Here is a 144,179-nt window from a genome sequence, read left to right on the forward strand (position 1 = left end):
ATTCTTGGAGCGACCATATCAACCCATACAAATATTCTTTCTAATATTACGTGTTCTTCTATTTGTTTTTTATGGTATCGACTTATTCCTCTTGATAACATTCAATCAAATCCATTAATTACATTTCAGAAATATACGTAGGTCTTATGTGCACTTCAATCCAACCAAAACGAATATGGTTGGAATTGTCAGAAGAATAACGAAGCCCTATTATTTATCGTCCAAAGTAAAACTATATTGACCCATATTCGAGTGCATTTGTGAAACTTCCAATTGATGTATTAATTTTGTTAGAAAACATCACCTTGTGACAAATCATAGCCCGCTACAACAAAATATATCCATTGTAAGATTAATCTATGACAATGACAATAGCATGATACAAGCCTAGTCAATGCAAAAATGCGAAGAGCAATTTTGACATGCAAGATGGGGAGAAATGGTGTTGATTGCCAAGGAGGACATTGTGATTAGTAAACATGAAATATCCTCCTCATGCACTTACAAAGGTTACTACAAATTATTGTGCGCTTAGCATTTCCTCCAACACCAAGAAGTTTTGCAATAGTAGCACCCCATTCATTTGACACTCAATCTTTAGATAGGTTGCTCCCCTCCTTTCATGGTCTAGTCGATTAGCCTCAGACCTCGTGTAGGTTCATTGGCATTCTTTCCTAGCGTGGCAATGAGATGCAAGCAATAAAGCCCATCATTACGACATCACACATTTCTAACACTGACACTCTTTACGAATGGATCATTTGGTGGAAATCCTTTTGTCCTTTCAAAATTTTTAATTGATGTTATGATGTGAAGAACTTTGCAAAGACATCCACATAAATCCATTGCTTGGACTATAATGTTTGTCCTCCACATACATAATCTATCCTATGATCCCAACATTAGATTCGCTATTGACCAATTTAGAATTCACAAAACCACATTAGTTCACATGTTTAAAAGAGTGTCTCATATGTACTTTTTTGTAGATGCATCATAACATTATGCTAAAGAGTATTGTCTGTCATTGTCATCTCTTCCTTATTGAAGTCGTGATATCCCGACACTTATGATGTTTTCACTGACGTTGATGTTATCCTTCACATGCATTTCACATGCATTTCACATCCATGCCTTCCATGTTATGATGATGTGCCTTGATCAAGTTGAATAAAAACTCAACAATTTGTAGAATTTGACCAAGTATACAATGAATGAAATGAATAAAAACTTTTTTTTTGTGAATGTGTTATTGAGGATTTCATACGTGCATACAAATAACACATATCGAGGATTCAACACACATGGACATGCACATGCATACATACAACACACACACACACACATACCCCTACACATGGAAATGCACATACTCAAATGGTCTCTCTTATATGGACTAATTACATTTATACCCTCAATATTTTGGCTCAAAATATCAATTGATGCCTGGTAAAAAAAAAGTAGACATGAATATCAACCATTAAGTTACCTTTTTTCATGTAATCATAATAATTTTACTATTGATTGGAGTAAATATATATTGATGATATACATTTTTACCGTAGTAAATATAATAACCTTCAAAGAAGATTCATTCGCCACAATATACATAGATGATTGATTTCTTAATATCTTAATTAATGACCGTATAAACCAGCCCATGGGCATAATGGTTAGCCATTAAAGATCGAAGAGAAGGTAGTGTATATTAAACTTCATGATATGATAACTTGGAAACAATGAAAAAGTTGTACAATTAAAAAAAAATCCTCGTGATGTACGTATGTGTATAGAGTGAACATAAAATAGAGTCTCATGTGAGTTCATATCATAGTTGGTGTATATTGGATTGTGTGTAGAGGTGAAACAATACAAATGAAGTACTCACATATTGATTTCTCTAATGATTGAGGTGTTTCCAAAGACCACGCTTCCTATGCTTCATGTACACTGTGGCTTTGGCTTCCCAACATTCTAATGTGTGTGAAATTTGAACTACACGTCCTCTGAGTTTCTCCAACAAGTCACTACATCATACTTATAATTGAACGATCATGACTAAGTCAATGTAATTTCAATGCAACTTTTTAACCAACGTGCATGAGCTAGACTAAAGGTTATATTGCATGTCGTTTTATTATTGTTGCATTCCATTTTGTGGACAAATGATATTCAACACTAACTTCATGAGAACCCACTCTAACATGTCTATGTTATCATTTCTCTATAAATATCATTTCATAAGGTTAAATGGTTGAGAAAAATAGGTATGATTCACATCCAATGAGCATGAACCATAAATGCACAAAATCAAGCAAAATGTTGATTTTAGAGAGAGAGTACATACATACATGTATGGATTAATGGATAGATAGGGTGACAAGATAGGTGGATTTATTTCCATATATATGTGTATGGTGCATATATAATGAAAACATCTTTTTATGATGAACTTCTCCCTATTCGGGCCTATATCAATCCTAAAAGAAAACATATCATTCTTTCCTAAGATTATCATACCCTAGTATGGTATCTTGTTCGGTGGGATCACAACAATTTCAATGAAAACTTGGTTATGCACGAATATTATCATATGTATACGTGATAAAAGAACGAAATAAAAATGAATACTTATGCCATGTTTCATCCTGTGATAATTTACGCTTCTCGTATTTCGAGTTACAAATCCTGACAAATTTAGCCAAAAAGAGAAGAGAAAGCAAGAGTTCGTAAAAAGATTTCAACAACCAATTTCAAGTACCATGATGACCTCCTTTTAATAAATTACCCAAACTTGTGGTGTTCTTTTCGTACCACATGAAAGAACTTTTGTTTGGATACACTTATCATTCACTCACTCCCTCACTTGGTCTCTTTATATCCCGTCCCCTCTATCAAGTTTTCGTCCTCCATCATTCTCCTTTTTAGCTAATGCTTCTTGATTTGTTCATGTATATTATAAGTGTTGTACCCCTTTAATATTTATACCTGGTTTTAAATCGCACTAGCTTCGTTGATTTATTGTATGCCATTGTAGATTGGGTCCCTCTATCTCCCTTCCAGGCTAACCCTTCCATTCCTTTGTACCTTGGGTCGAGTCACAAACTACCCTAACTAAATTTGCACGAGCCCCTATGTTGTAAAGTCTCGCAAGACTCTCGCATATTGCTATAAGTTTTGACATATTGCATTAATCCAATCATCTCGTTCTTCAAGGATATGCTTGAAAGAATTTGCGGATTAAGACGTGAGTCACCATATTGTAGATCAATGACCCATATACATATATATATTATGTGAAATGTTTGTAGTCATGTAGATACCCCTGCTATTTGTTTGGATCTTAACATGTATATCAAGTTTGATTCACATACATATTTGTAGGATTTCTTGCTCACTTTAGGTATTTTTGTTTTCTACTTACAAATTATGTACCATAACTTGCATGGATGTAACTTGTGTTTCTTAGGCTATATGAATTTTCAAACATGGTCACATAACATTCCATCTATAGACATGACTTATATTTTGCTGTGTACATCATATGTAATCTACATTATAGGAAAGCTCATCAAATATCACGCAATATAGATCACCAATTGGCTTCGATGATCATTTATCACCATGTCCAATGTCCAATTACAAGCTTGACAATCATTGTAACCGCATCAAGGAACTATGTACATCAACCATTCAAAGTTATATTGTAATCGAGCATTTGATTGACATGTATTGCACCTAAGTGGGCACTGAAATCACTCGTGGTACAAACTTAATTTCCTCTCTTTTGAGCTATTCATTTGTATTCTCATCTTCTTTCAAGATATGTACATGATATGTTATATCTCAACCCCTAGGCCATGGAAAATGAATTTATAATGAATTTTTTAAGGATAATGTTTCTCCTTTTAGTTTAAGCTTTTACTTTGCTAGTTACTTTTTGGTTAATTTTCCTCATACTAATAGTTTGTTCTCGTTTTCAACATCGGAGTTGTTGGAAACTAAGATTTAATTGTTTTTAAGAGAGAATTGCTTCTTGGATTATCAACACAATGGTTTCAAGGTAAACCCCGAATGTTTTTGAAATTGCACATAGCATTACACTCTTGATACCTGAACTTGCATCATCAAGTGCTTTAACACACACCATCGATACGATCTAACACATTACATTTTAGTGTATAATATCTAGTTTTTCTTCTCACTTTTTTGCTATAAGATCATTGTATGCTCCAACACACTCACACTTACCTTTTGCAGATTGCCCATGATGTTTGCCATTCCTGGTCTTCATTTTTGTTATTTTGACGCATGCTTTGATGTATATGGACTAATAAAATGGGTGCATACTTCATGAGTGATGGTAGTTTCAATGATAATATGATTTTTGTTATACTTACCTAGACCAAAATTGCATGTTTTTTCAAGTAGAGAGCTTATATTCCAAATTCAGAATTTTATAAATATATTGAATCCATATTCTTTGGATGTTATACTTATCTAGAACTAATGATAATATAAATTTTGTTATACTTAACTAGACCTAAATTGCATGGTTTGTCAAGTAGGGAACTTATATTCCATATTCAGAATTTTATAAATATATTGAATCCATATTCTTTGGATGTTTCTATATGTTCTATTTTATAAGTGAGTCCCATGAGGTTAATGTGTTGCAAGGAAGCCTTGCAAACGATTGTTTTTTGTCGCATCGATTTTTATCTTAGTAAGGAAATAATGAGCTCAAAATAGCTTAACTTTGCCTAGGAAAACAATCACAATGTTTTTAAGTTTGTTCTTTTGTATGAAAATACATTGCTTTAAAAAATATTCTTGTTTTTTGCAGAGGCATATATAATCATGCATCATGTGATTTGTTTGAGGAGATGTATCTGTGAAAATTGATCCATGTGTCTGGTGATGCACCTGCTTCGCTTCACAAATGATCTTAAAAAACACGGCGTGAATTTGTTTATTCGCCGCGAGGGTGACAATATGCCCTGAAGTACTTTCACCATCATATTCATTTAGATACAAGACATTTATGTAACTAACATATAACCAAGAAACAATGTTTAAACATTAAGCTACAATACACATTTTATTGCTATCAAGCGTTGAATCTAAACGTTATTTCCGTAAAACAAGATGATAATAAGTTCCATCACACTTCAAAAGTTCAATCTATGTGTGGGTACATGACAATCAAACTCAATAATCAAGATTAACTATTTGCTTTTGTTTCAAGCTATACTTATCATCGATTTTGTGACCATAGAAGATTCTATTTAAAATTATTTTTTTGCATGGAATTTATCGACCACCCACTGTCTCTCTCTCTCTCACCCCATGTTTACATAAACTTGTTTATGATACATTAACATATATAGGTAAGGTAGGAACATAAGTTACTTTTTCCCTCATGTGGGGAACAACCCATATGCCCTCACACTTCTTTCCACTTAAATGTTATAAGCAAATGTTCACAAGTTCTACTTCGGACATTGAGAATTAAGACCTAACATGCCTAATTAGGCAAGTTTACGAGGGCAAAGGGGTTCTTAATGACCTTCTATGCTCCTTGGAAATTGGCTAAGTGTTTACCCTTTGGCAATCCTCACTAAACTTCTCAGGGTAGCTACCTCTCTCCAATTGCATGTGAGAAAATGACCAAGAACCTACAAATGACAACAACCCATTGCATCTCAGCATATAGGGGCAGAAACATTAAAATTGTAGTTTGAGTGATGACAACCCCCATTCATTACAACTTAAAATGTTTAAGGCCCTCCTTTGCAAGCCATTTAACTCTTGTCGGCATTTCAAATTTAAATTTGGTGAATTTATGGGTTACGACATCCCAAAAGTACAAACCACTTACTCAGTTATTTTTCAAGCTTTTTAAGCAAGATGTTACGTGCAACTCCTTGCTTTATAGTAAAATTAGAGGAATCTCTTGAGAAGTAGGAGACTTAAAAACAATCAGTTGTTCTGAAATCCTCGAAAAAACAACCATGTGTGAAGAAGTGGCCATATTTTTATACTACGTTTGAAAGTGTTAAGACTCGATTGGCACCAACTGCCACTCAAGCATACATGGGTGAAATGTCCAGGAGTTGATGCACAAAACCCCACCCTCGATGATGCACAAGGGAATATCAAAGAGTTGTCAAGTGTCCGATAAGAGCCATTGCACCCACTATATAGAAATCCTCTAGTGTTAGAGATTAATCCTAAATTTTAATGTAAGCGTGAAATAAAATAAGGAGATAGAGAAAGAACAATGTTGATTTACCTGACCACCCTCACGTGAAGGGATTGAGACAGACTAACGCCTTGATCGGTACCCCATACCACCGTTGTGGCATCGAGTTGTACCTAGTACTGGCACGCTCGCTATAAGAGTATGTTCACCACACGATCATAGTCTTGACGTAGTCCAATGATGTGACTAATGAGGGTAGCTAGGCCTCATATTTATAGCCAGACCTAAGCCCCCCAAGCAAGTTCGCACTTGGCCCTTATGAGTTGTCTCAATTCCTAGGATTAAAAGTGATTATCCCAATCTTTACACTCTCGATTAATCCTCACACTTTATCCTCGTGTGTAGAATACTACGGTACAACTTACCACAGAGATAAATTATGATCATGCCCATAACCTCTAGAGTGCCAATACTTGATTGGCACCCACTTCCCTTCAATCATGTGTGTGTGAAATGTCTAAGAGTTGTCAAGTGTCTAATAACAGCCTTACACCCGTTGTATAGAAATCCTCTAGAGTGTTGAGATTTCATTGGCACCCACTTCCCTTCAACCCCATGTGGGTGAAACGTCTAGGACTTGATATGCTGCAAACCCCCACCCTCGATGATGCACAAAGCAATGTCTAAGAACCGTGAACTGTTTGATGGAGCCCTTGGTCCCATTGTATAAAAATCATCCAGACAATAGCAGGCGTGAGGAGGTGGCCACGAGGCCCCCCACCCTCGGCGATGCACAAGGGATTTGTCTAGGAACCGTCAAGTGTCTAATAGAGCCTTGGTCACATTGTATAGAAATCACCGAGACAATAGTAGGCGTGAGGAGGCAGTGAGCAAGTAGGCGAAGTGGTGGCCATGTGTCTCGGAACAGAGACAAATCGACAGAGAGGGAGTGAGTCTTGAATTATGATGTGTGGAGCTGCCACAGGGATGGGGGTGGTGGTGTGAAGAAGCCACATTCTCATGGACTCACGTGGAACAGAGCACTACATTGGAGGGGGAAAATGTGTAAGTAGAAGGAGGCTTGAGTTCTTGTGTATGTGACTGTGTGTATATGTATATGCATGTGGAACAGAGCACCACATTGTGTGTATGTGTATATGTATATGTATACAGTATATGTATGTGTGTATGTGTATATGTATATGTATACAATATATGTATGTGTGTATGTGTATATGTATATGTATACAGTATATGTATGTGTATATGTATGTGGATATGGTGAAAGCTTTTCTCTCTCTGGAAATGCAGCAGTGGTGGTGGGGTTTCTGAATTCTGATTATTGTTAGTGGGTTCTCCTTCTCTCTGTCTCAGTCTCTCTCTACATTGTCTCTCTCTAGTTCTCACTCACTCACTCACTCACTCACTCACACTCTATATCCTCCTCCTCTCTCATTCTCTCTACATGATGATGCATAGGTAAGGGGTTTTCTGGGTTTCCTCTTTTTCTGTCTCTTTCTCAGTGTACTTACTCCCCCTCTTCCCCATCCCCTCTCTCTACTCTCTCTCTACTATACTCTGTTCTGTGCCTCTGCTATGGCTCTGTGAGAAGAGAGAAAAAGATAGCTCCCCTGTTCCTCAATTTCTCACCTCTGCAGAAGTCTCTCTCTCTCTCTCTCTCTCTCTCTCTGTGTGTGTGTCTCTCCTTCAAATATTCATGGTACCTACCTACCTCCTTCTCAGCAGTTCATAGAATGGTAGGCTAAATAAACAAGAGAAAAAAAGGCAAGGAAAGCAGAGACAGCCATGGACTTATAATGTCGAAGAAATCGTTTCTTACCTCCGAGTCGCTGATCTGGCTATGTCCCTGAACACGCTTCCAATTGTATTCTCTGCACACATTTCAAAATAACATTTTGTAAGCAGAAGAAGAAAGAAGAATCAAGAAAGACAGAAATATAGGAGGAGGAGGAGGAAGACGAAAAATAAGAAGAAGAAGAAGGAAGAAGTGATGGGTTGTATACATTCTTACCACAGACATGGTAATATTCCAGATTCTCAGCAAATTGCTGAACATGATAAACCCGAAGCAGGTATTTTCGTTCATCTTGTTTATCACGATTACTGTGTCTATATATCAGTTTCTTTTGATGTATATATGGTGTATGTATGCTAAAAAGAGATGAAGAGAGAGATAGATCTATTAATGTTCTTCGGAGCCAAGTATGGTGTACGAGATGGTGTGGAGAAAATATCACATGGGTTTGGTGGACACTCTTGTTATGAAGGCGTCTCTGGTGGAATGAGAAAGCGTCATTTCATGTACAGAGAGTGAGAGATTATTATTGACCTCGGAGCTCAAATATGAGCCATGAGTCCAAAGTGAAACATTTTCATGGAACTCCATGTGCAGTTGGTAAGGAACGCTCAATGTTCACAAATTCTACTAATGACTGCAGATGGTTATAGTGAGAGAAACGTGAGTAGGATTAGGTCAATAGGCCAAGGTTAAAAATGTGAAGGAATCATACATGAATGTATTTGGTATGATACTCAAGGCTCATAAACGTTTTTGGAGCAAAACATGCAGGTAAGGAACGCTCAATGTTCACAAATTCTACTAATGACTGCAGATGGTTATAGAGAGAGAAACGTGAGTAGGATTAGGTCAATAGGCCAAGGTTAAAAATGTGAAGGAATCATACATGAATGTATTTGGTATGATACTCAAGGCTCATAAACGTTTTTGGAGCAAAACATGCAGATATGTAGAGATTTAGGTTGTTAATGTGCATGGTAGACTGATATGACTTATGGAATGGGTCTGAGCTCATGATGATCATTGAACAAGGGTTCTCCTTATTTTATAACTTTGATTCTACCATGTAAACCACCAAACCAATAGAGAGAGGGAGGCACTCCGTTAGGGTACCATTGTGGTGCTTTCACACACATTAATTGATGTAATTGTATGTTTACCAAGTAAGAGAGAGAAAGAGAATACTTAAATTTCATCAGGGGCAGAGCCAGAGATAGCTCCTGCATTTCGAGAATTCTCATACGAGCAGTTAAGGATTGCCACCAATGGATTCAGCCCTGATAATATCGTGTCTGATCATGGTGAGAAGGCACCAAACATTGTGTATAAAGCAAGATTGTCAGGTGATTATTGGGTAGCTGTCAAAAGCTTTCCTAAGTCAGCGTGGCCTGATGCTAGACAGTTTGCGGTATTTATCTCTAATCAATTTTTATATATAGCTCGTTTCATCCTTTTTGCTGCATCTCTATATGTGAAAATGCATATTTTATTTTGGTCATTGCATCCTCTTATGGTATATATATGTAAATTGCATGTTTTATGTTGGTAATTGAGGCTATCCTCTTTAAATGCTCATGATCTCTATACATATGCATTATTCAGGATGAAGCATGGGGAGTTGGACAATTAAGACATGAAAGGTTGGTCAATCTTATTGGATGTTGCTGCGAGGGAGACGAACGGCTTCTTGTAGCTGAATATATGCCAAATGATACATTAGCAAAGCATCTTTTCCATTGTAAGTATGAGATACATTACCGAGGCATCCATTCCATTTGTAAGTATGAGATGCCAAAGTTGTTTCAACTAGTCAGGAAGAGAAGAGGAGAAGTTAAATGCACCCCAAAAAGATACCCTAACTAAAAAACTCCCTATGAATGTAAGTTGGACAAACCATCTGACCATAGGCAGAGTCTGCGGACAGGGTATAGCAACTGTAAGAAACATAACAATAAGGGAAAATTGCCCCTTATTTGACGCATAATGCGTGATATAACAACAATAAGAAAGCATTTCCTCTGTTGAGACATACAAAATCTCTAAAGACTATGATGCAATGGTAGTGATGTAACGATTACCGTGATTAACTATTGATCAGTTTCTAGTTGATCTGTGTAAATGTGTAAAATGCTTAGAGTTTTCAGCTGTGATATTTGGCAATGTGTTTTATTATAACTTTTCATTTTTTGAGAACTACATGTATTACAAACACAATTTCCCCCACATCTTCCTAAGAGTTAGTGTTCATATTTTTAATGTCACTGTGTTTAATCTTAAAACCATAGCAAACCTCTTTATTTTTGTAGCTTGTTGTGAATGAATCATTGCAAAGTTTGAGTCAAATTATATTTCATTGTTCATTATCTCCAGGGGAGAATCAGCCTATGCAATGGGCGATGCGTCTGAGGGTTGCTCTCTATATAGCACATGCTTTAGATCATTGTGCCAATCAAGGCCGTCGCTTGTATCATGACATGAATGCATATCGTATACTTTTTGATCAGGTAAAGTGCGTTTTCTATTTCTCTTTGTAAAGTTTATTTGTTTGTACCAGAGTTATTCTTGAATTATGATCTCATTCACAGGATGGAAATCCTCGGCTTTCATGTTTTGGCCTCATGAAAAATAGTAGAGATGGGAAGAGCTACAGCACCAATCTAGTTTTTACTCCTCCAGAGTATCTAAGGACTGGTGAGAGTCTCAACCATATTTTGAGAACCCGGAACTTACCAAATTTGATGTATGTAGTTCCCTTGATTTTTTAGTAACAAGAAAATTCGTAAGGGTATGATTTCTGTTGAAATTTCTAGTCCATTACATATGATAGTGATAGAGAAAGAGAATTTATATGGACTATGATTAGGTCACATGGCGGTCATGTTAGCTTTTCGGTACAGTTAATGTAATCCCTGTTTTTTGCAAAGAAAAGAAGAAATAAGGGGTTATAGGAACTGTTTATGGTTTTACTGTTTCATAAGTGGGTTATTTTTGATATAATTGGTATGTGCAGGCAGAATAACTTCAGAGAGTGTTACATACAGTTTTGGTACAGTATTGTTGGACCTTTTGAGTGGAAAGCATATACCTCCAAGTCATGTAAGAATGTTATTTTTATTTTGAAAGAAAATATCTTGAAATTAAAGAATTTTATCTCTAGGCATTAAAGATTTTTTTTTCTTGATATTAAAGAAAGAGATTTTGCTCTTGACAATGTGGAGATTTCTTGGTATCAGGCATTGGATTTGATTAGGAGTAAGAACATGCTATTGCTTATGGATTCATATCTGGAAGGGCAATATTCTAGTGATGAAGGGGTTGAGCTTGTTCGGCTTGCATCAAGGTGTCTACAGTTTGAACCCCGTGAGAGGCCAAGTGTGCGGAATTTGGTGACATTACTCACTGCACTTCAGAAGCAAGCAGAGGTCAGTAGTATGTGTTTGTATTTAATTTTTGGTTAAATTTGTTTTTTTCATGAGGGTGTGATCCTTTTAGCGATTTGTATGCAATTTGCAATCTGCTATAAATTTGTTGAGCTTCTAGATCTCTTCTATTTGCGGTACGACTCTATAAAAGTCTACAAATGGCTGACCACTTTACTGTTGAAGCAACTACCTAAAGGCCTGTTTGAACAAGTTAATGAAACTCTATTAAATTCCAAAAATTTGATACAAAAAGGTTTAGAAGAGATAAACTCGTGCGAAACAATTGTGGAGATAGCTGGTCAGTCCCACATATCCATGAATATTACGGCACAGTCTGTAGAAAAATATCCAAACTTATGCATAGAGAGCATGTACACATAGAGATAAAGACATACCTTTATGCATATGCATATTGTGAAATGCTCTCAAGAATAGTTCCCTTTCCATTACGTTCCAAGTTACATTTTATAGACTACTCTTAGCGTGGAGGGTGTTCTCCCGCTCCAATTAGCTCTTCTAATTATGGGGGCTTGGTAGGGGCCTAATTTGGGTGTGGTCCATGTGACCGCCACAATATGCTTACACATGCCCCCACACACATGTATGCATACCCACAAGCATATGCATACACATTTATATATTTATGCAGACAATTACACTTATCTTCTATTTTCTCCATATTTACTTATGTATGTATATATTAGACATGCACTTGTATATTTATGTGTATACAATACTATATATGTATGTGTATATGTACATATATACCCAAACACACAGATATATGTATTTATATAAATATATCACATTTCCCAGCATTGTGCTTTAACCTAAATTGAAATTTTCTCGAGTCTATATATATATACTCATTGAAACCACACTTATATACATACCCATTCGGGTTCTTTATGAGTCTAAAGCATTACGGTATTTAGGACGCATACATTCCCCCTGCACCCAAACACAAAAAATTACCCATAAAAAAATACCTATTTTATAGCTCAACAACCGTTGGGGGTAAAAAAATGATCCAAAGGGAGGTTGATGCATTGCTTAAATTATTTTCCAATATGAATGAGCACAGTAATTAAATCCAAAGGTATGTGGTTTGTCTCATCACTGTATCTAAAATGTCTAGTTTCACATGTCTTTTTTTAGGTTCCATCGTATGTGTTGATGCGAATAAAGAGACCGGAGAACATCCAACCTCAATTTCATCCGGTGTCTGCAATGTGGGAGGCTTGCTCCAGGAACGACCTTGGAGCAATGTATGATTTAATGCTGAAGACAGGTTACAAAGATGACGAAGGAGCTGAAAATGAGGTCATTCCATTCTATATAATGTTTTCTTTTTCTTTTTCTTCTGGTTGCATGGCAATTCTTTGTTGGTCAAGTATTTGTGGATTTACTCTTATTGTAAAAGACTAATGCAATACATGAACATATGCATCACACAGACATACACATAGACACAACATTTATACACTAATATATGCATATATATGCTATATAAATGTTACATGTATGCATATGGAGTTGCATTCTCATCATACCTCTGACAATGATTTGTGACTGCAGCTTTCATTTCAAGTCTGGACAAAACAAATGCAGGAAATGTTATCGGCAAAGAAAAGAGGCGATAGTGCATTCCGAGAGAAGGATTTCAAAGCAGCCATTGATTGCTACACACAGGTAGTGCTCTCATACCACATGTGCACATTGATGAAAAATCCTTATGGCAAAAACACCTGGCTTCTGTATTTGCATGGTCATCCAATTTGTGAATACAAATACTATGTAAAAGGAATTAGGACATAAGTAGGTGAAAACAATGATTGCATGGATTCCTCAAACTTTGCAAATGGTAGATTATTTAGGGCCAATTTAACAATGTGCAGTCACAATCCACATATAATATATCTGACCCAGAGTTTCTTTTCATAACTTCATCTGAACTCTTGGGTGTCTTTGAAATTTCTAGAATTGCAGTCACAATCCACATATAATATATCTGACCCAGAGTTTCTTTTCATAACTTCTTCATCTGAACTCTTGGGTGTCTTTGAAATTACTAGAATTTCTCAATCAAGCTAATTCAAATGGAAGGATCATAATATATGGTTGGATGAGTGATGACATATAGATCTAGAAAAGAGCCCAGAACACCCAAAAACACAAAAACATCCTTAAACTTGTTCACCTGGGTACTCAAAAACACAAAAATACCCCTAAAAATTGTCCAAATCAGTAAGGGCAAAAACACCAAAATACTGTAAGTTGACATTTCTTAGGGGGATCCTATGTATCTTCAAAAACCCTTTTTTTGGGTTTTAAATTCAGCCCTAATGTTTTGTGGAATGGAATTTTCAGTTTATTGATTTAGGATCAATGGTGTCCCCAACGGTGCTTGCAAGGAGAAGCTTAGCTTTCTTGTTAACTGATAATCCTGATGCGGCACTTGGAGATGCAATGCAAGCGTTAACTGTGAGCCCACAATGGCCGACTGCATATTATCTCCAGGCGGCTGCTCTTACAAAACTTGGGCACCAAGAAGACGCTGAAGAGATGATGAGAGAAGGGCAAGCGATCGAAGCCCAACATCCTCTTTAACTCTAAACATGTGAGAAAACAAAAATTCAAGAGCTTTTTCTCGATACATTCTTATACACACATCTAGCAATGGGCAATCTCTATGGAAAGTGCACAAATGCCTTCTTGTTTGCGATTGCTATCTCTCAATTCCAATGCACTTTGAAATCCACTGAGAGAATTCTATTTTGCCATATATATTGTGTGTATGCATAATGGAGATTTGTCACATCTCTCTTTAGTTTCAATTTCTTCGAATTGTTGGTTTGTTTGTTGTGAGTTTAAATTGAGGCTTCTCATTAGGGGTGTAAGTTGTTACTAAACAAAATGAAAGAAAGAATCATATTGTGGACATTAGACAACTCTGATCCAATATTAAGAAGTCAAGAAGACAATGATTGAGTTCCATTGTGAAGAGTGAATGTAGAGTCTAGATATAATCCTTTGACATGATAGAGCTATATATTTTGATTTGGCTATGAGCTTAATCTTCTGCTATGCAACTTTTGGAACATTCAGGAAGTGTTCAACTGTATTGATTGTTTACAAGAACACGATTTTTAATTACAAGCAGACAATTACAAGAATTATTATGAAGCTTTACAAGGAAACTGATGATGCTTTCTATGATGGTGCCCTCTTATATGATACGTGAATGTAGCTGTGTTATTGTGAAACGAATTATGAACTGATCAATGAGATTGTCTTGTTTCTCAAATTTGAAGAACTGATGTTACAAACTTGGAATTCTATAGTAGAATCTAGGAACAAAGGGGTATTCAATTCAAGGCATGCTTTGATTGTTTCTTAATCACGTCCACGTGACATAAGAGGCAATATGGAAATAATGAATGTTATGGTGTGGTTTAGTATTATTTTCAATATAGAGGTTACATGGTAAACTTATTGAGGATAAATTAAAGTGCGACTAACATATGTTAGAAAGAAGTCATGTAATGTCAACAATGACTATTTACTCAATGTACAACACAATCTTAAAATGCAAAACCTTAGTTAGTTATGTACAGGTCATGTGGTTTAAAATATGGTAATACATATAGCCCATCCATAATACCAATTAATCTTAAGAAAAAATATGTGTGTTGATGATTGACGATTTGCTTCTTGTAACTTCGCGTGGTTATACAATGCAAAACATGACAACAATATTTTAAAGGAACCTCACAAGATTCCCTTAATTTCAAATATTCTCCAAACTCATATCTTTATATATTAGTGCGTGCACACTTTGTACATTCAACTATTGACTTGAGAGGGATATTTGAACTATTGACTCAAACCCATGTTTGATGTCATTTACAGACCCATAGTGAATCCTATCATTGAAAATTATATTCATGGTTGGCTCACCATGCAAAACATCATAGATACATTGTCGGGTCACTCACAAATGTCGGATCTTCTTTTAATGCATAGTGACCCATGATTCTGAACATGGTTGTATAGTAAAAACAACTGTCTCACAAGATCAACAAATGAGGAATTGTATTTGTGCTAGATATCTTAGCTTTGAGGGGTTGGATTCTTACTGGATTAACAAATGAACAATTTTATTTTATAGTCCATTTGAATACTATGATCTTCTCAATCTTTATGCAATCATCGAATCAAATGCATCCATGTGCCATGTTTTAACCAATCCTAGTGTACTTGTAACCAAAACATGTACGATTACTAAAAATGCGCAAAGGATGGTAGGAACCTCATGCACACTTCTTGAGTTGTCAATCAGCTCATTTGAATATAATTTATGAGCCTTCTATTTGCAATATTGATCCTTAGTTAGCTTACAAAGAAAGGAGGGATGTTTTTTGCAAGACACCATTACCTTGCATTGGATGTACTAATAATGATTATACGTGTTGATAATATCCATTTGTATGAGAATGAAAGTGCAAGAAATTTGTGCACTCACTCAATGCACCGATTTTAGTGCCATGAGACCAGGTCTACAATTCACTATCTTTAGGTATACAACTATATGTAGTATGTATATGTGACCAAGTGAAAAGAACGTGGGCCCAGATATTTTAAAAGATATGAAGATGCAATTGAATATACTTATAGCTAGAAATAGATGGCATTCAAGCTCATGTGGAAAAGACCACACGATAAAGACCAAGGTCGCATTGTTGATGACATGGTATTCCTTCTCTTGCTCGTTGCTCATAATGTCGTCCACACTCAAGTGCGATCTTAAGAGTGTAGGTATATTATCTTCATTCCGCTCATTATCTTGTCCTCACTCAAGTGTGACCTTAAGACTATAGGTACATTATCTTCATTCAATAACTTTAACGATTTGATCTTCTCTATGTGGAATATTGCTCTCCAACTTTCTTCTCTTTTTATTGAGTGCTCAGATATATTGCAGATTGAATGTACCATGAAAATTGGGGGCCATAAAAGACAATATCCCTCTCACCTCGGAAATCTCACTTTGAGCATAAATTGACAAATAGTTTTTGCTTCGTTACAAAAAATATATTGCACCATGGTGTTAGTTGGAGGACCGGGAAAATATTTTTAACATTATCGTTATTGTTTGAGTCATTGGCAACCATCTATTTGAAAGCAAACAATTTTGATAAAAGAAGTGCTAGAAACCTGTAGGCAACAAAGCCCACCCATCGACTTTGTCAAATGTGTCAAATGTTTACAAATAAAACAATTTTACTTAGTTGATCAATACACTTGTTGCACCATCAAATGGAATTGTTAAATTAATGTTCGTAGTTAACACCCGACTCACTTCTTGACTTGATGCTATATTGATGCTCAAATTCCCATTTCCGTAAAATTGTCTAAACAACAATTGAACTTGGACAAAATCTAGGCATATAATGTCGAAGCATACCAAATGAGTGGAACGGAGCATGATCCAAAGAAAACCAATTGATGTCCAATGATCAAATGTGAAACATTGACACATGCCTCCTATAGAATTATCTCTTCAAACCCCCCTTTTCTTTCTTCCACCAATGGTTTATATTATGCCTAATGTGATTTACATGATACATGGACGCTTTCAAACATCTTAACAACTTCAACATAGATTTTTACCTTTTCCAATTGCTCTTAGGTTGCCAAGACATAAATATCTCCCAACACATTGCCAAGTATAGTACAACATGTTTTTCTAGCAATCCCTTGTCAATGATCTCCTTATGAACTTCCTTTCCCTTATCAACAACTTGTACATACCCATTAGACAACTCTTCAGACAATACCCTTAATTAATATCCTTCCACATATCCTTGAAGCTCATGCCGTCATGTGTTTCGTATGCAAATTCTAGCATGCACTTTAACACTCATAAGAATGACATGAGTTCTAGCTCATTCGCTATGTTGATCTTCAATGTAAATGACAAAAGAGATTGTGAAAGATATAGGTCATGGCATTGAGATATTGTTTAAACATTGTGGAAAAATAACATGTTTATAAAACTTTCAGGGAAGTTGAAATGTTTGTTAGCATGATATTGCAATTAGTAATGGTTACACATATACTCATGGAAGATTAAATAAGCAAGTTAGTTTGTTATGAAGCTTGACATGGTGTTTTATAAGGATATGGAGAGCCCTTAATACATCAATAACCATGGTGAAAAGATGAACAAGCTTGACACTTTGATTATGGATTATAAGGATATTGGAGAGTCCTTGAATCTACTAAACAAATATTTGCATAAATACAACCCTAGAAAGGGCAAGAATATTGTATATGATTTGAATGAAGTTTAGGAGTAACATCGTATTTAAAGTCATAACAACATGTATGTACATGTTGCACAAGAGAAAAGGTTTCAAGCGATTGTATGTGCTACAACTAGTTAGACACACATGAGGAAAGATCACAAAACTAACCACCAAACCTATTTGTTGTTATAAGGATGTTGCATAAAGAGGTAGGAGAATCTATCTTGCCTATAATTATTGAGAGGAACATGTACATGACCAAGGACATGGTAATTGTCCCCTACATTGCGTGGGGATAAGTCATGTGTTTATATCCATGAAATTGCTTGAAAGAGGGCTAGAAAAGCTTAAACTAACATGTCGACCCAGATTTGCAACGTAGAGCTCCAGCATCCGCGGTGAGGATTGCAACAAGTGACGAAGGTTTTGCCAATCCACCTACCGATGCGGCCTTCTCGTAATTCGAATTAAAAGCGCCGTCACCAGAAGTTACAAAGAAAGCCCCATTGACAAGCAAATCTCCCTCAGAACGCCAATCCCATGTCTCCCATTGGCTCTCTTTTGTGTCCATCCTCATTGTAACCTTCCAATACATTTTCGCACATATATATTGTTAGTCTATCTATATATTTGGACTCCTAATATTTTCAAGAACTATATGGATATATCATATAATGTAATATTGCGAGTGGAAATCTCATAAACCCTAGAAATGATTAGATTTCCTTGCTAAAATTTCCCTTACATTTCTTATGGAGCCCTTGGACTTCTTTCCAAGTTTTACTATGTTTCAAAAGGCCCTATCATAGTAATTCCTAGGTGAGGAATGCACATTCACAACTTGAGCCTCACTAATGAACAAAACAAAATTATCCATGATCAAATGTTAACTTTGTAATAAAAAACTTACATCCTTAGCAAATGGATTCATTGGGGCAGTGTATCGGTTGCCTTTACTACTGACAGTAGGCGCGGCGCTACCTCCGATGGCATACATTTCCCAGTGAGTGTAGTCATTGTTTATGATCTCGAAGAATCCATGACGACATCTTCACATCATCGTTCAAAGAAGAGGACTAGATGTTGAGTACATGTTGGCATAAGTGTTAAACAAACAAAACGACATTGTAAATGGGGAAATATATTTTGATGATTAAAGGATACAAACTATAACTCTCACATATGTAACTCAAATGGGGAAAATCTAAGGAGAATCACATGGGTTGCATTGGTATGTACATTATAGTGTGGGGAAAACTCCAATTTACTCATGTCCATGTTTTTTGTTACTTTCTGAGTGACGGCCCTAAGTTGTCCATTTTCAAAAGACTTCTCGAATAATATTAAAGAGTGACAACTTATCTATACCTCGGCATACGTTGGACACATCCTTCTCCAAAATGATTGAACGCAATTGTGACTTGCATTGACTTGTCCGCAATGTATTCATCGCTATGTCCGAGAAGCATGACCTGACTCAAGATGATCACAACACAAGAAAAATTGGGTATTTCAAACTTACACCATCGATCGAAAGTGAAAATTTAAGTAACATTTAAACATATTTAAAAAAGCATAATGGCATGTAAATGCCAGTCATTTTTGTCTGAGACGCCCACGATTAATCTACGGGGACGGACGTGAATTAAATGTATGTCAAGTTTGTTCAAAGCATCAAACACCCACACATGATTAATCTATGTCGTCGATCTTTTGTTTCGAAGATCAAACATCCATGAAGAATCTACGGGGTACGTGAATGAATCTACGGGATGAACGTTTGTTCAAGATCGGTGTCTAGGCGTCGGGAAAACTTTCCTTAGAATGAAAATGCGTGTTTTTCGGGACACTAGACACTCGACCACCTAGTAGAAGTAGTAGGCCAAACCTTGTTGTGTTGAGAGAAGTAGCTGTTGGACACGGTGATGGCGGTGGAGCCCATGATGGCGTCGAGGAGACCATCGGAGCATCGGGCGAGGGACACGTGGTCGACCCACACGTGCCTCGCGCCGAACAAGGAGATGCCGTCGCCGTCCGAGAGGGTCCTCCACCCGTAGTGTCCGGGGGAGCTCCGGACCATGGCGCGTCCGGTGCGCCTACAATCGTGGATGTGGACCCCGTGGACGATCACATTGGTCACGTATTGGATCGTGATGCACGCCCCGCCCGCGATGTGGACCTCGTGCCCGCGCCCGTCGATCGTCTTGTAGCTATTCACCAGGAGCTCTTGCCGGAGCTGGATGGTCATGTCGGCCGAGAAGACGATCCAGAGGGGCTCCTCCTGGATGGCCGCGTGCCGGAGGGTTCCCGGGATTGGGTCCACGGGGTCCGGGTCCGACGGGTCGGTCACGACATAGAGACGGCCGTGCTTCCCACCCGTCGCGTCCCGCCCGAACCCGATCCCACAATCCGCGAGCCGCTTGCGGTTCGTTTCCCACTCGGGATCGCACCTCCAGCAGTCATCGATCGGGTTCCCCGTAGCCATAGCCGTAGCGCAAGAAGATGCCGGGATGACCTCCATGCCTGCAGGAGAAAGCAGGCTCTTGCTACTTGCATTGCCATAATCGCTCAACCCTAGGCTTCTGAAACAAAACCAGATTAAATTTTTAAGAATCCCAATTTCTTCGTTTTCTATGATTTAAAGCTTCCTAATTCCTAAGTCTCTCCAATGCCACTTTCTTCTAATGTCAATTAGCTTTGCAATTAATTGCTCAACTTAGCGGGTGGGAGAAAGAAAGGAAAAGTACATGTGCAATCTTTTCAGATGGAATTACAGCGTGCTGACCTAATTTAGTGATGAGAAACGAAGGGAGAACGAAGAGTTTCTGTTACCTCTTGAATGTGCCATCATCAGATCGAGGAGCAACAGCGCCTTCATGCCAAGCATATGATTTAGTGATAAGAATACAAGAGATTAGTGAGAAAACAATGAATCTGATATTTTCAGCGCTGATGAGGTCATGAAGAGTATTAGCCATAACGTAAAGGAAGTGACCAGTGATTAGTGATTTTCAATTAGGGATCAGTGATTCGTGATTCGTGATTAGCGATTAGCGACAAGTACTTATTGATTAGTGATTAGTTACTAGCGATTTGTGACAAGTACCTATTGATTAGTGATTAGTTATTAGCGTTTAGTGGCTAGATATTTATGACTAATAATTAGTGGCTAGAGATTTGCCACTACCTAGCTATTGATTAGTGGCTAGTGACTAGTTGCTAGAGCTTTGTGACTAGTGATAAGTGGCTAGTGACCAGTGACTAATGATTAGTAATTAGTGGGTGGTGATTAGTGGATAGTGATTAGTGACTGGTGATTAGTGACTAACGATTAGTGAGTACTGACTAGTGAGGATGAGGAAAAGCCTATTTTTAATCCCTTCTTATAATGTCTCACATCACCCAATATATTGCAATAGCTATAGTAATCCCACCACCCTTTAGGAGGGCTTTCACATGCACTAGTTCCCAACCATGACACTTTCACACTTACGATTGCCTTCCGACTACGTAGCAGTCCTCCTCGTGTTTGTTCCCGCTTCGGAAAGATCTTGCGTTGCTCATATTTGTCACGAACCGTGTTCGCATTAGCGCTCAAGACATCGACTCCTCAATGTTGAGCCCATTCTCAAGGTGTATGCTCCCCACCTAGCATCTCATGTGCTCCCTTTGCCTAGTGTGTCTTGACACACCTGCCGTCATGGTCTTTCTCGTGTGATCCCTTTGCCTAGTGTGTCCTCACACACACCTGGTATCATGGTCTTTCTCCAATGCTTAATATAGATCACTTCATTTTCATCGAGCCCTCATCTTCTAGCCCCATTCGATGTTCACTTGCATCCATGCTTTAGACCGTGGTTATTACCAATAATACATCAAGGTAATGATTACAAGCTTTCTTTCATACTAAGACACAACAACGTAGTATTGTCCCAATCATTCTATGTTAGTTACTTGAACCCTCCATTCTTCTTGGACTAACTTCTAGCCAAGCCAATCTTTTGTGCCAAGGGGGGTTAAGGAATTGATTTTGCTTATTGGTTAATTCACATACATAAGGAAGCATAAAAGGTTATAATAAGCAGATGTGAAAGAGTATTCAATTTCTTCATGGTGTATGTGGGAAATGTATGGCACGAGAAGGTATGGAGATGCGCCCAAAGCAGGGAAAGTTCTGTACATTATGGAAGGAGCATAACTCTCCTTGTTTTGACACAAGAAATCTCATCCATGTAGAGAAGGAAGAATAAAATCTTATAATACATACATGTGAAAGAGTATTCTATATGTGTGTGTGTGTGTGTGTGTGCGCGCACGTGTGTGCAACGTACAACACTAGAAGGTGTCGACATTTGCTCAAATGGAGAAAACTCGTCTACATTATGGAAGGAGCATAACTCCACTTGTTTTGACACATGAAATCTCATCCATGTAGAGAAGGAAGCATAAAATCTTAATCGTATAATAGACACAATATGGAATCGAGAATTGTTGAAAAGGGAAGAATCTTCCTCCGCTACATTATGGAAGGAGCATAACTATGGACTTGTTTTGACAAAAGAAATCTCTTCCTACAGACATCACATTCACATGTCGAAACTAACCATACAATGACTATGCGTATTTATACTCTAAAAATTAGCATTAGCCAACTTCTCGCATCAATTACTTAAGTGATGATACCTTGTAAAAACTTTAAGAAGTAATGTGGAATGTTAAACTAAAATGTGTCAAACGCTACTATGTGATAGAACTTGAGTTTTGACTCAAAAAAATGAGATAGTGGTTCGTTATTTCATTAGTGTGGTTTGAAATGGTCTTGGACATGTTTAGTCATGGGTTTCAATCAAGCGTATTATAGGCTAACAATCTTGTTAAACCAGAATGTTACTTGCTCAAATTGCCACAATAATTGCACAATTTACAGCATAAACAAACTTCTTAACAAACCGAGAGCCTTGTGGTTCAAGTTTCCACAAAAGTTATGATTTTTCAATAGTGGTTGTTGCTAGATGTGCGTTATAGTTCTGGGGCCTGGCTACCATTAGAATACCTTTAATAAATGAACAAATAAACCTTTCTGCCTGAATGTATTTAGCGTGCACGTAAGGTACATGTATCATATATACATACAAATGTGTGTATGCACAAACAAAAATATCTTTTAAATGACTACATGCACATCTTTAGAAGTGCAAAAAGCGCTCACATAAATTTACCTAAATTGTAGCTAATGCGAGAGTAAATGAAATCAAACCATGGTTCGCCATAGATCACACATATGGAACACAATGTCCTTCTAGGCACATGCAAACTCCATGCATTTAAATTGCATCATTTGTGCATGTACATACATATTATTGATTTTATAGCACCGAGTTATTGATCAAACTTTGCGGTTTTTTTATAGGAGTATACAAACAAAAGTTATTCGTCAAATTTGGCTTTTGTATATGAAGTAGGGAGACCTACTTATTCTCTATCATTGAGAAAAGTTTTGCTTCATCTTTTTCAAATTACATGTATATTCTTCACGACAAAGTGATTCCCGAGATAGATTACAGAATCAACAATAGCCAAGGCCTACCAAATCCTAGTATGTTCTAAATATTTCTACACAATCGTAATATGCCAAAGATTAAATATCAATTATTACCATCTTTTAGTTAGCTTGGAGTTGTGTGAATTTTGGCTTCCATATCTTCGATATGACCAATCCTTTTAATGTTCTTTGAAAGTAATATGCATGTGTACATATTGCTTCACATACATGTGCTTGGTTTGTGTTTAATATGCAAAAATAATAGTGGCCTTTTAGAGTGAATTGCAACAACAAATGGAATGTATAAATGCATATAATATCAACAAAGGGCTAAATAAATGCAATGCAAATTCTACCTTGCCAAATGTAAACACACTATCAAAAGGAACTATACCCTAAACCAACATTGTACACATGCAAATTACGGTTGATCAAGATGGACATTTAGAACGATAATGATCTTATTTTATGAGAAAAATGACACTTTTCGTTTATGTTTTTACCTAAATCAATTACGACATGTTAAATTTGTGTGGTTCTTAGACCTCATCAAATGGTTGAGACTTCATCGATCAGTTCCAACATTGGGAAAACACATTGTCTAATGAATAATGATCTTATATGGATATAGATCAATAACATGGGCTGAAGTGCTTCCATCAAGAATTTGGTCAAGCCAAGCTTTCAAAATAAAATTTCTATCATGGCATTGTGTAAGAAAATTGATGAAATCAGTTCATAGAGAGAACATGCGCACAACAACTTGTAGATGTTTCAGAAACCAAGACCCAACATAAAAAATGGTATTCAAGTGAAAAAGTTGTTCTATGGCTTCATAGGGTTTGACAAAAGGTCACCAAAATGTCTTCATTGCATTGAGTCATCTCTTGTAAAAACAACACATAAATCAACAATGAAATGTTTCTGGGCATTTTTATCACGCAACTTTTTAAGAGACATGCACATCTGGGCCATGTTAAACCTTACATATACATAGTGTTGGTACTCAATACATGGGGGTGATGCACGAGGTGGGAGACAAGCATGATGCATGATGTCTCCATCTAAAAATTTATGAATAATAACCATTGGATAAATGTGTTAGTAAATAATGTCATTATTTCCCGACTGTTTAAACAAGCTAAACATGTACATTTGCTTTTGTATGGCTCTCAAATGGTTACCTAGAGTGGATCATTAGGTTATGACTCCAATCCCCTACAATTAGAATTGAAATTTGATAAACTTAAGGGTTTCTTAATATGTAGTTGGATACAGATCTACAAGTCCACGGTAGCATTTGTACAAGAAGTATAGGTATCCAAACCAATCTATTACTAACATGTATGGAACACTACCACAAACTCCATTAAATTTGGCCATTCCCTTCGCTTTATATTCTATAGTATGAAGAGGGTCCATATGTCACCTTGTAAAAATAACAGACGACAAGGTCAACCGTCATTTCTTTCACTCTAGGGCACCCAAGGGTGGTGGTGGACATATACAAGGGTTGCGCAAACCCGACGGCTCAATAACGGAGGACAAGGATGAGATTCTGCATATGGCAACCCAATATTATCGCAACCTGCTCGCACCTATGCATATGCAGCAAAACACGGAGCTGGGTGAGAGAGTGATGGCTTCCATTCACCCCAAGGTCACCCATGAGATGGAAGGTGTGCTCGATAGCCCCATTTCTCGATTAGAACTCTCAGAGGCACTTCAGGATTTGCGGAGAGGAGCATGCCCCGGCCCTGATGCTCTCTCACGAGACTTTTTTGAGATTCATTGGGAAACCGTTATCCCGGCAGTGGAAGCCGGGATTCAAGAGATTTGGTCCTCAGGAGTAATGCCAACTGGACTGGCGGAGGGGATGATCTATCTCATCCCTAAAGGGGCAGGGCAAAGCCTCAGGCTGCGGCAATGGCGTCCAATCACGATCCTTAACACAATATAGAAGATACTCGCAAAAGTCCTAGCTAGGCGGATAGCAAGCTTCCTACCGGACATCATACATGAGAATCAAATAGGGTTTATCAGGGGTAGGTGTATCTTTGATAATGTGTTGCTTCTCTGGGAAGTTATGGCATTGGCAGATCGCATCGCATCGAGCTCGGCTATTCTGATGTTAGACTTTGAGAAGGCCTACGACGGGGTGTTATGGCCCTTTTTGGAAAGAGTGATGAGAGCTATGGGCCTTCCCCCCTCAATGGAGGAAGTGCACTTCTACACTTTATCGAACTGCTACCAGTAGCGTGTTGGTATTTGGTGCAAGGGGCCCCGCCTTCCAACTACATTGCTCAGTGAGGCAAGGTTGTCCCCTAGCCCCATATCTCTATCTCTTTGTAACTGAGGCTTTCTCAGCCTACTTACAAGCACCAAGCAACAGACTGAGGGGATTGCCCATCCCCAATGTGACTGAGGATCTTCTGTTATCTGAATATGTCGACGATACGTTCCTTTTTTTGAAGGGCAATGATGCAAATTTGCAGCGAGCTAAACATCTTGTTGAAGAATTTGGTCAAGCTACCGGTGCCAAGATCAATTGGGATAAAACCCAAGGCCTCTGGTTCAGCGAACAAGAGAAGCCAAGGTGGCATCCCCATGCTGATTTTGCATGGGTCCCTGATGGGACGACATTCAAGTACCTCGGATTTACGATGGGGAGGGCAATCCCCAAGGGAGCACAATTGTCACATGTGCAAGCCAAACTAAGCAAGAAGTTGAACCAGTGGAGCAGGTCTAAACTATCATTTGTTGGTAGGGTTCTTATTGCGAACCAAGTGATGCTCGCCACCATGTGGCACTCAGTCTCGTGCTGGATTATGGACCCTTCAGGCTTGCGCGCGGTTAAGGCTGCCATCAGGGGGTTTATATGGTCAAGGAAGGACAACCTGATAGCTGTTATCAGGGGGTTTATATGGTCAGGTAAGGACAACCCGATAGCTGCCGCCAGAGTGTCATGGCATTGGTTAACACAACCGCGGGCCAAAGGGGGGCTTAGCCTCATAGACCCCTTAATGCAGAGCCGAGCATTGCTAGCCAAAATGGTGGTTCGCTGCCTCCTGCCAAGTAGGGGGTGTTGGAAGGTTCTACTTCGCAATAGGTTGCAGGCAGGGACTCCCAAGTATGGTAGGCCTTGGCCCGACTCCTTGAATTGGTGTTGCACGAGCGGCGTCCCACCCAAGATGGTTTGTCTTCCGGAGGAGAGGGTCACGAACTCCATCTTGCAGGCATGGTGTAACGTACGACATCATTTGGTCAAGCACACGCCGGAGACACTAACCAAGTAGTCTAGACAACCATTATTTTGGAACCCTCAGGTGCGAACAAGTGACGACATGATGTTAGGCCAGGTTAAGGGCCTAGCATGGGGAAAGCTAGCACAAACAAGGCTTCACTCTTTAGATGATTGGAGACGCATAGTGGCTTTAGGAGGAGCCCAGGAGGTCCCATTCCCTCCCCTCAAGGGAGCCATGAAAATGCGGAGATTGCTAGTTGAGGCAGTTGATAGGGTTCTGATGGGGGAGCTGAGAGAAGATGCTTGGTTCAGTCTCTTTGATGAGGCTGGAAGGGTTAAGGCGCTTAAGGGCGTGAGCGGATCGGGAAGAGATAGGATTTTTGGGGAGAGTCCAAGTAGGGGTTCTTGGCACCCTATCCGCGTGGTGGCGCAGGTTGGTAACAGCTGGAAGACAGACTCGGATGTTGCTACGGTGGAACCCCTTTCAAAGTTATGGGTATATGGTTGTCGTCCCCTCGTCGAACTAGAATGGGACCCAGGGGATTTCAGGTAGAAACACGATGGCAGTTTTCACCATTTCTTCAAATACAACACTAAACTCGGTTGGGCTTTTCAACTACAGCTAGACGGCCCCCTACGCAATGGCTGGCGTACATTGGGCATTCCTGATGAGGTGCACATTACCTTTTGGAAGGGTTTCTGGCGTCTCCACTTGCCAGAAAAGATAAAGTTTTTTTGGTGGCAAATCGGTCATAATGTGATTCTCGTTGGCAAATGGCTGGGTAAACGTGACAACCTGTTAGGTTGCCCACTTTGCCATTCACCTATTGAGACTCTGAGGCATTGTCTGTGGGATTGCCCTCACGCTCAAAAGGTACGGGATAAAGTGACTCGCCTCCTTGTGGCATGTGAAGTGGAAGGAACAGCATCGTGGAGTGTTGCGGGATGGCTTGATCACTCTAGTGATAGGTGGACGGATGCCTTTAATGCGGATAGTTGGTGTTATATATGCATGAGAGGAAAAATTGCCAAGATTCGATTTGAGAGAGCCATGTAGTCTGCATCCCCTAGGTTCCCGGACATTTGGATGCTAATCGCAGGCTTCACCCTGTGCTATGTATGGAAAGCGCGTTGCCTAAAGGTCTTCCAAGATTTGGTGCGACCTCTAGAGGAAGTGATCATGGACATATGGTTTGCGCTTATTAGCTGCCTACGAGGGCAATTAGACGAGGTTTGCAACCATTCCTCTAACGTGGGTACTGCCCGTTTGCACTTTTGGCAGAAATGGTGAAACATGCCTATGGTGACACAAGGAGGTAGTGGCCCGAGGTGGAACTACCAGCCCCCACGCTGGCTGTTTCCGGCTCACTTACCACCCTCCCTCTTTTGTCGACCCCAAGAGTTGTCTCGTACTAGCCATCACTACAAGGCATTGTTTTAGCTGTAGGTACTTACAATAAGTAGTCAGTCCGAAAGGCGATGTAACTAGTCTCAATTTCTTGAACTTGATCTAAGGAGGATTCCCCGATCTCTATTTAAGCCTCCTTGTATAGTCTCTTTGTAATAATCCTATCTAACCAATGGGAAAGCAACTTCATTTTGGAAAAAAAAAAAAAAAAAGAGGTGAAGAAAAAACAAGAAGCATTAGGGTCTCGTGTTCAAAACTGAATCTTGAGAACACAAACCAACCCTCTTGGCTTCCTCCATCAAAGCCTTCTTATGCAACAACACGCCATTACATTGTGCATTTCTGTTGTTGCCAATCACTATTTGTAGTGAAATTTTAGTGAGAACTTATGTATAGGGTTTAGCAATTAAAATTCGGAGACTTACCATTATTTTATGTACCAGTTAAGATATCCTAGATAAAGACATTATCATACCTTTTAATCGTGAATAGTGGTTGGTGGTTAAGTTTTGTAGCCTTTGCCTGCTATTTTTTTATCGTCCTAAAACTGTTTCCATTTAAAAACCTGTGCATCATTTTTTAGTTTTGTCTTTATTCTCTGTCTCTCACTGCTTATAAACCCAACACCTGGGTGATCTATCCATGACCAAGATGAAGCTTGTGTGTGTTATTATATATCTTTAAAATCTTGCAGATAATGTCATAGTTGTTTCTCACTGCAGTAGCATAGATGCTCGTATCATTCCTGACAAGCCATCTCAGAGATAGGTTTTAAAATTGGCTTTTGGCTAAGTGGAGGCAAGATATTCTATGATTGACTATTTGAGCAACACAAACGATCACAAATGTAAAGGGAAAGAAGATATTTACTTGCATTTGTTCATGAGAACTCACGTAAAAAATAGAACGATCGAGGATTACTGTTCTGACAAACAACATAGATGATGTGAATTAATTGTAGGACACAATGTTTTCACTCAATTGCTAGAGGACGATGGTTAACATCATATCGTAAATTAAAAGAAAATCTCCTAAACTCGAAACTAGCTAAAATCGATCTGGTTCGACAAACTATTTCTGGGAGTGTTTTCCATGTATATACTGAGATTTTGTTGTGCATTGTTTCTGCTATTAGTACCGCTGCAATGACCGGCAGAATCTAATACCACTTTTGCAAAAACCTAAATTACGGTCACAACAAATGTCGGTACCAGCTTTAACTACAATTCTACTGGTAACACCTACAAGATCTCTGTAATCATAATTGCAGGCAAAAGTTCAAATTTGCATAGATTTTGTTCTGCATTAGATCCATTAGATTCCACTTCAGTCATATACTATGTATTTGAATTCATTGTTATATGTTTATGGGCAAAAAACGAACTCTCCCGCTTCTGATTTCAACTCGCTCACTGGCACTAACGCATGGAGTTATCATATCACTGAGAGAGGACGCATGATACATGCAACATCAGAGACGAGTGGGAGGTGTAGCAATTAACATGACAATGAAATTAAGAAATCCAAACTAACTGAAAACAATAAAGAAACAAGAAACATATTCGACGGGAACGGAGAGTGAACATTTGAGACACTTGCATCAGAGTCATGGAAGTATTTGTGTAAAATACGTTGACATCATTAGTCTGACACGCAGACCTCTGGCGAATCATCGATCAAGACATCACTTGCAAGTGCATCAACACTGACAGACTAGAAAAGCACTAAACGCATAACCAGAACCAGGGCGAATTGAAGCTGGATAACAGCAGCATCTTCAATGAGATGATGCGAGCCAGCATCGATGTCAGAAGATTGTTGAGAATATGAAAGGCATAAAGAGAGGAAATCGAAGAAAAAAGTTTACCAAAAACTATACACTACAGGAAAAACAAAGAAAGAGAAGAAAAGCGTTCTCGGAATGAAAGACGCCATTAAAGCGTTTGCATCAGAGTCATGGAAGTATATGTTTAATGCAATTGCGTCATAAACCATTATGATCTGGCTTCTGTCGAATCATCGGTTTGAAAGCATCATATGCAAACGCAGAAGAAAGGCATGTTATACCAGAAACAGGAAAACAGCCAGACTAAGGAATCAGAGCATCCTCCATAGTTTCTATTGGCAGGGCAGGCAGAATCAATCATGTGTGCATCAGAACAAAATCAATGGTACGTTTCAACAGAGACGGCGATGATTTGCCGAGCTCTTCAAGTCTTCCTATCTTTACATCGAAGAAGTCATCACGAGCACACAGAGACCTAGACCTCCATCTCCATTACCGACGACTCTGTGTCTTTCTTGTCTTAATAGTTTTGCTTTCTGAGGAAACCCTAATCCAACTGTCCGTTTCACACCTGGACGCCCATCCTGGAGTTTCACATGCATTTTCTGTGTCTGACATGCTCCTCAACATGCAGTAGTTTCTCGTGTCGGTCTCGCTCGATTATTTGGTTCCCAACACGACAACTTGCCTCTACATCTCCGAGGGTGACCCAAACTATAGAGCATGTCTAGGCCGACGTCCATGCCAATCTGAAAAAATGATACGATGAAGAGTTGGCTTGCTGGAATGCATTGTGAACACAATTTCCACCACTCAACAAGTATAGGATTTGCCACATCGAATCGCTACCTTGACATCCTGGTTCTAGCGGATACAAATCTATTGATTTCAGCCACCATGGTAAACTACATGTTGGTAGAGAGGGGTTGCTTTAGTCTAGCTCCAGTTTTGGGAGTCACATTGGTTTGTCTAATATTTTGTGGACAAGTTTCTATGTCAACACGCTTACAATGGATTCAAGGCATAGATCGTGCAAACTTCAAGAATGTCAAAATACTAGGGAGGCTAGAAATAAGACTTTCCCTCCATATTAACTCCTCTGTTTCACACCCATCAACTAATATGGGATGCTTGATATTAACCATACATAAACATAGAAGGAATATATCCAATCATTGCACGCTCGTTAGCGAATTCAAACATCAAAATATATTATTTCCATTTACCTGGCTTGTTGGCTACATAAACTTGAAGCATATCCTCAATTCTCATGTTTATTAATTCAATTTGTCCATATGGTTCATGGTTATGATATAAACTCATGCTCAAATTAGTTTCTAGTTTCTTAAAGACATGAGTCCAAAATGACTCAAAATTAGCTTGTAAGTTTAGAATCTCTATCACTAACTATATCCATCAATTAATCTATAACAACGAAATAGTTCATCAACAAACCGATAAGCCAAATCTTGAATTGTTAACGTGGTTTTGGTCAGAATAAACTTCACCATTTTCATTATTCAATCAAGAACAACCCAGATGACATCATTGTTGCGTTGAGCGAGATAAGTTAATGCTAAAATCAATCGATATACTTCCCATTTGTTGTTGGGAATGTCCAATGGATGCAGAAAGTCTGAAGCTTTTCAGCTGTCAACCTTATTCACCTAAGATTGTATGCATTTTGTTATATAGTCTTGAATGTCATGGTACATTTTGGCCAAAAAAAACGAGTAGAGACAAGAACAAGTGTTCTATGTATTCCAAGGTTCCTTATTGAGGGTGCATCATGGCATTAAAAAATAATTTTGTTTTTAACATCATAGAGATATGGAATGCAAACCTTTCCATTACAATAGAGCAATCTATTATGAATGGGAAAGGTGGGTCTCAAGGGCATAATGGTTTTATTGGCTATTATGTTAGATGAAACTATTGCCTAGTATGTTTGTAAACTATTGTCATCAATGTATTTCTCTCGAAGTTAAAAAAAAAGATGACATTTTACTTCAGTAAAACTAAGTACATTCACGAAGTGAATGTGAATTAGTGCATCTATGACAATGTTCATTGAACCTTTATGACACATAATGGAGAAATCAAAGTCACAAATGAGTTTTCCCATCTTGCATTATGACTAACTAAAACTTATTGATCATGAACTTTGCATTGTGGATGAATAGAATACATATGGGACGCTAATTGGTTTCTCCCATTGGTATTCACATGGGGCATAATGGTTCAAACATCGCTTGTCCGCCCTATTTTTCATTATGATCTCGAATCTATGGACCATTGTTTTGACACTAACTCTGGAATAGTTTGAGTACTTCCATTAGTGTCCACTCAATTTTTGGGGAGAAGGAAGGAGGTGCAACTTTTATGGGAGATATTGAGTAGTGCTACTATATACTACATTTGTGTGCTTTATTCACACATAGAGACTTTGTGCTTCAATGTATGAATACCCCGTCTTAGGAAGGAGACACATATCAAGAACACATGTATACTCTAGTCCCATAGGTCAAAATTGGCCTCTTTATGGACAATGAAAATTTCTAATTCTAATTCTTGTAAGGCTTGTTGCTCTCTCGTTTTTCATCGAGTTAGATCCTCACCAGTTAAATTGGTAAGCAATATTTTGCTGGACACGGTTCATACTTTAAAGAGATAGTGGGATTGTATAATTGGAAATTCTAAAGATAAAGTTGCTCAATTTCTTACTCAATGGAAAGCTACTCCACTTATTTATGTACTCGAAGAATGGCAATCCTTTTTGGCACTTTCAACTACCAAGATAGTTGTCGCCTCCGCCGATCACTTAAGAATCAAAACTATGTACATTGCTTGCACCAATGAATGGGTATCTTATATGTGTATATATATGCATGCATGTATGTATGTATGTATGTATGTATGTATGTATGTATGTATAAGCATACACAGGGACAGGAGGCCAAATATTGACATTGTGTCCAACCGGACATGACACATGGCTTCTCACAAAATGTGTTGATAATATTAATGAAAGAAAAAACCTTCCTCTGAACATAGGCTTTTTCATGTCTTCTTTGTTCATTCTCTCTATGGGAACCGAGACCACAAACACCCATCGAGGATCCCAACACTTGGCACACATATATACAGAGAGACTCTACCACGTCTTGAACCAACCACCCATTCCAACGCCTTCCACACCTCGACCTACCATGGGGACACTTTTTACAACCTCTAAGGTCACGACGGTCATAAAAAAATTACAACATAGGAAATCCATGGACCACACATGATTGCGAGCTAAACACATCATATATGCTCGAGAGTGCCTAACCCCTTTTCTCACTCTAATCTTCAACCGCGCCCTCGCCGAGGGTTTTCCACCACAATGGACATGATCACAGTGGCCCCTATACATAAAGGAGGGGACCCTATGGACCCAATTACATATAGGACCATTATGATAGGTCATACGCTTGCTAAACTATATGGTGCAATAATGGAAGCAAAGGTCAACGATGTTGGGATTTCGGTCCCTCCGGATGGGATGTCCGGAGATGAATGACGGCAAGCCCGGTTACGGTTACGGAACCAGAGTATGAAGAGTACCCGGCTACGGAACCGGATGAAGATACAGGCCCGGTGAGAGTACTCACCGGATGTGAAGAGTACCCGGTATGAAGCCGGATGAAGAGTACCCGGTTATGGAACCGGATGAAGATACAGGCCCGGTGAGAGTACTCACCGGATGTGAAGAGTACCCGGTATGAAGCCGGATGAAGAGTACCCGGTTATGGAACCGGATGAAGATACAGGCCCGGTGAGAGTACTCACCGGATGTGGGGACATATTTGTGAATATGTTTTCCAAGAGCCCCTTGAGGCTATATTTGTAAATAGCCCGAAAGTCAACTGTGTATAAATATGACTTAGGGCAAACTGTTTATTGTTGCTGTAGGTTGTTGCCCATTGTGTCCACTCTCATGTGTGCAAGAGTGAAGAGAGCAGCCGAGTGAGAGAGAGAGACGAAGAGGTCATTGCCTCTGTGTATTACCGCCGCCTATGGCGAAGACAGTGAGCTCAAGGTTGTTGCCTTGTAGCTTCACCATTGTACATCTCTGTTTAGAGTGATAGTTGGAGTCTGAGGACTCCCGTGGTTTTTTCCCATTTAGGGTTTTCCACGTAAAACATCCTGTGTACTCTTCTCTCTATTGTCTTCGTGTATTTTGTATTTCCTGTTTTCTGTGAGTTGATCCTATTCCTCGGTTGTGGCCGAGCACTGTGTTTGACAAACGATTATATGGAAACCTTAACTCTTCAAGCACCTAAGTAGGCTGGCTTTAGACGCGCCTTCTCCATTATTGACCATATCTTCACACTTAGATGCTTAATTGACCGGACGAAGGCTTGCAATAAGAAACTATATTGTTGCTTTGTGGACTTCCGCAAAGCCTTTGCCACATTTCCTAGGGAACGGTTGTTTGATAGGCTTAAAGGCTTGGAGATACCAAATGACATGATCTAGACCATCTATGCTCTATATGAGCAAGTCTCTAGGTGCGTAAGATGCCCATGTGGCCTATCTGATTGCTTCAACAACACTGTTGGTGTAAAACAGGGTTGCCCCCTATTATTGACTCTTTTTGGGATCTACATTGATGAGATCACTGACTTTATTGCTCGAAAGGGAGGTAACGGAGTAGCCATTGGGGGTACGCAAGTTAGTCTCTTACTCGTACGACATTGTCTTGCTCTCAAAGTCTGAACACAACCTACAAAAGCATCTTCATGCCCTAGATGACTTTTGCACATAACGAGGATTGGTAGTGAATCTAGCGAAGATGAAAGTTCTTATCTTTCATACATAGTCTTGAGTGAGGAGTAAACATCACCTAATCCTCTCTCATAACCCAGTTGAGGTAGTTGGATCATACATATATCTAGGAGTCACTTATAGTGCTCGTTCGGGTAAATTCTCGATGACCCAGGTAGCCAAAGATAGGCTAACGAGAGGGTATGCATCCCTCTCACTCTTAGAGAGACAATACCACCAGGCATACTTTCAAGATCCACAAACTAAGGGATGACTTTTTGACTCATTAGTGACCCCTTCCCTCATGTATGCATCAATAGTATGGGCTCTAGGTCTACCACCTTTCATGTGGACGCAATTAGAGAGACCTTTGGTGACAATGTTATCACGTCAACTCCAAAGCAAATAGACAGTACCACATGACGTTATTAGAGCAGAGTTCAGTTTGCCCCCGATGTTAGTAGAAACACTTTTCCAGGTGGTAGTTTTTATTCATTGGATACATATACAACCACAAGATAGGATATCCCATCGAGCTTTTGAGGCATTCCGATCCCTATATGCGTCCGGATACACTAGCTCGTGGTATAACACAGTTGTGAGTTGGTTACTTGTAAATGGTATGATCAAACTTCCCCTTCAGCACAATCATGGGACTGATCAAACTTTAATCTCTTATGAAGACCATAATAAAGTAATATGCCAAGAAATATGGCAAATTTACACCCGATTTAAATGGATCACCCCACAAGAGCCACTCCCATCTAAAATGTTGTACTATAAGCAACACTTCTTGCACCTCTCTAAGTTAGGTTTTATTACATGACCAAAATATCTAGATACATTCTTATCAAATGCACTAAGGGTGGCCATTGGACAACTTAGGATATCATCTCATCAACTTGAGATTGAGAATGGCCGTGCTAATAGAGTTCCTAGAGAGGAAATGCTATGTAGGTTATGTCACATAGAGATAGAGGTGAGTATCACTTTACATGCAAGTGTCCAACTTATACCGAGATAAGGGCGAAATACCAAGACATACTAGGACCCTCTCCCACCCTCTCCAAACTATTAAATACCCCGGATATAAAGAGACTAGGTAGGTATATCTTAGACCTAAAACAACACAGGGAGAATAATCTACAAAGTGTTAACCATAACCCTTTTAGTATTCACCAACATGTAACTAATGTAATTTTTCAGGAACAAGGGGAGACGATGAATGTGGACACACCTACACCACTCGACCTCTCTCTTGATGAAGCAGAAATGCAAAGAACAACCAAACGCCCTCGGTTGTTGGGCTTCAAAGTTCCTCGACGTGGAGTAGAAACGATTAAGAAGATTAGGGAACGTGAGCTACGCTGCCTATAAGCTATGGTTGGGGTACCTTTTACATTGGGATCACGAGCCACATCCACATCGAAACCCTTTGACCTCCTGCTTCTTTTTGAGAGACTTGGATGGAAATGAAACTCGGCCTAGTATAAAACCATTTCCTTATAGAACATGTTTTTTTATTAGAAGTCTTTAGCTTAAGTTTTATTTTATTTTATATTTTTAGTTTCGATGAATGGGTAAATTACCCCATTTTTGTTGTAAACCAATTGTCTCATGGGCCAAATTTGGTCTTAGAAGACCTTAAATATATTTCTTTCTTTCTTTCTATATGGAAACATACATATACATATACATATATTGTTATACATATACATATATATACATACTATATATATAATACATATGTATATCTTTCAACACTGCAGATCTGGTGATATTTCATGTTTTAATGAGTTCTCTGCACCATCAGCCTCCTATTCTTCACAACACTGCACCATTCACTTCAATCAATTCTATACATTACCCTCCTCTGCATCTTGACCTAATCTCTTTTCAATCTAGCTTCCATGGATTGATCCTACCATTAAAGAATTTATAAGAACACAGTAAATAAATAGAGGATAAAGGAACGAAAGGAAAAAACAGAGGAAGGAATGAGCACTATTATTGAAGTGTTTTGGTCGCTTGTGGAGAAAGCAGATAAGAAATTCACTAGGCTCAGAGATCTTCCTCTCTATGGAGGGAACAAATGGGATTCATACTTCAACAAAGCTTTCCAAGTCTATACGAGACTATGGAAATTCCAACAGGAGAATAGGCCAGCTCTCGTTGAATCAGGGTTGAAGAGATGGGAGATAGGAGAGATTGCATCAAGAATAGGACAACTTTACTACAACTATTATATGAGAACTAGTGATGTTGGGTTTCTTTCAGAATCTTATATATTCTATGAAGCTATATTGAGTAGAGAGTATTTTAAGGAGACAGGGAAAGATAGCGTTCTTTGTCATAAGCATCTTCGGTTCTATGCGCGTTTCATTGTTGTTTGTTTGTTGCTGAATCGTCGAGAAATGGTGATTCAGCTGTCTAAACAGCTCGCAGCTTTAGTGGAGGAGTATCATCGAGCTTTCCAGGTTCGTGTTTTCATGCATTTTTATTTTTATTTATGTCTAATAATAAAATGATATAGTATGGTTTATGCCTCTATGTCTGCATCTGAGGATCTAGGTATGATGTACTTGTGGCGTGAGTATGTGTGTATTTATGTTTCTTTGTATGTGTTGTCCATGTACGTAGTTCTGTCTCTCTCTCTCTTTAGAAATTGATATCTTTGTGTATGTACTCGTGTCTCTATGCATGGTTCTGAGGATATGGGATTGCGTTTATAGAAATTGATTAAATAGCTTAATTTATATATTTGTGTCTCTATTTATGTAGGACAATATTATGAATCACATATTAACGATAAGCATTGATAATTAAGATTACGAAAGAAGTGGTTGAAGGGAGGATGCACTGATATCTCTATGTATGTATTTGACGATATGGATTTTTTTGGGAATTAATCTCTATGTATGTTTTTTTGGAAGTGGGTTACCAGAAGAAATTGTTTCGATTTGGCTTCATATCAACAGAAATTCATATGTCTTGTGTCTTTATATATGTATGAGTAGTTTTTCTTACCTCTTCCAAAAGTATCGGTTCACCCCATATATCTCAGAAGAACTTGATATCTTAATGTGTATTTTTGGTTTTCTATCCCATTTTTACCTGGCACTAACATTATATCGGAAGAAAATAATATCTCTATGCATGTTTTTGTTCTATTTTATGAGCATTGTGCTAAATCAAGCCATCATAGCTCGACATAGGAACTCACTTTGGAGATCCTGGACTGTCCTACAATGGATATGTATGGAGGGATCAATTTCAGCTCACCTGAGCAAATATTGCTTGTCATGTTTTTGTTCTATTTTATGAGCATACACCTAATGTTGTGCTAAATCAAGCCATCATAGCTCGACATAGGAACTCACTTTGGAGATCCTGGACTGTCATACGATGGATATGTATGGAGGGATCAATTTCAGCTCACCTGAGCAAATATTGCTCTTATTATGTCTTGTAAATGTCCACATGAATGGGTAGAGTTTTTTTCATAGTTCAATTATTCCATTCCATTCACTTCTTGTAGACGGTGTACTGTTTTGGATTTTAGTATTTTGTTTACGTCTCATTGGGCATTTTTTTGTTTTAATGTAATGATGTGTTTAGAAGTTAATGATGCTATGAATAGGGCCACGAATGGCATGATTAGGGGCCAGACATAGGACTATAACCCCATCTCAGAATATTTCTACTGTTATGGTGTGATGAGATTCATAGCTTAGATACAAAAAGGGGTAGCAGCATCACTGTTCTGATTTGTTAGCCCATTGAGGCTATGGATCTTGATTTTCCATCTCTGGTACAATCCCAACCCATGAATTGAGCTAGTGCCTACAGGCATCATATGGGGTGGTGAATCTAATGATCTAGCCACTTGACTTTCCATCTTCTCAGGAGAAACAGTTGGGCGGGAACTATAGTTTCTACTAACCTCTTGTATCAGTGAACTAATCGTTTCTTAATTACACTAAGTAATGGACTAGCTCGTGTTTGCTGTATACTTTTTCTTTCTGTCGTACCTATTCCTACCTCACATATCTACCTTTATGCTTGTATGTACATATATACATACACAACATAACATAGGCACGTTTTTGTGGAACAAATAGGCAATGGTTTATGATTGTCCCCACATTCTACCTTTATAGTTTGTTTCTACATAGCACTTCAATCATGCATCTGAAATGCATTTGGTTCATAGAAAGGTCTCCATATGGAATGCTTACACCATTCAGATTCTGTGATATCATCTGTGGATAGACAAATTACACAGAAACTCATTTTTATTTAATTTAATATGGGTTTTCCTTGCTATGTTTCTAATTATCCTAAGTCTTAGTTGTATCAGGCTAGTGACTCAAATGAATGGAAGCAAGTTGTACAAGATATCAATAGATTTATAAAAGCAGATTCTCCTTGTCAAAATACAAGACCGCTACGTTACAGTGTCCTGCTTGATCCACAACCAAATTCTTTTCCTCCTACTGAAAAACTAGGAAAATTCAAACCTTTGCATCTCAAGGTTGCAATCCTTGCAAGCTATTATCATAATGAGGTAAGACATGCATATTTTATTACTGTATAATTCATGAATGGGAAATGAAACTAGACACAGTAATTACTATGTCGCTCATATGGTGTTTTACTTATCATTGTCTTTCAAAAAACCTCAGGTCAAATTCTCGGAGCTTACACTTGATACTTTTAGGATCCTTCAGTGTCTTGAATGGGAGCCAAGTGGGTCTTTTTATCGATCAAGAGTTGTAGAATCCAATGGAATCACATCTGCAAGTACGCGTGTGGATGAGATAATGGATCAATCGCTGCCTCCAAATCCTCATAAATATGTTTTGTACCGGCCCAGTGTTTTGCAACTCTTACTTGTAATCATCTTTTTCTTTTGAGAAAGTAACGATGTTATGAACTTATATCTTTGTTTAAACTGCAACCTCTTCCTGTCATTTACTCTCATGGCCTGCATAAATATGTTTTCTTTGATTTATATTGATAACAGATGATGGCAACTGCTTGTGAAGAACTCCCGAAAGATGGCATCATTTTTTTGTATTTGTCTGCATTAGGTATGCTCCCTCAATGTTTAAGGCTCTATGCTGTGATTATTATTTTTCTCCATTTGATATCTCGCCCTACCTTTAATTGAGACTATGCTTTAGTTACTTTCAAAATTATGATTCTACTTTATATTCGTCTGGATTATGTATGTACCCTCCTGTCTAAAGCTCTATGCTCTAGTTAATTTTTTTATCATCGTTACATTTTTTATCAATTTGATACCTATCCTCACTGTTTACTTGAGACTGCTCTTATTATCATGACTCTATCATCTATGTCAGGTGTAAATGCGCTATAATTGATATGGTAATATAACCGCATTGCAGGCAAACCAGTTCGGAGTGGTACAAACTCAGTTTCTCTATTGACATCGATGGCATCTTCTAAATTGGATGTAGAATCTGCAAGCCCACTACAGTCTGATGATGCCGTATTATTACGTAGTTGGAAAACAGAGGCGATTGCTTTGGAGGCTAACGATTTTTCTCCAGCAAGCTCTCCAGATCCTGTTTCTTCTTCTTCTTCTGTGAATATAACAGTCAAACATGCAGTCAATCATGATGGACTCTGGTTTGGTTCACGTGGAAGTACAGGTGAATTTTCTCTAGAACAGTTTTGTTTTCATTGGTGCAATTCAGTTGAGAACTTGTTTTATCTGAATTGCACCAATGGTACAAAAGATTAGTAGCGTTCTGAGTTAATGCTGTAGTGGAACACCAATGCTGGTAGCCCCACGAGAATGTAGCTTTTGTGTCTCGAATACTAACATTAAAACCAAAATACTATAACAGGTTTGTAGCTGGAAATTTGTTAAAAGAATGTAGATATAAAGATCATATTGTGATACATATGCATTCTATTTAGTCTTGTGTGGCTCAAGTGGGGTTGTAACTTGTATCTGATGAAAAGGGTGACTAATGGAGATATATTTATCTCGAGTTGAGTGGGCGTATGCCAAGAGGAATAAAGATTCACCTGAAGAGTAGGTTGTTGGCATAAGGATTATGTTTTAGTAGCAAGAATGAAAAAATTAGACACCTGATGTTTTATGTTCACGAATGACAGTTATTGCTACCCTAGGCATATGCCATAGTATATGGACTGTCCTTATGATATTTGAGAGTGATTTGATTCTGTATGAGGGAAATCTACTACTTGCTTATGATTGTGCTCCTTTTGATGAAAGTAGGTTTGGCTCCCCCTTTGCCATTAAGGTTTCATGTTATAGCAGTCCATTGGTTATTATTACGGGGAACTTATCAATATGGGAAGTACCTTTGTTAGTAAGGAGCTTGCTCTCTTTTTTCATCGCCTTTGTAAGCATCATATATTGTTTTGAGACCCACGACATATTTTATACTTCTAGTTAATATGTGACTTATGTTCTTGAGTAAATTTTATTTTCCACTTCTCCCTATCATAATTCTAAGATTGGGGCTTATGTGCTATTAACAATCATGGTATGGAAATGATATAATGTGCACTAATTTCTGAAGTTTGTCTTTTTTGTTTCTTTCTCAGGTCTAAGCTATTTGTATCCTGCGGATTTGATCCCATTCACAAGAAGGCCTCTCTTCATCATCATCGATAGTGATAAGAGTCACTTGTTTGAGGTTATTTATGCTCTTTTTGATGGTTTAGAAATGCAACTAGTTTTAAATTTAAAGAGTAATTTTCGGAGATGAATGTTTTTGTTTAAATTTGTTGCTTTCCGTACAGGTCATCCATAGTGAAGAGAAGGGGGAACCAGCAGCGATACTTCTATCCCCTTCTGGAAGGCATGGAGATTTATCGCCGTATCACCATAAAGGAGATGGAAGATTTTTTACATTCTTTCTTACCGCACCATTTTTAGCTTTTTGCCAATTGGTTAATGTCCCGTTAACATCCTTAGCACCGGTAAAGTTTTTTCATTTTCTTATGACATGTTTTTTTTGTTATGATGGTAGCCAAAGTTTACTATAAAATCTTGTTTTTTATAAATTTCTCTGACTTAATGTTGGAAGGTTTGTAGATTCTCGTCATGAACCATATTTAGGGAGTAAGGTTACTACGAATTATGATACAACCGAAGGTTTTCAGGCTTTTGCATTTATGAATCATAGTACACCGGAAGATCATTTAGACAACGTAAAATTATCTGTTTGTGGGTAGTATTATCTTTTCTGACAGAAGTTCTTGCTAGCTTCCCCTAGCTAGTTAAGTATAGAAAATAAATGCTCTTAAAGAATTGGAAGTCACCTGGTTAGTTTCTCTTAGCACCTTGCCTTTGCTTTGAGATGCTTAACTTGGAAAGCTATTTAAAGCTTGTATTGCAGGATGAAAAATTTGTGGTGCGTATCCAGTTATTCATTGATTCATGAACATTGAAATAGTTGGTGCTTTATTGGTGAGAAAGTTGCATGGTATTTATGTTTCTTGTCAAATTTACAGATGACACCCATTATCTCGTCAATGGGTCTATAAAGGTGATTACATTTTGCAAATGAAAGGCAGTGCACTGCATTGTACTTTGCAGCGCAATACCTTGGCTAATTATGGGTTTAATTATTCTTATTGTTTCCACATTGAGGGTCATTGAAATAGTTGGTGCTTTATTGGTGAGAACGTTGCATGGTATTTATGTTTCTTGTCAAATTTACAGATGACACCCATTATCTCGTCAATGGGTCTATAAAGGTGATTACATTTGCAAATGAAAGGCAGTGCACTGCATTGTACTTTGCAGTGCAATACCTTGGCTAATTATGGGTTTAATTATTCTTATTGTTTCCACATTGAGGGTCATTGAACCCAATTTAGGTTCTTCGGTAGGTTGGAGGTTCAAATATTAGGATTGCCATTTCACGCGATTTAACATTAGTCACTTGTTAAGGACTGATTAGCATTAGAGAAGAGGAACTGAGAGGGATAGATGCAATAGAAGCTTGTTATGAACTCATGAAGATGAGGGTGCCACAACTATACATCAAAGTATACATTTGTTCTTATATACATAAGCAAACACTTCATGCTAAACCCTGGCAATGGTTGTTGCACAAACCTAATATGTAACATCTATACTAAAACCCTCCCAACCATTGCTGCCAAAATCAAACACAGAACAACTAAACGTCAACGAAGGTAAATTTTTGGCCTGGTTAGAAGTTCTAAAACCTCTGAAGCGCGTAAAATTTGAGATGTCAACGTGGTTGAATCGCATAGCCGCCTTATTTAAAGTGGTTGACTACACTCCACCATGGACATGATTGTTAAAGCTTTAGTTGTTACAGTTGTGAAGTGAAGATTGTATCTGAGAAGGAAGATACAGACGAACTGATGGGATTGTGATATTTTTTTCTTTTTTCAGGGTACAAGTGAGCAAGTGCAAAAGCTCCTGACTTCTCTAATCGCACATTGGGGAAATACACTATCAGCGGTAGCTTTGAATGTGGTTTGGGTCCGTATAATGTGGGATCCTTTCTTAAGGCAGATGCTTCTCAGGTATTTTATTATATTTTCTCAGGAATTAGTTGTTTCAAAAAAAGATTTTAGATTTTTGGGCTAGGCAATCCTCTAGCTTAAAAATGTTGGAGTTCTGTTTTTGTGTCGGATCAGATTCTTAGCAGTTATGATGTATGTATGGATATCATCAGTAGATTCTTTATGGGTGAAGTTGTGTATACTTTCAAGTTAGTCAATTCATTACTTAAGTAGAAGAATTTAGGTTCGTATGTCTCAAACAAAAAGATTTAGAGTTATGGATTCTGTTAAAAACAATGTATGTAGAGTTTCATATGTTAGTTCTTTAACTTAAAGATTTTGGAGTTCTGTTAGTAGAGAATGTACTACTACATGGGGACATTCTGGGCCTTTTTGAAGGCATATGGGTATTCTGGTAAATGCCCAATAACTTAGGGGGATGTTTCCTTTCCTATAGAGTTGTGTATAGTGATTTTTTTCAAAAGAGTTTTCTTTTGTCACATACTACTACATTTTCATGTTCTTTTCTGAGATGTCTATGTATTGTTGTGGCACAGGTTTATCTTCTGTAGAGCTTGCTTAGCGTTGCACAGGGATTACCGGAGTAAATGGGAATACTTGCCTCAATGCCGACCAGATCTCCCAAATGAGTTACTTCCAAACGAAGCTGTCGTCGAACATTGTGTTCACCAGATATCCAGTAGCCTTGGTGTAGAAGATCAGTTTGTTTTCATGACTCTTGTGCAAAAGAAATCAGAAATCTCACAAATGAGTATTTTGTAAAAGGATCTTGCATAAATATTTTATGCTCGGGAGAGAGGTGATGATAAAATCTTTGCAGAAAATCTGCGTGGCCATGTTATTGCATGATATATATATACATGCCTTTTTGCCTAATGGAAATGGTGCAGTGCACTTGTTACTGTCTTGTTCGTTTAAATGGATTAGAGAACCGATAACCATATAATGTTTTCTACTTTTCAGCTTGATATATTATTATACGCTAATATATCATGTCATGGTGTATTCTTCATTTGTTTTCCAAATAGCAAATTGCTATAGTCGTTACTATGTTTTCTTTTTAAGGATGGTTTGGGATGTATGTAATAATCTATTTTGAAAAACTTAACTTCCATCAAACTTTATGGCCTACACATTATTTTGTTGTTGCTTGTTTATTTGTCTATTGACTTCTCTGGTAGAGGGCTTATATACACTATCTTATATATACTATCATAATGTTTGCTTAAAAATGAGACAGACAAAGTCTCACAACTATAAGAACAAAGTTAATTATGAACGTTAAGACATTGTGTGGACATCCATCTAGGTAGTTGAGCAAGTATTGGCCATTGATCGGATTGGCTTTGCCATTGATTCATCATTTGTGCAAATAGTTGTGGACAATGCCCCATGAGCATGGATTTTCATGTTTTGTTCTTCAATTACCTTTTGTGATTGTTAAGAACCATCCTATTTCCTTTGTCTTGAACCAATGAGAAACCCACCACACATATATAATAGAATAGGTACTTGAACATGTTTACAGCCATTGTGAGAGAACATTTTGCCCTTCAATAAAAAGTTCGAGCACAATGAGAAGTGTCCGCCCGCCCGCATGTGGCCGACAGCATATGATGAATCTGCCCATTCTTCTTCTTCTTCATCTTCTTCTTCTCTTTGATTGGGTTGTTCTCTTAACATTCAGAAAACTGTTCTACAAAGAGAACTCTCAAAATCCTTCTTTCTCAAAGGAAATGCTCCGCACCGCCGCAGGCACTAAGGACTCCTCCTTCCTTTGCTTCTTCCGCAGAGCTTACACAGTTCTGAGCTTTGGTGATTGCAGTCAAGGAGCTCTTGGCCATAGCCATGGCTTCCTTTCTGACTCTTACGAAGCTGCTCCTGTTGAAGATCTACCTGGAGATGTGATAAAGATCGCATCAGGCCACTATCATTCTTTTGCTATTTCTAGCAATGGGAATCTATGGTCATGGGGACGAAATAACGAAGGTCAGCTTGGGAGAAGCAGTAAAGAATCCAGGTTAGGGTGAGCTGCCTTAAGCAGAACATGAACATAAATTTTCTTCTTTTTCTTCATCCTCATTGTTTTCATGCAATTTTGTGACGTATCTCAAATTTTGTTTGTCTATGTGCATACCAGTGTTCTGAGAAAAGATAAAGTATCTGAAATTATGTATTTTCAGATGTAATTAGTTCCCTTAGAAGGGAAACCCCTTTTCTCATTTCTAAATTTCTCTGAGATTATGTATTTATAGATGAAGTTAGTTCCCTTGAAAAAGAAATACTTCTTCACTTTTTTCTTTTATCTGATGGACAGTTTGCCCTTTTGCTTTTGTATTAATTTTTATTAGTCTTATGTTGTCCAAACATACTTTCATTTATATTGTTTTTCATATTTGTTCAAACTGTCATATCCATGTTTGATGAAAGATGAATTCATTAAAATTTTTGCTGAAATGATCTATTTATAGATGATGTCGGATCCATAAAAAAGAACAAATTTCTCCATTTTTTATTTCTTGTACGTTTTTCGACTTGCTCATACCAGTGTGCTGATTTTGTTTTCGTTAAAAATGATTTAATGACAAATATGGATGGTTGATCCTTTAAGTAACATATCTTCCCCTTTTTCATGCAGTTTCTTGTGCTGTTTAAGCATGTTTTAATAGTGCATATCATTATTTGGAAAGGGTAATTTCACCATAAGTTAGTGAACCATCAGCATAAGTATGTCAATATTTTCAATTTTTTGGGATGAATGAAAATTTCCTGCATATCTACGCTTCGAGGTAAAGGATGGATGCACAAAGGATGTATATGCTAAGGAGAGTGGTCTGGCTAAGTATCTATTTACTCGCGAGACAATTGATGTGTATAGTGGTGGTGTATACAATGGCATGCTCGCTTTGGATCGTTTCGCACCCCTTGAAGAACTTACCCAAGGATTGTCAAAATCATTGCATAAAGCAACCACAAATGCCTTTCCTCACACAACAGCCAATTCCCCCAAACTTGGTAGAGTAATACAAAATAGTTGGTATGATGAGGAATGTTGTGATACAAGGAGATGCTTGCAGCGTGATGTAACTCGGGGCATTTATACACACAAACAAGCGAGAACAACCTTCCAACGCCTCGTAAGGGAGAAGAAGAGATTGTATTTGGCTAAATTTGTAGATAATTTGTATCGCTTGTTTCTAGGACAAGAAAGTAAAAGAGCATGGAAAATGTTTAATGAGAGGCAACCTACCACACAACTGACCTCACCTCAGATGTGGCATGAATATGCAAAGGTTCTATATGATATCCGGGGGTAACCACCTCTTCCCCACCCACATGGCTCACGCCCACATGAATCGACCTTTTTTACTCCACAAGATGTAAGAAATGCCCAAGATCATGATGGATTGGTGGGTGAGCACTTTATCTATGCCTGTGACACCTTGCTCCTATTGATAGCACACATCTTTAATAGAGCCATGTGTGAAGGTTTCCCCACTAGATGGACTCAGCATACCATTGTGCCAATCCTCAAGAGTGGAGACCCCATGACGCCAAGCAACTATAGGACAATCATGATTGGCCACTACTTGGTTAAACTATATGGGTTGATTCTAGAATCAGAATTGAGTATATGGGCAAAGCAGAATGGCCGTCGTTCAGTTGGACAAGCAAGCTTTCGGAAGGGTTTCACAACTTTGGAGAGTTTCCTTCACACATGAATCGACCTTTTTTACTCCACAAGATGTAAGAAATGCCCAAGATCATGATGGATTGGTGGGTGAGCACTTTATCTATGCCTGTGACACCTTGCTCCTATTGATAGCACACATCTTTAATAGAGCCATGTGTGAAGGTTTCACAACAAGCTTTCGGAAGGGTTTCACTACATTACATAGAGAGATTCGGGGGTTCAGGAGCATGCCTAACAGGTATAGCTATACAAATATCACTATATGCTGGTGATATTGTGCTGATTTTTGACTCTCCGGAGGGACTACAAAGACATCTAAATGCCTTAAAACTATTTTGTACGGACAAAGGTTTGTCAATCAACATGAATAAAACTAAAGTGATGGTGTTTAGCACCACTCAAGCATGGGTAATAAGACCAGAACCAGAATTCTTCTTGGGAGAGGAAAAGGTGGAATACACAAGCTCCTACACATAACTCGGAGTAACATTTACAGGGCCTAGGTTCTCCTTACAGGAGGCTGCTTGTGCTCGACTTTCTCGTGAACATGCAGCCCTTGGTGCTCTTGAACACTTGTCACACCAACTCTTCTCTGTGAAGTAGAAACATGGGGACCGAGTCTTAACGAGGCAAATCATTGGAAAGATTTAGAGAGACCTTTAGTGTCAATGATTGCTCGCATGATAAGGAGCAAAGCATCGGTGCCTCACGATATAATCCAGGCAAAGATGGGAGCAACACCTATAATAACTGAGGCATTGTTCCGATCAGTGACATTTATCCAACGTCTTTGGGAGCTCCCTAAATGAAGGTACCCAAGGTTGGCACTTATGTCATCAAGACAACTGGTTGAACGTGGGGACACTCATTGTTGGTATGTTGAAATGCAGCAATGGTGCAAGTGACATAGCATGAGTATAAATGCACTACCCATGTTCCAATATAGCTTGGACTGTCCCCATTTAAATATGACCAAAATGGAAAAGAATAGAGTGATCCGAATTGATATTATTAACTTGGAAAACAAGATAACATGGATCAACCCCCAAATACCACTTGGTACAAAGATGGCCCACTATAAGACACACTTCTTACACACATCGGAGGATGGATTCATCATCAAGCCACCTTATATGGACACACATCTATCCTATGCGTTGCATAGTGTGATAGGCAGCTGCGAACTTCATCACATCAGTTACAAATTGAGGTAGGCAGATATACACAACTACCTCTAGAAGAGAGAATTTGCCAATTGTGTCATCAAGGAATGGAATCTGAAGAACACTATGCTTGTCATTGTAGTGTCTTTTATGAAATCAGAGGGAGATACCATTGCCTCTTTAAACAAGGCTTTGGCCCACTATGCAAGGTAATGGAATATGAGGACCAACGATGCCTAGGACTTTTCTTGCTAGAGCTCAAGAGACATCGGGAAAAGTTGTTGAAGAATACAGCCACACAAGCTCATCCACAAAGAACAATCACAACTTTCTTTAGCCCCATCACTCCTACTGATGCTACAAGTCAATCATGGGATACACAAATGGGCTCCAGACCAAGACATAACAAAGGGGTTACAATTGATCGGGCAATAGCAATTTGCTGTGCACGTAGGCCCCAATCCCATGGACCACGACCTCGACACCCTTGCCATCGACAAATAAAAGCCATTATCTCCCGCCATCGTTGGTGCATCCCTCGTTTCAGAGACATTTCCATTCTGGATCGATCTATGCTAGAGATCTTTCGAAGACAAAAGCTACAATATATCTAACTTGAGAATCTCACATGTGCCAAAAACCAGATTCCCTCATTTCTTTTCTTTTCATCTTATTTACTTTTATATTTACTGTGTAATTTGTTCTCAAAGACCAGACAACACTTAAGATGTAATCTCTTGTTTGGTCTTATAGGCCATTTTGGCCTCTTAAAAGACGCTTTATCTTTCTTTCTTTCTTTCTTTCCTACCCTTCCTTTTGTGTTGATTCTTCCTGTCATTTTTTCATCCACCTCATTGCTCTCATGCTGTCATCATATAGTGCTACACCATCATGTATCAACATCTCTATTCACTGTATATGTTCTGTATCATAATATTCTCATATAGAGAACAGTCTTTGACAAAATGTTCCCATGCAACTGCTTAAAGTTCTTTCTTTTCGGGATTTTTTATTTGAAAAGCACTTTCTTGGCATTTGTAGAGCTATCCAACAGTTTTCAAAACAAAACCATGGAATTATGGGTGATAACAGATCTATGTTACCTTATACATTATGTAATAAATCATTTTGGATTTGTAGACTTGACTATTATGGAATGGATATGTTTGGAATTGCACTCCAAGCCATGGTAGTGAAGCAACAAGTAGTGTCCATCTTTGTTATGTCAATCATTTGTAACTAGTAATTCATGTCAACCCATATTATAAGCATCTTTTTTAGATATGTGTCATATTCTGTGTTAAATATTGATCTTATTATATTGATTTTTATTCTAGCGAGAAATGGTCACAAGCACAGAGAGTCAAAGGTCTTGAAGGTGTAAAGATTCAAGAAGCAGCAGGTTCTGGTGTTGTTTCAATGGCTATTGATGTTTGTGGGCAGTTATGGGCTTGGGGGAAATCAAAAAGAGGGCAGCTTGGTCTTGGAGAAGGAAAAATAGAATCACAATCACCACAACTTGTTCAATCTTTGGTTGGCCAACACATTTTGCAGGTTTACAAAGGCTTTTAGTGCTTGATACTTATTTTGTTTTCCTTTAATGTATATCAACATTTTATAGTAGCTAATACATGTACTCTATAAGCAAGTATAGTGTATAGGTGCATGTGTATGCTTTTTCTTCTCTTTCACAATATATTGTATATAATCCATTTCAGCTTACAAAGTATGAGGCCCTGCACTATCATTCTTTGGACAAAAACCTCATCTTGGATTCTGGCTGATTTAGTGCTACTACAGAGAGATTTGTTGTCCAACAACCTGCAATTTATAGGATGTCTTCTGATGTCCATTGTCAGAAGCATACCCGATGCATATATCGTAGAATTGAAAGTTTCTAACTTGAGAGGATATTGGTGATCAAGGAGATGGAAGTGTATTTCTCAATGATGGGCACAAAGGTTAAACTTATTGAATCATCTAGAATTTAGGGTGTGTATGACAGATGGACACTAGTAACTATTTGTAGTTGCATAGGGTTTAGTGCCTTTTAAAATAGCCACATATATTGTAGATTGGATCACCTTTTTCCACATTGCTAAATGACACTCATGGATAAACAAACTTTCATAGAAATGTATCAGCCAATGAATTAGAGTTGTATGATGAGGATATAATCATCTTTTGGACCTGCAAAAGGAGAATTTTGCAGTGGTTCTAATGGAATCTAGGAGAATGGTTCGGAGAGATCCTTTGTCTTAGACCCTCTTATAGTGCCTCTCTTAATATTTGTAAGTTCGGTAAGAAAGATTTTATTGAGGGAGTCTAAATTCTAGTTGAATATTATAGAATTCAGGAGATAAGCCATGTGACTGCCACAAGACCGTTAAGGCATTGCATTTGGATATTATCTTCTAAAAAGAACTAGACGAGAGATCTTAAGCTTAAATATAGAGAGCATATGGTATTTTTTTGACTTGGAAGATTGTTTCATTGAGGTTGGTAGAACTTTGTCCTATGCATATGAGGATGTACACCATATCTTAACGTACAACATGAAGTTGTTAGTATGCCATTTAGATACACATGCCATATTTCCCCCATGGCTCGGTTATGGGCTTAACCTTAAAGACCAATCCTGAAGGCTAATTTGCCTGGTTAAAGGTAGGAGAAAGGGGAATTCCATTATCCTATGACTTCAGACAAACCTATAAAGACTAGTGGTGACATGTGGGAACACATGGCAGTCTAGGAGCCTGAGGAGTTATGCTATGTAAAGGAAACTAGCTAACTCTTTCATTATGACATCTCATACATGATGTATAGTGAGGGAAAGTTCTTGTTTTTTGGGTCTGTATTTATCTTGACTCCAAGATATAATACGATAACCATATTGGGTGTACAAGCACAACCTTGGGGATAATTTGTAAAGTCTAATTTTAATGGTTTTAAGGGTAGGATGAGTGGAAAACTGGTTCTCCTATGACATGGGACAAACCCATAAACATGACTAATATTTCAAGAGGATGTATGATATCACAAGTTGCTTAAATTAATGGCACAAATGATTGTGTCATTGCCTAAACCCGTGTTTACAATCATGGGTTGGTGCTCAAACCCAAGACGTTACAAGCTAATCCTTATCACTATATGCATACATATAACAAAGCTTTTTCAAGATGTGATATGTGCATGTATCATATGTGCATTTTCACATGTCTATTTGTTGAATTGGAATTGGTCATTTTCACAATATGGATGCAAACACAAGACCTTTGCAATTGGAGTTGACCTAACTCCACTTCCTACTTTGTCCAATGACTTTATCAAGACATACTTGAATTAATTGCAAGATTTAATGAATATGACTCTACATAAGCTTTTAAAGCTTCAAATATTTCATGATCATCTTGAAAATCTTGTTGCAAATATGAAAATGGATTCCCGGATGAAGGATAACCAATTTAGTAAACCTTCTTAGTAAAGCTATTTCAAAGAAAAAGAAACAAAGAATAGAGGAAGAAATTTGCGCTTGGTTGGATGGTATGTAGTTTGTGGCATAAAAATTACCTACCCTCAAGTTGCATTACAATCTCATTTTCTGAAAGTTGATTAAGTCCATAAGTTGGATTGGTCAAAGGAGCAAAATTTACATTATGTTTAGGACGTAACTTGGGTGATAGTTCCACGTAGAAAACATCTTCAAAACCATTGACAATTGAATTGAGTAATTGTTTCTCGTAAAAGGTAACCAATTCACATTAATATTAAAATAATAATACTGAATTGCTAGATCAATTGTATGACAATAAAATAGAAATCATGAGTATTAAAGAGATTTTGAAGGAACTTTTGTACATTGAATGAGGGCTTAACATCATTTAGTGCAAAAGTGATCGAATGGTTAATCCTATCAATGTCAAGCCTTTCCTCACATGAATTTATGTAGATCACCAGGAACTTTTGTACATTCAATCAGGGCTTAACATCATTTAGTGCAAAAGTGATTGAATGGTTAATCCCATCAATATCAAACCTTTCCTCACATGAATCTATGTAGATCATCTACTTCTGAATTGCATCATTGACGAATTGTATTCTTGCGTCCACCAGGTAAACTTAATAAGTGAATAACTATGTGTTACGGGCATGACCATATCCTGTGGTAAGTTTTACCGTAGTACTTTATCCATGTGTATAGAATACTACGGTAAAACTTACCACAGGATATGGTCATGCCCGTAACACTATGTATGCTTTAAAGTCCCAACATTTGCACCAAGTAATTGTCAATAAATTTATGTGAGCTACCAATATCAAACAACAAATGCATGAGGTATCCATTTATGTATTCAATTTCTTAGACAAAATTCTTTGGTTCTGCTTTTTGCCTCTTTTGCTCAAGCTGACTACAGTTGTGCTTCATATGCCTCTTTCTCTTGCAATATTGACATGAAGAGAGAATCATTGGGTTCCTTGCATTTCATGATGGATGATTTTGCGTTTGGTCTTGATGACTTGGGTTTTTATGATCCTTCTTTGAAGTGCCCATGTATCAACTTTCCCTCAAGTCTAGATTTTTGAATTTGTATTTGGATATGATGAATATAATCCTCTAGGCAACATAATGACTTATTAGAGATTCATTGGGTTTTGAGCAGCTTTAGTTTGATAAGTTAGCTGTAGATATTGTCGTTTAAAAATGTCAACAAAGTTATCCTGAGTGTGCCCAAAATTTGTAAACTTATAAAATTTTATCACTTACTACATCCGTCATGAACCTGTAAAATCAGAATTAGTCATAAATGAATTTGTAAGCCAAAATTTGAGCCATTATCATGGTATTAATTTGACTAGTTTTATTAGTCAATAAATATATCTATATAGAGCCGTGACCTCTTTGTGTTCAAGGTAGACTAACAACAAAATCCATAGGTATACTTCACAACTTTAAGCCACTTTGTAATTTTGTAATTTTGTATATCATGCTGTAATTTGGCTGATTCAAGAAAGATGTCATACTCTACAAACCTTTTCTGACCCAAATTATGCCACCTAGGAGAAAAGAGCATGTTCTTAAATTTAACTTCCCCAATTAAAAATTTTCTTTGCAAGAGTGCAATGGTACATGCTTAACCTTAGTGACCAATTCTAAAGGCTAATTTGAATGTTTTAAGAGTAGGGATAAGTGGGAAGCTGGTATCCTATAGCTTTGGCAAAACCATAAGAACTTGTGACATGTGTCAACATGAGCCATCCTGGGAGCCCCATTTAAAGGAGAGTAGCTACTCCCTTCATTATTGCGATAGAGACTGTATTGGTGAGCAAAAGCTATCATTCTTTGGATCTGTATTTATCCTGTCTTCAAAGAATGCGATAAACACTGTATAGGTGAGGCAAAGCTATCGTTTTTTGGATCTGTATTTATCTTGTCTTCAAGGAATTGTTTGGTAACAGTATTTGGTGGTATAAGATGCCAATGGGGTGTCATATTCATCTCTTGTGTTATGCTCAGGCGGTTTGTGTAGTTTAAGCACCTTAAACTATTTGTTTCCTCAAATCTTTTCATTAATTGCTTATCATTATATCGATTATAATAGTTATACACTTCTTTGGCTAAAATAGAAATTAGTGATGTGTTTTAATGGATAAAAAGTTTGTTTGATGGTTCATTTTTCTAATGCCATAGGAGTTTGAATTTATGAAGGCAGCGCTTATCATTAAATTTTATGTGGGAGTGTATTGTTTATAATATATTGTTAGCCAAATGTGTGGTATTGCCACTGACCAAATGGGTGAAATATCTTTTGGTTAATGTGGGTCAGCAATGTGAGTCAAATGGTAATGTATATTATTGTTACTGAAGTTTATCTTTAATTTGTTTCTTGGTAGTAGGTATCTCTAGGATGGGGCCATGCTCTTGCGTGTACAAAAAGTGGAGACTTGTATTCCTGGGGCTATCCTGCAAATGAGCGTCTTGGCTACACTCCAAATGGTTTGAATTTGCAACGAAAATCAAATTCAATTGTAAAAGAATCACCTATGAATTTAACTGAATTATGGGACCGTGTAAGCCAGAAAACAGAAGAAGAAATTAAGGGAGAACTACATATCAGTTTTCAGTGGGAACCTCGTCTTGTGGATCTTGGTGATCTTAAAGCAGTTGGGGCTGCATGTGGATTCGATCATTCAATGGTGCTATGTGGTAAGATCCTTGCTTCACACACTTTAATTAAGATGTGATGGATGTGCGATGGATGCAAATATTTATATTGGTATTGATACAAATTCGGGTCGTGTTTCTTGTGGTAGCATCAACTTATTGAAGAGATAATATCTTATTAATTTTGGAAGAGAGATATCCCATTGTAGGGAGTTTGTTGTCCTAGGTAAACCTCACTCCCCAAAAGAGATTGTTTTAATATAGGACGAAAAATCCAAGCTGTGTCTCAAATAGATTTGTATAAAAAAAATCCTAGATTTATGCAAGGGTTTGCATTTATTTTTCTGTTTGCTTCTTATTTTTTGTTGCTCCATGCAGAATCTTTGACTTCTACATTTTCCAAATGTTTTCTCTTTTCTCCAACTAATTCTTCTGATCATGAATTTGTTTCTTTGGCTGTTAGGAGGCTTACCCCTTTCTCTTCTGATCCAGACTAAACCGTTATAGACTGCCTCATTATGTGATCATTTACATATCAAAACGTCGAATGATATAAATAGAATGGGAAAACTTCATTATTTGGAAGCATTCCATCCATATTTATTAGCTTTTAATCCCCTCTCAGAAATCATCTCGAAAGGTCCTTCTGTCTTGTCTATCTATGATCTTCTTCTTTTGAAGGACAGTATCCAAATATTAGATCTCTCGTTCTGCCTAGATTTCTTTCCGAACTCCGCTTTCTCAATGCATCTCATAATAATGCATCCTTGTTGTAAATAAAGTGTAAGAGGCATCCATATTTATAGACAACTTATTTTTTCTTCTACTAATCTGACCCAAATATAAACTTTAAAAAAAGGGATCTAACATAGATTACGTGAAACAATTCTCTAGTGTTAAATACATAGGAAGTCTAGTATTCTACCATCATAACCTTGTGTTGGTTCTAGGTACGATCCTACTGAAGGAATATCAATGTTTGTAACAATGACTTCTTTTCAGGCTCTAGGGACAAAAGTTCGCCAAATTGAAATGGGGATGCGTGATCCAAATGGTTTACTTATCCTCTATAATCAATACGTGAAAACATTCTCTAGTATTAAATACATAAACAAAAGTCTAGTATTCTCATAAGCTTGTGCTAATTCTAATGCAGTCTGCTTAATTTACATGATTTCCCTGTATTCTTGGCTCATTCTCACCAATTGTATTTTTCCTGGATTCCCAGATGATGGTTCCGTGTTGAGCTTTGGTGATAACTGCTATGGTCAGTTAGGGAGGACAATAGGGATAGATGGCACGGCAAGAGGAATAATACCAATAGAACATAAAGTCACCTCTATCAGTGCTGGCTTGGGCCATTCTCTCGCTATTGCTAACAATCCAATTCACGATGGGAATTATGCTGACAATTCTGTTCAGAATGCACAAGGTGCTATTGGAAATTATGCATATTCATGGGGTTGGAATTCTGCCTCTCAACTTGGCAGGAGATCGTTGGGCAATGAACCTTTAATAATTCCTGGACTAGAGGGAAAACATTTGCTTGCTATTGATGGTGGAAGGGTACATTCTCTAGCAGTTACGACAGAAGGTGAGCTATGGACATGGGGTAGTGGGAAAAATGGTAGGTTAGGTCTAGGCTCCTTTGCTGATGAAGAAGAACCTTGTCTCGTGGAAAGTATACAACAGTCTAAAGTGCACCAAGCTGTCTGTGGAATGGATCACACAGTTCTTCTGGTCAATCAGTAAGAGAGGGTAAGAAATTTTCAAATGTGTATGTACACATGAGTATGTGATTGCGTGTGTGATATATATATATATATATATATATCATTCTTTTGAGAATAAGTCTGATGAGTCTAAAAATAGCTGTAAACAGCCTATAGCAAAAAACATCTTCTGGATTATCAATTCATGTTTATACACGGGTATTCTTTTTAGCTCTTCCAAAGATATTGATGCTCCCATTGTTTACAAAGAGAACTTAGCCTTACCCTAATGGGAAATTTAAGGTAATCTCTCTTTAAAGAATTGTACATAATGCAGAATAATTCCATTCACCGTAAAGATACTTTTCGTTTGTTCTTCTGGGATATTGATCCACCTCTATATGTATAATTCTGGACTCTTTCCTTGCTTACTTTTTAAACGTTATTGTTGGCTCTAATTTAAGGAAGTAAACACCATCGTTTATTGCTTTTTTAATGTAGTAAACATTATTCTTAATTATTTTGAAGTAGATATTTCCACGTCGAATCAGATTCATGAGGGTAATAACATTCCTTGTATTGCTAGTACTACAAAATCAATGCATCAAATTAACACGAAGTTTTGTAATATTGGGTTCAAAAAACTCCCTGATCTTAAACATGGCATGGTAACAAAATTGTAAAACTAATGGTTTTACATGGGTTTGAAATACCATTTTCTTTACATGAGATACCTAAGAGCCATGATAAAGTTGGGATATGATTTTCCTCAGTCTTAGTGAAACCTATTATTATTATGTGCCATTTTGTTTATGAATCATACTGATTGCACATGGATTCCATTCCTTTCCTAGACCTTCTTGTTGTGAACCATGCATGACACACCTATACTTCCGGCCCTTCTATTTTTATATTTTGTGATGTTTCTTTCACAGTTTGATTTATGATGCTAAGTTTATAATGTCTATTCAGTAAAAGACACTCTTAGCTATAGATTTACCATATTCAAATATTTAATATTGATAATAATATTGGGAAAGGTTCAAATATGGTGAATCTAGCAAAAACATGGCAACATTTGAGGTTAACAAAAATATGGTGAATATTAGTTAAAAGACTTAATGTGAACCAGAGAGAGAACCTACTCATACCTTGGAAGAAGTGGAATAATATAGCAGCAATGTTATAGAGTCCAACATGTCCCTGCAACATTAATTATGAAATGCCCATGCCTTTACATTAACTTACATGGCTTGTAAATGCATTGTGTTTACATTAATACATCATCTTACATGGCTCGCAAAGTCATTTAATTCTCGGGTAGAAATAAGTCCATTGCCTAGAACCTTGAAAAACATCAAAAAGTGGGAATCTAACACACGCACACACACACAATGCTCTGTTGCGTCACTTTAAAAGATGTCTACATCCATGTTAGAAGACACTAGACTCAAGTTAGATGAGAATGGACCGCTTTAAAAGATGTCTACATCCATGTTAGAAGACACTAGACTCAAGTTAGATGAGAACGGGCCAAGAACCTTTCCTTTTGAATAGTAAAGCAAAACAATGTTTGCATTTATAAATATAATCAAATCTTAACAAAGTCATATAGAATGCAACGTGTAAGGTCACTCAAGCCATTTAAGCCAGAAAAACAACAATACCAAATGGAATAGTTTCCTTCTTTCAGCCATAGAAATAGAAAGAAAATGGCAATAAAATGATAATACTAATTTATAGTACGGGTCCCTTTTTTAATTCATTACAAAAGAGAAAAGAAGGGAATCGAATCATGAATGGGTATTATTATAATTAGTATAAACATAAAGGTGTAATGTCTCTCTCCACATATACATACATATATGTGGGCATGACATAATTGGTATAATGAACACAAACACAACTATCATTAGAAGCTCTAGGAACTTTAATGAGCATCAACATGGATGCTCGTTGAATCTATAGTGATCGTTTGATGCTCATTGTAACTATCACAAATGTTAAATATTGTAGTGATCATTTGATGCTCATTGCACATAATTTTCACAAATGTTAAATATTGGCTCTTGTTTCATGTCGCCAACGTGGTGCTCATTCCCTTTCAAGTCACACTTGTTTATAGGTTTTTGGTTGCGTTATTCTTGCTTTTTGTTTTTTCTTTTTAAATATCCTCGAGTTTATGTGGGGCGTATTTTTTATAGCACGATTTCTCCTCTGTCATCCCAAATTTGTCATACAATACTTTTTTGGAAAGCTCTTGTTGTTAGTTTTTTCATGAATATTTTCTTTTGAAATTTGGATTTCGGATGAAAAAGTTAGGAGCTTTTTTCTCTACCTAAATCTTCATATCCACCCCTTGCTTTTTTCTACTTTTTAAAAAACATCTCTAACTTTTATATCCCTTCAAGTTCCTTCCTCCTTTAATACTTGATCCTTTCATGTTGCACTTTATTCTTAGACATCTTAGCATCCAACATATTTGCAATAGTCTTTTCTTTTGAACGCAAAGTGTGAACTTAATCCTGCTTTGAAGCAATCATCTTAAACCATTCATCCACCGTTCGACCACGTCGTCGAATCCATGTAGTCCACAAGTCAATAAACTCCGTCTTGTAATCATTATACTTAGTTGTTGAGGACATTCGCAAGTGAAAGTTCATGCCACACTTCTTAGCTTTAAATTGTCACCAATAGTTAATAATTTACTTGTTGGTTTGGTAGCAAGGACTCATACCAATCCCTTGCTTTACCATAAAAAATGGCCACCAATAGAGGAAGTTTCTCAATATCTGTCATCTTCCCTATTGATATTGCATGATGTTCAAAAGCAACCAAAAAGTAATATGAGAGATGGAGTGTGATCTATGGATCCCTAGATTGGCACACTCCAACTTTTGACACCTCATTGATTGCCTCTGTGCCTATCTGTGTGTTGCCGCCTCCAACATGTTCCCCACATCCCACCCCTACATTGCCCTCGAAGACTATGGCCACATGGAATCTAATTGTCATGCTCCACGATCCACCATCACACTTTGGGAATGACTGTCCTTAACTCCACCAGAAGTCTCACACCATTTATGTTGATTTCACTATTGATAATATTCATAACACTCAAAGCCTAATCTTATTAGATTCATTGGGGGAGTTGAGTGAAATATCATCTTAACTCATCCTGCAAGCACCACTATGTTTCAAATCAGCCATGCAACATCACATACATGCATTTGCCTTCAACCAAGCAACTAACGTTTGTGTGGTGGAATATATGCCTATCCGCCGCCAATACTTCAACTTCATCATTGAGTTGGTCTTTTGAAACATATTGTAATGGTCTCCATCATAACAATGACAATGCATCTTGTTATTCTACCATAAGTTCTCCCTCGTTAATCTGCGATAAAACATCCAACAATAATGAAAAGCATTCCAAATGTTGATCGAGAGGTATGCAAGGAAGTCAAGGACTTACCTCACATTATTTTAGCTAGTCGTAAGTTAACTAGCCTAGAACCAAGATCTATGGGTTCAAGACAACATTTACTCTATTGTTGACAGGACAAAGCCTAAGCCTACTACGTAATGCTGGTTATCAATGAACAATCAAGCAAGATCTAAACTTAACACTTAAACGCACACACACTTACACTCAAAAAGCCTAAACTTAGTTATTAAAACAATAAACAAGGAAATAAAAAATGGAAATGACAAAACCATCAATTGAGGGAATATAAAAACTTCAAATTAATACTTTAAGGTTTGGGTCCTAAAGTAAGATTAAGTTAAACAGTTATGTTATAATTAATGAGAGATTACGTTATTAGAAGAGGCTTAAGCTCTAACTTTATTAGATGTGAAGAAAAGCTTATAAGACTAGTGGAAGAGTGTTTTGAAAAACTAGATTCAAATATTTATGCTGCGGATCAAAAGACATGAAGATGGAAAGTGATGAATTCTGAAAGAAGCAACTAATTCATAACAAACAAAGAATCATGTATTGATTCAAAGAGGCTTTCTTTATTCCCTAGAGCTTGACAAAAGTGCATGTAAAGTGTGTGTGTGTGTGTGTATATATATATATACACACATGGGTATCTCCTGTGAAAAACAAAGGATATTTCTTACTCAACAGAATAGTCATTGGATGAGAGATCAAGGCATGACCCAAACCAAACTCACACTATATATGATGTGATTTTCTATGCACGCATTCTCGAGAAGCAAACATATGCAATGTTGATTATGTCTTTAACACTATTAAGGGACTTTGGTGAATTATCACAATTAAAAGCCATGGGATGGGGCCTGTCCCAAATCCAAACTCTGTTGATGCAACAAGATGAAAAATTGGCAAAATGTTAATTTTCGTTTTAGTAAGGGAAAACTGAATTTCAAAAGCATTCGTAGTGATGTACACATAGCACAAAAAACGTGGTGTAAATAAAATATGGTTCTGTGATCAATAGCTCTCCGGCTAATTTTGGGCTCTTTGTTTCTTCACATGGCCAATCGAGATAAAAACTTGAACCAACATATATCTATCATTTCAATGAGATCCAATCAAAATCACATCAGAATCCAAATAATCAAAATATACATATATTTGTACACTTCACTTACAATAAGAAATTAACCCAACTGCCATTCCAGATACTCATCAAAGTCCTTATTGCTAGCATATTCCATGTATAAATTTGCTTTGAAATCCCGTTCATGCCTCCAAAGACAATTCAGCCCCACCAAAAGCTCTGTGATCGCAGCCTCGGCCTTTTCTCGATCCGCAAAGTAAAGAGTTTGTAGAAGCAAAACATTTGGTCGAGAAACTATTTGCTGTTGTTCAAAATTGTGCTCAGATTGCCACCTTATCATGTTATGGGCCATGGGAGCTAACCAACCCAAAACCTTTTCCAACACATCTTTCCACTCACCCACAAGGGCACATTCACATCCCAGTGAATTGGAACAACCTCTCATCAATGACCGTAGCTTCCCTCTTAAACGCATCTTTACATTCTTCGGAAGCATTTGATATAACTCATCTCGAGCATCTTGGGTAATAAGTTGAGGATACCTTGCCATTTTCTCGGCTATAATGACCATGTTAGCATAGTGTAGAGCCAAGGCCGAGCCCCCAAGGGTTGAAGAAGGGGCATCTTGAAGCTTGCATTTCGGGTCAAAAAGCTGCCTATTCTGGCCCACATTATTACCATTCTGAGATAAACAACCAGGGTTATCCCTACTTTGGAAGTTTAACCCATGAAATGCAACATCCATTGGACTACTATCAAAACTCTCCCCGGATCTCGATAGGTAGCTTGCACCACTTGTACTTCGTCGATGATGAGATTGACGCCCAGGGCTGAAGCAAAATGAAGCCATAAAGTTGTCACTGCTAGGTGACCGTATAGAGCTCAAATGTCTACTTGAGCTATTGTTGATATTTGAGTTATTATGTGCATTTGATGTATCAAGTGTAATTGAGATATTGTTGACATTTGAACTATCATTGGCATTTGATCTCTGGTTATGAGCATTTGAGCTATTGTTGATAAGGTTAGCATTTGAGCTCAAATGTCCATTTAAGCTATTGTTTCCGAAAGGCGTTCCAGTAGAAGATCGAGCTTTGTGTGTGCTAACATCAAGTTCACACGGTGTTGTAACGCCCACCTCTGAGAAAGTAACATCATCCAACTTAGTGGAACTGGCATTGCTGAACTTTGGACAATCTGATGTTGATTGACTTCTTGAAAACGGGGTACTATAATCTATGTCTTTGTCGTCGACATTTTCAATGTTTGACAATGATAGAATTTGTGGCCATCCTTCCATTGAAGCAAAACCAAATATTTGGATAATTCTTCCATACATTGTACACACGGCACGTGCAAGAAACCCAACAACTCTATCATACGTCTGGCTCCAGAGTGAGACATCTTTTAAATACTTGACTTCTTGCCTTTGCCATATAGTCTTCTGTTGTAATGTATCCATATTCTCTTTCTGAGCTGAATCCTCCTCCTCTTGAAGTCTCCTTAGTGCCTGCTCCATTTCTGAGAGGATTTCAAGCTCTTGGTAAAGGTTAGAAGTGCTAGCAATATATTTCTCCATCTTCTTTATTTTTGCATCCATTTCTTTTTTGGTGTATTCAAGTTCACCAACATCAATAGTATGCTTCAAGATATCATTGTAGATGTGCTCAAAACCCATTAATGACGGTTCAGAACATCTCTTGCCTAACCTAGCAACAGCATAAGCTATTGTAGTGAGCTCATGCAGCTTCTCCATGGAAGCTAGACTTAGAAGAACCTTTTCATTGCTTGAGACAAGGTTAAGAACCCCTTCTGATTTGATCACCTCAGCAGTTAATCTTCTTATTTCTTGTTCACTCAAAGAATACCATAATTGCACACATTTTGACATAGCACTAGACACTTCGAAGGCAAGAATCCCAATCTTAGATTTCTCAACTTTAGTGTTTCTCTTGCTTTGTCTGAATACAAACTTCCCTGAAGAAGCCTTGGCACCATGAGTATCACTCCTGCTAGTAGTACTTGCCTGTATCCCCATCCTGAAGTGTATAGCCAAAGGAACGGGATGTGTGTTAATGACATCAGTATGGATCTACCCCATCTATGAGAGAAGCTTGCATAAATTTTAAGGGATGGCATTCTAAGCAGCATAAATTTGATGGGGTTGCTAAATAGCATAAATATGATGGATCACAATTTAAATAACATAAATTTGATGAGTTACAATCTGATTAGCATACATTTGAAGAGATCACAATTAGTTAGCATATAGTCAAGGATGGCTAAATCTAATTGCATAATTTAATGGGATCACAATCTCTTAGCAACCTTGATCCCACAATATTTCCAATGCTTTCATGGAGTGATAAGTTTGTTAACCGCTCCAAGAATATGAGTTGAACCAAATAGAACATATACAGCTAAATAGAAGGGAATTTCAGAAGAATTTACCTGCATTAAAAGAAGAAAATTCCAGCTAACAGTGTGGACTAGCTATATTGAGCTTGCATTGTTGAAGCGATGAACAGTAAACTACCTTGTTGGCAATCATAGTCTTCTTGGATGAAGATGATTTTACCAAGACATAAGCATTGACATGTATATGTATAGATATATGGTTTTCCACTTCAGAAATGCACGTTTCCTTGGGTGAAAAGAAACAATTTCATCTTCATTAATGTGCCATAAATGTGCCTCATCATTATGCACCTCTTTCAAGTGGTGGTCTACTAGTGATCTGTAAAATGGGTTAATGGCCACTTCAAATTCTCTATGAAATGGGTTAATGGTCATTAATCAAAATAAGTTGATCAACAATAATGATTTTAGAGAAAGATAATGATCATTCCTCAGATGGGTTCATGGGCATAGGCACAATCTATGAAATGGGTTAATAAACACTACTAATGATTGTTGAACTGGGTTAATGAGGATTTGTCAAATGGGTGAGCAGACACTACTAATTATTTCCGAGATATGTAAAGGGTCACAAATCAAGCAGATTAATAGCCACTAATCAAATGGCTAATGACCTGTGAAATGGGATAATGGCCAGTAATCGAATGGGCTAATAATCTGGTGATCATTATTCATATGGGTTAATGGTCACTGATCAAATGAGTTAATGGAACTAGTACTGATGATCTCTGAAAGGTGTCAATGTATACTTAATTCATGCCTGTGAACACTAAACGATCCCTGAAATGGTGGTTTAAACAATGCACAAATCCACTCTAAATCAACCATGTTTTGCTGATTACTTTATCATTTTTCATGTATATCACTGTTATCTTGGATGCATAACTAACCATAGAACAACATACTAAGATATCGGCCTTCAAAAAGAAACATTAGGTTTCACCCTAGCGTTTTGAAGATCGGAGAGAAAGACGGACAGATAGACAGAGAGAAAGAGAGAAGACAAAGAATACGATAAAATAGGATATTTACCCTTTCTTTCGTTCTTTCTGTCTGTCAGTCAGTCAGTCAGTCAGTCAGTCTGTCTGTCTGTCTGTCTGTGTGTGAGGAGGGAGAAGGAAGAAGGAGGAGCTAACTAACAGGCGATCTGATGATATAATGTTTCATGGGGATGGAGAAGATCCAAAAACAAAAAGAAGAAGAAGAAGAAGAAGAAGAAGGAAGAAGGCAGAAAACAAAACACAGAGAGAGAGAGAGAGAACTATCTACGATCCTATTCATCTCTCCGTCTCTTTCTTTTCTTTTTCTCCGACTTTCTCTGTCTTTCTTCCTCTGTCTCTCTCTGTCTCTGTTTCTTTTGCTTTCTTTCTCTGTGTATGTACATATACATATACATATACATATACATACATATATACATACATATACACATACATATACATATACATATACATATACATATACATATACATATACATATACATATACATATACATATACATATACATATATGTACATACATAAACTCAAGGCCAATCTAGCCAAGCCTTATACTATCACTAACTACTAGTGGTTGTCGTTAATAGTGTGCTCTTCATTCGAGAGCTTACTTTTTACATGGATTTGCTCCCGGAAGAAGCATTCGACCTCTCAATCCCTTCAATGTTTCGTCGATCGCTTCACCTTCGAAGGAGCAAGATTCCATGCTCAAAGTCGCCGCAAATCACTTTTCTTTTGATGGGCTTCTCTCTAATGACATATGTTTTGCCTTTTTTTTTTCCTCGGAAGAGGAAGCGTGCTTCGATTTGTAGTGTGTCCCATCAGGATACGCTTTCAACTACGATTGTTAGTAGTTGATTAAAGTTAGAGTAGGCCCAATCGGCTATTTGATTCGCCTGCTCGACCAAGCAAAACTCCCTTCCCTTTGTTAGAACATCACATCTAATTTGGTGCACGTCATGTTCTGATCGTGAATCTAACTCTTTATTAGGCTAATAACGAGTGAAGGCCCATTAGCTATTTATTGGATAGTGGATTGTGCATGGCACACTAATAACATTGCTATGAATAAGCCCAAAATATGTGATTTCTTTGGTTTTAACCACATATTGCAAAAAGATAAATAGCTTTCAATTTATCAACTTATGTACTAAAGCTTGCAATACCATTGCTTGCTTATTGATGCAATACATCTTTGTAAATCCTAGAAAAATTCCACGGTAATTGTTTCTAAAGTCAAACATGTGGTGAGATAGATAGGGGATGAGGTTTGATAAAATATATTTACTTCTCTCAATAATAGATCAATTGAAAAAAACAAAACAAATGAATGAACATTTCATAAAGCGTGTTGAATTATCTTCGGAAATGATTTCTCTGTTGGAACTCATGTAATTCGAGATAGGACACGAGGGAGGAGCTCCTTAACACTTTAACGTTCAAATCGATGCTTCAAAAGAAGAAAACTAAAGCTTTTGCAAGTGGCAAAGAACTGCTTGTAGTAAATAAGCACCTTAATGAGTTTTTTTTTCTCATGAGAAGTTGGTATAAAGTTGGTAACGTTGCGATCGACCCTTTATATCTCTAGATTATGTGTCCATTGCCACATATGCACCAATTCATCAATATGACACCTAACACGATGTTTTTGAAGCACTCTTTGATATTTTTCTTGATGCTTTGAATGTCCCAAACATTCCTCTCTTGCGCTAACCTCGACTTGTGATCAATGAAATGCTCATCTTCCACGCGCTTTAATATATCCAAATAAGTTGGTCAGAGAAATGAGCCCATTTCATGTAAATCTGACAAAGGAGTGGTATATCTATATTTGAGCACTAAAGTCCCCATTAAATGGAATCATACTTTCCACTCAAATGTACGAGTTACACTGGGGCCATATTTTATGCAAAAGGCAACATATTAATAGTGGCAGGAAGCTTTTAATTAATAGAAGTCTCTAAAATGAGGCATGATCGAGACATATTGCATCAAAAATAAGGGCCATATATAAAATATAACTGTTGAGCTTCTCATTTGAACTATTATATGTTCACATAAACACCTTTGTAGACATTATGGTAACCAACTTTTATATCATAGTTTGTTTGTGACCACATGGTTGAAGTTTTGTTTGAAGGGAAAGCCAACTCTCATGATGTGAATGATTTTTGGCCACACTCATAATGCATAACAAAAAATTGCAAATGAAAAGATTTAAACTTTTGAGGATTAATTACATTCTCAATTCAAATTTCTCTTTGAATGACATGTTTTCATCTGCTAGTCAAGATTTCATTGAATGGGTAAGGCAAGTACAACTAGAAAAATATTAGCAATGCCCAAGTCCTAAACATGATAATATAACTTCTTGATGGATGTTGGTTGAATAAGGTGGACTTATTTCAAATGCTGGTAGACTCTAGAGTTTAGACTATGTTTCTTAATTACATACATATAATTTTATCAATCCAACAATAGTTGTTGGTTGGTTGTGAGGCTCTAAATTATTATATATTGTTGTCATTTTCCATATTAAATCTCCAGGGCGGTCTTTATGTATTGATATATACAAGGGGTACCAAACGATTGCAACATGTTTTCAAATTTGTTAGTTTGAACATGTAAGACATTGAGGATTATTGTACTAGAAATAGACTATATTAGGTCCACCATGCACTATTCTCTGCTTCTTTCGCTGTGCATATGCAACATCAAAGTTCTAATGTCTAGTTGAACATTGTAAATCATTAACCGCATTGACATTGTACACAATGTGTGAGACTTTGGACGGTCTTCCTAGAGGTTATCTTATTCAACTTCTAAATATTAGTTAGACAAGTACAATAACATAATCCAAATGAGTGAAGGTGATCATTTATAGCTAAAAGTCAATGCCAATGAATATCACCAAAATAGCATGAAGCCCATTTCAACTTGAACTATCATGCATTTCTCTATCATCCATGAATGAGTTGAATGTTAATTGACGGTTTTGATATATGGAATCATCCACATATTAGTAAAGCCTTGAAACATCCCATGTTGCATGTTCATTGTATTGACTTCTAACTATTTATAAATTCTAATCTCATTGATCGGGAGACTTTCTTAAATGTCATAAAATGATATTACTAGGTAGATGATCAAATGTTGGGTTGAAATCCTTAGCAACTAAATCGAATCCCCCTTTATTATCACATAACTCAGAGAGAAACACAAACACATGTCTGATTCAATATGTGTATTCAAATTGGTAGGACACATTGCAATGTCACATGTATGAGAACAAGAGGGAGGTCGTTGTTCTACTTAATATGTAGGAAATATTTACAATGGCGTCAACGATTTGCCAAGCTTGAACTTCGTTAAGACTGTTGTGTTTTGGACAAGTTAGTTGATAATGTGTGTATTTCAAATAAGTAGGACATATTACAAGGTCCCACATATGAGAATATGGAGTGAGGTCCTCATCTCTATTTAATATGTACAAAATATTTAGAACGGAATCATGGACTTGTCAAGTTTGAACTCGATTAGGATTCTTAGTGTTTTGGATAAGTTAATAGATACATCATACATATAATTAACTTCAATGTTTGAAAGTCAAGCTTGGTAATGTAGTGACAAGATTCATAACAAATAAGGGTTCAAGGATCACAAGTTACAACATTGATTCCATCTAGCTCCAGTAGAACGATTCTTTGATTTCTCTAAGATACCAATAATGTTTCATTTTTCACAAGAAAACGCACAATGAGATTATAAAAACTTAGCATAGGATTTTTTTGTAAAGTAGTTAATAAGAGGATTAAATTTTAACTACCCAAAATGACGCCACTTTAAAGTTGAAAATGTTGAAAGTACATGGCATCAAATAGACCTTAATGTGGAGTCTTAGAGAAATGTGGAGACTAAACCCCTTTAAGAACCCATTGGGTTGGTACAAAATACGTTTATTTTTAACAATCATGTTAAATCACAATTGCGCTTTTATCTATGTGAATCATGAATCATGAATCATGATACGCCAAAATACATATGTTTATCCTTAATAATAAAGTTAAATCACGACTGCACATTTATTTGTGTTTCATGGCAAATATGCGGCACCTACAACTCCACCTATTTCCTCTATAGAGTTAGAGAACATTCATCAAGAAGAAGAAAAGGAAGAGGGTCTCACTTATGTTTGTTACTTCAAATTAAAATCTTAAATCAAGCTTGCTATTAAACATGAATATAAAAGTGGTCCTTGACATTTAGCCTAATTGTTAAACTCAAAGTGCCAACAATGAAGAAGAAACAATGTGACAACTTGGTGACCTAGTCCAAAAGATAATTGATGCAACCACATCCATTAAGTCTTGGTGACATTAATTATTTTGAAAAGCATGCAAATCCATATTACTTTCCCAAGGTAGGACCATTTAGAATTCGAAGCAAATTGTTCATCTCTTGAATCAATTATGTTTTGGATTAGATTTTAATGACCAAAGAAGTATTTGTATACAGATTAATTTTCATTGAGGAAAAGCACACTTGAACTTCATTTATCATTCCATCATTTCAAATTTGTTGTTTGGTATTTATCATTAGGATGAATGAGATAAATGTTGTGATTATCCTTAGATGACTTATAATTATTCAATGTAAGATTCATGCTATCACTCTATGATCTTTGAATTGCTTCAAAATAGACACGATTATGTTAAGAATTACAGTTTGGAAATATGGAAGCATGGACTTAGCATTCAATGTAAAACAAAGTTACAAAGTATTGCAAATACGTCTTACAACTTTTAAAGAGAGTATTCAAATTGTGAAGAAGCAACACATCGTACGGTGGGAAAACTAGAAACAAAAGTTTTGAGGTTATCGAAAAGTGGAACTTGAGAAATATAATTATCTTCTACTTATTATGCAAGATTCCCTCACTCACATCACGAGCATTGGTTAGTTGCATAACTACTGGTTGGCAACTTAAGTCTAGGATTGACATCAAGGTTGGTTTTCACACCTTGTATGGACCCCGTGAACTTTATGCTCCCAAAATACCCTCCCTTTTCAATAAAATTATAACATTTCTAAATCCTATAGTGCTCCCCCATAAAAAAAACAAGAAGAAAAAGAAAAAGAAAAAAACACAACCAAACATTTTTATACATACTTACATACACATATTACATATACACACATTTGCACTTCACTCGCATTCCAATACACACATGTAGCACAAAATAAACATAGAATTACACATAAGCTACATGTACACAAAACATGATTGTACATTAGCACAAAATATGAACACACTTGCACATAAATCTTACATGTATGCACATACATGTAAAATACACATACACATACACCGATCTTCTCAATATCACATAAACGTACACACACATTGCTTGTACAACACTTACAACACACACACACACACATTGCACCAATCTTACATGCATAAAACACACACGCACACACACATTGCACCAATTCAATTTCACAAGGTCACATATTTGCTTGTACAACACTTCCAACACACTTACATGTTCCATCACACACAATCACCGAGTACAAACATAATGTGAGTTTTTACAAGTTTAAATACGTGAATTAGGATAAAAACCCACTCCATTGTTACCTCTTGCATTCCTTATTCAACAAACTTTTTCTCTGGTTCAAGTACCCAGTAGTCCAACTCAAAATTTCACATGCATGTGTGTAATTTCTCGACAACGTTCCGATAACTAGAAGCCTCATATGAATGCCATAATGTTTACTTTCTCAATGATGTCGTGATAATGCACGTGCGTGTGCTTCTCAAGTGGAACCACGGGGAGCACAGACTCAAGAAGGGCACAAGGACTGAAAGGGCATGGATGATAGGTCCTGGACTCGAAGGATCCTCGGGCTTGAGGGGAGCACAAACTTGAATGGAGCTCAGAGTCGAGGGGAGTCTAGAGTTGAAGGGAGCCCAACTAAGAGTCGAAAGGAGCCAAGAGTCGAGGGGAGCCCAAAGTCGAAGGGGTTGAATTGCCCTGTAAATGAGGAGTTAACTTTTCGACCAGAGGGGGCGATGTTGACTCTCGTGTCGATTTCGGAATTGAATGAAGATGATTGGTGTGCGTCAATTGTTCAAATAAAGGGAAAGATGAATTTGGCTAAGTTTCTCTAATTGGCACATACCGAAGGATGTGCAGGTTAGGAGGGGGTGCACATCGTATAACGATGTGACCGACTAATGCCACCGTGATTCGACACTTGCCTCAACTGCAACAAGGCGTCCTAACTTGGTTCGATGACCCAACACTCCTTGGTGATTCACTTGATTCAAATAGTTGGAATTGATTTACATTCTAGAGTTGAGTTTCTTTAGTATTATTGTCATTAGGGATTTTATATGCATTGTTTTATTTGAACAAATACTATATAGTCAAAACCATGTAATGTATTGCATGTGCACCATATAGTGCACATGCAAAAGCTTCTCTACATATGTGCCACATGGCCCACATGCAAAATCATCGGTTTAGTATAAGAAGGGAATGAATTATTGTCAAGGGGGCAATCAAAGAAGACATATATTGTAAAGGGTTCTTTTTTTCTTTGCGGAAATAGAGATTCTCTTGTTTGCATTCTTTCTTCATTCGCGTTTTAGGGTTAGTTGTGCAGGGTGTTTTGCTCATGACTCTCAACTCTGACGTCTGTTTTTGACGTTCTATAGCTCGTTGGAAAGCTCATTCTAAGGGCTTTCGAACAAGAATTTATGCGAATAATTTGGTTACATATGTGAAACTTTACAAGGATTTTCTTCTTCACGAGTAGGGTTGGAAGCTAGACGTGCTACTGGGATACTTTCGGCTTGATTGTTGATTTGACTTCCTACTCTTTCCTTCATTTCTCTTAATTTCACTCTCCTGGTTTAGAATCCCAACGGTTTCACTCGGATACGCAAATTTCCTCGACACGACATTTGGTGAACTCGACATGAAACGAGTAGTAGGGAGAATGAGTTCTTTGGGATTTTGTTCCTCCCTCAGCACCGTTGAGCTTCTGCAATATCTTCTCACAGTCGACAATGTGGTTAACCTCGAACTTCTGACACCCGTCTTCTATGACACTCTTGTCCTTCTGATCCTCCGGACACCCTTTTATTGGGATGTCGTCCAGGAACGACATGGTGATGTCAGGGATGCAATCTCTCAAAACCTTGTTCATCGCATTCACCATGTGTGCCACCGAATTCGTTCGTCGCTAAGGCAGGGTACACATCCGAACTAAGTTGAGAGGGGTTCGCATCGTCGTGATGTCCCTGCTTTCGATGACCAGTTGGAACTGGTCGTACCTTGAGTATAGATCTCCGAATGAGTAAATCAACCTTCCGGTGAAGGCCTTCGTGAACTCATCAATGGTCGGTCCACTGACCAGTAAGAGCTTAACTGTTTATAGGAGATTTGTAGACATTGCCAATGGTGTATTATAAATATGTAATTTGATGACAGATTACTCAATGAAGAATTAAATCCCTTGTTTTGAGTAAATTTTCCACAATAATTTTAAAATAGGTCGTTGATTTCGGATTTCATGTTGTTGCGTGTTCTCAGAATGGCAAACTGTTCGAACTTGTACATGTTTCACTTGAGAGTAAAAAAACCATTGCTAACATGTATTCTAGATAGTAAATACACATTTAACAGACACTAAAAATGAATGTTTCATTTAACAGACTGGCAAACGATTATATTAAGAAACAAGAACAGAAAGACGACTGCATATAAGAAAGAAGACTCCCAAACGATTTTATTAAATTGTTTTTTTGCAATACAACTACTTTGTTCACTTTACAAGAAAACTGGTATGATCTCACAATAGCTACAAATTCCATTGCATATTGTTGTAAATACATTCATACACATTAGCAATAACTGGGTATAAATCGGAGCAGCTATTGTATTGCGACATCGGGAAGTTGATGCACCTAACCAAATGAGAGTACATGTATGCCATTGGTTTGTCTTCTAAAAAACTATACACATAATTGTAATAATCTAGTCTTGCATAAAAAATACCTTCGATGTAGAATGTACCGGTAGATATAAAATTTCCCCAAGCATCTACAATATTTTGCGTTGCACATTGTTTACAAATCGTGCACTTCAATATATAGAAATTAGCACCCTCTGAATTGCCTTCTTTTGCATTTACAACGAAATTATCCCCAATGTTTATGACATCACTCAGAATATCTCCACGTCCTTGATATGTGAAATCAACATTGTTTTCTGTTTCTCCATCAGTCGCTTCCTTATCATTCAATGTATGGTACTCCCAATTCTGAATATATGCTTTGTTTAAACAATGCCTCCAATTTGCCTGCTCATAATGGAAGCTAAACCAAGTTAATTCTCTAACTACAATACAATACAATGACCATCCAACCTAGAATAACCCCGAACAACATGGAGAGATCGCAATTCGGGAATTCCTTGGCACTCCCATGTCTTCTCCATATTTACTTCATCTATACTCACTTCCCAAAATACGCGTTTGATATCTCGGACCTGCAAGGAATAAACACCAGTTGCACTCTTTGACATATTAGTACTACATGTGCTGCACAATTCATATGCACACCACGACTTCCTTTAGTTGTTCATGGGTAAGTGCCCACTTTATAACTGCACCTACTCCATCATGTTCACCTTTACCATGGTCGGACCCAAACAAATTCCATCTCATCTCCAAACTTGTTACAGAAGGATACCTCCCAACAAAATAAAATGGACGTCTAGCCTTGAATTGTGATGCAGCTCCGTCAAACCAGACTCAATGTTGAGTAAGCTCCAAATGTTGACGTAATAACCATTGCCAATGTAACTTAAAACAATGTTGGACAAACACGATATCATGCTTCTTATCATTAGAAATAAAAAAATGAATTACTTTCTTAACATCAACTGAAACTTGAAAATATGTTATGTGCATTGAACACCAATGCATGGATTGAATTTCATTATGTTGCTTGAAAGTATAGTTCTCAGTGAAATCTACTACTGCGACTACTACATCATTTGGAAAATCAGATATGCAAGTCTTAAATTGATGGGCCTGCCATGAATAAATGAAGTTGTGTTTAATGAACTTTCCTAGAGATACTACAAATAGAGAAGCCAAATCCCTTGGTTTAAGCGACTTCCTAACTAGATCCTTTCTTTTACACACCACAAGGTGTTGAAGCGCTTCAACATGCAGAACGTTGTCACGTTATTACGCGCGTGCGTGTAGAAGGGGCGAGACCACGGGGGTCTCGGACGAGGGAGTAGAGGAGAAGGAATAAGACACAAAATGGAAGCTTAGCTCAAGAGGAGAAGAGGAAGAATAGCACATAAACATAGAATAGAATAGAATCAAGATACACCCACAAGGCAAGAAGATCAACAAGCTATATTAAGAGTTCACAAAAGATTACAACCAAGGCCGCATAGGCTGCACCAAACGGTATAACAAAACCCTAACCCGATAAGCAAGTAAAGAAGATGAAGAAGAAAACCCTAAACGAAACCCTAACCCTAAAGCGGTAAGAACTCTAGACTAAGTGGTATACCTCTCGTACGCAAATAGGCAACCCCTTCATAAGTGACCCCTCCCTTCCTTTTATAGCCCAAGGAGGGAGGGACCTTACAATGTGGGATAAAATTTCCCCTCTTATTTCTATACACCATTTCCTAGTATACATGTGCACATGTTGCACACCATCGACTTGCCCATTCCACCCCGGTTTCACACCGTAGCCGGAAATTTTCACGACAACGCGATGCCAACACCAACACCACTTCTGATGTCAATCCGACTATTAGACAGAGACTCTCCTTTGACGGATAAGGAGAAGGAGCTAAATGGAAAGATACCCTATGCATTGGTCTTAGGAAGTATTATGTACGCGATCGTGGTGACTCGACCCGACCTTGCATATGCCATAGGGGTCGTCAGCCAGTACATGTCAAACCCATGACGTAAGCATTGGGAGGCCGTCAAGCACGTCTTTAGGTACCTAAGAGGGATTGAAGATGCAGAACTGACTTTCGGATCGGCAAACCCGCAATTCCGACTATCCCGGAAATTCGGACAATCGGAAGTTGACATCGGGCTACATCTTCACACCTATGGCGGCAGTGACATATCATGGAGGTCAAAAATCTTGTCCCGAAGATGCAAAATTGACTTTCGGAACAACAAACCCGTGACTCCGACTATGCCGGATTCGGACAATCGGAAGTCAACATCGGGCTACATCTTCACACCTATTGCGGCGGTGACATATCATGGAGGTCAAAGCTACAAGAGTGCATGACCCTGTCTACCACAGAGGAAAATCATGGAGGCCGAGTACATAACTCATAGCATCAGAAGCAATTTGGTTGCATCGACTATCAACCAAATTCTCAACGAGAAGTCGAACCGATCGACCAACGCTGTCATGAATACATAAACATCATGGCTTCACCGGAGCTTGAACCCAAGATCTTGTAATACATAATCAAGAACCTAACCATTAAGATGGCCTATGATCTTATGAGATGATAAAAGCTAATTCTTGTAATACACTGATTATTGTAAATACTTTGGAGCATTCTAGAACATCCTAGAACATCTTAGAATATTCTAGGTCTAGGACATTCTAGAACATTATAGAAATCTCTAGGTTATTCTATAAGAACCTATAAATATATACATACAATTCTTCTCAAACCAATTCAAATCAAATTGTCAGAACCAAGAGAAAAGATAGAGTTTGATTATAATTATATCTCTCTCCATTATCCTCTATAAACATCACGAAACCATGGCCGCCATCAACTTAGAAGAATATCTCACCCTTGTTGCAGAAATGGGGAATCTTAAATCCAAGTTCGCATCTCTTGAATTAGAGAATCAATGTCTTCTTGGAGATCTACAAAAGGTTATTGTGGAGAAGCAACAACAACAAGAGGAGTTTACACGACGGGTGCAACTATTAGAATCGACAATCGTAGTTTTATAACAACAAAGGGTCGAAGGTCAAGGAATTATCAAGGATCCCAAAATCAGCCTCCCAACTAAATTTGATGGTTCAAGGGTGCATTTCTAAGGTTTCTTGAATCAAGTGTGGTTGGTAATTCAAATGCATCCCACGCGTTATCTGACAGATGCATCACGAGTCGGGTTAGTGGGCACCTTATTGACTAGCATAGCATTGTCATGGTTTGCGCCATTACTAGAGACAAATTCTCCTCTACTGCATAATTTCGAGGAGTTTATCAAAGAATTTAAGGCTTGCTTCGGAGATACAGATGGGTCAAGAAAAACAATCAACAAGATTTGTACACTATGTCAAGGTGATCAGCCAACATCAACATATGCAACCAATTTCCGTCTCATCGCAAGCGATATTCCTTGGGATGAACAAGCCCTAATGGAGCAATTTTGTTCCGGTCTTTGTAGTGATGTGAAGGACTTACTTCTTACCGTCTCTGAGGATCCAGAATCACTTACAAAAGCTATTAGTCGAGCAATACGATGTGATAATTGTCTTTTTGAGCATTGATGTGAGCGACAACAAATAACAAGATCAAGATTCACACCAGCTTATGCATCAGTAATGGCGCAATCATATCCAAGGCAAACATATAGCCCTACTCCAACTCCAAGGCAAACACGTAGTCCAACCCCAATGGATAGGCCTACACCCATGGAGATCGATATGACCCAACGATGAGGACCATTGTCAAACGAAGAGAAGCAACGATGCTGAGCAAAATGTCTATGCTTATATTGTGGAGGTCCAAGACATATAGCCATTCATTGCTCCCGTAGGCCAAGACGTTAGGTAAATCAAATTCACTATGACAATAAAAATGACTCCAACATATTATAAGCACTTAGTAATTCTAATATTATGAATAATCCACCATTTTCCGTGACTAAGTTTGAAGTCCTAAGACAATTAGAAGAGGAGTCAAACGAATAAGTCCGGCCAAAATAGGAGCCATTTGGTTGGACAACGAGAGATCTGTAGAACAGTGTAGGTTCCATTTCATCTGAGCATGTTAGTAGAGTCTTTTTAGGCCAAGTACAAATTAGGACACCGAGTTGTCAACTTGTCCAAGCCCTCTTCCAATTCTTGCTTCATGGATAGAGATTTTTCCCAAAAACATCAAATATCCTTGCATACCCTTCCTTGCCCAATTTCTGTCGTGGTGATTGATGGACGTCCCATAGCTTCCGGGAAGATATTCGAAGAGTCACTCTTAGGTGATTTAGGATGTGTAGTTTCCTTTAACATAATCTGTAGCCCAGAGCATCCAATTGTCCTTGGTTTGCTATGGTTCGAGCTACATAACCCAATAATCGATTGGAGGAGGCGAGAAATTTGGTGCCCTTCAACAGAAAACATCATTGGTAAGGATCGAACCCAAGACTATTCCCTTAAAGAATATAGTTCTACCAATGCACCATCTCCTTTTCATCAAATCTCAACCATCACATTGCAACAATTGTTCCAAATGGGAGGAAAGGAGGAACATTTGTTATTTGCAATATTAGTGACACCTTCTAGTGCCACTCAAAGGAATTTAGACATCCAAATTCCCAAAAAATATCAAGAATATGTTGATGTTTTCGACAAAGTCAAAGCTAGTGTACTTCCAAAGCATCGACCGTACGACTGTCCCATTGACCTCCAACTAGGAAAAGAGCCACTGTGGGGTTCGATCGACAATGTACCACCAAATGAGCTTGAGGTTCTTCAAGAATACATCGAGGAGAATCTTGGACATGGGTTTATACGACATTCAAAGTCTCCAACCGGTGTTCCTATATTTTATGTGAAGAAAAAGGACGATTTGCTTCATTTGGTCGTGGACTATCTTGGATTAAATAAAGTCACCATAAGAAATAGGTATGCTCTACCTTTAATCTCTAGGCTTTTAGAGCGCATTGGTGGGGCAAAGCATTTTACAAAGATTGATTTAAGTTGATTTAAGGGGTGCCTATAATCTTGTTCGCATTTAACCGAGAGATGAGTGGAAAACTGCATTTCGCACTCGATATGGTCATTTCGAGTATACAATCATGCCTTTCGGGCTCACAAATGCACCCACAGGAAAATGACATTTTCCGGGATTTTCTGGATATCTTTCTCATTATCTATTTAGATGATCTGTTGATTTACTCTAAAACACAGGAGGAGCATGATGTACATGTCCGGAAAGTACTTGAACGCTTAAGAAAGTAATGTTTGTATGCCAAACTTAAGAAGTGGAGTTTTGAAAGCGAACAAGTCGAATTCTTGGGTTACACTATTTCATCCAACTTGGGTATCTTCATGGATCCAACAAAAGTCAAACCAATATTGGAATGGCAACCCCCACATTCTGTTTGAGACATCCAATGTTTCCTCGGATTTGCTAACTTCTATCGCAAATTCATATGGAATTATTCAAAGATTGTGTTGTCTCTCACCCAACTCACCAAGAAAAATCAAGCGTTTGTTTGGACTATTGAAGCGGACACAACCTTTACTTAGCTCAAAGAGGCATTCACATCAACTCCCATCTTAGCGCATATTGATCCCGAAAAGCCATTTACCATTGAGGTGGATGCATTAGACTTTGCATTGGGGAGTATCCTATCACAACCAGGCAAGGACAGACAATCCCATCTAGTCTCGTTTCACTTGAGAAAATTTACGGTTGTGGAGATAAACTACGAGGTGCATGACAAGGAGTTACTAGTTGTGGTCGACTCTTTCGAGCAATGGCGACATTTCTTGGAAGGATCGCCTCATCAAATCATCATTTATGGTGATCACAAAAATTTTACGTATTTTCAAGCGGTTCGAGTGTTAAATAGGAGACAAGCTCAGCTTGTTTTGATTTCAAGATCGTTTTCTGCCTTGGGAAACAACAAGGGAAGGCAAATTCTCTATCTCGACATTCATATCTCGCACCTCAACCTGGAGATCTGGCCTTCGATGATTAAAAGCGAATTCTCCGAGGACCATCAAAGCTACAAGCAACAACAGTTTATGTCACGCCGCTTGATTCACACCTTGTTGATACTAATTCGGCAACGACTTCACTCTGATGATTTCGCTAAGGATGTCTTGGCCCACATTAGTCCAAGCCATGCATCTTGCTCCACATTGCAAGGGTCATCTCAACACTATCAGGACTTTGAGTGGCAAGATGGCTTACTCTTTTACAAGAATCTCCTTTACGTCCCTGATGGATAACCCCGCCTTCAAGTATTAGAGCATTGTCATGATGCCCCTATGGTGGGAGATTTTGGTATTGCCAAGAACATGGAGTTGGTGATGCACTCGTTTTGGTGGCCTCATTTGCAAAACTTTGTCGAAGATTACGTTCGTACATATGACACATGTTGTCGAGCCAAAATACCCAGGCATCTTCCTTATGGCTTGTTACAACCATTACCACTTCCAACCAAACCATGGCAGTCTATTTCTATGGATTTCATTACGGATCTGCCACCTTCAAAAGGATTTGATACTATTTTAACAGTAGTGGATCGATTTATCAAGATGACACATTTTTTACCATGTGTAAAGAACATCAATAGTAAGGAAACCGCAAATATTATTATGTGTGAAGTGTTTCGCCATCATGGTCTTCCAAATGATATAATTACCGATCATGGTCCTCAATTTAACTCTCACTTTTGGAAGCACCTATGGGCAGGCGTCAAAATATCTTGCAAACTCTCTTCGGCTTATCATTCACAAACTGACTGATAAACAAAGCGCACGAATCAAACACTCGAGTAGTATCTTCGATGCTTCATCAATTATCAACAAGATTATTGGAGTAATATTTTACATCTTGCTGAGTTTGCATACAATAACACCGTACACTCTTCTACCAAGGTTACACCTTTCTTTGCCTACACCGGCAACCATCCTCGATGGTGTATCTTGGATCTTCCCAAGGTTGCAAGAAACCCTAGTGCTGAGCATCACCTTCATTGACTACACCGAATCCAGTTAGCGCTATCTTCACATCTTCAGACAACTCAGGCACAACATAGGACCAACGCAGATCGCCATCGTCTTAAGTCTCCTTTTAAGGTTGGTGACCAAGTATGGTTGCTTCGTTGTCACATCAAGACTACCCGGCCAAGTGAGAAGCTCGATTATCAGCGCTTAGGTCCTCTTCTCATCACAACGCGGATTAATGATGCAACCTTTCGTCTTAATCTTCCAGTACACATGCGGCTTCACCCAGTCTTTCCTAGCTCTCTTTTGGAACCTTGTTGCACCTCTTCCTTTCCTAATCATGTCGTGCCATCTTTGCCCTATGCCCAACTTGCTGATGGCTCCGAATACGAGTAGTTGCTATTCTTGATTCAAAGATTGTGTGGAATAAGCTCTATTATCTGGTTGATTGGGTAGGTTATCCTCAGATTCTCCAACTGATTGCACTTGGGAACCTGTCAATAATGTTTCTAACGCTCAAGCTCGTGTCGATGACTTCCATCGCCGCTATCCAAACAAACTGGGCCCTACATTGTTAATGCCACCTTCCACTCGTCGTTATCGAAGGGGAGATAGTGTCATGAATGCATAAAACATCATGGCTTCACCTAGGCTTGAACCCAAGATCTTGTAATACATAAAACCTAACCATTAAGATGGCCTATGATCATATGAGATGATAAAAGCCACTTCTTGTAATACACCGATTATTGTAAATGTTATGAAGGCGCTACAGCTCTTCTGTGTGCACAACGGATCATGATGTGCTGGATCGTTTAGTGCTCAAGACAGAAAGGAAGGGGAAGGAGACTTACCTCTGTGTAGCAAACCAAAAAGCTTCTATTCCATTACATGCAGAGCTCAACTTGCTCTCATCACTTTTCTGTTTTTCTTCTTCTTCTACTCACTCTCTCACATACATTTTTCTATTCTCTATTCTTTATCACTTACTTACTTTTTATCTAAGTTATAAGTCACTTACATATGCAGCTAATTAGATGTTAATAGCTAAATAGTTGTCAATAGCTAAATAGTTGTTTCATCTTTATGTTCACTAGTAGCTAATTAGCTAATAGCTACTATAGCTTATTTCTCAATAAGCATCACATACCTTTGTTGAGCTTGCTTCTCAACACTCCCCCTCAAGCTCAACTTATTCTTTCTTGGGGTCATCTTCAATCTTCTTTTCTTCATGCTTTTCAGCTACCATGCCGATGGTTATAACTCCCATCATGTCTCTAAACTGTGTATGTTTTTCCATGCTCAATCCCTTCATAAGAATATCAGCCACTTGCTGATTTGTACTTACATACAATAGATCCACTTCTCCATCAATCACTTTTTCTCTAACAAAGTGATAATGCACTTCAATGTGCTTTGTTCTTGCATGGAACACTGGGTTTTTTGCAAGCTGAATGTTGCTCATATTGTCACACCAAATTGTGACAACACCATCTATGTATTCTCCCAAATCAGCAAGCAATCTTCTGATCCATACCTCTTCATAGGTGGCTATTGCAGCTCCTCTATACTCAGCTTCAGTACTTGACAATGCAACATTAGCTTGTTTCTTGCTACTCCATGAAATGGCCGAACCCAATGTAAACATATATCCACTTGTGCATCTTCTGTCAGTTTGGCTTCGAGCCCTATCAACATCTGTATATCCTTCCACTTTTATGTCCAGATCAGCCCTGTAAAACAGTCCATAGTTCTGAGTAGCTTTTACATACCTCAAGATTCTTCTAGTTCTAATGCAATCCAAATGTGGCTTTGTGGGCTGTTGCATAAACTGGCTGACTAGTCCAACAACATAACTCAGATCAGGTCTTGTTATAGTCAAATATATGAGGCTACCCACCACAGACCTGCACATGTTTACATCTTCTATTTGGGCTCCCAAATCAGCCCTCAATTTGCAATTCATATCCAGTGGTACACCAATAGGTTTGCATCCAAGCATACCATACTTCTTCAACATAGTTGTTGCATACTATTTTTGCAACATACATATACCACTTTCAGATCTGATCATCTCAACACCGAGAAAGTATCTCAACTCTCCCAAATCCTTCATATGAAATTGCATTTCAAGAAATTTTTTCAGATTCCTTATTTCATCCATGGAATCACCTCCAATAATTAAGTCATCAACATAAATCAAGATAACAACAATGCAATCATTTATCCTTTTTACATAAAGTGATGGATTAGCCTTTGACATTTTGAAGGCAAATTTTTTCAGAGATTCTCAAAATTCCCTATGCCATGTTGTCGGTGCTTATTTCAGTCCATAGAGAGCCTTTTTCAGCCTACATACATATTCTGGATGCTTCCTATCTTCAAATCCTAGTGGTTGACACATATACACTTCTTCTTCCAAGTTACAATGTAAAAAAGCATTTTTTACATCCATATGGTGCAGAACCCATCATTTGGCTGCACTCATAGCAAGTAGTGTTCTCAAGGTTGCCATTTTTGCAACCGGCGCAAATGTTTCATCATAATCAATTCCATGCATCTGGGCATATCCCTTTGCCACAAGTCTTGCTTTATGTCTACTAACATTTCCATTTGAATCATGCTTTGTCTTGTAGACCCATTTGCAACCTACAACATTTTTTCCTTTCGGTAGCTTTTCCAAATCCCATGTTCTGTTTTTAGCCCATTTCTTATCAGATTTTGCTTCATCAAAATTGTTTGGATCAGGGATTTGTACCACTTTAGACATGTATGCATAATGCATAGCCATATATGTGTCATAACCAAATCTTTCAACAAGCTTTTTCTCTCTATCTAATCTTCTCAGTTTCTGATTTGCATCCTTCATTGCTTTTTCCATACCAGGGATTTTCAAGGTTTGTATACCAAGCTCATCATCCAATGATGTGTTTGAATCTACATCTTCCATGTTTCTAGATCCATCATCAAGCATTTCATATTCTAGCATCTTATGTTTTTCCACTCCATGCATTAGATTCAGATTTACTACCTGAGCTTCCACATGGTCCAGTACATGATATCGATGTTGACCATTGTTGTCCAACATTGCTTCAATTTCCATGGCAATCTCTTTCATTTTCAAATTTTTCTCTATCTTCATTAGTTTTTACATTTTCTTTTGGGCTGTACCAGTTACCCAACTCATCAAATATTACATCACGGCTTACCACAATCTTTTTTATCACAGGGTTATAGCATCTATACCCTTTTTGCTCCTCTGAATATCCAACAAAAACACATTTTTCAGCTTTTGGATCAAGCTTACTTCTCACTTCAGCAGGTAAATGAACATAGGCAAGGCAAGGCACCCAAACACTTTTAAGTGTCCTAAGCTAGGTTTCCTTCCATAGAAACATTCTTCAGGTGTTACTTCATGTACTCCAGATGTTATAGATCTATTTAGAATGTAGTTTGCTGTGTTTACAACTTCTGCCCAATAATACGTCATATTTTTTTCTGTCATTAAAGCTCTTGCTATGTTCACCAAATTTTTGTTTTTTCTCTCAGCAACTCCATTTTGTTGTGGAATATATCTACATGTGAACTGTCTCCTTATTCCTTGATTGCATAGAAAATCAGAAAACTCATTTGAGAAGTACTCTCCTCCATAAGATCTTAAGCATTTTATCCTAGTTCTAGCCTGCTTTTCTACCATACATTTAAACTTACGAAAGTAATAAAATACTTCACCTTTTTCTTTCATGAAATAAACCCATGATTTCCTTGAGCAATCATCAATAAAAGTTACATAAAATCTACAACCACCAATAGATGCATTATTTTTTGTTGGTCCCCATACATCAGTATGTACCAAATCCAACAAATTTTTGCTTATATGTCTTTCATGAGGGAAAGGCAACCTGTTTTGCTTTCCATATTGACATGCTTCACATATTTTTCCCATCTCATAGTCTTTCAACTTAGGCAGTCTGGCCACTGCATCTTTCCTCAACATATTTTTCAAAGTTAGCATACTTATGTGACCGATTCTTTTATGCCACATTACCACATCTGAGATTACACTCATTCCTTCTGCAAACATGGTTGTGATCTTCCTAGGCATAGCCACATCCAAAACAAACATTCTTCCTTGTCGTTTTCCTTTTGCAATGAGGTTTCCATTTTTCTCTATGAAACATCCACTTTGCTTAAACTTAACTTGCATTCCTTGCTCTACTATCTGTCCAATAGAAATTAGATTTTTTGCAAGGTTTGGAACATGCATCACATTCAACATATATTTTGTTTTTCCTTTTTCCTCCCACAATGGGATATCTCCAACTTGTCTGTACATAACCAGGAATCTCTGGTTCTCTTAGCCTTTCAAACCAGTTTGCATGTCTTGTCATATGATTCGATGCCCCCGAATCTACATACCACATAAAATCTTCATTATATCTCTGTGAGCATTTAGCCATTGTTGTTGTTTCGTGTTGCACAACAAATGCACCATCTTTATCACAATCTTCACTAGTTGAGGCATAATTATTTTGCTGTCTCTTCCCTCTTTTTTCATCATTTTGCTTTTTATAAAATTCAGCTTGTGCATGGCCTAGTTTTCCACAATACCAACAACCATCATCATTCAATTAAGTTTGCTTACCTCTACCTTGATTGCTCCCCTTGCCTCTGATGTTGTTTCTTCCACTTACAGCCTGTTGTCCTCTTCCTTGATTACTATTAATGGTTCTAGCTGAACCAAATCTTCCATGGCCTCTTCCTCGGCCTCTTCCAACACTACTGTAGAGGGCTTGCCCCTCATTCTCAGAGTTTCCTTTGTTTACATCATCCATCTGATTTCTTTCTTCTACTACAAGCATTGAAACCAGATCTGGAAAACTTGGGATACTATCCCTTGTGAGAATAGATGTTTTGAAGCTTTTGTATTGAGGTCCTAAACCTCTTAAGCATATTTCTACCTTACCATCATCTTCTTGTTGGGAAATCGGTCTCTTCGGATGGGATCCGGTGATGAATAAAGAGGAGCCGGTGAGAACCGGAAGAGAAGACATATTTGTAAATATGTCTTGAACAAGCCCATTAAGGCTATCTTTATAAATAGCCCTAAGTTCATATAACTATAAATATGACTTAGGGCAATCACTTTATACTTTGAGAGCATGTTGTTGTCATATTGCTATAACTGTTGTACAGAGAGCGATAGAGTGTGAGGGAGTTATGGAGAAAGAGATACATAACGATAAATGTTGTAACCGCCACTGTGTGAAGAAACAAAGCTTGAGGTCGTTGCCTCCGAGTCTTTGATTGTACCCCTTCTCTTCATAGTGATGGTTCAGAGTCTGTGGGCTCCCGTGGTTTTTCCCTATTAGGGTTTTCCACGTAAACATCCTATGTCATTTTCTTGTGTACTCTCCACTTCCCATTTCTGTGTTTGATTCTTATAGAAGTGACTTACTACTCGGTTGTGGCCAAGCGATATTCCGCGCATTTCTCGTCAAACTGGTATTAGAGCGAACAACACAGAAAATGGAAGAATCCTTCGGCGGCATGTTCAAGCTCACCAGCTCCAACTACTCAGTGTGGAAGTCGAAGATGAGGGACATGCTGGTGGTTAAAGATCTTTGGTTGCTGGTTCAGTCCGAGGACAAGAGACCGGATAAGATCAACGCCATGGTGTGGGAGGTGATGCACATGAAGACGACAACATACATCCGGTGCTTCATCGACATGAGCCTGTACAACAACTTCAATGAAGAGAACAAGGCTCATGAACTCTGGGAGAAGATCGGCATCATGTCTAGAACAAGAATGTCGTTAATCGGGTTTCGGTATTTCGGAAGCTAGTGAGGCTTCGATACCAAGACGGATCGAGTATGGGGGAGCACATGAATGCCTTCCAGGGGTTGATACACCAAGCAACCTCGTTGGAAGTACCTCTCGCTGAGGTACTTGCTCTACTCCTACTCGGTTCCCTCCCGGATAGCTGGGAGACGTTAGTTGTCATGCTGGGCAACGCTGGGCTGGAAGGAAAACAACTATCCCTAGCAAGGGTCAAGTCCAGCTTGCTAGATGAGGAGGCACGTCGGAAATACAAGGAGGTGATCTCCGACGCCAAAGCCCTCACCGAATTGGAACGCGGAAGACAAAGGAATCAGAGTCCCTAGAACCGGGAAAAGTCAGGGACACGATCAAAGTCAAGGGGGAGGCCCACTTGCTTCTATTTTGGTAAGCCGGGGCACTTCCAGAAGAACTGTCGGCATTTCCGTAAGGACAAGGGAACCGACAGTACCGATTCGAAGAAGTCACCGGACCGAAACGGTTCGGATCGGCGAGGCCCGGACCGAAAGGGAACGACAGCGATCGCGGCAAGTGAAGAAGAACTAATGATTATCACCAAGGAGAGTGAGTTGAACCTTGCCGTCGACGAGACAACATGGGTTGTTGATTCCGGAGTGTCGTTCCACCTTACCCCGAACTGGAAATGCTTCTCATCCTACATAGACAGTGAGCACGCCTGTGTCTGGATGGGGAATGAAGGGACATGCCGAATTATCGGCATAGGAGATGTGCTATTGATGACATAAACCGGATGCAAGTTGTTGTTGAAGGATGTCTGACATGTTCCGGAGGTTCGAATGAACTTGATATCAACTGGTCGGCTAGATGATGAAGGCTACACAAGTAGCATCCGGAACGGTGTCATGAAGTTCTGCAAAGGGAGCTTAATAGTGGCTCCAACCCGGAAGGTCAACACTCTATACTTGATGAATGCCCGGATATGCCGGGAAGAAGTGAACGTAGCATCCGACATTGCCGGTGAGTTGTGGCACAAAAGACTGTGTCACATGAGTGAGAAGGGGATGAAGAGGCTTGCCGAATACAATCTCATTCCGATGAAGGACGTGCAACTTGAGAAGTGCACCGACTGCCTGGATGGCAAGCAAAACCGCACCTCCTTCCAGTCAAGACCACCGATGAGACGGAATGCACCATTGGAGCTGGTGCATACCGATGTGTGTCAAGTTGACACAAAGTCACATGTTGAATCGATGTTGCGTTGTTACGCACGTGCGTGGAGAAAGGCGGGACCACGGGGGTCTTGGACCAGGGAGTGACAGAGCGTAGGAAGTCGTGCTTCACCGTTTCCGGGGAACCCCAGAAGAACACCGGAAGCGACCGAAGGGAGAGAGAGAAAGAGAGGGAGCGCGTGCTTAACACCGACTCACGCACACACACGCCCATACACACACATGCCGACACGACTCACGCCCTTATGTACAGGAAACGCAGAAAAGGGGAAGCACCCGACACCGACAGAGACGCGAATAGACAAACAGACGCAAATGTATATATATAAACAGAAGAATACATTCCCGGCTTCGAGCCGTTCCAAGGCAGGTTACAGTAGTCGTCAGCTGCCAAGCCGCCGTCGGGGAGCTCACGGGCTCGTCGCGCCGAGCGGGGTCTTGCGCAAGAGATGAGCTGAAGCCAACCCTAAGCGAACATGAAGGAGAAGAAGAAGAAGCAGAAGAAAAAATTTAACTCTAAACCTAACGGTATACCCTCTAATGCAAAATGGGCAACCCTTTCACAAAGGGCGTTCCCCTCCTTTTATAGAACAAGGAAAGGGATGCGTTACAATGTGGGACCAATCCCGACTTACATGGGATCATCTGCCCCGACTTGACTACTCTTCGGCGCCATAAAGGCGCCCTCGATATTCACACTAAATGTACATGGGTGCGTACACATGTTGCACCCCGCCGATGTAGCCAATGTTCCCGGTTTCCGCCTCTGGTCGAAATTCTTCACGACATCCGCCCCCACCTAACTGCACGTCCACCGGTACGTGCCAAATCTGGTTGAAGGGTGAGAGATTTCGGCCGGTGAGAAACCGGTCTCCCGTGATCCGCATCTCGGCTCGCTGCCGGTTTGATCCACCGGCTTCGAGTCTTCCTTCGCGCTCGCCTCCCCGTAGGCTCGTTCGACCCGACGATGGGTCCTCCGCCGCGATCTCCGTAGTACGCGTACTTCCGTTGGCCCTTGTTCGGCCGTATGAACGCCCCGCTTCCCGCCGTATGCCCGATGTCCTCCGCTTGAGGCACACCCGTAGTGGCCCGCTTGGCCTCCGTTGATCATTCGTGTTGTCCTGATTGCCGTCCCATGTTGTTTCGCGTTGCCCTCGTCCTCTCGCCGCCACCTTCCTTCTTCATGGTCTTACATCGCCATGTCGGCTCGAACCGCCATGGTCTCCGGAACGGTGTGGGGATCCCTTTCCGGTCTTCTCCGCGATACCTCCGAACTGCGCAACCTATCTCCGCGCTCGCCTTTCCGCTCCGGCACCTCTGTGTGCCACATACCCTCGTCTGTTGTTTGGCGCTGCCTGTATCGTACTCCGCTTCATTGCACACCTTGTCGGCCCCTTTTCCGGCCAGATCGTGCATCACCGCTCCCCGCATACTGGTGTCCTTTGCATCCGAGGAACACCCCGTAGTAGCCCGCTTGGCCCTTCCCGTCTTCGTGCTGCCGCGATAAGTCCTGATTCTTCCGCTTCCCGTCGTCCCCTCGCCCTCACCAGCTTGTCATCCCGGCTTGCCGTGTCAGTCTTCGCTACTTCGACGGAGCTACCGAGATCTACGAAGCGAGTGTGGAGGATCCTCCTTCGGCATCTCTTGCCATCCCCTGACTCCGACCCTGTGCAGTCCACTAGGCACTTGTCACCTCGTTCCCGGCACCTCCCTTGTGCCGTCTTCCGCTTCCTTCGTTCGGCCCCGCCCGCGCCGAACACCGTCCCTTAGTCACGCTTCGATCCGGCCCACGACGGCTACTTGCGAGACCCTTGTTCTATCCCAGGTGTGCCTTTCCGGCCGGACGCACCTCCCCGCGTTTGCCCCTACCGGCTCCTTTCGAACCTCGTGTCGCCGGGTCCCGTTCCCTACCGCCACCAACCTTCTCTCTCGGTCTCATGTTGCCACGTTGGCCGAATTGCCGGAGTCTCCGGATCGGTGTGAAGGTCCCATAGGACCGGACTCCGTTTCTATGCTTGCCGTAATTCGGGTGCCTTTGTTTTGAGTCCCTCCCGGACTCTCCTCGTGTCTTCCGCGTAGTCGGGTCCCGTTTCCCGCCGCCACCAACCTTCTCTCTCGGTCTCATGTTGCCACGTTGGCCGAACTGCCGGAGTCTCTGGTTAAGTGTGGGGATCCGGTAGGACCGGACTTCCTTACGCCCTTGCCTTCGTCACCTCGCCGCCACCGTCAGTATCTTGGTCTAACGTCGACCGCGTTGCCGACTGCCGAAGTCTCTAGAACTGGTGTGAAGGATCCTCCGTAGACCGCCCATCCGTAGCCCCTTTGCCTTCGTCACCTCGCCGCCACCGTCAGTATCTTGGTCTTACGTCGACCGCGTTGCCGACTGCCGAAGTCTCTAGAACCGGTGTGAAGGATCCTCCGCCGGCCTCCGATTTGTATTCCCGACCCTGTCCCGGGTCGTCCTTTTCCGCATGCCGAGAGGGCGTTTTGTTCCGCACCCTCTCCCGTGGTACCGACGTACCGTGTCCTCGGCCTCTTCGTAGGCCAGCTCTCTTCCTCCCTCCCGGAATGGTCATCCGAGAGTCCGCTCCGCCCGGTTCTCGCTCGGGTCCGTTCGTCATTCTCCAGATTGCTGAGTCCTGTTCTCCTGTCGCCACCGATCTGTGTAAGGAACTCCATAGGACCGACTTTCATTCTCCTTCCAACTCTCGACCTTCGCCCGGTCGGTCTTTCTCCCCATGTAAAAGAGAGTGGCTCGTCCCGCACCCCCTTCCGTATCGGCACTTTCACGCCGAATCCGGCCCCGATCGAACGATCCACGACCGGATCACGCTCCACCCGTATCGGAATGCCGATCTCCTCGTGCCGCGTCCGTCCTTGGCCTCCTCACAGGTTGTTTCCCATCCGCCTTCGCTGGCATCGTGCCAGGACTCCTTGGTGCCGCCATCCATCTCCTCGGTCTTACATGGGCATACGGGCCCAAATGCCGAGTTCTCCGGAATTGGGTCCGTGGGCTTTCGTCCGCTCCTTCCCTGTATCATCTCGCCGGTGATTCTTGGCCTTTCGCCGCCGCCTTCCTCCGCTTGGGACTCACGTGGGCACTCGGGCCCGACTACCATCGTCCCGGGAGCAAGTGTGGGAAGACACAAAGAATCGCCCGTCCGTTTTACGCCCTTGTCCGTAGCCACCGACTCTTCGTGGTCGGCGGTCGTCTTCTTACCGATCGCGCAAGCCCCGTCTGGGCTTGCTTCTCCAATGACCGGGATCTCGAGCTGACACGTCCGAAACCGCTGGTCCCAATGTTCCGGTTCCGCGATCTGTATCTCGGCCTCGTCCTTGGCCGTTCTATCTCCGCAAGTCGAGAGGGTGTTTCGTTCCGCATCCTCTCCCGTGGTACCCTGGTACCGATCTTCCGCCGTCGCGTGGGGCAAGTCCGTCTTCTCAGTCTCGGCTTGCGGCCTCCGTCTTTCCTCTTCCTCGAGCATCACCTCGAGAGCTGCGTACGCCTCCGCAATCTTGGCCCCAACGCCGACCCTTGCCGACTCTCTTTGCCGTTCAACCTCTTCCCACTGTGATGGCACGCCGTCGCGTACCTTCCTCTTAGCCTTCTCAGCTCGCTCATTGTCTAGCCGTTGGCACACCCTTCCGACCTTCGACCAGTCCTCCGTAAGCCCATTCGCTCCGTCATCGTCTTCGAGCTCAATCCCGATGGCCTCCCGTTCCGCTCGGTCGATCGACCTGACGAACAATAGGACCTTGTCCGCCCCCACCAATCCTTGTTCCCGCTCCGGGAGTCGAGCAAGCCGTCGCTCGAACTCTCGGAACGCCTTGGTCGCGCCCCGGTGGGTCTTTGCCGATGCTACCCACTGGTCGAAGTCGTGTCGTCCCCGGCTCTTCCGCCGTCCTCCGAATGCCTTCAGGAGCGCCTCTTCGAAGGCCTCCCACGAACTATGAGCCTCACGGAGCTCCTTTATTTCCGCATGCATCCGGACAGCCACGACCCGATAGAAGAACTCCAGCCTCAACGCCTCGTCTACACCACGCTCCTCCATTTCCGCGTTGTAGGCTTCCAAGTAAGATGGGACTTTGTTCCCGTTGAAACGGCCGACTCTTTCGACCACTCGCTCAACCGCTTGTTGTGCTGCTTCTCGCCTCATCACCACTCGTGCCGACTCCAACACCACTTCGGCCACCATCTCCGCAAGGTCGTCGTCTTCTGACTTCATCCTCCCTTGCCGCCTTTCACGTCGGGTTCACCAAATATGTCGCGTTGTTACGCGCGTGCGTGGAGAAAGGCGGGACCACAGTGTTGGGATTACGGTCCCTCCGGATGGGATGGTCTGATGTCCGGGAATCGGGAATGAAGACCCCGGCTACGGAGCCGGATGATGAAGACCCCGGCTACGGAGCCGGATGATGAAGACCCCGGCTACGGAGCCGGATGATGAAGACCCAGGCTACGGAGCCGGATGACGAATGTACCCGGAGAGAGATCCGGATGCGGGGACATATTTGTGAATATGTTTGCCAAAAGCCCTTGAGGCTATATTTGTAAATAGCCCGAAAGTCATATGTGTATAAATATGACTTAGGGCAAACAGTTTTATGTTGTTGCTTTTTTTTTGTTTTCCACATAGAGGGAGCTAAGTGAGCAGCCGAGAGAGAGAAGAGAGAGACAGAGAGAGAGAGACGAAGAGGTCGTTGCCTCTGTGTATTACCGCCGCCTGTGGCGAAGACAGTGAGCTCAAGGTTGTTGCCTTGTAGCCTCACCATTGTACATCTCTGTTTATAGTGATAGTTGGAGTTTGAGGACTCCCGTGGTTTTTTTCCCATTTAGGGTTTTCCACGTAAAACATCCCGTGTACTCTTCTCTCTATTGTCTTCGTGCATTTTGTATTTCCCGTTTTCTGAGAGTTGATCCTATTCCTCGGTTGTGGCCGAGCACTGTTTTGCAACAAGTGGTATCAGAGCACGGTTAACACAGAAAATGGAAGGCGGCGGTAGTGGGCCTCCGGGCATGATGGTGTTGAACTCACAGAACTACGCCGACTGGAAGATAAAGATGGAAGACCTTCTCATCGTCCGAGACCTGTACGAACCGATCGACAATGCTGAGATACCCAAGGGGGTAATAGAGTCGGAGTGGAAGCTCCTGAACCGGAAAGCCGTAGCGACGATCCGGCAATATGTCGATGTAAGTGTCCTGCAACATGTGGCGAACGATACGAACGCCTATGAGATGTGGAAGAAGCTGTCGGGCCTCTACGAGAGGAAGAATGCGTTGAACCGGACCTCCCTGATGAGGAAGATAGTGAACCTCAAGTACCGGGACGGCGAGAATATGGTGGAACACGTGAGCACATTCATGGGATTCGTGAACCAGCTTGCGGCGATCAAGTTCCCGTTGGAGGATGCAATGCAAGCCATCATTCTGATGTGTACATTGCCGGAAAGCTGGGAGAACTTGGTGGTGACTCTCAGCACCTCCTGCACCGAAGATAACTTGTCTCTACAAACGGTAAAGACAAGCATGTTGAACGAAGAAGCGCGTCGGAGAGATAAAGAACCGGTTTCCGATCCGAAGATGCTGCTTACCGAATCGGATCGGGGAAGACAATGGAACCGGAGTCCGCAAAGACGGGAGAAGTCGGGGACCCGGTCGCAGTCAAGAGGAAGGCCCACATGCTTCCACTGTGGGAAGCCGGGGCACTTCCGGAAGAATTGTCGGCATTACCGAAAGGACAACGGAGCCGACGACACCGATTCGAAGAAGTCACCGGAGAGAAACGGTGCATACCGGGGAGCCACGGACCGGAGAGGTCCGGATCGGCGAGGGCAGGACCGGAAAGGAACGACGGCACTCGCGGCAAGTGAAGAAGAGATAATGCTCATTACCGAAGAGAGGGAGCTGAACCTTGCCGGTGAAGAGATGACCTGGGTGGTCGATTCCGGAGCGTCGTTCCACCTGACCCCGGAGAAGAAATACTTCTCATCCTACACAGCCGGTGAGCACGGCTGTGTCCGGATGGGAAATGAAGGTACATGCCGGATTGCCGGCATAGGAGACGTGTGGCTGATGACATCAACCGGATGCAAGATGCTGCTGAAGGATGTCCGACATGTTCCGGAGGTTCGATTGAACCTGATTTCGGCCGGGAGGCTAGACGACGAAGGCTACACGAGTAGCATCCGGAACGGCGTAATGAAGTTCAGCAAGGGGAGCCTGATAGTGGCTCGAGCCCGGAAAGTCAACACACTGTACCTTATGAATGCCTGGTTGTGTCCGGAGGAGTTGAACGTGGCAGCCGACGCTGCCGGTGAGCTGTGGCACAAGAGACTGTGCCACATGAGTGAGAAGGGGATGAAGAGGCTTGCAGAAGACAACCTTATTCCAGTGAAGCATGTGCACCTGGAGAAGTGCACCGATTGCCTGGCCGGTAAGCAGAACCGAACCTCCTTCCACTCAAGGCCACCGACGAGACGTAGCGCACCATTGGAGTTGGTGCACACTGACGTGTGTCAAGTAGAAACGAAGTCACATGGCGGAGCCCAGTACTTTGTGACATTCATTGATGACCACAGCCGGAAGCTGTGGACGGCACCGTTGAAGACAAAGGACCAAGTGTTGTGCATCTTCAAAGAACTCCACGCGAGAGTGGAAAGGGAATCCGGGAAGAAGCTAAAAGCGATACGAGCGGATAACGGAGGGGAATACCGGGGGCAGTTCCAGGAGTACTGTCGCTCGAAGGGAATCCGGCTCGAGTTTACTGTGCCGAAGACGCCGGAACTGAACGGGCTGGCCGAGAGGATGAACCGGACCATAATGGAGAGGGTCCGGAGTATGCTGGCGCATGCGAAATTACCCAAGGGGTTTTGGGCTGAGGCAATGTCGACGGCGACGTATGTGATAAATAGATCACCCTCAGTACCTTTGGACGGAGACACGCCGCAGAAAGTGTGGACCGGTAAGGAAGTGTCCTACCGGCATCTGAAGGTGTTCGGGTGTCTCGCATACGTGCATGTGGCAAAGGACCGGAGAGGAAAGTTAGATCCAAAGACCCGGCCATGCATATTCCTCGGTTACGGCGACGACGAGTTCGGCTACCGAGTATGGGACCCGGTCGACAAGAAGATATTCAGGAGTCGAGATATCATCTTCATGGAGGACAAGACACTCGCCGACTGGGAGTCGGAGAAGAAGATGAAGAGCTCCAAGTCGACCAGTGAGGATCAACTCTACGAAGAGCAGTCCCGACCGGCAAGGGACCGGTTAGCACTCGAGGATCCGGCCGAAGACGGTGAAGAAACAGAACCGGCCGAGGAAGATGAAACTGATACCGGAACCGGCCCCGATCCCGAAATGGATTCGGATGAAGAGGAAACGGAGGAGCCGGTTACCGAAGCTCCGGAACGGAGATATCCTCTAAGAGAGAGAAGGGCCCCCCGGAGATTTCCTGAACCAGAGCACGTGCTGCTAACCGACGAGGGGGAGCCGGAGAGTTTTGAAGAAGCAAAGCTTGACAACCATAGCCGCAGGTGGTTAAGTGCCATGCAGGAGGAGATGGATTCCCTGCATGAGAACCACACATATGAACTTGTGGAGTTGCCGAAAGGTAAGCGGGCACTTCGAAACAAGTGGGTGTTCAAGCTGAAACCGGGAGATGCCGGAAACCCCCCGAGATACAAAGCCAGGATCGTAGTGAAGGGGTTCCAGCAGAAGAAGGGCGTCGACTTCGACGAGATATTTGCCCCGGTAGTGAAGATGACCTCCATCCGGACGGTGCTGAGCATAGCGGCAAGCATGGACCTCGAGGTAGAACAGATGGACGTGAAGACGACATTCCTTCACGGTGACCTCGAAGAAGAGATCTACATGCAGCAACCGGAAGGATTCGAGAAGAAAGGGAAGGAGCACCTGGTATGCCGGTTGAAGAAGAGCCTTTACGGACTGAAGCAGGCTCCCCGGCAATGGTACCGGAAGTTCGACTCCTTCATGACAGACGAAGGGTACCACAAAACGCAGTCCGATCACTGCGTGTTTGTGAAGAAGTTCGAAGGAGGAGACTTTTTAATACTCCTCCTGTACGTGGACGACATGTTGATCGTCGGACGGGACCAGGGCAAGATACGGATGCTGAAGAAAGCGCTTCACCGAACCTTCTCAATGAAGGACCTGGGTCCGGCGAGGCAAATACTAGGGATGCACATCCGGGACCGGAAGAAGAAGCAGTTGTGGCTGTCACAGGAGAAGTACGTGACAAAGGTGCTTCACCGGTTCAACATGTCGGAAGCAAGACCGGTCGGGTCAACCCTCCCGGGAAACTGCAAGTTGTCCAGCAAGCAAAGCCCCAAGACAAAGGCTGAGAAGGAGGACATGATGAAAGTACCATATGCCTCTACCGTCGGAAGCTTGATGTACGCAATGGTGTGTACAAGACAGGACATAGGATATGCAGTCGGAGTGGTGAGCCGGTACATGAGCAATCCCGGCAAAGAACACTGGAACGCGGTCAAGTGGATACTCCGATACCTGAAGGGCACGGCAAATGTGTGCCTCCGATTCGGCTCCGGTAAGCCCGAACTCGACGGCTTTACCGATTCGGATATGTCGGCTGATGCAGATACCAGCCGGTCCACATCAGGGTATGTGATGACGTATGCAGGGGGAGCTGTTTCGTGGCAGTCGAGGCTGCAGAAGACGGTTGCGTTGTCAACCACGGAGGCGGAGTACATGGCGGCTGTTGAAGCCGGCAAGGAAATAATATGGATGAAGGACTTCATTAGAGAGCTCGGTATCCGGCAGGAGGAGTACCGACTCTACTGCGACAGTCAGAGTGCCATCCACCTTGCGAAGAATGCGGCCTATCACTCCCGGACGAAGCACATCCAGCGAAGATATCACTGGATCCGGGAAAGGATAGAGGACCAGGAGTTCGTGCTGACGAAGATCCACACGGACGAGAACGGGTCGGATATGCTGACCAAGGTGCTCACACCCGACAAGCTGGAAGCATGCCGGAAGAGGGTCGGATTGGAAAGACATCCCATGCCGAAGTGAAGGGGGAGTTTGTTGGGATTACGGTCCCTCCGGATGGGATGGTCTGATGTCCGGGAATCGGGAATGAAGACCCCGGCTACGGAGCCGGATGATGAAGACCCCGGCTACGGAGCCGGATGATGAAGACCCCGGCTACGGAGCCGGATGACGAATGTACCCGGAGAGAGATCCGGATGCGGGGACATATTTGTGAATATGTTTGCCAAGAGCCCTTGAGGCTATATTTGTAAATAGCCCGAAAGTCATATGTGTATAAATATGACTTAGGGCAAACAGTTTTATGTTGTTGCTTTTTTTTTGTTTTCCACATAGAGGGAGCTAAGTGAGCAGCCGAGAGAGAGAAGAGAGAGACAGAGAGAGAGAGACGAAGAGGTCGTTGCCTCTGTGTATTACCGCCGCCTGTGGCGAAGACAGTGAGCTCAAGGTTGTTGCCTTGTAGCCTCACCATTGTACATCTCTGTTTATAGTGATAGTTGGAGTTTGAGGACTCCCGTGGTTTTTTTCCCATTTAGGGTTTTCCACGTAAAACATCCCGTGTACTCTTCTCTCTATTGTCTTCGTGCATTTTGTATTTCCCGTTTTCTGAGACTTGATCCTATTCCGCGGTTGTGGCCGAGCACTGTTTTGCAACAAGACCACAGGGGTCTTGGACCAGGGAGTGATAGAGCGTAGGAAGTCGTGCTTCACCGTTTCCGGGGAACCCCAGAAGAACACCGGAAGCGACCGAAGGGAGAGAGAGAAAGAGAGGGAGCACGCGCTTAACACCGACTCACGCACACACACGCCCATACACACACATGCCGACATGACTCACGCCCTTATGTACAGGAAACGCAGAAAAGGGGAAGCACCCGACACCGACAGAGACGCGAATAGACAAACAGACGCAAATGTATATATATAAACAGAAGAATACATTCCCGGCTTCGAGCCGCTCCAAGGCAAGTTACAGTAGTCGTCAGCTGCCAAGCCGCCGTCGGGGAGCTCACGGGCTCGTCGCGCCGAGCGGGGTCTTGCATAAGAGATGAGCTGAAGCCAACCCTAAGCGAACACGAAGGAGAAGAAGAAGAAGCAGAAGAAAAAAACTAACTCTAAACCTAACGGTATACCCTCTACTACAAAATGGGCAACCCTTTCACAAAGGGCGTTCCCCTCATTTTATAGAACAAGGAAAGGGATGCGTTACAATGTGGGACCAATCCCGACTTACATGGGATCGTCTGCCCCGACTTGACTACTCTTCGGCACCATAAAGGCGCCCTCGATATTCACACTAAATGTACATGGGTGCGTACACACGTTGCACCCCGCCGATGTAGCCAATGTTCCCGGTTTCCGCCTCTGGCCGAAATTCTTCACGACATCGCAGTACTTCGTGACGTTCATAGATGACCACAACCAGAGGATGTGGGTCTCACCGTTGAAGATGAAGGATCAAGTGTTATCTGTCTTCAAGGAGCTCCACGCAAGAGTGGAAAGAGAAACCGGCCGGAAGCTGAAAGCAGTTCGAGCATATAACGGAGGAGAATACCGAGGGGGGGGCAGTTCGAGCAGTACTGTCGGTCGAAGGGAATCCGGCTCAAATTCACTGTGCCGAAGATGCCGGAACTAAACGGGTTGGCCGAAAGAATGAACCGGACCATAGTGGAGAGAGTCCGGAGCATGCTCGCACATGCCAAGTTTCCCAAGACATTGTCGTGAAGATTCCGGGCTATAGTGAGAAATCAGAGAATATCACAAGAATCAAGGGAGTGCATCATGTGCACTTATCCTTGTAAAAACGTGTGAATAATAGGGGTGCCTTTATGGCGCCGAGTAGGAGTCAAGTCGAGGCAGAGAATCCCATGTAAATCGTGATTTATCCCACATTGTTACGCGCCTCCCTCCTTGTGCTATAAAAGGAAGGGAGGATCCCTTGTAAAGGGGTTGCCCATTTTGAGTTAGGAGGCTATACCGTTAGGTTCGAAGTAAGTTATTTTCTTTCTCTTTATTTTATCTCTGTTTTAGGGTTTTCATCTTGGTATTCTTCTTCTTCTTCGTTGTCGTCATGTGGGCGGAGACTTCTTGTTCGTTTAGGGTTTAGTCTGGTGAAAAGCGTGTATGTTCGTGGGGTTGGCTTCTGATTGGTCTCTTGTGTAAGACCCCGCTCGACACGTCGAGCCCGAGAGCTCCCCGATCAGCGGCTTGGCAGCAGACCGCTGTTGTAACCTAACCTACCTTGGTCCGGCTCGAAGCCAGGGTTGTATCTTCCCCTTATAATATATATATATATATATATATATATTCATATCTGTTTGTGTATATTGGTGTCCATGACGATGTCGGCTGCATAGCTCCCCTCCTTTGTTTCCTGTACATAAAAGTCGGTCTTGCGAGCGTGCTCTCTCTCTCACTTTTCCTCACTCCCTCTCTCTCGTGTTCGGTAGCCTCTGGTACGTGTCCGGAGTCGGTTTCCTGGCATCCCTCTCTTGCTCGTCTGAGACCCCCATGGTCCCCCCCTTTTGACATGCACTCGCGGACAACCGCGACATATTTGGTGAACCCGATGTGAAGGGCGGGAGGGAGGATGGAGCCGGAAGACAATGATGGCCGAAGTGATGTTGGAGTTTAGACGAGTGATGGTGAGACTAGAAGCCACACAACAAGCTATTGAGCGAGTGGTCGAAAGAGTCGGCCATTTCAACGGGGACAAAGTCCCATTCTACTTGGAAGCCTACAACGCAGAAATGGAGGAACGAGACGTAGACGAGGCGTTGACGCTGGAGTTCTTCTGTCGGGTTGTCGTCGTCCGTATGCACACGGAAGTGAAGGAGCTCCGAGAAGCTCATAGTTCGTGGGAGGCCTTCGAAGAGGCACTCCTGCAGGCATATGGAGGATGGTGGAAGAGCCGGGGACGACGTGACTTCGACCAATGGGTGGCATCTGCAAAGACCCATCGGGGCACAACGAAGGCGTTCCGAGAGTTCGAGTGGCGGCTTACTCGGCTCCTGGAGCGGGAGCAAAGTCTGGTGAGGGTGGACAAAGTCCTGTTGTTCGTTAGGTCGATCGACCGAGCGGAACGAGAGGCCATCGGGATTGAGCTCGAAGATGATGACGGAGCGAATGGCCTTACCGAGGACTGGTTGGAAGTCGAACGAGTATGCCGACAGTTGGCCGAGGAGCGGTCCACAAAAAGTAAAAAGAAGATAATGCGCGACTGCGTGTCATCACGGCAGGACGCAGGCATGCGACAAAAAGGATTGGCGAAGCTCAATGTAGAAGCCTTGGTCCGGGAAGCGTTCGAAGCTCTGAAGGTGAGGGTCCCGGGGACTTCATTATCAAAACTTGTATGATAGCACGTGGGTTCATCAAAAGGGGTTTTAATTAATCAGTGAGATACGGAATATATATACATAAGGGTATTAATAAAGATTTGAAAATATTTTTACATAAGGGTATTATCAATTACGCTGAAATTTTTTTTACATAAGCCCATGAAATATTAGATATTTCAATGAGATAGTAAAGAATATATTATGCAAACAATACTCAAATTTGAAGTGGCATACATACATACATACATATACATGCATGCATCCATATATACCTACATTCAAATATTACATCCATGAATATGTATATACATACATACATTACACCCATTTATACATGCATGCTGACTAAAGATAAATATATATTACCATATGTAAATATGTACATACATACACATACATGCATTACATACTACATACATATTAAAATTGGCCATATATATTGACATACATATATAGATAATACATACATAAAAATTACATATTACATTTATACATACACTTACAAACATATTTTATATATTACCATATGTAAATATGTACATACACATACATACATGCATTACATATTACATACATATTAGAATTGGCCATATATATTGACATACATATATAGATAATACATACATACATAAAAATTACATATTACATTTATACATACACTTCCTTACAAACATATTTTATATATTACATATGTACAAATATATATTACCATATGTAAATATGTACATACACATACATGCATGCATTACATACTACATACATATTAGAATTGGCCATATATATTGACATACATACATAAAAATTACATATTACATTTATACATACACTTCCTTACAAACATATTTTATATATTACATATTACACACATTTATTATTATACACACAATTATATACAAATGCAAATATACAAACCAAACACACAAAAAATAAAATTCATATTATATATAATAATATATGTATATATATATTATATACACATACACACATTCCATAAATACAATACAATACAATATGTACATACATACACACATCACACATGCATATATACCTACAAGCTACATTCATATATCACACATCACACATCCATGAATATGTATATACATACATTACACTCATTTATACATACATATTTTTTATTTTTTTTTCAAAGTAAAGCTACTTTCCCATTAGTTAGGAAGGATTATTACATAGAGTCTATAAGAAGATTTATACACACATCGGGGAGACTTCCTCCAATCAAGCCAAAGAAGATGAGCCACTTACATTGCCTTGCGGCCTAACTTAATGTAAGAAGCTACCTATATCCAAGGCAATGCCCTTCAATGTGGCCTCGTACGAGTCGGCTCTTGGGGCCTACACCGAAGAGAGGGTGGCAGGTGAATAGGAAACAACCAACGTGGGGGCTGGTAGTTCCACCTCGGGCCACTCCCGCCTTGCATCACCATAGGTGTGTTCCGCCATTTCTGCCAAAAGCGCAAACGGGCAGTGGTCACGTCGTTGGAGTGGCTGCAAACCTCTTCTAGTTGCCCTCGTAGGCAGCTGATAAGCGCGAACCATATGTCCATGATCACTTCCTCCGGGGGCCGTACCGTACCTTGGAAGACCTTGAGGCAACGCGCTTTCCATATATACCACAAGGTGAAACCTGCGATCAACATCCAGATTTCCGGAAACCTAGGGGATGCGGGCTGCAAGCCTCTTTCAAAACGGATCTTGACGATTTTGCCTCTCGTGCATACATAGCACCAACTATCCGCATTGACGGCGTCCGTCCACCCTTCGACCGAGTGATCAATCCATGCCGCAGCGCTCCACGAGGCTGTTCCTTCAACGTCACATGCCACAAGGAGGCGAGTCACTCTATCCCATACCTTTTGAGCTTGAGGGCAATCCCACAAACAATGTCTCAGAGACTCAATAGGTAGAGAGCACAGTGGGCAGCCTAACGGGCCGCCACGTTTATCTAACCATTCGCCAACGGGCACCACATTATGACCGATCTGCCACCAAAAGAGCTTGATCTTTTCAGGCATGTGGAGACGCCAAAGACCCTTCCAAAAGGCAATAAGCGCCTCATCGGGGATGCCCAATGTTCGCCAGCCGTTGCGAAGGGGGCCGCCTCGCTGCAGTTGCAAAGTCCGACCCAGTTTAGTGGTGTAATCGAAGAAGTGGTGGAGTCTATCGTCATGTTTCCATCTGAAATCCCCGGGGTCCCAATCCCGATCGACAAGGGGATGACAACCGTATACCCTTAACCTCCAATGGGGTTCCACCTTAGCAACATCCGGGTCTGTCTTCCAGATGTTATCAATCTGTGCCACCACTCGGATTGGGTGCCAAGAGCCGCTGCTCTGGCTGTCCCCAAAAACTGTATCACTCCCCGATCCGCTCATGCCCTTTAGCGACTTGACTATTCCAGCCTCGTCAAAGAGACCGAACCATGCATGTTCTCTCACCTCCCCCATCGGAACCCTGTCAACTGCCTCAGCTATCAGTCTCCGCATTTTCGTAGCTCCCTTGAGGGGAGGGAAAAGGTCCTCTTGGGCTCTTCCTGAACCAGCCATGCGTCTCCAATCGTCTATAGATAGGAGGCCTGTTTGTGCCAACTTTCCCCATGCTAGGCCCTTAAGTTGCCCTAGCATCGCGTTGTCATTCGTTCGCACATGAGGATTCCAGAATAGTGGCTGTCTAGTCCATTCGGTCAATGTCTCCGGGGTGTGCTTGACCAAATGCTGTCGTATATGGCACCATGCCCGCAAGATGGAGTTCGTGACCCTATCCTCCGGATGGCAAGCCAGCCTGGGTGGGACTCCACTCGTGCAGCACCAATTCAAGGAGTCGGGCCAAGGCCTACCATACTTGGGAGTCCCTACTTGCAGCCTGTTGCGAAGAAGTACCTTCCAGCACCCCTTACCTGGCAGGAGGCAGCGAACCACCATTTTAGCCAGCAATGCACGACTCGCATTAAGGGGTCTATGAGGCCAAGCCCCCCTTTGGCCCGCGGTTGCGTTAACCAACACCATGAGACTCTGGCGGCAGCCCGTGGGTTGTCCTTACCTGACCATATAAACCCCCTAATGGTAGCCTTAATCGCGTGCAAACCGGCAGGGTCCATAATCCAGCATGAGACTGAGTGCCACATGGTAGCGAGCAGCACTTGGTTCGCCACAAGAACCCTACTAGCGAAGGACAATTTTGATCTGCTCCACTGGTTCAGCTTCTTACTTATTTTGGCTTGTACGTGGGCCAATTGCGCTCCCTTGGGGATTGACCTCCCCATCGTAAATCCAAGGTACTTGAAAGTCGTCCCACTAGGGACCCACGTAAAATCGGCATGGGGTTGCCATCTTGGTGTCTCCTGTTCGTTGAACCATAGACCTTGGGTTTTATTCCAATTGATCTTGGCACCAGCCGCTTGACAAAAGTCCTCGACAAGATGTTCAGCCCGCTGTAAATTCTCCTCATCACCTTGCAAGAAAAGAACCGTATCGTCGGCATATTCAGATAACAGCAAATCTTCAGTCGCATTGGGGATGGGCAATCCCCGCAGCCCGCTAGTTGGTGCTTGTAAGTAGGCGGAGAAAGCCTCGGTTATAAAGAGATAGAGATATGGGGCTAGGGGACAAACTTGCCTCACTGAGCGTTGTAGTTGGAAGGCGGGTCCCCTAGATCCAGCCATCAGCACGCTACTCGTAGCTGTCCGATAGAGTGCAGAAGTGCAATTCCTCCATTTTTGAGGTAGGCCCAAAGCTCTCATCACATTTTCCAAAAAGGGCCATAACACCCTATCGTAGGTCTTCTCGAAGTCTAGCATCAGAATAGCCGAGCTCGATACGGAGCGACCGGCCAATGCCATAGCTTCCCAAAGAAGCAACACATTATCAAAGATACACCTGTTCTTGACAAACCCAGTTTGATTGTCGTGTATGATGTCCGGTAAGAAGCTTGCTAATCGTTGAGCTAGGACTTTAGCGAGTATCTTGTATGCCGTGTTAAGGATCGTGATTGGACGCCATTGGCGCAACTCTAGGCTTCGCTCTTGGGATTTGGGGATGAGATATATCATCCCCTCAGCCAGACCAATCGGCATCTTTCCTGAGGACCAAATCTCTTGGAACCCGGCTTCCAAGGACGGGATAACACATTCCCAATGAATCTCAAAGAAATCTTGTGAGAGACCATCGGGACCGGGGCATGCACCCCTTCGCAATCCCCTAAGTGCCTCCGAGAGCTCTAAACAAGAGATGGGACTATCGAGCACAACTTCCATCTCCTGGGTTACCTTGGGGTGAATGCAAGACATCACTCGATCAGCCAGCTCTGAGTTTTGCCGCACATGCATAGGTGCGAGGAGGTCACGATAGTATTGTGTTGCCATTTCCAGAACCTCAGTCTTGTCCTCCGTTATTGAGCCGTCTGGTTTTCACAGCCCGTGTATACGTCCACCACCACCCTTGGGTGCCTTGTAGTGAAAGAAATGTCGGTTGACCTTGTCGTCTTTTCTAGCCCACCATGCTGCGTTTCTTCGAAACAGCATTCGGTTCTTCTCCAAAGTCCTTTCATGTACCTTCATCTTTGCTTCCTCTAGTTTAGCTCTAGACCATTTGCAGCCAGGGTCTACCTGTAACAGTCGTTGCGCTGCCGCAACGGCCTTCCTTAATTTTGTTTCAATGGCTCTAACCTGTTGGAGGGCGCGCTTGGTCTCTTGTTGTAAAAAGGAGGAGGAGAGGGCCAATTTTTTCTGCAGATCTTCGCTGGCTGATTTACTGCCCATGATGTCCTGCCATATACTCTGTAAACCGGCCTTCACCTCTTCACTCTTCATGATCTTTATGGGGATCTTTACATACATATTAACTAAACATAAATATATGTACAAATATATATTACCATATGTAAATATGTACATAATACATACAATAAAATTACATATTACATACATATATACATACACAAATGCATATATACATACAAAACACACAAAAATAAATTACATATTATATATATGTATGTATACACATACACATACATATTAACACCTAAAGGCTAAGATTACATACTATATATATACAAATCTTCATACTTACAAACAAGTTACATATATTACATATATATATACACGTGCACACACATAAATAAATTAGATATTACATAGCATATATTACACAATATTCAAATTTAGACATACATAAATTACATATATACATATATAGATACATAGATAGATATACATATTACATATGTACATACATATTCCACATATCACCATATATATATATGTATAGATTATACTAGACCATACAAACCACAATACTTATATATATACATACTACACACACACACATTAGATATCCATATGTATACTTACACATAAATAAATTAGATATTACATAGCACATAATCCATACCTATTACACAATATACAAATTTACACATGCATAAATTACATATATACATACATAGATATATTACATATGTACATACATATTCTACATATCACCATATGTATAGATCATACTAGACCATACAAACCACAATACTTACACACACACACACACATTAGATATATGTATACTTACACATACATTGGATATATACATGCATATTACATACATATTACAAACATACATCCATATACGAGCCATATACATATGTACTAAACATGAAAATATCCCAAAAATATAGATACATATATACACGTACATACATTCATACATTTACATATATATGACCACATACACACACATACATACATACATTAGATATATATGCACATATTACAAACATATTCATACTCATTAAATCATGTATATTGACATATACATATATGCATACACATACATACATATTCCACATATCACCATATATATATGTACATATGCCTACAATGTTAAAAGTTTTACAAACATACATCCATACACATATATACATACATTACATGCATGCATACACATAAATATGTTACATACACATACATACATACATTTCATCACAAACTACAATACATACATGTATGCTTACACATACATAAATATTATGAACACACTCATGTATGCATAGTACACTATTACACATACAAACATACATGCATTGCATATTACATATATATACATATGTACATGCATACATGTACATTCATGTGTCTACATACATACATTGCATATGCATATATTACAATCACATTCATATACATTGAATCATGTACATTGTCATATATATGCATACACGTATGTACATTCATACATGGACATACCTATATTCATTTATATATTGCTACTGTCTACATATACATAAATTAGATATATACATAAATATTACAATCACACATCCATACACATTGAATCATGTACATTGTCATATGGATATATGCATACACATACATACATACATGTATGTATACATACATACATTAGATATGGATATATGCATACACATATGTACATTCGTATATGGACATACATATCTTCATTTATACATTGCTACACATACATACACATATATACATCAGATATCTACATAGATATTGTGCATATATTACAATCACACATCAATACACATTGAATCATGTACATTTGCATATGCATATATGCATACACATACATACATGACATATGCATATATGCATACACATATATACATTCGTACATGGACATACATATAGTCTTTTATACATTGCTACATGTAAATACACATACATACATACATACATACATACATATATTAGATATATACACACATACGTATATATATATACACCTACATATAGTCTTCTATACATACACACACATTACATATGGATATATGCATACACATATGTACATTCGTACATGGACATACATATATTCATTTATACATTGCTACATATACATACACATATATATACATAGATATTATGCACATATTACAATCACACATCCATACACATTGAATCATGTACATTTGCATATGCATATATGCATACACATACATACAATCTTTTATACATTGCTACATGTACATACACATACATACATATTACAAACAAATATCCACACCCACACACACACATACAAATATACATACATTACATATTACATATGTACATTCATGTTTATTCATTGAAGCATACATATTTTATGCATACATTACATATATATATATTCATTCATTCATGCATGCATGCATACATTATGTGCACATACATACATAACATACATTCATACTAAACATACATTCAAATATTCATGTTTTTTTATTTAGATATTTGTTGCCTCCTCCTTTGCTCCCTCCTCTTCTCTGCTCATTTCTGCGATTGCTTCTTCTCCCCTTCTTTTTGTCCTCGTTTTGCCGCCGCCTCTGTTCTCGTTTTGCCGCCGCCGCCGCCGCTCGCCTTGTCGTGCCGCTTTTGCTCACCATTATTCTCTGTTGGGGCTGCCACAACTACTCTACAAATATTTTACAGGTACACATAAGTACAAACATAAACCAACACATAAATTCTTAGCCACACACACACACGTACATACATACATACATACATACATACATACATACATAAACACACACACACACACACACACACACACACACACACACACACACACACACACACACACACACGGGCCATACATACAATAAACGAAATTAATACATTACAATACAATATGTACATATATACACACATACCTATATACACATACATACACATTTACACATATAACACATACATACAATACAATATGTACACACATACATACATACACATGGAATACAAACAATACATACATAAACACACAAACACATGTGTAGAATACATATACATACACACATGTACACACATATATGTTGTATGGAACATACATACACACATACCTATATACACTTACATACATACACATTTACACATATAACACATACATACAATACAATATGTGCACACATACACACACACACACACACACACACACACACACACACACACACACACACACACACACACACGTGAAGAATATGCATACACATATGGACACATATATATGTTGTATGGAACATACATACACACACACAAACATAACACACAACACACACATGAAATACATATAATAAATGCAATTAAATAAAATGCAATACAATATGTACATAATACACACATACCTATACAACATGCATACAATCCATACAATACCTATATACACATATAATGCACACATACATACATACATAAACCAACACATAAATTCTTAGACACACACACACACACGGGCCATACATACAATAAACGAAATTAATACATTACAATACAATATGTACATATATACACACATACCTATATACACATACATACACATTTACATATATAACACATACATACAATACAATATGTACACACATACATACATACACATGGAATACAAACAATACATACATAAACACACACACACACATGTGTAGAATATACATACACACATGTACACACATATATGTTGTATGGAACATACATACACACATACCTATATACACTTACATACATACACATTTACACATATAACACATACATACATACACATTTACACATATAACACATACATACATAAACACACACACACACACACACACACACACACACACACACACACACACACACACACATGTAGAATATACATACACATATGGACACATATATATGTTGTATGGAACATACATACACACATACCTATATACACATATATACACTTACATACATACACATTTACACATATAACACATACATACAATACAATATGTGCACACATACATACATAAACACACACACATACGCACACGTGTAGAATATACATACACATATGGACACATATATATGTTGTATGGAACATACACACACACACACAAACGTATTGTTGAGGATGGGACTGTGATTAAGCAGAATGTTAAGTGGGATAGCTCAAATGATTTACTTTTGGGTTTTTGTGGGCTGAAGTCATCCAATCATCAATGTGTCTCATCATGTATGATAAAGGTGGGTGACTCTAATGCTGGTTATGAAACCATTGTTAGCTCCTTTAAAGACTATGTGGTTGGACACTATGCTAGGGTGTTAATTGCGAATCCTCTTCACCCTAAACTTCCACGAGTAGTATTGGTTGTACAATGTACATGTAATTGCTTTGATACAGATTTTGTAAAATGCCAATGGAATGAAGTGGAAACTTTATGTTACCCGGACCCGGACAGTCAGTTTTACCGAACTGGTGGGAAAGCGTCGAAAACAGAGTCGGTTCGGATCGACTGTTCGGATCAATGACTCAGCAGTAAAACGAAGAGAACTAAGTTAGTTAGATAATTTTGTAAATCTTGTTAGGGAGTAGGAATAGTTCTTGATGAGAAAAGACCTTCGGTATACCTATAAAAGGGAACCAAAGGCATTGTAAGAAAGGTCGTTTTATTTAGTAATATAAGTTTAAGTTAGGAATATCTTGTACGGATTCTGTGTTTCTCTGTTGTCTATGATCTTAAGTGCAAGCTTCCTAATTTATAACTAAGTAACGATCACGGTAATTACCGATTAATATAGCATAATTCCGTTCGTAAAACACAATTCCTTGTTAGAACGTTGAGTAGCGACGTTCACTCTTCTGTATCGGTAATAGTTAGTAATTAGCCGATTAACACAGAAGAATTTTGGCACGCCCGGTTACATCTGCAATTAAGCAGAGAACAATTCGAATGGATGTCGTATGAAGAGGAGGCACCGGTCAGTTGTAAGCGCCCTCGTACAAGGTCAGTTACGAAGGTAGTGCAGCAAGCGTTCATTACGCAAGAACAGCCGGAATCGAGCACAAAGTGGTCGAAACTTCCTGACTTATCCGATCAATTACCTTCAGACGAAAAACAGACGGAAGAGGTATCGTTTTACGACATTTGGGACGATATGCCTTATACTTATTCTAAGTTCCGGGAAGGAACAGATGCGGAAGCACATGTTAGGGATTTCTTAACGACATGGGAGATTAACCATGGAGCTCAGCGATTGTCGGCAAATGCCGAAGATAAGTCAAAAATCGCTGAGTTTGTCTTATCATTAGACGGATATTCCGCTAATTGGTTTGCGCAGAACGGTCTTCAAGGATTTCCATCCTTCGAAGTATTAACTAGTAAATTTTTACAATTATTTCATCAACAAATTCCGCAGAAGGATTTGATTGCGCAATTTTATGCGTTATATCAAGAAAAAAATGAAACAGTATCTCAGTTTGTGATACGATTTCAGAACTTACAGCTTCAGATTTCAAGACCGATTCCGGATAAGGAATTAAAAGAAGTCTTTCTAGAAGCTGTAAAAGAACCATTAAGGACGACATTGAAAGTGTTCGATTTTCGAAATCAGACTATCGAACAAGTCATTGATAAAGCAATAGAAATGGGTCGACCACCGGTCAATGTTCAGAGTATGGACATGTCGGCATTACACCGTACATTACCAACAATGGAGGAGTTACAATTTCGACAAGCAGTTCAATGCACCACTTGTTTAAATACGGGGCATTCGGCAATTGACTGTACGTTAAGAACACATTGTACAATATGTCATTCAAAATTACATTCCGTAGAACAATGTGAATATAATCTGCTTAATAAGACTACGGCGTCAGTACGACAAATTTTTGCTGACAATGGTTACCAAAATAACACTAATCTGTTCAATGGTTATCAAAATAATAATTTTTCACAAAATCAGCAAAATGTACAACAGAACCCGGTTCTACAGCCAAATCAGATCTTTTCACAACAAAATATGCAACCCACTCAAGTGACTCAAGCATTTCAACCAGGTTTTGCTCAATCCAACCCACCATTCGTACAGAATCCGAATCAATATTTTCAACAAAATAATCAAAGTTTCCAACAAGGTAATCCACCATTTCAAGGGTTTCAACAGAACTGTCCGAATGTGCAACCGAATTCTACATTTCAACCAAATCCGGCATTTCAACCGGGTAATATGACTTTTCAACATAATACTCAAACTGTTCCACAAAATAATCAAATGTTTCAACAGAGTAATTTTCCGCCAAATCAGGAGTTCGGGATACCACACAATATAGCACAACCAAATGATAATACTGAACAATTTAGGCCGAATAGGTATAAAAACAAGAGATTTTACAAACCAAAAGCTACACGTCAATACCAACAAAACCCGAATGGTAATGAAGAGCAGCAATTTAATAACGGGCAATTTGCACATGGAGAGACCAGTGCAACATTTGTGCCCACTTGTTACATTTGTCGACAACTAGGCCATTATGCTAATCAATGTCCGGTTAAAGGAAAGGGTCCAGCAGTTAATATGGTAATACCGGAAGTTCAGCAAGTAACGACACGCAGCAAAAGCAAACAATCAGAGTGGGAAATTCAGGAAGAAGTTCGGAAGGCGGCAAAGGAATGGGTGGATGAAGCAAATCAAAGTAATGTGAATCGAATGTTACAAGACAATAACATTGACCAGGACATCGCTGTACAACAGTCATTGGAGAATAAGGAACAGGAAGAAACTTGGAAACTGTTGGCTGATTGCCAAGTGTCATTACCACTTAAGGGCTTACTTAAGTTAGTACCAAGGTTTACAGAAAAAGTGGCAGCATTAATTGCATATAAAGGTTCCGAACAAATAGCAGTACACTACAATCAGCCAAGTAATAACCCTTCGATCATGGATGAACAGAATCCGTCTATTAAGGTAATACTTTACGGGCAAGAAATCGGAAATGTGATTATAGATGGAGGCTCGGGTGTTAATGTGATTAACAAAACTACATGTGAAAAACTGGGAATCACGGAATGGGAAGCATGTCCGTTTTGGTTACGAATGGCAGATACAAGTACGGTACGACCGATTGGTTTGCTTCGACAACTGGATGTAATAATCGGGGGACACAGTTTTCAGATTTCGGCAGTAATTTTGCAGTTAGAAACACAGGGAGCATACCCCTTGTTATTGGGGAGACCATGGTTAAAGACAACTAATATTAAACAAAATTGGAAACAAAATGTGCTAACATTTAGAAAAGGAAAAAACAAGGTCAGGATTCCGACGCACAACAAAGTGACAACAAGCAAACAGAGTTTACCTGTATATGCAGAAGCAGTTAATATGATGGAAGGATTGGACGAGGAAGAAGAAAGTCAGTATTTTGATGATAATCAAAAAATCATCCCTCTATTTGAGGTAGATATTTTGCAAGCATTAACACCATATGTAGACTCACACCATATGTAGACTCACACGATGGAAGAAGTGCCAATCGATAAGCAAACAATAAAAGAAATACGAATGCAACAAGAAGCTACAGATAAGGAATTGCAGGTATCTCAGAGAGTGCAAGCCTCAGCATTGGAGGAGATTGATTTGGCAGGAGTAGAGGATGCTGAAAGAAAAACAATCTTGATTGCTAGAGATTTGACGGTAAATGACAAACAGACATTAACAACATTACTATTACAATATAAAGATGTTTTTGCATGGTCCTTTGACGATATGAAAGGTCTGGATCCCGCTTTTTGTCAACATCAAATCAATTTGCATAAAGATGCAAAGCCAGTACAACAACGCAGGTACAGGTTGAATCCGAATTATGCTATCAAAGTAAAAGAAGAAATCGATAAACTCTTAAAAGTAGGATTTATTCGACCCGTCAAAAAATCAACATGGCTGAGTCCGATAGTAGTAGTCCCGAAAAAGAATGGGAAAATTCGTGTATGTGTGGATTACAGAAAATTGAATGCAGCGACAATTACGGATGCGTTTCCGTTGCCATTCACAGATGGGATATTAGATGCAGTAGCGGGACATGAAATTTATAGTTTCTTGGATGGGTTCAGTGGGTACAACCAAGTACGGATGAATCCGGAAGATCAGGAAAAGACAGCTTTCGTCACAGAATGGGGTGTCTTTGTGGCAGTAGTCATGATGTTCGGTTTAAAAACAGCTCCAGCTACATTTCAGCGGGTAATACAGGAAATATTCGGGGAATATATTCCAGCTTTCATGCAGGTGTTTTTAGATGATTTTGCAGTATATAGTCGGAAAGCTGATCATTTTGAGCATTTACGGCTATGTTTAGAAAAATGTCGAAAAGGGCGTCTTAGTTTAAATCCAGCCAAATGCGCATTCGGAGTAATGAGTGGTACATTACTTGGGCATATTGTCAGTCAAGAAGGGATTGCAGTGGACCCAGATAAAGTTAAAGCAATTATTGAGGCAACACCACCAACAAATGCTAAAGCTCTAAGTAGATTTTTGGGTCAAATTCGGTGGCACAGTAGAATGATGAGATATCTAGCAGACATTGCTATTCCGTTACACACAGCAGTACACAAAGTTCCTTTTATATGGACAAGTATAGAACAAGATGCGTACGAATGTCTCAAGAAGATGCTGACGAAGGTTCCGGTAGTTCAACCACCGGACTGGAACAAACCATTTCATGTTTTCGTCGATGCGTCGGACATTGCCATAGGCAGTGCTTTAATGCAATTATCCGAACCAAACTGGTATAGGCCGGTATACTATGCCAGTAGGAAACTTTCGTCGGCCGAAAGAAACTATTCAACAACCGAAAGAGAAGCTTTGGGAATGATATATAGTGTGAACAAATTTCGACATTACCTTTTGGGAGCACAGCACGCGATTGCTGACTATCTCAGTCGGCTTGAGTCTGGAGAAGAAGCGGTTGGGGTTAAAGATGATTTTCCAGATACTCAATTATTTCGGGTGGAGGCAGTAAAAGCACATGAAGTGAATGAGGAAAAAGAGGATGAATGGATTTCCGAAATGACGATATTTCTATCAACAGGAATTCCGGCCGAACACATGTCGACAAATGAAAGAAAAAGAATTGCAGTACGAAGTCGGAATTTTTGTTTATTTAATGACATGTTGTATCATAAAGGAGCGGATGGAATATGGCGAAGGGCAGTACGAAAATTTGAAAAATCAGCCATATTAACAGAGTCACATTGTGGAATTGCTGGCGGTCATTACGCAGGAGAAGCAACAGCCAGAAAAATATGGAATAGCGGGTTATGGTGGCCAACGGTGATGAAAGATGCTAACGAGTACTGTAAGAAATGCGATTTGTGTCAAAGAATGGGGCAACCAACCGAAAAGGATCGAATGCCTTTTCAACCGGTTTTACCTCTTGAGCCATTTCAGAAATGGGGCTTAGATTTTGTTGGCCCATTCAAACCAGCAGCTGCAAGAACCGGTAATCGATATATCATAATTGCGACTGACTATTGCACAAAATGGGTTGAAGCAAAAGCTCTCAGGGACAATACGGCAGCATCCACAGCAAAATTCCTGTATGAGTATATATGGTGTCGATTCGGTTGCCCAATAGAATTGGTAAGCGATCAAGGCACTCATTTTATTAACAAGTTAATTAACGAATTAACCAATTACTATGCCGTAGTTCATAAGAAAAGTACGCCTTACTATCCCCAAGCTAATGGATTGGCAGAATCGACAAATAAAACAATTCAAACAATTTTAAAGAAGATAGTGAATGAAAATCGTACTGATTGGGATCAAAAGTTAAATAGTGCATTATGGGCATATCGTACTTCGTACAAAACATCCATTAAATCAACACCTTTCCGAATGGCATTCGGACTCGAAGCCGTTATGCCAATCGAATTTCAAATTCCGACACTTCGTATCCAAGCAACGAATAAGTTAAATGAAATAGAATCGGAGCAGATACGCAAAGAGGCTTTATTAGTATTAGAAGAAGAACGGATTCAATCAATGTCAGCACTAGAACACAAGCAGAGACAAATCAAGGCATTCGTAAATCGACATCGAAGGAAATCGGAAGAGCAATTCGAAATTGGGAAACCGATATTGGTATTCCAGACGAGAATGGGACTTATGCCTGGGAAACTCCGGTATAGATGGACAGGTCCAGTATGGATAATTAATAGTAAAAATGGTACGTACCAACTGGGATCATTAACCGGAGAGGTTTTACCAAAATGGGTAAATGGATTTCGGCTTAAACCGTATTTGGGAGATATGCCGGTAAATCCGTTTATTCAAACGGAAGAGTAAAAAAAAAAAAAAAAAAAAAAAAAAAAAAAAAAAAAAAAACTAACTAACTCACTCAATAGTTCTTGTCAAATGCAGAAATACAATCTTGCCATAACAGTATGAATCGACTATAAATAGAAAGAGGAATTGCATGATTATTAGTAACAAGTACAACCACTACACGTAGAGTGAATACTAATTAATTCCTACATTAATAGCAATTACTATTCTTTAAGTCATCATGCATAAATTAATATCTTTAAAGCATATTTCTGTATCGTCTGTATCGCCAAAACAACAGAAACGAGTGCAGATATCGAAACAGTCTGAGCCTCCTTCGTGCCCTAGTTCGCCCAAACTCTGTTTTTCTGATTTTCATCGCTACAGAAACTGTGCAGATCTGCAACTGTCATCGACAAGTGATTCAGAACAAGGAAACACAGAAGTCATGCCGATTCCTGTATCGGAAGAACTGCGATTGTGGCTTCATGAGAGAAACTTACAAGGTTTCATCAAAGTAGCAGAAGCGGAACCTCATCCGCAGGCGGAAGAATTGGTACAACAAATAGACATCACCAAAATCACCACAAAGAAAATACGAAATGCATTACAGATGCCAAGAGGAGGTTTTGAGGCAGTTAAAAAACCTTCATCAGAAGCACTCCAATCGTATTTCGGGGAATACTCACCCTCGGCAAAAGCATATCAGACTTATGGAGGTCGGGATGAGTTTTTTCATGAAGTGGCGAGGTTTTTACTAGAGGTGGGATTTGTCAGTCCTCGTTTTTATTGTATGCCGAAAAAAAGGGCTGGGTTTATTATAGCCGCATATGAAAAAGAGGATTTCAACTGGCCACTATTGTCGGGGGAAGCTCTGAGAGAGCAGCTACAAGGGGTAAAAACAGGAAAACCGATGAAGCAAATTTTTGGTCGTTGGTTATCAGTATTGTTTCCGATTCAAGAATCGGAAACTCCTGTTCAGTCAAGAAGACCACCGATAATACAAGCACCACGAAGACACCGACAGCTAGTACATGAAGAATGGATAGAAGAAGAATCGGCACATGCCGATAATATACAAACAAATATGTCTCAGTCGGAACCACCTAGACCAGAGAATTCCGAAAACAGACAACCAGAAACAGTTGACAATTTGAGAAACAAGCAACAGCCGACAGAAAATCGACAACAAGCAGAGAAGATGAGACAAAGAACAAGGATTAAACAAAAGGCTAATCGGCAATTCCAACCAGAAAACAGTGAGGGATCAGCACCGAAAAGGCAACGCACAAATGAAAAGTCGAATACGCCTGTGGTAACAGAAGTACTAACACCAGGGGATGAGAGCATTTCGACACAACCTCACCAAGGACAATCTTCAAAAGTAGCCATTCGGGAAGCACATGGATACTTGGATATCCCACCAGCAGCACATGAATTAGCTGCCATTTTGCAGTTCGGAACTTCATACGAACTGGTTGAATGGTTGGCTAAAAGATTGACAGAAGTATCAGAACGGCTGGCTCAAGAACATAATGACCGAATAATGATACAGAAAGCCCTACGAGGAGTGTTGGAACCTCAAGAAAAAGCAGAGATAGAGAAAATAGGCCGGAAAAGAAGTGCACAGCATAGAGGGGAGGCTATTGAAATGCCACCATTACATGAAGCACTGGTCGAAATTCATAAAGAATATGAAACGGCACGCAAAGCAGCCAGTGATATGGCTGAAAGATACAAAAGTGTATCAGCATCGGCGGAGGTGCTGAAGCATCAGTTTTGTAACATACAAGCAGAAAATAAAGAACTAAAGGAAAGTCTAAACAAATGGGAAACACAGGCACGGCTTATGGTGTCGGAGTCAGAATGGCAACAGAAATTAGAGGATGCTGAGAAAGCACGACAAGCAGAAACAACAAGGGCCAACAATGCAGTATTTCGAACTACAGAATTAGAAAAACAAATAGAAACCATTCAGAATGGTCAATACAAAGCTCTCGAAGAAAAAAATCAAGTAATAAACGAATTACAGAAAAATCTAGAAGAAGCTAAGACGGCCAATCATACATATACCGAACAAATTGAAGAATTCGAAAGGTATATAGTGTCACAGGAAAGTCAATTGACAGAAAAACAGCAGAGTCTTGAAGAAGTCAACAGAAGAATGACGGAACAGCAGGAGGAATGGAGTAGAGAGAAATCGGCATTCGAACAACAACTGGACGAAATTCGGAAGATAGCGGAACAAAGACGACTGGATATATATGTAGTCGAATCCAAATTAATGCGAGCTGAAAGTGAGAACCGAACCACTATTACGGATTTACAGAAAGAGTTGCAAACCGCCCAATACGTCGCAAGCATCACTAGGGACAAAGTGCACCACATCATAGGTAAACATCGAAACCTAGCAAAGAAACTGATCGATGAATCCCTTGCGCAAGGATGGAAGTTATGGACAGCACAAGCGGCGGAATTACAGATATTGCGTGCCGACAAAAATAACCGTCAGGTACAAGGTGCAGGTTTTTTTAAAATGGCACAAAAGGATATTGACAATATCCAAGAGGATATCATGAAAGATATGGATGAAATTGCGGCATTTTACAGAGAAGAAATTCAACGTATTATGCAAGAATTCGACAAAAATGATATAGGCACTTCCGTCCAGTTGGATAAAATCGAAGCCGAAAGAACCAGCAAGACTCCTGGTATTCAAGCTTCCGGAAGAAGTGAACCAGAGCAGCCAACCGAATCACAACCTGCTCCGGAGGACTGTGACACAGACGAAGATGAAGAGGAAGATATAGGTGGAATACATCCAAGGCCAGATGAGCCTTCGATTTTTGATATTCTGAACGATTCGGATGAAGAGCTACAGGAATAGGCGTGGGTTCGCCGGACAAGGTCCTGGCCCACGGTCGTGCCAAGTGTTACCCGGACCCGGACAGTCAGTTTTACCGAACAGGTGGGAAAGCGTCGAAAACAGAGTCGGTTCGGATCGACTGTTCGGATCAATGACTCAGCAGTAAAACGAAGAGAACTAAGTTAGTTAGATAATTTTGTAAATCTTGTTAGGGAGTAGGAATAGTTCTTGATGAGAAAAGACCTTCGGTATACCTATAAAAGGGAACCAAAGGCATTGTAAGAAAGGTCGTTTTATTTAGTAATATAAGTTTAAGTTAGGAATATCTTGTACGGATTCTGTGTTTCTCTGTTGTCTATGATCTTAAGTGCAAGCTTCCTAATTTATAACTAAGTAACGATCACGGTAATTACCGATTAATATAGCATAATTCCGTTCGTAAAACACAATTCCTTGTTAGAACGTTGAGTAGCGACGTTCACTCTTCTGTATCGGTAATAGTTAGTAATTAGCCGATTAACACTTTATGGGAAAAACACCTCTCCACAAGTATTGGGCCAATTGTTGGACATGCATCTGATGGAGATAGTAGGAGAAGAAAGATTATGCTTCAAGATTACTTAACCCCAAGCATATGCTTAAGATATAAATTGCCTTGGGATGGTTGGATCTTCACAGGTCAAATGCATAATAATATGGTAAGTTGTCTTCATGATCAAGATTTCATCCATAATGGAAAGAAACTTGTGAATGCACTAGATAATCCCTCAAGACAATTAGTAATTGGGGATGTATGGATCACATTGAATCATGTGTCTTTGGTATATAATAACTTCTCTATTGATGCACATGGCTTAAGGGAATGTGATATTACGAGAGAAGATAGACAAAATTGGGCTGGAGCTCAAAGAATTGCAAGTAGAAATGTTACTAATTGTTTAAAGATGTTATACCAAGGTGGAGAAGGTGTCAAAGTAAGAGAAAGAGGCGCTTTGGGAACACATGTATACTTGCATATATTAGGTGACTATATTGATATTTTTCTATCCCCTCATGAGAGCTTATTCAAGTGTGTGGTACTTGCATCTAAAGTTGCATTCTTCTTTCAAATATGGAGATTATGGAGTCTAGATAATCCAATTTATAACTTAAAAAGTAATTTCATTAGTCGAGAAACATTTTTGGATGTACAAATATCTTGTCACTTTGTAGTTTTACTTATAAAAATGTTTCGTGACTTTTATCCACAACTAGAATGTCCATTGCATCTCACAGGGTCTGATGGAGCTGAGATATTTTTTAGTAAAATAGGGGGAATTATTGGTATGGAGCGTGCGTTTGATATACCAGATGTTTTGCATTGTAGTGGAAATGTAAACAAGCTTGCCAAATTTGAGTGCATTGATAATGGATTGGTTTTTCCAAGAGCTCATAAGAAGCAAGAATCAATACGGTCTAAACTCAATTTCATGCATGACAAGCCTCTTGCAAACTTAAAAAACTACATTGATATCTCAAATGATGATCAACTTGTTTTTGCACTTAAAGAAGGTTTAAAAGAAGCCCAAATTTTATGTGAGTCGTTAAATATGAAGCCTAAACACAATGGGCAATGGTGGAATTATCCCGGGATTGAGACAAAACAATCCTTGAGTTATATATATGGAGAGAAAGATGATGAAGAATGTGTTGAACACAATAAAAACTTCACAATGCATGAATGTGTGGAGAATGATGATGAGATTGTAATAAGTGAAATTCGTCGTGAATTAGATGCTATATTGGATGACAACAATGTGAACTCTAAAGTCTCTTCATTTGTTCAAGTGGATGATAAGATTATATTTAAATCAACACTTGTGAGTCATCTAAATGGTAATCCAACATTGTCAAAGGATAGACTCACATGTGTAAGAGAAGGCGTCTTCTACTCATGTGAGAATGCAAATGATTTCCTAAATGGAAATGGGAACCTAATTGGGATTGGTTTAGATTGTGTTGTATTCTTTACTAAAGAAGATGTTAATTCAACAAGACTGAAAAGAAAAGGAATATCAAATAAAAATGTTGTTTGGTACTTAGGACGAGTACAAAGGATGCGAAGAAAGATTGGAAATAAATTTGTGGAGTATAAGAGAGGAATTGACTTGATGGATAGGCTTGAAGATGTTCAATTACAACTTGGTTGGTATAGGAAGATTAAGGGGAGTAGATTATTTGCATATGATTTGACAGATATTAAAATGGTTGACTTTGAGTCAATTATTGGATTAACGAACCTCACATATAATGCAAAATGTGATAACTATCTGTTAGATGAAAGCGATTGTAAAGTTTTCAACGATTTTATTTTGGAAATGAAATCCAGGTATGTATGTATAAGTTGTTTTGAATATATACTTGCATACATGTACATATATAATATATATTAAAGTAACTTAATATTTATGCTTTTTATTTTAACAGGAAAAGGAGAAAAGAGTAGAAACCAAATATAAACCTACGGTATTCCAAATATATTTTTTGATTTCTTTACTTCCATGTATATTAAGATTTCTTGCTTTTGTTGTTACATTTTATGATATAGGTCCAATGTTGAAGATGGAAACGACATGAAATTTACAGCCTAAAATGAACTTCTTAGGGTTTTCTTTTTATATACTCAGTCTTTATAAGGGTAACCTTTCTTGTAATAAGTTTTTTAAGTAGATATTGCAATAACAAAATGATTTATTTTATTTCATTTTGATTTGGGTAAGAGTATGTGAATAGATGATGTCTTACATTTTAAATGGAAATATGAAGTAGGTTGCCATTTGTTTGATCAATGTGTTTGAGAAAAAATAATATTATGGCTTTATATGAGTCTATATCCATGAAACCAAACATAATGTTGATTTGTTAGTAATTTCATTATTGATATGCATTTTGGATTGTTCCATATGTGCTCTTTGAGATGTATGTGTTAAGTTCAAGATTGTTTTATTGTAAATTACATTGTTTTTTATTGCTCAATGTTCTTCATACGTCTCAATAAACTAAAAACAAAAACTTATATGTGGCTTGTATATGTTATACCTGTAGTGTTTTTGGGTAATGTTTCCTAACTGTGTGTACATTACTTTGTACTACACATTGTGTTTTCAATCTATGTGGCACTTAATGAAGCATTTCTAGGAATTTGCATATGATGTTTAATGTCGATTCATAATTTTGCGAGTCATCAATTGTAAAGATGGTCATTGATCCCTTCTAGGATTGCAACCTATGTGTGCATGTATATTTTATATGTAAGGGTATTTAAAATGGGTGGTTATCAAAAAATATATTGGTAATAAGGGGTATTTTTATTAATATTTTTTCTATAGAAGGGTTACTAAAATAGTAAAAACCATACGTATAAGGGGTTTATAAATGATGTCATGAACGCACGTGATACAACCTTCTTATATATAGTGGAGTCCCCGGGGTGATGGTTGAGGAAGAAGAGAGATTCGGCACGCGACCGGATTCCGAAGACTGAGAGCTAGTAAGCTTTCCGGACGAGGAGGGCATGGCCCAAGCAAGGGCCGAAGAATGGTATGACGGTACTATTAGAGATCTAGGTACTAAAGTAAGCTTAAGATAAGGATAAACTAATGATAGATAGAAAGGAGAAAGAGAAAGAAGGGTGCCGATCCACCCGACCACCCCTGAGCGAAGGGATCGAGACAGACTCGAGCCTCGATCGGCGTCCCATACCACCGTCGTGGCGTCGAGTCGTACCCGGTGCTGGCGCGCTCGCTACAAGAGTTGACCCACCATAAGAGCAGAGTCTCGATGTAGTAAAAAAGATGATGAAATGAGGGTAGCTAGGCCTCTTATTTATATTGATACCCAAGGCCCCCAGGCAAGTTCACACTTTACCTAATGGGTTTTCTCAATCCCGAGGATTAAAAGTAATCCTCCCCTTCTTTACACTCTCGTTTAACCCTCACACTTATCCACGTGTATAGAATACTACGGTAAATTCTCACCACGGGATATTAAATGGTCATGCCCGTAACATACTCCCCCTCTTTAAAACATTGCACTCTTGCAATGGAAAGTTAGAGAAGTTAGTTCTAAGAGTATTTTTGCGTTCCCATGTGGCATCTTTTATTGATTTATCCATCCATTTTATTTTAAATTCTCGGATTTCTTTAGTATGTAATTTTTTTGTTTTAACATCGAGAATTCTTTCTGGTACATGTGGTTTAGAAGATAATTCTTCAGAAGTAACTAGAGTTTCAGTTGTAACAGTATTGTCGCCAGACCTAGAAGTTCTTTTAGACGACTCACATGAAAGACTGGATGAATTCCGACACCATCGGGAAGAGCGAGACGATAGGTTGATGACCCAATGCGTTTGAGGACTGTAAAAGGTCCACAAAACCGTGGGGCTAACTTAGCGCACTTACCCATAGACAATGTCTTAGAATTGTGAGGTACACGTAAAAATACCTTCTGTTCAGGGTTGAATACACAAGGTTGCCTATGATGGTCGGCATAAAAACGCGCTCTATCTTGAGCTGTTTTTATATTATCTCGTGCAATATGCAACATATCTTGCATATCCCGAAGAAAGTTTTGCGTACTTCGCAACTCATCATGATGTATATTAACATCAATCAGGGCTCGTGGCTGAAAACCATACATCAACATAAAAGGACTATATCCCGTCGACGTATGCTTGGAGTTGTTATAAGCCAACTCCAAAATTGGTAGATAACGTTCCCATTTTGTTGGTTTTGCACCAACGTATGCTCGAAGCATGTCCTCAATAATTTGATTTACTCGTTCTGTCTGTCCATCGGATTGAGGATGATCCATGGAGCTCATGCTCAACGTAGTTTCTAACTTCTTAAAGACTTGCGTCCAGAAGTCACTAGTAAACTTTGGATCTCGATCACTCACGATATCCATCGGTAACCCATAAAAACGAAATAATTCGTCAACGAATTGGTAAGCCAATTCAAGAGTTGTTACCGTGGTTTTAGTAGCAATAAATCTGGCCATTTTAGTTAGTCGGTCAAGCACAACCCAGATGGCATCATGGCCTTTTTGGGTGCGAGGAAGGCTAACAATAAAATCCATGGATATGCTTTCCCACTTATTATTGGGAATGTCCAAGGGATGTAAAAGTCCTGCGGCTTTAAGTCACTCGGCTTTGTTAAGCTGACACTGGTGACATTTAGTCACATAGCTATGTATGTCAGGACACATCTTAGGCCAATAAAATTGAGTGGAGATGAGAACGAGTGTACGATGTATTCCAGGGTGCCCTGCTGAGGGTGCATCATGGCATTAAAAAAGAATCCTCTTTTTGACCTCGGGTAAATCTGGAACACAAACCTTCCCATTACAGTAGAGCAAACCGTTAGCAATGTGGAAGTATTCCTTCGAGGATGTGGTGGTGTCTGTTCCAAACTCAACTCGTGCCCAGTATTTTGCAAAATAACTGTCATCATGATACTTTCCTCGAAGGTGATCACAAAGATCTGATGTTATTTCAGTGAAGCTAAGCATGTTAACTTCACGGATGCGACTTAGTGCATCAGCGACAGTGTTCATGGAACCTTTATGATATCTTATGGAAAAATCAAAGTCCTGGATGAGATCAGCCCATCGTGCCTTATGACCTTTCAGGTCTTGTTGGTCACAAAAATATTTCAAGGACTCGTGGTCCGTAGTTACCACAAAGCGATTTCCATAAAGATAATGGCGCCATGTTTTGAGCGCATGTATAAATGCAAATAATTCCTTTTCTTGAACGGTATACCGACATTGAGCAGAATCAAGTTTCTTACTCTCGAATGCTATTGGTTTACCATCTTGATATAAGACAGCACATATAGCATAATCGCTTGCATCGGTTTCAACCTCAAAAGGTTTTGAAGGATCAGGTAAAAGAAGTGAAGGAGCCTTGCAAACCAGGTCCTTGAGTTCCTTAAAGGCGAGGTCTAGTGTAGCATTCCACACAATAGGTTTTGTAGACTTACGCGTTTGACCTTTTAAAATATCAGTAAACGGAGTCGTCAATTGGGAGTAATTACGAAGAGACTTTCGCAAAAACCCGACAAAACCAAGGAATGATCGAACTTCTCGAATATTCCGAAGAGTGGGCCAAAGCTTGATTTTCTCAATGCGAGAAGGATTAATTTCAACTCCTCTAGCGCGTACGAAATGTCGTTTTAGGAACATCGTCCTCACTTATTCATATTTGATGGTAGCTAGTACGGAGATCAAGTTTCGTAAAATACAGAGCTCCCTGGAGACGGTCAATTAGATCGTCAGCCCGGGGCAATGGGTACGAATTCTTGATCGTCACTTTATTCAAGCGTCGGTAATTAATACACATACGCCATGTGCCCTCTTTCTTTTTTACCAAGAGAACTGGTGCACCCCATGGAGATTTACTATAACGTATATAACCCATTCGTAAATAGTCCTTGAGTTGCTTAGATACCTCATCTTCTTCGGATCGACTTAAGCGATACGGAGGTATACTTATTGGTGCAACACCAGGTACAATATCTATACGATGGTCTATATTACGTTTAGGAGGTAAGCCATCAGGTAGTTCACTTGGAAAAACATCATGAAAATCATTTAAGATTTCATCAAGTTGTTGTTGTTCAAAATATGTTAATTGAACCGAGACATTATCGATATTATAAACGTGAATGTCCAGATCAAGTACTCAATAAAATAGAGTAGAACAAGACAACTCGGATATTGATGGACACGAGGAAACAATCGAGATGGATTGTTTTTTACACATTAAATAAAATGAGTACAATCGTTCAGTACAAATATAATTGAATGATGAACCCAATCAATAGATAAAGAAGAGTTTTTATTATAAAACCAGGGATAACCAAGTATTACATCGGTGGTACAAAGACTCATTACATGGAAGTCTACTTCCTCTATATAATTATCAATAGAAATTCCTAATGAATGAATCGCCCCGTTGATGTATTGTACTCTTCCATCAGCCAAGTGCACCGTGTAGGTGTGATCACTTACGGTGGGTTGGATTCCCCATATCTGAACCAAACGATCATTCACAAAATTGTGTGAGCTTCCTGAATCAAATAAAAATTGTACGGGAGAGCCATTGATATACCCGTTTGCACGTAGTAAATCATTAGGACCCAATACATAGTGAGGGAAAGAACATTGACAATTACTTAAATGATGTGTATAGACCTGAAGGACATTAGGAATCTGACCTTTATGGTCTGCAGCTTTAGCTTTGTTGTTGTGCTCTTTCCGTTGGAGCTTTCGACATTGATCTTTTGTATGACCCTTCTTTTTGCAGAATACGCAAAAAGGATGTTGTCGCTTACAATCGCGATCCAGGAATTCGTTGGGTGTCTTGCGTTTCCCAACGAATTGCGACTGCTTAGTCCCGGGCGCTTCGTTGGGTTTGTTGTGGTCCTTCTTCGAAGTGCGTTGATAGCGAAGAACTATTTCAACGGCCTCTTCGAAGGATTTTGGATCCTTATCGTGCACTATCCAATGATAGTCTGAATTGGGGATGCCATTGACAAAACAAGCTATCAACCAATTGTCCCCTTCTAGACCCGATTTTTGGATTTGGGTTCTAGCATGGTGAACATAGTCTTCTAGCGAGGAAAATTTCCTGCTAGAGAGGTTCATTAAAGCTTGTGTTGCCTCGGTTCGAGAGGGAGGTTGCAGAAATTGGCCCTTAAAAACCGTGACAAAATCTGTCCAGGTATCGGGCAATTTCCCCATAGTACGGAGCCCACGCCACCAAGCGGCGGCCTTACCCCCGAGTTCTCGGCCGACATATGCAATCTTCGTACTATCTGGCGTGGGATAGAGCTCAAAATGAGACTCCCATCGTCCCAGCCATGTGCAGATTGCTTCTTCGGTTCTTTCCTTTTTGTCTCCCGTAAATGGCTTAACGACAAATGATGGTTCACCTTGTCGCTCATCAGGTTTATTAGTCTCACGTTGTAGACTAATGACACGTGCCTCAAGAGCACTCTGAGATTGCCGAAGTTCGGTCATCTGTTGAGCGGTGAAACTAAGGTATTAGGTTATTTGTGTCAAATACATCTCAGTGGACATTTGTCCAAGAGGATTCCCTTGAGTTCCTTCCGCTTGAGCGGATGACATCGGGTCTTTAATTTGAGCCATTAAAGATTATTTCTGGAAAAGAAATAGGATAAGGTCAGAGAGATAGTCATAACATCATGTCGTGATGTAAACATATCATGGGCAAACATTAATCGATATCATGATCTCACGTCAATACCCCTCTAGACATATGAGATGAGGTTCAAGATCAGGTTACTATGGTAACACAAAGGTGTTTTAAAAACCATGGGGGTGACAAATAAATGTCTTTCCCTGATCTCTATATCGATTTTTTCATGGTGGCTCCCCGAGGCTCAACCATGTATGTTCACGTCATGAATAGTTTATACACGAAAAAAATGTTAACAATAAACTATGTTTCGGTGCCCACATATGTGGTTTCGGCCCTTTAAGTCCTATTACGAGGACCCCGAGGTGCACTTAGACCTTAAGTCTAAACATGTGTTATAGTCATATGTATCAAGGATGTTGTATGGTCTTGGTCATATTTGAACTCGAGACCTCGAGAACAAATACATTAAACACTTGAGCCAACCAAGTGAGTTGCTCTTCTCGAATGCTTAATGCGTATAAGAGATATGCGAGGCATTTGATCATTTTTTTTTTTTAAAAGAACATATATGTCAAGGGTCCTTATTTCACCCTCATTTACCAAACTATGTTGGTACGTTACCTAACCTCAAGTCTCGTAATTACAATGGCATACGTCAAAGTGCAACCTAATGGTCAAGCCAAATGAGTCCTCGTTTCGTAGTAGGCCCACGTGGCCCATCACATGGTCACGTCATTACGAATGCCTCTCGTAAGAATGAGCTCATGGTGGCATCGTATCCATGTAACGAGGGAGGGATGTTGGATACGTGTGTCATTGGAGCAACCTCACTTGAAGTGGGTCAAGCCCTACGTACTCAACATCATTATGACTATAGGCGTTTCTTTACGTAACGAAATCGGGGTCATCAACGGGGTTGTCAACAATAAAAAATTGTTGAAAAGGTATGGTGACAACGCCATTCTCACAAAAATGTGAGGACGGCCACCAACATCCTTTTCCAGACAAGGACAACTTTCGATATAATCACGTAATAACGAATATACACATATGTTTACTTATCACATATATACGATCAAATACATATATACGTGACCACATATGCCTATATTAAACATATCGTTATATTAAATAGCCACAAATGATGTGATCGAGATACGTAATCGAGGTAATACCTTTACGCACACGAAACATCCACAAATAAGAGATCATCGTAATACGCAACTCATCAAGGTATTAAACTCATACGCAAACGTACCATATGTTCGTGAATGTAATACGTAATTGAGGTATTAACCTCGTACGCATACGACACTCATCACATATTATTTATATGTCAAACAAGTTATTGACCTCGTGCACATATGTAAACGTTTTAGATAATCAATTAAAGACCACTACAACATCATTGACTTAATGAAAAAAATTGACATATAAACTAAACACATGATTAGATGGGAGAAGAGAGAATAGAAAGAAAAAAATTTATTACGGAAAGAGTTGCCGAAGTTCTTTGTTGATCGTTGTCTGGATCAAGGCCGGCCACACATCAATCGATCACCATCAATCAAAAGACAAAAGACAAACAAAGAAACATTAGTACATAGCTCTGATACCAAATATTCGAGAACTAGGTACTAAAGTAAGCTTAAGATAAGGATAAACTAATGATAGATAGAAAGGAGAAAGAGAAAGAAGGGTGTCGATCCACCCGACCACCCCCGAGCGAAGGGATCAAGACGGACTCGAGCCTCGATCAGCGTCCCATACCACCGTCGTGGCGTCGAGTCGTACCTGGTGCTGGCGCGCTCGCTACAAGAGTTGACCCACCACAAGAGCAGAGTCTCGATGTAGTAAAAAAGATGATGAAATGAGGGTAGCTAGGCCTCTTATTTATAGTGATACCCAAGGCCCCCAGGCAAGTTCACACTTTACCTAATGGGTTGTCTCAATCCCTAGGATTAAAAGTAATCCTCCCCTTCTTTACACTCTCGTTTAACCCTCACACTTATCCACGTGTATAGAATACTACGGTAAATTCTCACCACGGGATATTAAATGGTCATGCCCGTAACAGGTACCACGGGAGAGGGTGTGGAGCAAAATGCCCTGTCGACTTGCGGAGAAAGACCGGCCAAGGAGGAGGTCGGGAGCGGAGAAGAGCCCTCCATGCGGATTCCGGAGACTCCGACAATCGAGCCTGTGTGCCGACACAAGACTGGAGAGATGGAAGGCGCAAGCGAGGAGTCTTGGCACGATGCCAGCGAAGATGGATGGGAAATGGCCTACGAGGAGGTCGAGGACAAAGCCGGCGTGGCAATGTGAGACCGAAAGAGAAGGGAGATGGTGGGGAAGCACAAGGAAGGAGATCGACGGCGTCCAGAGAAACGAAAGAGGCGGTTGACTGAAGTATGGGTCCTCCACACTCGTTCCCAAGACTTAGGCGATTGCGTCTGAGAACCAATGGAAGGCCTACGAGACGGAGAGTGGCAGCGAGGACGCGGAGGTCGCGGCCAATACAACCGATCCGGAAGAGGTGGAACGAAGACCGGTCCTATGGGTCACCTCACACTAGGCTAGAGACTTCGGCAGTTGGCATCAGATCCGACGTAAGACCAAGATACTGACGATGGCGGCATGAGAACGGGCCCCGACAATTCAGATAGTGATGGACGGACCTGAACGAGAACCAGGCAGAGTGGACTTTTGGATAACTTATCTGGAAGGGAGGGAGAGGAAAGCCTACAGGAAGGCCGGAACGCGGTACATCGGTACCACGGGAAAGGGTGCGGAGCAAGCTACCCTCTCGACATGGGGAGAACGAAGACCCGGGATAGGGTTGGAGAAACGAGAGGCCCAAGGAGGATCCTTCACACCGGATCTAGAGACTTCGGAAATCGGCAACCGAACCGACATAAGACCAAGAGACTGACGGTGGCGGCGAGAGGACGAGGCCAAAGACAGCAGATGGGCGATCCTACGACGATCCTCACACCGATCCGGAGACTCCGGTGGTCGGCCCGAGAACCGGCGTGAGACCTAGAGAGAAAGATGGTGGCGGCAGATGAACGAGATCTCGAGATATGGCGTAGAAGTATGGATGGTCGATACTACGGTGATCCTCACACTGATCCAGAGACTCCAACAGTCGGCCCAAGAGCCGGCGTGAGACCTAGAGAGAACGGCGGCGGCAGCAGGTGAACAGGATCCGACAAAGCAAAGGCCAAAAGAGAGGAAAGAGGTATCAGGCCAGCGACACGGCCACGAACCGTATACGGACCCAACCGGAAGAGTCGGCAAGGCAAAGATCAGGCGCGCTTGGTACACGATTCGGTGACCCAACAAATCAGAGGCCCAAGAAGGATTCTCCGCACCTATCTGGAGACCTCGGTAGTTTCGCCGACGTGGCAACGTGAAACCGAGGGTAATGGGAGGTGGCGGCAAGGGGACGAAGGCGGCAACAGCAGAAGCACCGAATAGCCAAGGCGTCACGTGAACGAAGGAGGCCATGCGGGCTGGAATGCGGCGAGGGTGATCTTCCGGTAAGCTGCCGGGGGCACCCGGTCAAGGAGCGGTGCGCCACGCCGGAAAGGCACACCCGAAAGCGGATCGGAAGACGTGTGTGTGGCCATCGAGGGCCAAAGCAATGCACGGGTAAGGGACGGTGTTCGGCACAGGAAGACGGCACACGGCGGTGCCGGGAACGAGAGCACAAGTGCGTAAACAGACTACGCGGAATGGACACCGAAAACAAGATCGAGGGCCGGAGAAGGTTCCTCCACACCCGCCTCGGAGATCTCGGCGGCTCAGTCGGAGTGGCAACGACTGACCTGGCGGGCCAAACCCGAGATAACAAGCTGGTGGGGGCGAGGGGACGACGACAAGCGGAAGGCTCCAAACCGGTGGCAACAGCGCAAGAAGAAAGTGGCCAAGCGGGCTACTACGGGGTGTTCCTCGGACGCGGAGAAGCGGCGGCACACGAACTGACCGAGTGAGGGCCGACAACGTGTGCATGGGAAGTAATTGGAGTTCGGCACGGGCGGGGCCGAACACGAGAAGGGCATGCGTGGCACACAGAGGTGCTAGAACAGGAACACAGACGCGAAGATGGGTTGCCAGTCCAGGTGATCTCGTGTAAAGGGCCGGCGAGGGATCCTCCACACTGGTTCCGGAGATCTTGGCAGTTCGGCCGTCGTGGCAACGTAGGACCACGGAGAAGGTAGGTGGCGGTGAGGGGAAAAAGGCGATGGAGATCCGGGTGGAACGAGAACCGGGACAACGTAGGCCAAGCAGGCCATCACGGGTGCTCCTCGGACGAAGGACACCACGTATCCAAAGTGATGAGAATCGTGCATGCGGTTGAAGGAAGGGCCAACGGGAAGCACGCACACTACGGGATCGCGGTGAATGACCTATCGACGGATCGAACCAGCCTACAGGGATGCAAACATGGAGAAGGAACCAGAGCCAACGATTCGGGCCAACGAGGCCAACGTGCAGCCAGAATGCGGATTACGGAAGACCGGTTCCTCATCGGCCGAAATCTCTCACCCTTCTCCGAACTTGGCACGTGGACGTGCGGTTAGGTGGGGGCGGATGTCGTGAAGATTCTGGGCCATAGTGAGATACCGGGGAATATCGGAAGAATCGACGGAGTGCATCATGTGCACTTATCCTTGTTTAAACATGTGAATAATAGGGGTGCCTTTATGGCGCGGAGTAGGAGTCAAGTCGGGGCAGAGAATCCCATGTAAATCAAGATTTATCCCACATTGTTACACGCCTACCTCTTTGTGCTATAAAAGGAAGGGAGGATCCCTGGTAAAATGGTTGCCCATTTTGAGTTAGGAGGGTATACTATTAGGTTCAAAGTAAGTTATTTTTTCTCTCTTTATTTTCTCTTTGTTTTAGGGTTTCATCTTGGTAGTATTCTTCTTCTTCTTATTCTTCGGTGTCGTGTGGGTGGAGACTTCTTGTTCGTTTAGGGTTTAGTTTGGTGAAAAGCGTGTATATTCGTGGGGTTGGCTTCTGATTAGTTTCCTGTGCAAGACCCTACTCGGCGCGTCGAGCCCGAGAGCTCCTCGATCGGCGGCTTGGCAGTAGACCGATGTTGTAACCTAACCTACCTTGGTCCGGCTCGAAGCCAGGGTTGTATCTTCCCCTCGTAATATATATATATTCATATCTGTTTGTGCATATTGGTGTCCCTGACGGTGTCGGGTGCATAGCTCCCCTCCTTTGTTCCTGTACATAAGAGTCGGTCTTGCGTGCGTGCTCTCTCTCTCTCTCTCTTTTCCTCACTCCCTCTCTCTCCTGTTCGGTGGCCTCTAGTACGTGTCCGGAGTCGGTTTCCTGGCATCCCTCTCTTTCTCGTTTGAGACCCCCGTGGTCCCGCCCTTTTTGACACGCACTCGCGGACAACCGCGACAACGTCTACCTCACAATTCTAAGACATTGTCTAAGGGTAAGTGCGCAAAGTTAGCCCCACGGTTTTGTGGACCTTTTACAACCCTCAATCACATTGGGTCATCAGCCTATCGTCTCGGGATTGAGACAACCCATTAGGCCAAGTGTGAACTTGCCTAGGGGCCTTGGGTATCACTATAAATAAGAGGCCTAGCTACCCTCATTTCATCATCTTTTGACTACGTCGAGACTTTGTTTCTCGGTGGTTCAACTCTTGTAGCGAGTGCACTAGCACCAAGTACGACTCGACGCCACGGTGGTGGTATGGGACACCGATCGAGACTCGAGTTTATCTCGATTCCTTCGCTCGAGGTTGGTCGGGTGGATCAACACCCTTCTTTCTCTCTCTCCTCGTTATCTAGATCTATCTTTTATCCTTATTTTATGCTTACATTAGTTCATATCTCTAATAGCAAGGGTCATCTCAACATTATCAGGACTTCAAGTGGCAAGATGGCTTACTCTTCTACAAGAATGTCCTTTACATCCCTAATGGATCACCCCGACTTCAAGTGTTAGAACATTGTCATGATGCCCCCATGGCTGGACATTTTGGTATTGCAAAGATCATTGGGCTAGTGAAACGTTCGTTTTGGTGGCCTCACATGCAAAAATTTGTCAAAGATTACGTTCACACATGTGACACTTACTGTCGCGCCAAAATACCCACACATCATCCTTATGGCTTACTACAACCATTACCACGTCCCAGCAACCCATGGCCGTCTATTTCTATGGATTTCATTACGGATCTGCCACCTTCCAAAGGCTTTGATAGTATTTTAATAGTAGTGGATCGGTTCATAAAGATGGCACATTTTGTATCGTGTGTAAAGCCCATTAGTAGTGAAGAAACTGCAGATCTCATTATGCGTGAGGTGTTTCACCATCATGGTCTCCCAAATGATATTATTAGCGATTGAGGTCCTCAATTTAACTCACACTTTTGGAAGCCCCTATGGGCAGGCCTCAAAATCTCCTGCAAACTCTCTTTGGTTTATCATCCACAAACTGACGGAAAAACATAGCACACAAATCAAACACTCGAGCAGTATCTTTTACATCTTGCCGAGTTTGCATACAACAACACGGTACACTCTTCTACCAAAGTTACACCTTTCTTTGCCTACACTAGCAACCACCCTAGATGGTGTATCCTGGACCTTTCTTTGCCTACACTGGAAACCACCCTAGATGGTGTATCCTGGATCTCCCTGAGGTGTCACGAAAACCTAGTGCAGTGCATCATTTCCACCGACCACAACAAATCCAGTTTCAATTATCTTCACATCTTCAAAAAGTGCAAGCACACCATAAGACCAATGCCAATCGGCATCGTCCTTAGTCTCCTTTTAAGGTTGGTGACCGAGTATGGTTGCTTTGTCGTCACATCAAGACTATCCGCCCATGTGCTAAGCTCAATTATCAATGCTTAGGTGCTTTTGTCATCACAGCATGGATTAATGATGCAATATTTCGTCTTAACCTTCCTGCACATATGCGACTTCACCCAGTCTTCCAAAGCTCTCTTTTGGAACCTTGCCGCACCTCTTTAATTCCTAATCGGTGTCGTACCACCACCGCCTTCTGTCCAACTGGTTGACAGCTCCGAATATGAGGTAGCTGCTATTCTTGATTCTAAGATTGTGCACAATAAGCTTTATTATCTAGTTGATTGGCTTGGCTATCCTCCGAGTGATCGCACGTCGGAACCTATGCTCAAGCTCTTGTCGATGACTTCCATCCCCACTATCCAAACAAACCCGGCCCTACAATGTTAACGTCGACTTCCACTCGGTGTTCTTGAAGGAGGTATAGTGTCATGAACACATGACCATTATGGCGTCACCCGGACTTGAACCTCGAATCTTGTAATCCATAATTGAAAACCTCAACCATTAAGATATCTTATTGTCATATGAGAGGATAAAAGCTACTCTTTATATTATATTGATTATTGTAAAAACTCTCGATCATTCTAGAATGTCCTAGAACATTCTAGAACATTATAGAAATCTCTAAGCTATTCTATAGGAACCTATAAATAAATGCATACATGTATTCTCAAATCAATTCGAATTAATACCAGTCTTTAGCTCTCATTACATATCTTGTATCCATTCTCTTTCTTTCTCTATCATAATACGCCCATTCTTCTCTTAGCATTTCGTTCCTTTCTTCTCGTGTTCCCTTATATCCTTCTTCCATCACTCTATCTTTTATTCCTAACACTAATCGTATAAAGGCCAAGCAGACGATAAGGCAGCCAAAGCCAACATCGAAACGAAGGAGTAGACAGGTCGAGCAGTGCCGAGGTCATGACAACGAGGGAGCTGAGAAGGACTTGACGAGCAAACAAGCCGACCAAAGGGGTCGAGGTGCGTGGAACCGGAGGGATCAAGAAGGTTCGTGGAACGCATGACCAGACTGGACGAGGAGGGTGAGCAAGGCGAGAAGATGTCAGGAGGAGCCAAAAAATAGAACCCGGTAGAGTAGGAGTAACCTCAAGTTGAGCTTGAGGGGGAGTGTTGAGAAGCAAGCTCAACATGGCCCGGATCGGCTAAATAAGCCGAGAGCTGGATCGGAGAACCGGATCTGCGAGGAGCCGACAAACCGTTAGACGCATACACTCTTAGTTTAGTAGGTAGTTATATTTTTGGGAGTTAGTGTTAGAGGCTCTTTGTCAATACTTCTTTCGATCCTTTTTAAGAACTTGTATAAAAGTGTTCTCAGCGCATTTGTATGTACAGAGCATATTATTGTTTTTGAATTGAGTTTAGTCTTCTACTCTCTCTGTCTCTCCCACATACTACGTATTTCCATTGTTTCTCTGTGTTTTCTCTATTGTTGTCCGGCTGAGCCAGTTGTATTTTGTTTAGCTTCTTCACGTAAATCGTTTCACACTATTTATAGAAATGGTCTAGACCTAGTGTGTCAAATGGGATAGTGTGAATGTGACCATTATATACCCGTATTCAACAATAATCTCAATTGGAACAATATGTTTTCTCTCCCTAATAGAAAAACATTAGACTCTACATCACTATGTAGTCATTACTTAGGTCAATATTCTTAGTAAAGAATTGAGAATGCAACACTATTTTTCCACATTCATATCCCATGGACTTTCAACCAAGTGATAACTGTTACATGACGCAAACGCTTTTTGGATTTGTTCACACCTCTCATCATGTTTCCAAGTATGATTAGAAACTAATTATGAGATAGTGTGGTCTCGGTACATTAGAGGAGGATAATTATTCCTTCTATGTGTAATCTAGATGGGGAAGAGCATTTAAACCTTGTAAATTTGTAGGAACTTAAAATTATAGGGAAATTGTCCAAATGCAAGTAGGTTATTTATAGACCTTTCTCCTTGAACAATAACCGCAATTATGCAACAAAGTTATACTCCCAATTTCTTGAAATTTATAGAGGGAACATTGCTCTTGTGCATTTATGTTGGCATTGATGAACGAGCTAATCAATGTACTTACAATTTTTACTATTATAATATAGATCTACAAATATTTGTGAAACCTATTATGGGATAATAATGCTTCTTGATCTTGTTGAGTTGGTTGATTGGTCAATGCAATAGAATCAAAATCTATTAGGTGCAATTGTGTAGGTTAAAATCCTTTAGTCAACACAAAATTATTAATATGTAAAATGATAATTAAAAGATGGCAAAACCTTAAATAAAATAGCAGTACAGTAAACAAAAAAGTTTAGAAATATGTAAATATGCTTCATCTCTACGTGAATCCAATATGCCATAAAGCTCAATCCATTGAAATGTGCTTCTTTCCTATAGTAATTCAGATGCTCGTTAATGGCATTTACATCTAGGGAGTTTACGATAAGCTCAATCACATGCTAATTAATGGACACTTCATCCTTGGTATTAATTTTAAAATGTGGTTTCACCTATGACAAGAAGTGCCTCATTGGTTTGCTTTTGCAAGAATCAAGTGGTGTAACATTCTATTGTTAGTAAGATGGTTCAGAGAAGGTGTCAAGCACTATTTAGTATATTGACGAAGTGAACTAGCCTCACAAGTAAATTGTCCTCTCCACCTAACATTGAAACCTTACTTAGTTAAGTTTAAATGTAATTATTGAAGGACTTCATTAATTGAGGAAGACACAAGAAATCCATACAACACATGCTTATTAATCAATTTGTCATCCATGGTCAATACAAGGTGGAGCTTAAATACCTAAGGCAAAAACTTAGGGTTTGACCTCTTATATAAATTGAGGGTTGAAGCTTAATTAAGGGGTGAGAGGGAGGGAGGGAGGGAGGGAGAACAAAAGTGATAAAGTGACCAAGAAACTCAAAAGAGCTCTAATTTTACATTATTTGTGGTGTCACTAAGTTGTCCCAACACCAATCTTAGTTGGGACTCACCACAGGGCCAGCTCTAGTGCCAAAGAAGGCACCACCTTGGGTTGGGACAACCTAGTTCCAATTGGGAATCCCAAGGGGAACTTCCCAACGGCTAGTCCAAAAGGCCATATTTGGCCTATATAAAGAGGATTACTCCTCATTTGTAACCATTCCCATATTCTGAGATCCATTCTTTCACACTCTCTCATTGTCATTCTCATCATCTTGGCTTTAAGGTGCTTTCTCCCCTTTGTGGTTTTTGGGGAGTTGTCCTGACTCGTCTCGACTTGTCCCAATTCCGACTGGTGCATCGTGGTTTGTCTCAATTTGAGACAATTGTAGGCTTTTGTATTCATAATGAAATATAACTATGATTTGTGTCCTAATTGGTGTCCCAACCGTGTTTTCTTGTTGTTTTGAAACCCCCATAATCTAGGGGCATAACATTATTTGAACCTTAGTTTAACACTATCCCATGTGACCAATATGAATTAGACACACCTGTTTTCGTCTATTGCCTTCCTTTTTCTTGCCTCTAGAGTGTTATCCTTTACTACCAATGCTATGACCCTTTTCTTTATCTTTCTTCTAGACTTATCTCTTTACTACAAACTTTTACAGAATGTCAATCATCTAGACTATCCAAGTTTACTTGCCATTCACTTTCAATCTAGTGCACTACTGCATACACACATTCCAATGATCCCACTTGCAATTCCACTCTGAATTGAGATGTTCATTACCAAAATTCTTGAATATGGAGTCACGTAATTCACATTTGACCTGCAACAATAATAAAATCAAGGGAAAAGTACCGGGAAAAGATCAGAAATATATATTTTGAAGTATTAAAAGGAGTGTAGTATCTGCATCACTCCTCTCACGTAAACGAGGTTGTGGCTTTAATCAAAATCACGAAAAATTGGCATGAAATCATTAACCAACATCTAGGAATTGAACTATTTATATATACATCCATCTGTCCATCTATACTATATACATATAATATACATAGGTTGTCATCCTCCATGCTAAACATTTCTCACAAACACGTGTTAAATAATGACCAAATCACGTTCGCACTACAACGTAAGCCCGACAAAATTGATAAAATCATACGTACACCAATCAATACAGTTGGAAATTACAATACTGATCTCATCAATGAACACTATGGTAACACCTTTTTATTGAAATTACTGGCAATAATATATTTATTGCATTATACACTCTCAAGTATATACATAATACACTCTCATGTAGTTAACAATATTGAAATTGGCAGTCAAGAATCAGTGCAATTCACTATGTTTTTGAATCGTGATCAAATCAGTGATGGATAGTTCCCAAAAATTTACTTCCATTATTTTCTATTCGGTAATATAAAATAGACTTATAAACCACAAGAATCAGCGCTCACTCTGAATCATGAATATGGTGATCAGAGGATTGCGATGAGCCTCCCTAAAATCTAGTGTAAAATTATAACTGGTACAAGAATCAACAGTCACTCTGAATCACGATCAAATCAGAGGATTGTCATGAAATTCCCTAACTAATATCTACTGATCACTAGTATTCATGGCCTAAAATAATCATGAAACTTAGTAGCTAGAATTTTTCCGCATCAGGAACAAGAAATATTCATGAAATCAACATGATCAAGCGTATAAGAAGCAACTGAACACAAGAATCAACATATTTCAGCCTCGATCATGAAATGGTCGAAGGATTGTACTGAAATTCAATGTTTAATTTATTCAGGCCTCCGAGTGTAGTATAATAATTTATCTAAGGCAGTCTATTCAGACTGTAAATCATGAATAGCAAGAAGTTAGCCCTTAATATATAAGTTCAGTTGTCATCCATATCATGAAGAATATTTATGGATAAGTGGTACCTCTCTCTGTAGTATTGCTCTAATTCTTGCATGCTGAGGTCATTTGAAGGAGGATCACCATGGCCAATAAGCCAAAGCAAACGTTCGAAAGGATCAAGTTCAAAAGGAAGGTTGAGACCTCCTTTCTGACTAAATCCAAACTCTTCTTTCGATTTTTCGAGAAGAAGACGAAATGCAGGATGATTCAAGTAAGATGCAGGGATGACGAAACGTTTCCTTTCTCGTCCTGCATAAACTGACACAAAACCTTGTGGGGCAATATAGCTGTGATTAGAGGTTTGACAAGATTCTGAAGCACGATACATATTGTCACCTTGTTTTATTATAGCATCACAAGATGAAGAATAAGAAGGATCTGAGCAAGAAGAAATCAAGCGTGGAATCCATCCATGTAATATACTGCTGACGACATGGCCGTCAGAATATACTGATCTTGCTACTGGTGTTTGATCTTCGGATATTCTTCCCGAGGAGGATCTACTGCTAATATTGCTGCTCACAACGACTGCTTTCTTCAGTTTGGAGACGAACTTCTTGACAGTAGAGATATTAAGGCGATGGGGAAAGCTATGCATATGGCCATGTTCATGGTCATAACTATGGTTATGGCTAAAATGGTCATTGTTGTGGTTATAGCTTTGGTTGTGGTTATGGTTACGGCGAGGTTGCTTGAGAATCGCCATGATGAAGATAAGGAAAAAGACTAGAAACTGTTCATTACTTGATGGGGGATAAAAGTTATGATTTCTTGCAAACACAATCCTTGAGAAACATCATGAAGAGGGCAAGGAAGAAGAGGTCATTACTAGACCGTTGATCACCACTTCATGCAGACGAACGTTATGGTTTTGGTTTATCGTATCTCATAAAAGAAATCCTTTTCCTGTTGTCTACTGATTCGGTTGGCTGTATCACTTGATTTTGCGAATGTGATGATGCTAAATAAGAAACGGTTGATGAAGAAGCGTAACGGAAAGAGAGAGACAGAGACATAATGAGAAACATAAAGCGAGAAAGGTCATAATTTCTTTCAAATCAAAATTTATTCTGTCTGAGAGAAATAGCTGATGCAGTATGGTTGTGAAGACGCTGAATGACAGTAATAAAAACAAAATGTTTGGATATGAAAAGGAGGAAAGGTTTCTTATAGAGGAAGAGGTATAGTCATTATGATCTTCTAGAGAAGATTTATCATTCTAGACTAGTAGCATCATTATGATTCAGAAGAACATACAGATTAAGATGAAATCAGAGACCGTTCAAGGAAAGATAGTTAATTTTTTTGTGACAAACAGAAGCTAAATCCATCGCTTGCAAATTATCTGATACTTGGAAACAGGTGAACGGTTACTGTTGGATATTGAAGGCCATGGTTCGTCTTCATGGTAAATCCTTTCTGATCTTTCTCGTTGTTTTTTAAAGTAACGACCTCGGACCGAATGTATTAACAAATATCGTTGCTAAAGATTAATCTGCTGAGACAATTTAATGCGGACGGAGAGGAGATGACCACAATCAGGTTGAAAGGAGTGACTGAGATGTTCTGCGAAAAAGGAGAAGAAGAAAGAGAATTTCAAAAGCAAATTAACGAATGAGAAGAAGCAGAAGAAGAAACCATCGATTCTTTTGTACGCTCTTTTTTTTCTTTCTATAAAAAAGAAGATGAAGATGTTGATTATGATAAAAATCTAAATTTAAACGAAGAAGAAGAATCAACAGACAGACACCATGATTTATTGCTTACGTTTTCTCTTTCTTTCGTGCGGCGAAGGATATGACGACGATGACAAAGTTTGATGAAAAAAAGAAACTTCAAACGCAGAAGAAGCAGAAGCCATGGATTTTACATCTTACCTTCTTCCTTTCTTTCTTGTACTTCACAGTGATGATGACGACCCCGACAAAAATATAAACCAAGAAGAAGAAGAAGAAGAAGAAGCCATGGATTCCTTCTTTCTTTGATGTTACAGAAGAAGTCTGAAGAAATACGAAGCAAAGCAACTCAAAAATCAAATAAAATATCAGATGCGGCTCTCTCCACTAATTATTAATTACTAATTAATTAAAATATTATTCCCGCCGCTTTTTCAGAAATAATAAGTGGAAAAATATATTCAAAAATAAATTTGAGAGAGAAAAATAGATTCGTACACTGAAAAATAAAAATAAAACTTTTAGATATAAAATGGAAAATAAATCAGACGAAATATCTCCCAAGATTACATGATAAGAGTTTTTTTTCTTTAAAGAAAACAAAAAACTTTTGAGTGGTCTAGACTCTATTCTTCTGCAGGATGGCAAAAAATAGGAAATAAAAAAGGCCTAAATCAGATTTGCTAGAGCTTTTAGCGTTTCTTTTTTTGCACTAGCTTCAGTATTTTTAGTAGCATTTTTACCTTTTGAGATCGTATTTAGTCAAGAAACCCAAAAGTTTGGCGTCAGGACTTTTACTCTCTCTTTTTCTCTTAAACAAAAAGTCCATGTACCATGACCCAAAACATAGTATGAACCATACGTACCCTAATTGCATTTACATTCGAGAATGTTTCAATCATTCGAGTATGGTTAACACCTTGGAAGTATGGTAAATACCATACTTCTGTATTCATTATTTATTATAAAGTAATTTTGTTTTTTAAAGTAAGAAATTTAAGGTTTAAAATGTAATTAAAAAAAACCATAAGAATGTTTTGATAACATACGCATTCGTTTTCGTTCGTATGGAAAAGAATGTGCTGATGCATTCGAGTGTATTACGTACTATGAGCCCAAAATATGTTGGCCCAACCCTAAACCCTCTTTCTTGGCCAAATATGAATCATTCTACGTGCACATCACATGGTTCATATTTGCAAACAAAACACACAAGCACCTATGTCGAGTTCAAAGCAGGCACACACTATACTCATGCACCAAGGGATTGGGTGCTTGTAAGTTGTAACATAACCGTTAATCGAAAGGACTTGTTTTGTTCCACGGTTTTCTTAACATTAATTTCGTTTGTAAAATTGGATTGTGCATTGGACCAACATATTTGGTCAATCTCTCTTTCCTCCTCTCCAAATGGACTCTCAGATTTTCTTCTAGTGCCATGAGGAGGAGGAGGACTCCCTTGTAAATGCATGCTATATAAACATTGGAGATGCATTATACTCAAATTGATTATTGCACCGTGTCATACAGTTTGTGTTGTTTTTAGATCATGAAGCAATTGCTTCACGACAATGAAACAATCACTAACCAAAATATGTCCACTACCTACGTTTTGGTCACCATACAAAACTTAATTGTGGGACATTACATCACATTCTTGTAACGCCTTCTTTCACCTCCTAAGATTGGCACATCCATGTAAAATCTTGTTCCTCTTGTTCATAATATAGATTCATTTTCTTCTTGCTCTCTATCCTAGTTCAGTCCAATTTTTCAATTCAACTTGTAATAGTTTGAAATAATGATTTTTAATTAGAGAATACCTTCTCTATATGTTGCGCACCATTGTGTCTGGTTGTCACTTGGCCATCATGCATAACTTAGGAGTTTCACAATAGCTATTGTGTAAGATGTTATGATACATAATAGTATAAAATATTATTATATATGAAAATTTTTAAAGCATTGCCATAATAGCCTTTTGCTCGAGCCTTGGAATTGTAATATAGAGGTCATTATGACCTTTTGTGATATGACACTTATTGGACTATCATAGTCTATTGTAGCTTTTATTGGGAGGAACTTAAAACTTCCATTGAACTTGTTTGAAAACAAGATTCTTCCACTATCGCAAGAAGAAATAGATAGTGATCAATAAAGTTTATCAAATGCTAATAAATAAAGTGCAGCTTATTGACCCAAGAATCTAGTTCGGTGTGTATAAATCAATGCTACTTAAATTACTCATTCAATGGGGATATCGAATTGTTTGTGTTTTAAGTCACTAGTGCAAGAGGCTATTGCCAATATAATGTAACAAACTATGAGTATAGATTATGTGAATTGTTTGTGTTTTAAGTCACTACAAGGCAAGAAGATATTGCCAATGTGATGCAAACTATGACCATGAATTATGTAATTTTAGCTCTTCTTGGACTATATTGCGATCTCCCATATAATCTTTTATACATATGGTTTGTGTATTTTTCATATGGACACATGGCAAAATCTATGTGCTATTTCATTTTATTTTTATTTTCATGTGGGGATGTGGGGGTATCACATAACTCAAATTGCTTCCATGCAATCAAACTTGTCATGATCTTCGATATGGTTTTATGATCCTGACACACGTAAGGTCTTCATTGGTCATAGTGTTATTTTTTATGAGGTTGTTCTGAATGCTACATCATTTAGAAAGTACACTAATATTTTTCAAAGATCATGATCCAACCCATGCTCCAATTTTAGATGTTGCCAAGGGAAGTAGATTGTCATGTTGCTAATATTTTTGAAAATGCAAAAGTGCCTCATACAAATCATGATAGATTTGATGATGATCTAGAAACAATCTTCAAGGAAATTGTATAAGAGAATGAATGTTTTTCTATGTTCCATTGGTTTTAAATCATTGCAGTAGGGTTCTAATCTTATTTCATTTTCATTGTCCTCTATGATCTTGACAATATTCTTGGATGTAATGATACAAATCTTCTAATTACTGCTAAGACATAACTAGCATCAACATTTGAGATGACCCATCTTGGATATTATATCTAATTTTGTCTTGTCTTCACCACTAATTGTGACCATGATTCAAATGGATGGGTGCATTCCAATCACATAAATGCCATCCTAAAGATTGTGGACAAGTTTTCCCTATCACAATGCAAAGTAGTGGCATCCCTTTGATTATTTATTTAACAGATTTACATTTGCTTAACTTGCATTTTCCTGAAATGAATCAAGAACAAGATATAATGAAATATATCTCCTACGCTACCTTGGTTAATTTAGGTCTTGAATATTTTGCTCATGCCTTTCATCTGAATATTTCATTTTCTACTAGTCTTTTGGGATAATTGATACCTTAATGTTGGATATATATGTGCAGATTAGGCAAGATTCGATCATTAAATGTGATCTAAAAGTGAGAATTGTTACTACCATTGGATTGTCTTTGGTCTCTTCGGCATGGAAGAAACAAAATTATGTTGTGATTTCTATTACAAAATCAAAATACATTGTGGCTTTCTTTTCTTCTCAAGAGTTAGTTCGGTTGACTCTGTGTGCAAATTTTGGATTTCCACCACCTCAATTTGTTTGATAATCAAGGTGCTAATCTATTTGTGAATGATCAACCACTAAATTCTAAATATAAACACATAGAGATGCAGGATCTTTATGTTTGGGCATAAATTAAAGGGAAAAGTACCAGGATCCCCTGGAAGTTCGTCTATTTACAAGAATGCCCTTGGAAGTTCCAAATTTACCAAACTACTTTATAAAGTAATTATACACTCAAATCTACAAGCCCTATTTACCAAAGATGGAAGAAATGGACCCGAACTAGCCCTATTTACCAAAGATTTAAGTGTATAATTACTTTATAAAGTGTAATTTTTTGGACATAGCGGTAGTTTGGTAAATTTGGAACTTCCAGGGGTATCCTGGTACTTTTCCCTAAATTAAAAAGGGCACTGTTAAGATTAAATATTATTCTTCACATCTAATGCTTTTTTATATGTAAATTTACAAAGCACTTAGTGACAAGCCATTATCTGAACATAGCACTTGTTGATATGTCTCTTACTTAGCTATATTTCTAATAGTTTTTTTCACAATATTTCAGTGCCTTGAGGGTAACCATCCTCACAAAGGATAAATCTCCATCCTTCCTAAATCTCTCGACCTAAATTGTCGTTATAACAAAGACTATCAACAATGGTTAGCAACTCACTAATTGTCACTAGCCTTATGGAGAAAGACTCGGCTCTAGCCAGAAGATTGAAAGTCTTCGACCTTATGGTGGTCGGGAATACTTCCTTGGACAAATTCATGGTGTTCTCTCTAGAGAAAAGGAACAATGGCATAAGTAAGTAAAAGAATATTCACATTAGGGAGGTATATTGACTTGTGATCAGTTAGAAGAACATGCCACATTTCTATTAGGCATAAGCATCTATACAATGGAATGCTAGATGAATCAGTGTCTTACTGCAGTAACACACGATGTGACTCCATATGAACACTATAATTTATCGGAGGAAGCTAGATATATCACATCCTTAGCATTTAGATCATCCCTGCACCTCATGGGACCTTGCTTTCTTATTGTTATTACATTTTGAACTGTTGAAATTTGGCATGAAGGATCACAAGCCAATCATAACACTTCTCAACCATAGCTTGAAGATACAAATTGAATCGAGCTTCATATTTAGCAATCAAACACAATGTCGACAAATACTTAGAAGTCTTACTTACTTGAAATTCAATTGCCCTAACCTTAACTACAGAATCAAACTACATGAAATCATGCAACCATCAACCTTACTTGAAGGCTACATAGAAGCCAATTGGATTGGTATCTTAGTGGATCACCAATCAACGTCAGTCTTTGTGAAATATTGTGGTGTAGCCATCACCATTCATGAGGCAATGTGGATCAAAAGGATCTTTAAAGACTTTTACATCCCAATCAATGGTTGATCAGTTCATCTAAAATATGACAATTCTAATAGTTTGCCATTGTCATGGAACACCATGTTCCAATGCAAGGATGAAGCACATTGAGGTGCACTACCACTACATACAAGAGAGGATTGTCTCCGTAGACATAAATCTCCAACATATTTGTATATATTGATGAATGTTTGATATTTGTAGCTTTAGTGCACATCTTTGGGCAATTTTCAACGGCTTTTAGCCTTTTCACAAGATGGTTTCCTTAGCTCGTTTAAGGGAAGGATCAATGGTTGGTCATTGACTTTGACAATTTGGTTTGGAAGTCTCTTTGGTTTCCTTTCCATCTACTTCGTATGTAACTATAGTCAATACACCTTTTTCTAACTAATGGAAGGATAATCTTTTTTGGGGAAAAAAATGTGAAGAAATTCGAAAACGGTTATTGTAAAGTAATTATCACAATGTAAAAAATCAACAGGATATTAGTAAATAAACATTACAATTGTTACCTCTATCCTTCACCTTACAACCTTAACCCAAAACAATGGTGACAAGATGGCATTGACCTTTATCTTTATACTCTGAACTAGAGGGAGCACAAGCAACCCTAATGTAGTCATATAATTTCGTATGGGTTTATGCTAATTTCATGAAATATTGCATTGGTATTATGTTCCATATCATTTTCATAGTGACCATAGCTACAAAAAATATCACCATGCATACCAATATTTGCAAATCCACCGTATAAGAACTAACTAAAACAATGTAAAATGGAACATACTCGTGGTCAAAGTTTGAGGAGTTGTTCAAACAATACAATCTTCCTTCTTGCCTAAAATGGTGGACATTGATTAAGACAGCTAACAAAGTATTGTTTATCACCAGACTTGTCATGATTTAGTTGGAGACTCACAAACGTGATGACTACAAGATTTGAACAAATGCAAATGATGCCCACTAGATTTCGAGCATATTGCCTTGGCAACTCAAATTAGTTATCGAGTTCCTAGAATTTAGTGATGGTTCATGTCTAAGAAATCATGAAACCCTTCAAATAATATGAATAATGAAGACCAAACAAATGCACTTATACAGACAAACTTTGAGAACATTACCCACCCACTCCTCTTGGTTCTAAAAATGTTGTACATACCATCGATGGATAGTGGCTTCTTTCAAGGATCGATACCAAATCAAAGATAACTTTTTTTCTAAATATTATAAGTGACAACAAGGTTCACTTGATGTAAAAAACAATACAAAGTGCAAAACACTAATTGTAGCCAAATCATTAATGCCAATTTCCATTTGTTCACATCGAGGGTATCTCTAGACACATCTAATAATTGATGTTTCACACTATCCAACGCTACCATGGGACTTAGAAGAAGCACTCTAAAATTAACAACTACTTGGTGTAACAACTAGATATCTAAGTGATGTTTAGGTGATGCATGAGCTCGAGACAAC

At 39.9% G+C, this 144,179-nt stretch overlaps 6 protein-coding genes across 7 annotated transcripts; 3 read left to right on the forward strand and 3 right to left on the reverse strand.

Moving 5' to 3' along the window:
• Positions 1–7,916: 7,916 nt before the first annotated feature.
• On the forward strand, positions 7,917–14,283 carry LOC147862960 (putative serine/threonine-protein kinase BSK3). Its single transcript, XM_087320909.1, has 10 exons — positions 7,917–8,298; positions 9,224–9,432; positions 9,627–9,762; positions 10,395–10,528; positions 10,610–10,715; positions 11,035–11,120; positions 11,258–11,446; positions 12,605–12,769; positions 13,025–13,138; positions 13,817–14,283. Exons 1-10 carry the CDS (start codon positions 8,217–8,219, stop codon positions 14,054–14,056), a joined length of 1,461 nt encoding a protein of 486 aa, XP_087177035.1. The 5' UTR covers positions 7,917–8,216; the 3' UTR covers positions 14,057–14,283.
• A 3,380-nt stretch (positions 14,284–17,663) lies between these two features.
• LOC147862961 (putative pectate lyase 5) lies at positions 17,664–20,822 on the reverse strand. Its single transcript, XM_087320911.1, has 5 exons — positions 20,590–20,822; positions 19,646–20,339; positions 19,126–19,229; positions 18,668–18,806; positions 17,664–18,340 (listed from the first exon to the last, which is right to left on the reverse strand). The coding sequence occupies exons 1-5, from the start codon at positions 20,733–20,735 to the stop codon at positions 18,110–18,112; spliced, it is 1,314 nt and encodes a 437-aa protein (XP_087177037.1). The 5' UTR covers positions 20,736–20,822; the 3' UTR covers positions 17,664–18,109.
• Positions 20,823–36,299: 15,477 nt separating this feature from the next.
• On the forward strand, positions 36,300–44,021 carry LOC147862962 (signal transducer, putative (DUF3550/UPF0682)). The gene is made up of 9 exons (XM_087321073.1): positions 36,300–37,023; positions 38,907–39,113; positions 39,232–39,441; positions 39,573–39,639; positions 39,958–40,224; positions 41,153–41,244; positions 41,351–41,530; positions 42,981–43,114; positions 43,651–44,021. The coding sequence occupies exons 1-9, from the start codon at positions 36,544–36,546 to the stop codon at positions 43,874–43,876; spliced, it is 1,863 nt and encodes a 620-aa protein (XP_087177199.1). The 5' UTR covers positions 36,300–36,543; the 3' UTR covers positions 43,877–44,021.
• A 767-nt stretch (positions 44,022–44,788) lies between these two features.
• RUG2 (Regulator of chromosome condensation (RCC1) family protein) lies at positions 44,789–56,224 on the forward strand. Its single transcript, XM_087321040.1, has 4 exons — positions 44,789–45,134; positions 49,309–49,525; positions 53,867–54,176; positions 55,363–56,224. Exons 1-4 carry the CDS (start codon positions 44,851–44,853, stop codon positions 55,884–55,886), a joined length of 1,335 nt encoding a protein of 444 aa, XP_087177166.1. The 5' UTR covers positions 44,789–44,850; the 3' UTR covers positions 55,887–56,224.
• A 2,746-nt stretch (positions 56,225–58,970) lies between these two features.
• On the reverse strand, positions 58,971–63,933 carry LOC147862964 (plant/protein (DUF668)). Of its 2 annotated transcripts, XM_087320884.1 has the most exons (3): positions 62,830–63,933; positions 60,470–62,417; positions 58,971–59,243 (listed from the first exon to the last, which is right to left on the reverse strand). In XM_087320884.1, exon 2 carries the CDS (start codon positions 62,414–62,416, stop codon positions 60,479–60,481), a length of 1,938 nt encoding a protein of 645 aa, XP_087177010.1. In that variant the 5' UTR covers position 62,417; positions 62,830–63,933; the 3' UTR covers positions 58,971–59,243; positions 60,470–60,478. The 2 variants fall into 2 exon arrangements, with proteins under 2 accessions (XP_087177010.1, XP_087177009.1); XM_087320883.1 differs by lacking the exon at positions 58,971–59,243 and having other exon boundaries at positions 60,367–62,417.
• Positions 63,934–135,669: 71,736 nt separating this feature from the next.
• Positions 135,670–137,545, reverse strand: LOC147862965 (uncharacterized). Its single transcript, XM_087321328.1, has one exon. The coding sequence runs from the start codon at positions 136,766–136,768 to the stop codon at positions 136,040–136,042; it is 729 nt and encodes a 242-aa protein (XP_087177454.1). The 5' UTR covers positions 136,769–137,545; the 3' UTR covers positions 135,670–136,039.
• Between the last annotated feature and the right edge of the window lie 6,634 nt (positions 137,546–144,179).

This window comes from Azolla caroliniana, unplaced genomic scaffold (genome assembly GCF_043228905.1).
Source record: "Azolla caroliniana isolate FFs.n. ecotype wild unplaced genomic scaffold, voAzoCaro1.0.p SCAF_6, whole genome shotgun sequence".
In the NCBI taxonomy this organism is placed as follows: Eukaryota; Viridiplantae; Streptophyta; class Polypodiopsida; order Salviniales; family Salviniaceae; genus Azolla; species Azolla caroliniana.

Excerpts from the sequence above, each read along its gene's own strand:
- RUG2 (XM_087321040.1), top strand. The coding sequence starts at position 44,851 with ATGCTCCGCACCGCCGCAGGCACTAAGGACTCCTCCTTCCTTTGCTTC. Across the intron at positions 45,135-49,308 it reads AGAAGCAGTAAAGAATCCAG|CGAGAAATGGTCACAAGCAC; the intron begins GTTAGGGTGAGC and ends TTTTTATTCTAG. Across the intron at positions 54,177-55,362 it reads TCATTCAATGGTGCTATGTG|ATGATGGTTCCGTGTTGAGC; the intron begins GTAAGATCCTTG and ends CTGGATTCCCAG.
- LOC147862961 (XM_087320911.1), bottom strand. The coding sequence starts at position 20,735 with ATGGCTAATACTCTTCATGACCTCATCAGCGCTGAAAATATCAGATTC. Across the intron at positions 19,230-19,645 it reads ACTTCTCTCAACACAACAAG|GTCATGCTTCTCGGACATAG; the intron begins GTTTGGCCTACT and ends ATCTTGAGTCAG. Across the intron at positions 18,341-18,667 it reads TGAATCCATTTGCTAAGGAT|GTTACAATGAGGATGGACAC; the intron begins GTAAGTTTTTTA and ends ATGTATTGGAAG.
- LOC147862964 (XM_087320884.1), bottom strand. The coding sequence starts at position 62,416 with ATGGGGATACAGGCAAGTACTACTAGCAGGAGTGATACTCATGGTGCC.
- LOC147862960 (XM_087320909.1), top strand. The coding sequence starts at position 8,217 with ATGGGTTGTATACATTCTTACCACAGACATGGTAATATTCCAGATTCT. Across the intron at positions 9,433-9,626 it reads CTGATGCTAGACAGTTTGCG|GATGAAGCATGGGGAGTTGG; the intron begins GTATTTATCTCT and ends TGCATTATTCAG. Across the intron at positions 10,716-11,034 it reads TCCAGAGTATCTAAGGACTG|GCAGAATAACTTCAGAGAGT; the intron begins GTGAGAGTCTCA and ends TGGTATGTGCAG.
- LOC147862962 (XM_087321073.1), top strand. The coding sequence starts at position 36,544 with ATGAGCACTATTATTGAAGTGTTTTGGTCGCTTGTGGAGAAAGCAGAT. Across the intron at positions 40,225-41,152 it reads TGGTTCACGTGGAAGTACAG|GTCTAAGCTATTTGTATCCT; the intron begins GTGAATTTTCTC and ends TTTCTTTCTCAG. Across the intron at positions 41,531-42,980 it reads CGTTAACATCCTTAGCACCG|GGTACAAGTGAGCAAGTGCA; the intron begins GTAAAGTTTTTT and ends TTCTTTTTTCAG.
- LOC147862965 (XM_087321328.1), bottom strand. The coding sequence starts at position 136,768 with ATGGCGATTCTCAAGCAACCTCGCCGTAACCATAACCACAACCAAAGC.